This window comes from Pithys albifrons, chromosome 3 (genome assembly GCF_047495875.1).
Source record: "Pithys albifrons albifrons isolate INPA30051 chromosome 3, PitAlb_v1, whole genome shotgun sequence".
Classification (NCBI taxonomy): Eukaryota; Metazoa; Chordata; class Aves; order Passeriformes; family Thamnophilidae; genus Pithys; species Pithys albifrons.
The window spans coordinates 59437246-59581424 of NC_092460.1; the positions used below are offsets into that span (position 1 = coordinate 59437246).

At 36.9% G+C, this 144179-nt stretch overlaps 1 protein-coding gene across 3 annotated transcripts; it reads left to right on the forward strand.

Moving 5' to 3' along the window:
* The first annotated feature begins 1233 nt into the window (after positions 1-1233).
* SLC6A15 (solute carrier family 6 member 15) lies at positions 1234-42420 on the forward strand. 3 transcript variants are annotated; one of them, XM_071552133.1, is made up of 12 exons: positions 1234-1395; positions 11768-12242; positions 20780-20937; positions 21411-21537; positions 23377-23558; positions 24564-24674; positions 28089-28330; positions 28436-28628; positions 29769-29961; positions 36022-36181; positions 39490-39652; positions 41062-42420. In XM_071552133.1, exons 2-12 carry the CDS (start codon positions 11954-11956, stop codon positions 41431-41433), a joined length of 2190 nt encoding a protein of 729 aa, XP_071408234.1. In that variant the 5' UTR covers positions 1234-1395; positions 11768-11953; the 3' UTR covers positions 41434-42420. The 3 variants fall into 3 exon arrangements, with proteins under 3 accessions (XP_071408234.1, XP_071408235.1, XP_071408236.1); XM_071552134.1 differs by lacking the exon at positions 1234-1395 and adding an exon at positions 1435-1784; XM_071552135.1 differs by lacking the exon at positions 1234-1395 and adding an exon at positions 6651-6671.
* Positions 42421-144179: the final 101759 nt, after the last annotated feature.

The following is a 144179-nucleotide window of genomic DNA, read 5'->3' on the forward strand; positions in this document are numbered from 1 at the left end:
TACAAATCAGCTAGGCAGACTATCTTCCTTACCCTTTGAAGGAAAATGTCTCCTTGATTCACAGGGTGTAATTTTTATTCTGTATTTTTATTCAGCATGTTACGATTGAAGCTGTTGTAATAATTGCTCATAGTGAACATTAGAACCAGTTCACCCTCCATTTCATGGTGCCTATCTTCACCAAAGCCAACAAGTCTCTTCCACCTGGGTGCAGGACCTTTGAACACCTCACTTCCTCATTACTACAAGCCTTCCTTTCTAGCCGTGATCCATTTGCCTTTTGTGTTTGTTTTTCCCAAAGAAAAATGCAAGCAAAGAAAAAACTGACATAAGGGCAGTGACAGACTTCATGACACCATGTTTAGGCGGGTGTTGAAGCGAAACATCACCTTCATGTGACTTCAGCAACTCTTGAAAGTCTGGGCTACAAGACCTGTGCACCATCATCACGGAGATAGTCGGTGCATTCCATCCTCCTCAGCCCTCTCTTCACTGTTTCTCTCTACCCCTTCAGTCTCCAGGCTTGCTCCCCCTGTTCGCTGTGATCACAGCACCAAGGCTGCCAGAGTTCAAGAAGCATTTGGACAATGCACTCAGGCACATGGTGTGACTGCTGGGGATGGTCCTGTGCAGGGCCAGGAGTTGAATTCGATGATCCTCGTGGGGCCCTTTCAACTCGACATACTCTGTGTCGCTCTGAGCCGCTTCCTGGTCTCCAGCCCGCAGGTGTGCTCTCTGCGGCCGCCCCCTGCACCTGGCCCACCCTCTGCCTTCCTCGGACCGACACACTTCGTGTCCATTCAAACAGTTCTTTTGGAGAACCTCCGTGTTCCCCAAGGAAGCTCCCACCTGTGTACTTACTTGCCGCCTCCAGGCCCCCCCGGAGGCCACCCCCGCCCGCAGCCCGCTACTCCGCCACCAGAAAGCCCAGGGCGTGCCGCTCGCAGCCCGTATGAGCTGGGGCCGTCACACGTCCGGCCGCGCAGCGAAGGCGGCAGGATATGGAGATGAGGATGGAGATGAGCAGCCGCGGTGCTTAAGCGTGGCCGCGGGGATTTTGGCGCGGCGCCGCAGATAGCACCTCCTCCCCCTTCTCCAGCGTCTACCTCCTCCTCGCTCGCCCCCGGCGGCGGAGATGCTGCTGCAGGCGGGAGGAGTGAGCGCTCCTCCCTGCGTCAGGAGGTGCGGCTCCCCCGGCCCGGCGCTGCCCTCCCCTTTCTCTCCCCCCGCCGCTTTTATGTCTGTCTTTAAACGCCGCCGCAACTAGGGCTGGGCACATGTGCCTGCCGCCGCCTGCCCGCCGCTGAGGCCCGCGCCCGCACGGCCCTTCTCGCCATCCGCACCCGCGGGGGCACCTGGCCCTCCCTTTCCGCAGCTGACGCCCGGCGGGCGGAGGTAAGGCACGGCACGGCGAGGCATGGCATGGCACGGCACGGCACGGCACGGCGCGGCGGCGAGCGCTGTCCGTGGGTGCGCGGGGCGGACGGACGCCGTGGAGGGGCGGCCCGCGGTTTCCCAGCCCTGCCGTGCAGCTGCGGCCGTGGGGGGAGCGTGGTCGCCCCGCTGGCCTCGTGTGTGCCGCCGGGCGGGAAGGAGCAGGATGTGCGGGGGGTTCCTTTCCGCCCGCTGTCCGCCTGCCTGCGGGGCGCAGCGAGGTCCCGCCAGCCCACCCGGGAGGTTGCCTTCGCCCCGGCGCCAGCCTCTCGCTGCTGGGGGGAGAGGCAGCCCCTCGGGAGACAATAGCGAGCGCCCGCTGGAAGCCGCCCATATGTTTTAACTCAGCGGTAGGTTAAAAGGATGTACGGGGTTGTCTTACTTACATTGTTATTATTGTTACTGGGAAGGGCGAAGAATTTACATCCTTTCCCTAACGCGAGTGAAAGAATTTTCATTCATCTCCCGCGTGTTGCGTAAAACACCTCGAATGCATGTGTAGCGCGTGTCTCGGGAGGAGCGGGGACGAGCGCTGCCTCCGTCCCAGGAGCACCGCGGGGATGCGCCTCCCCGCTCGGGCATAGCAGGGCGAGCCCCGCCGTGCCAGGCCGTGGCGGAGCCGGGCACCGCCGGGAGCTGCCCACGGGCGCCCATCGCCGCCCTGTGCCGGAGGCTCGGGCCGGGCTCGGGCGCTGCATTGTTGCCGCGGAGCGTGGGCGTCGCCCGGCGGAGCCGCGCAGAGCCTCCCACCGCAGCGAAGGCGGGGGCAGCCCCGGCGGCCGGGGGGGCTGGTGCGCCCCGGTGTCAGCCATGTTTGGGTGGGTATGGTAATGAGGACCTTCTCCCTACCTTTGTCCCTCTTGGTTGTATTTTCTGTTCAGGATTTTGATGGTTGGCATCCCGCAGTGTACTATGGCATATCCACTGGGTGAATTCAGAACTACAGTTTTCTCTTAGTGATTCTTTTTCTCTTCGATTTGCTTATTGATCTTGTTTTCTTATTTCCTATGCCCATGTTGACTGGTTTTGTTCTGATTTTGCTAGTATTACAGCAAACTGGAATTTCTTGACAAGAAGAATTTTGTTCCTTTTGTTGTGGAAACATATGAGATGATTGAAATACAGCTGCACAGTCACACTGACCTGCCCCATGAGGGATTGTGATGGGATTTGATCTGTTTAAGTAAATTGCACTTTGTTTGGTGTGTAAAAGACTATATCCGCCATTTTATTTTCCATGTGGTATTTCTAGATAACAAGCTCACTGCTGTAGTGTTGATTTCTAAGGCAAGCCCAATCATTTTTCAGTAGTATGTCACCATCAGTGTGTTGCTGTGATGTACCATAGCACAGGGATCCAATTCTGTTTCTCCTTCCAAAGAAAAGCTGAAGTAAAGATTTTGTTATCTGATATCATGTACATGTACAGTGGATGTGTTATGCAGCCAGCTTACTCCATTTGATTAAAAAAAGTGATGACAGCATACTCAGTTTCTTTCTGTTTAGCAGTCTATTTGTCATTATCAGCATCACATTAAAAAGGAAACTGTAAAAAATACCTAGGAAAGATTGCTTAATTTTGTCTTGGGTAGTGCAGATTTTCATTTACACATAGACTGTATTAAGATAAAGATAGAATTACAGCCTGCATTCAGTGCATATCAGACACTCCCTTTGGGCTCTGCTCTGTAAGTCAGACTCAAGAACAAAAAATCCTATTGGTTTTGATCTGTGCATGAAAAACCAAACCATTTCATTACTGTTGAGATGTGTCACCAGTAGTGAAACTGAGTATGCAAAACTACCAAGGCATCTTGAAACTAGTTTTACAGCATAAGCCAATTCCTGTTGACCTTTCATGTCTTGTCCTTCTTACAGGGTTTTGTTCTTTTCACAGTGCAAAAGCCTGTATGTGCAAAACTTTCAAAATGCTGATTTTGACAGAAAATAAAAAAAACCCTCAAAGGTTATTCAGAAGCACAATCTACTAATTACACCATTCCTTTTGATACAAATTGCGTTGTTAAGATCTACTGGAGTGTGGAATTACATCACTTGGGAAGTATTTGTGGTAGGAATCTTTTGGAAAGACTTTTTTTTTTCAGAGATTTTCTCGAATACAACCAGAAGTGTACACAACACTAAGGACATGTTCACTTTTATCCTCAACTACTTTCCCTTGTGCTGACTGTTTCGCTCATATCAAGGAATAATGTTCTTAACTGAAGGACAAAATACCTGTTGATTTGGAAGAACAGTTTTTAGTACTACATTTTATAGATCAGCATAGCAATGGTAGCAGCTTTTTCATGTGACTTTGAAGATCTCTGAATTCTTAGTTGCGGAATAACTTTGACATATCAGTGGGTGGCATCTTAAAACTTTAGCAACTCCCTTCTTCCTTGAAAATTGTTTCAAAGTAACCTTGTTATTACTTGGAAAATGTTCTAAAATAATTTAAGAAAAAAAGTATCTTTGACAAATGACAAGTGAGTGCTATTATGCGGAAGAGCTGGAAGCACAAAACCCGATACTAAGTAGTGTGAAAGCCCAATGGTTACTGCCAAAATGGTTGCTTTAGGCCATGTCAGTAACTGGGCTGAGCTTCCCAGAAGTCTACCCTGAAACAGAGCCCTGTCTTCTTTATCCTTCACTCTTAAGGCTAGGGATTCTTCATTTTTATGGGAGAAAGTGAAGAAAAAGGTAGTGTAATGCCGTGGACAACAGTGCCTTGATTCCTGGTGCCAGTAGTCTGTTTCCCAATTTGGGAAAATAGTTTTTTGCTGCTGGCAAATATTTTTGCATTTGAAGTGTCAGAAATGTGTACTGCAGTGTTAATGATTCAGCATGCTCTCCTTAAGCCAAAATGGAGAAAGGATAGAAGCTCCAAAAGGACATTTGCAGTGTTTGATTTTCTGTAGTGGAATTGGTATGAATAAATTTCTTTTTGAAGATATAGGGATTTATGGTAACATAACTTGAAAGCGTGATTCATAAGATTTCTGCTAACTCATCTATGATCAGTTCAGCTTTTTTGCTATGCATGAAAAGCAGAGGAAGAAGTAATCACATAAATTCTTCCAAGGACTGCTTGATTTACTTATTGAACCATTCTAAAGCACGGAGGACAGACAATTAGAGCCTCAGTTGCAACTATGTATCTGGTAATGTCGAACTTTCAGTACTTGATATTACAACTTAAATAACTTTAGTACTTTAATGAAATATTAAACATACTTTTATATCCTCTCACTAATAAAATTGTATAATAAACCCATGGTTCTCTTGTGTCTTACATGATGAACTTAGAAAATGGAGATTTTGTTTCAAGTTGCCAGTAGTTACACCTTTTGAGTTTGACCAACCAGGGGTAGAATTTTGTTCATAATTGCTGAGATTACTCGGCTTCGACTGAAGGAGTGGTAACTACTGAATTTGTTCCTTCAATAAAGTACATGTAAGAAAAGACTGCAGAATAAGTGATACATTTTCTCCATTTGAATAGGAGTTTACAGTTAGCTCATCCTGTAAGTCAGAAGTATTTCGGTGAGGTTGATTTGTGAGAAGGAAATACTGAGAAGTCTGTGAAAGCAAGTGAGAAACTATAGTAAGGCCAGTAGATTCTTTAGAGATTATGTTCAATGAAAGGAACAAATTGACATTTAAGAGCTCTAGGTTGTAACAGACTCTCTGTAAATATTTCTGTTGGGCCATTGATTTAAAAGTAGTCATACAAGCTGTTAAGATCAAGTCTATTGATTATGAACAATTCTGAGAAAGAAATTTTGCTCTTTTCCTCAAATCATTGTGTTTGTCTTATAATAGTAGAAAGTATTCTTTTGCAACTAAAATTCAGGGCGACTAATCTAGGACAGATATTGTCTAAATTTGAGTCTTTACAGGGTCTTGATGTAAGATAAAGCCAGGAAGAACATTTTGCAGGAACTGAGAACAAATTTCCCAGCAATATGAAACAGATGCAATGTCACTGTAGTCTGTATAACTACCTGTATCTGCTGCAGGTATGAATTTAGTCTTGCATTTTTAAATATTTTTGCTATAGTATAAATGATTTCATTGTATAGAAAACAGAATAAAAAGCATTCACTTTCGCTAATGCTTTCAAGTCTCCTGTAGCCCACAGAGCTGTTTTTTTATGATGTCATTTGTGTGTAACGTAAATTCCTCTCCATTCTTCAGTGATGTTTTCCTAGACATTTTAATGCAAGTTTAATTGTATAAAATGTAATTATCTTTAATTATGATTGAGTTAAGCACCTATCAAATCTTTATTACTGACAGTCTGTATTAAACTAGGTAGGGCAAAATGCTAGATCATGCAGTTCGTGCTGAAGAGCAGCATAATGGCTGCTTCAGTAGATAGATAAAAATGGGCTTGGCTAGGCAGAAAGGCTATGGTGCATATTCCTATTTCCGCCAAAGAACACAATGCTGCATTGCAGCAGTAATTCAGTCTGTCCAATGAGTACTGTAACACAGTGTAACTTTTGCTAAAATAATTATCTGTTCACAGATTCCCCCAGCGATAGCCATTCTTCGCAGTCACAGTAAGCCCATGAAACATGGCTTGCTCCTTCAGTCTTCTTCCTCTCTTTCTCACTCAAATGTACTGGTTATTAACTATTCCTCCTATGCTGTCTCTGCCAGTGACCAGATTCTTTTCTGCAGCCTCGCATCAGTCCCTTGCTCCTGAAACTTTGGTTTTGTTTTTTTATATTGGTTGTCCCCATCAAGCTTTCTTCTGCCTAGCTCATAGACTCATATTTAAAATGCATTTTGTAGGTTTCCTTTTGGTTAAAAGGCCCCTCTTATTCATCTTTGCATATAATTCTGCTCCAGTGATTTCATACAGACTGAAACCTTTAGCGTGAATATCAATAAAGGTCTTCTGTGAATGTGTGCCATGGTGAGAATCCTGCCTTGCAGTTCTGTGTCCTCTGTTGAATCGTACCGGTTTCTTCATTGGGAGTCAAGGTGAAGATTTGGTGAACAGGAACATACGATGTAAGCTTGTGGGACTGGACTGGTACACTGCACTGTCACAATCTCCTTTCGAAGCCAAGATTATAGTAGTGTGAATTGGTCACAGCTTTTTATTGCATTTTGCTACCCTCACAGCAGCATGTTGGTATGTTAACTGCTTCATCAGAGAAGAACACAGAGATCTGAAGAACAGAATGTTGATCTCTTTAATGGCAAATATTGAACTTAAAAAGGTATCCATTCTTTCCTTGCTCTGTTTTTTTGTTTGTGGTTTTTTTTTAGTTTGGTTTAGTTTGGTTTTCTTTATGTTTTATGATGTGACAGTAACCTTCTAGAAAGTTATTTTCTGTCTGGACTTTCTTGCTAGTCTTATGAAGTATGAACAAGTGATTTTAATTTTCCTCCCTTTCGTTCCTTTCCTTGAAGATTTAAACAGTTACTGATCAGTGAAGATTAGAGGATTAGTTGTAATGAATTAAAAATTAAATGTAAAGAATTTTTCTGAATTGTTGTGTTTTCATCAGATGTAAAAATAAGATGATAAAAGTGCACTGTGTTAGAAAATAATGGAGGGATTTGGGGGCTTTCCCTTTAGAGGGAGTGATTGTTTTAAAAAGGAGAACAATGTAAAAATGATTGTGTTGTAATTTGTGTCAGAAAGGCATTGCTATAAGTTCTTTAATATTTACTTAGTTGTTGCAATAGTGTTGTTGGTTGTTTTAAACATGAAATTGCCTTACAAATAGCTTTTTATAGAGGCTTGTGCTGTAATTGCAAGAACATGGGGCAGTACTCATACTTTCAAATCTGTAAATGAGATTCTTTTGTGCCTGCTTCTCTGTACATGTTGGGAAAATCTTCAGCCTCGTATCTTTATTTTTTACTGTTATTACACAGCTGAGAGAACCAGATGTACAGTGTTCTTCAATAGATGTCTGTATATTGATTAGCATGCAGGCCTGTCTGATAGAGATGCATCAAAAGGAGCCCAACATAAGATGAAGAGAAGCAGACAGTGTTGGACAGAACCAGCACAACTCTCTTAGTACACATTCTGTACAAGAAAGATTGTGAGAAAAGGGTAGGCAGCAAAGTTTTTCAATGCGTCTTTTGGTGCTTTGAGTAATGAAGTTCCTTTGGGTCTTACTGCAAACGCTTGCAGTTTGGTCAGTGGACGTTTTACAAGATCCTATCTCCCTGTGCCAGCACTTCTGAATGCGGACCTGAAGCTGAAGCAAAAATTCTATAGCAGATCTCCCAGGAAGCTAATTTGGGTCTGAATTCCTTGTTGCAAGGGATTATTGCTGCTTACTCTGCTATGTGGCAGTCTAATCAGGTTACTTTACTTCTGCATGCTGATGCATTAAGGCTTGATTCTTCTTCCATGGGAGAAAATCATGAAATTCCCACTGTTCTGAGAGAGAAAGTTTGGGTCTGATGTCAGAAAAGACTGGCTCTGTTTTATCTTTCAATATGAGAAAGAAAGAGATTTTAAAATATCAAGGACAATACTAGCAATTCATAACCAAAATCTACCTCATATGTTTGATTTAGTAAGTTTTTTTCCAAAAATTTGTTTATGCTAGCTCAGATTATTAGCTGTTGTTATTTCAGTGACAGAATGATTTTCTAAATGTTCTTCTAACTGAACCATGTACTGTTCATCAAGTTCCATTCTGTTAAATACCCTCAAACAATACAGACACTTGTCAGTTTAAGAGTAATTTTAGATTTTTTTATAAATGGAATTTTACATGAGAAAATTCCATCCTTATTTGCTCATTTCAGTTGTGGAAAAGTCCAGAGAAATGTATTCTCCAGTAAATGTGATAATAAAAATTTCCCTTCAGTGTTTTCGTATGACAGGTGACATCAGTTGAGTCATGAAAAAGGATGAGAAACTGCCTAGAAACCAGAACTACATCATTTGATCAAATTCCATGATCTAAATCCAAGACAGAAAAAAATCCAACATATAAACAAACAGCTTTAATAAGGCTAAATTATATTTTAGACATTTTACTTTTAATCTAAGGTGGTGGTAATAGCACAGTAATGTTTTAAAATACCTGATAAGATTCAGGACTTGAATTCCTAATGAAATAATACTTAGTTTTGTAAATCCTTGGTATAATGGTGATTTGTTATGTAGATTTTTAAAATGATACATAGGAGAAACTATCCATCACATAATGCTGTATTATTGCACAAGGCAGTGTAGAAGGTAACTAGTAATGGAACTAACTGAAGAAGGTGTTTCACAGAATTTGGGGTGATAATTCCTGTTTTGATGCTGATGAAGAACTTCAGTTCAATACTGGACTACATCCAAATGATGTGGGAACCTAAAATAGCATTTTTATTAAAATGCTGAAGTTCAGTACTGTGATATGGGGGGAAAAAAGAAAGAAAGCTTGTTCAGAGGTTTGTGTTTAGCTAAACTGTGCTGGTGAGTAACCTTATTGAGTTTCTCCCTATTCTGTCTTCACTTGGGAGTATTCATATTTTTAGACCTAGCCCAAGCTGAGTAGTTTGATATCGGCCTTCTATGTGGTTTGATTTGGATCAAAGAGAGAGGCTTATGTGCGTGTCACTGACTGTGTTGTGGGAGTGCCAAGTACAGAATGGCAGGCTCCTTGCAAACCACCTGGGGCCACACTGCAAACATTTGTACCTGGTGGTAGCATCTGGTGAGGTAGGACTTCTTGTTTGATGGAGTACCAACTCCTTTAATACAGAGAACAAGTTGTTAAATCTGACAATTGGAGAGTGCCTTTGTATTTGTGATGTGTCCTGAAAGACTGTCCTGCATCCCCAGTGCAGTCTGGCCATTAATAACATGTTCCATTAGAAAACCATTATTAGAATCATGCACCATTCTGCTGAGCCTGCCGCTCACTTTTTCTCAAGCCCTGCAAATATTGCAAGTCTATACAGTGGAGGTCTGTGGATAACATCCTGATTAATGGAATGTTAATTAAGGGGGAATTAATATGGTACTGTCTATGAGTAAAAGTATCAAGCCCAGTTCATATTTAATGCATGACAGGATAGAATGATGCAATTTCTGTTGAAATTGACTCAACTGTGAGAGCTCCAGGTAAATCACATTGCTGCCCTTCAAAGTACCAAATCTAAAATAATTAATGCACATAGGGCCTTTTAAAACATTTCAGTAAATAGTGATGGGTGGCTTGTGCCTTTCTGACTGAAAATCTCTTTTGTTTATTACAACTAGAGAAGGATTTCAGATGACAAATACTGACTTAGTTTCACATGTGCAGCTGTTGTATTAAATACAGAGAGAAAATTGTTTCATTGTAAAGTAATCCCTGAACATATTACTAATTACTAGAATTGAGAAGTTGCTCTAATTTACATGAGTGGAACAACAGAAAAAAGCAGTTCAAAATACGACTAAAAATAGCATTTGAAGTACCAGATTCTGTGGCTTATAGTACAAAGCTCCGTTAGGACTGCTTAAATGCTTCAACTTAATATGTTACTGGTGTTTGCATTTGGTCAGAGCTAAATGCCACTGAATCATACATAAACTAGAAGAGGGTGCAGTCCTTTGAAGACTTTGCAATGCAAGAGACAGAACAGATAAAAAGAGGTCTGAACAGACATTCATTTAGTCCTGATATACAGGATACAGTATTAGGATTTCGCTATTGTCTGAACAACTCTTTCCGCATTCTTCTGTTTTGTGAGTAGCTCATAGGCTTTTTTTTTTGTTTGAAGAACTTGTATCAGTCAAACCAAAGCCTGATACTAGTTCCACTACATGTCAGAAGGAAGGTTTGTAGAACTGTGAACCCTTCAGTGACATTGGTGAACATGAAGCAGATCACAAGCCAAGTAGGCTCTACTGTGCTTAAAAAATTTAGGCTAATTGCCAGAGCTGGAGTTCCTGAGAGGAGGCAGTAACAGAAGGGGAAGGGAGAAGACAGTGTTGGGAGCCTAAGGAATCAGTAAAAAACGGTTACAATGGAGTTCAGTAGGCAACTGGAGTGAAATTCAACTTCCACATCCTTGGAAATTATTGGAAAAGTTAACTGCTCTGTTGGCTAAGAGGCTAGTAATAGTATTTGTGGTGGTAGAGGTTTTATTTCTGTTGCTGTGAAGTCTCATCTTGATAACCTGTGGGCTGGGTTCCAGTGACTTAGCGTCTTTCCTTTGGGTCTGTCATGGAAGCAGTCATGAGGTGCTGGATCTCTCAATTACTGTGCGAACAGTACCTTGCAGATCTCTACTACATGGGAGTTTGTCAGGACATTATACAGCCTTTGTACTATAGACCAGATGTTACAGCAAGTCCATAAGCAAAAGCTGAAAGGTCTGATGTTTCCTGGAGTAATTTCTGATTCTCAGCAGTTAGCAGTTCTTGATTAGACTTCTTGTGTATACTCTCTTTAGAGCTTTCGTGAAGCTTAACACATAATTTAAATCCCTTTTAAGACTCTTAATTGTGCAGATGGCTTTGCACATACTAGTTTTATCCCATGTGATTAGTGAAGAATTTATTGAGAAACATTCCTCCCCAAAATATTATGGTTACCTTCAGGAGGGCAGCTGCAAGCAAGTCTGTCTCTCTTTTGAAATGATTCATTGTGTTTTAAGAAAAACACATACTCAAATGTGGGCCTTTTTGTCTCTGTGCATACAAGTTTGAAACAGTAGGCTTTTTAAATGGGTTTAGTTATGGCTTTACAGGTATTTCAGATAGTTTCTTAGAAATAGGAAATAATTAAAAATATCTAAAGCATCAAAGCTCATAAGAGATGAACATCTCTCCTTTGAAACTATGGTTGTAATTATATATTCCTTCATGAAGGAAAATAAGTCACCCTTGCTTTTGAAGTACTAGGTGCATGCTATATAACAAAATTTTAATTGCTGCATGACTTTCTGAAATGGTCTGGAAAGCAGCCTACTTTGGTTAAAATATACTTTTAATAAATTCAAGTGCAGCTGTTAAGTCAGAAAGTAATGGAATTGGGCTCCTAAATTTTATGTAAAGTATATACCCCATTATGCCTGATAAGAAGAATTGTTATGCTATCAAAATACCAGCAATTAGCATATAGTTCTTGAGGAACTAGACCAAAACCCTCAGCAAGTGAATAAAATGTATTCTATATAAATATTTGAGACCAAACATTAGACTTATTCCCTACAATTTGGAAGTGGTTTAACATCCCTTTCTTCTTTTTTCTCCTCTTGTCAGATCAATAAGCAGAAATGCTTAAAACAAAGCACATGATTTCAAAATTAAGTTTTTTCTGCATAGTAGTATAATATCCTTTTGTATTTTTTTTCCCCACAGGTACTTTCAGTAGAACAAACATTCAGGAACAGAAGTCCTTACTTTTGATTTGCTGGTGTCAAGAACTCATCAGACACCATCTTCAGTCTGTTTCTTCAATATTTTTGGCCAAGCAGAGAGAGAGCTTACTTTTGTCTTTTTGTCTCAGCTGACCTTGATTTTCTTGCTGTTCATCTCATATTACAAATGCCTAAGAACAGCAAGGTAGTGAAAAGAGACCTAGATGATGAGGTCATTGAGTCTGTTAAGGACCTGCTCTCTAATGAGGACTCTTCAGATGATGCCTTTAAGAAGAGTGAACTTATGGTTGATGATCAGGAAGAAAAAGATGTAGATGTTGAAGATGGCTCAGATGTAGAAGATGAAAGACCTGCTTGGAACAGCAAACTCCAGTATATTCTGGCACAAGTTGGATTTTCTGTGGGATTGGGGAATGTGTGGCGATTCCCATATTTGTGTCAGAAAAATGGTGGAGGTAAGTTTTATGATACACCTAGTTGTACTTAAATGACAACACTAACCTTGCAGATTTCAAAGTTAGCAGAGGCTACTGTAAAACCTGCTTCAATATGTGAGAGTGTTCTTCTTATGGTTGCCAGAGCCTAGAAGGAAAAACTCATATTCTCTTTAATTAGAAAGTTGTATCTATTAAAGTGAAGTAGCTGATTTTTCTAAGATGCTGTTTGCTCATTTTAGGGTAGAAAGTTTTTTATAGGACCTTAACTAGTGGTCAGACTAACAGCTAAGGAAAACACGTATTCATGGAGGTCTGCATTATTTAGAACCTGATTGTTGTCCTGCTAGAGTGTTCTTTATAGTACTTGGTCAATAAATCAGGGCATTTGGTCTTTTAGACTTCAGCAGTACTAAGCTTCACACCTTAACTTTCTGATTGCTTTTAGCTCCTGGCCTTTTGATGATGATTTACTTTCATCAAGAAGACCAAAATGCTCTAAAAAGATATTTTTAACTGATAATAATTTAAATCATTACATTAAGGGACTGCATCTGTTCTTGTACTGTTAGACAGTTAACTTTTTCCTAAATAACAAGTTACCTTTCAGTTAAATAACAACAGTGTCATTGTTCTAGGCTGTTTGTTAGTTGACCATCTATGGTCTTGAATGCAGTGCGAACTATGTGGCTGGAGACTTTTCTTTCTCTATGAATGCAGGATTAGTGGTTTATCCTATGTTGTACTGTATCTTACTGTACTAAATTTATACACATCCTATTGTAGCTAATTGCTTAGTTGAATTCAAAACAAACCTGTCCCTTTTCATGTTACAGAAGATGAATGTGTACAGAAAAAAAAGAACAACATTTTACTCATGCTGGATTTTAAAAGTTGAATGACATTACTGATGTAATTAAAGGAGTATAGAAATGAACCTAGAATGTAATAAAAGTATAATTTGTTTTTTTCCCAGTTCAATCAGTAAAAAAGAAGTTTATACTTTCAAATATTCTATCTCTCCTGGATAGAGTCTAAATTCTTTTATACCAGGTTACTTTTATTTTTTTTCCCACTCATTTAAGTTCCTCCTTTTTATTTTGGGAATCAACAAACAACAGAGAAAAAGAAATGATCATTGGAGCTAAAGCTCGCTTGGTTTTCAAGTTAGTCAAAATGCAAGATGGAGTAGGTGACATAAAATTTTGAAACGTATAAAGTACATTGGTACCTTTGTATGTGTGTGCAGATGGACAGATAATTCTGACAAGTACATAAAAGAATAGGGGGAGGGAGGGAAAGCTTCACACATGGTAAGAAAACCTACACACATTTTATGAGGTTCTGTTTTTCTCCTACATACGTTATTTCAATTATATTTTATTCTAGATAAAATTAGGGTGGTTTTATGTAACCCATTCTAAGTATCAGTGTCAGAATTGTAATCTGCTGATAAGGCTTTACTACAAATACTTGTAAAAGTCTTGTAATTTAAGGGAAACAGCCTTTCTATGGATTTTGCTTAGAATTATGTGACAAGAACAGCAAACCCAAGAAAATAAAGATACATAAGACACAGTCAGATAAGCCCAAATAGATATATGTTATTCAAGGATTTTGTGGAGAAAAAATTTTGTGTCTCTTTATCTATTTTCTATGGAGATTAGTTTGTTTATGGCTGTGGCCTGTAGACATGCTGATGCTCCTGACTTCAGAGCTCTGTACTGCTTCACTGAGATACCTGTCATACCATCTTTAAAAATAACTTGCGTAGTACTGCATTGAACTGAGAATTGGGATGTCCATGGGTGTCTTTGCAATCTCTCTTTCTGAGTCTGGTCTGTACCACCAAACCAATTTCTTTCACTTTATTTTTTATGAATATTTAACAGTTTCTCCTCTTGCTTTAATTCTAACAAACTCATAAATATTTAGAGTAGTATCTGGTATTTTTTTTTGTTAACTAAGGTACAGCTGTACTGGCTAGCTCTTTGCTGATTTTCACACTTGTCCCATTCCCAGAAAAACATTTGTTGGGAGAGGCGAGAGGAAAGTCTAGTATGCAGCTGAGATGAGCTTGGATCTTCATTGGAGGTGTAGCTGTAATGCAGAGTGTATTGAGAGGGAAAAAAAGAGGCTGGAAGGAGACTTAAAGCAGTCAAGGGTGCTTGTTTTCTTGACTCAAGACTGAGGCCCTAAAGGAGTTTTAGGCTCTGTGAGTGAAGGCCTGAAGACATTCAGTAGAGTTTTGAGGAACTGACTATAGATCTCTTTGTCCTCACCACAGGCCCTCCTTACTCCTGGTAGGTAATGCTCAGCCTCTATCTGGTACTTAGGGCACCTCTTCCGCTCTTTGCAACCTAACAGATACAAAACCTGTTTTCTTCCTAAATTCTTGACAAAGGTGATTTGCACGGGAGCTGGTTATGCTCTAACTTAACTTTAGATGTTTTTAATATTTATCATTTTTGCACTACACAGTTTGTTTATTACTCCTTTACTGCATGAAGATGAACATGTGTGTTTAGATAGACACAGTTCCTGTGTAACAGTCTCATAAGCTCTGTTAGCATGCCCTGGGTTCAGAGCTGCCTCAGCTTCCTATGATTGATAGACAGCTTTAAACTAAACCTCTTAGGTCTACCCAGTCTTGCCAAGGCTGCTCATTGCTCTGGAGAACAGCTTGCACACCTTTCACTTTTTTCAAACAAAGGAAATATTATCATTTTTCTTTAGGATTATCAGAAATAAAATGTTACTTGCACATAATAAGAAGTAACAAAAGCAAATTAAATTAGCTGCTCTGCTAGAAATGAGTGAGTTGTTATTATAAAGAAAAGTGAGGAATCCACAAAATACTGCACACCTAAAGATGTCATGTTGTATTTTTTTAAGCCTTAACTTAATTTGCCTGGTTTTATTTTTTTAAGGTCAATTTTAGTATCTCTGTGATGTAACAAGTCAAAAGAACTAGTAAACAATGATAAACAGATAAAAACCGTGAGCAGCATTGGGAAAATTGCAGCAGATGATGTTGTCATTATGTTTTGAAAAGATTGACCTGGCTAGAGTCACATCCTGAGTTTTTTACAGTTAAATAGTCTGAATTTTCTATTGAAATGCCAGCAGATTGAACAGTAAAGTTCTGTGGTCTTTAGAAAAAGCATGGCAGTTACAGTGGAGAACTAGGGAGGGAAAAATATATAAGTATATATAAGTAGTTGTTAGGAGCTCCAGTCTGATTGTCTAATACAAGAGAAATGGGAGCAAAGCAAGTGTTCTCTTACATTCCAACACTTGAGTATGAATGCAGTGGCTTATTTAGCTTTTGATCAGTAATTTATATTCCATGCCTTGAGTTCACTGACGACTTCAGTATTATTTTGTGAGTTCTGTATTATCAGACTTGAAATTTAGTTGTACTTTAGTGTACTGAAAATGTCTTGTTTTTATTTTGCAATGCAATTTTTATTGAAGCTTATCGCCTAAGGGGATATTCATCCTTTAAGCACAATTTTGTAAAAAGGCACACCTGAACATACTGTAAATGAAACTAGTGACAGGAAGACTATCAGTAGGATAGACTACAAACCTACAGATAAAACATAAAGCTATTTATCAGAGTTTTCCTGATGAAAGGAGTTTATATTTTGTAGTGATAAATAATTTTACTTACAGAAGCCTAGTAGACTGTTAATCTATGGTGTTTTGTTGCCCACTTGTTATAATTTAAAAATGTTAGCATTTGACATGGAAAATAAGCTGAATATTAGCTTCATGCTTGCATTCTATTAGAAAGTGTCTAGTAAATTATATGAACTGGGATCTCTCTTCAACATAATGAAAAAAAATTCACTTTGAATAAGAATTAAATGAGACACTAGACAATTAAAATCTAGCACAGAAGCAGCTGAAACGAATCTGGAAAGTTAATATATTTTTCAGGTTACAACATGAATGGCTAGGAGAAGAAAAGTTTGCAATATCAAGATGGTAATGGTTATATCACCTCACATTACTGCTTTTGAAATGATTTTCCAACTCTTAAATCACAATGAATCATGTAATTTTATGATTTTTTCCCCAGAGTATTTATAAGAGCTTAAATCAGAACCAACGTTATTATTCCACTTCTGTCAATAATGTTGTGACATGTAGTGCTTATTGTAATATCAAGAGACAATTTGCCAGCTAACCCATTGTGGTGCTTGATTAAATAAAAAAAATTAAGAAATCAAAGCAATACTGTGCACAGTGTTAACAATCCCCAGTTGATGAAATCTTTTGTATCCTTGTCATTCATTCTAGGGAAGAAGGATGAGAAGTTTTTTTCCTTATGAAGTTCAGATGAGTTTTTTAATATGGAAGCCAGTGTTGAAGGCCAAACTCTGCAAAAAAAACCCCAAAAAACCAAAGAAGTGAATTCACACTAAAATAATTTTGTACATTTGGAAAGGAGACGTTAGAATCCTGAACTACACAGAATTGTAATATTCAGAAGGTGGCTTAGCTGGTAGGTGTAGCAGACAACTGAGTGTAAGATGTTGTTCAAGGCCAGTGTGTATAGTTTATTCAAATAAAAATGATCCTTATCCAATGTTGTAACTGCAAGGACCCATGTTTTCATGCACTTCTCAAATAAGAGACATGCTGAACTGTTTCCCTAGTGAATCTGTTTTAGAACGAAGGGAAAATGTCTTACTTTGAAGTATGGCTAGCTTCAAGGGAAGACCTCAGCTCAGAGATGCTGTATTTTCTTGTTGACTGTAGGGCACAGAAGCCCTTTGTACCTGAGTTAGCCAGTTGTATAATCCAGCTACATCCAAACCGTATGATACTGAAACTCATACATGCACAACTTTCTATTAAGTCCTTTTTTGGAAGGGGAGCAAGATCAAAAGGGAGTTCAGCAGAAGACCAGCACTTCAGGTGCTTTGCACAAGCCTAACCAGTATTCAGGTGAACTCTGCTGTCTGGCTACCCACACCGAATTACAGAGTTGTGTCATGTCTAATGTAATGTGGGTATAACACCACGTTTATTTAACTCATTTAGTAGAATCTAACTGATAAATCTTGCAACTTAAGTTGATACTGCACCATAAAATGCCCACATCCGCCCAGTCTTTAAACATGTGCTTAACTTTGCAGCCTTGTGATTAAGGTTGTGGACTGGGACACTGAAGAGCTGGGTTCAGTTCCTGCTCTAGTACAGTCATCCAGTGGGATACAGGGTAAGTCACTTAGGCCCCAATTTTTTTGGGCTGTTTAGGTTTCTCTGCTCAGCTATGCCACACCGGCCTAACTTAGCTCTAACATATCATAGTAGCATTATATGATATAAAACCCCTGTACTGTTAACTTTCAATTAATTGTATGACCAGAGTTTTAATGATAGTGATGCCAAAGCTTCTCACTTACAATGTGAATTAACTTCTGTCTTGCAGAAATTTTGAGAGAATGTTGATGATAAATAAATAGTATTTAATGATATTTGTCATAAATTCTTAAAACACATAGCCCCCCTCATTTTAGAATGTGTTTGTTGCTCTGTTGTTCAGTTTTCCTCACATTTATTTCCTTCTGTCTCTGCTGTCTCTCTTTTCCTAGTAGAAAGTAAGTACTTTGTATTCTTTCCATTGTGTGCACATAGAAGATGAACCACAAGAGACACCAAAATTCTGAATGGGAATGTAGCTGCTACTTCAGTAAGAACAATGCTTCAGTAGACACTGTAGTGTGCTGAAATGGGTAGATAGACCATGATGTTTGGCTCTATGAAGGGAATATCATAACCTCAAAACAAGTATATTTTTCAGAGACTGGCATAGGTTTTGACCAAATGCTACTCAGACAATACCATTGCATAGAATATAATCTTGTCATGAAAATAAAACACGAAACCTACTTCATTGCTAATGTGGCCTGTAGACTGTGAGGTACCTATGACTGATATTCTTTGTCTGGTTCATCAGTAGTTTTTCATAGAATTATAGAATGGTTTGGGTTAGAAGGGACCTTAAAGATTATCTAGGTCAGACTCCCCTGCCATGGGCAAGGAACCTTCCACTAGACCAGGTTACTCAGAACCCCATCCGAATGCTTCCAGGAATGGGGAGTCCACAACTTCTCTGGGTAACCTGTTCCAGTGTCTCACCAACCATATAGTAAACAATTTGTTCTCAATATCTAGTCTACACCCACCCTCCTTCAGCTTGAGGCTATTCCTTCTTGTCCTGTCACTGCATAGTCTTGTTGAAAGTTCCCCTCCAACTCTCTTGTAGGCCCTCTTTAGGTACAGGGAGGCTGCTATAAGATCTCCCTGGAACCTTCTCTTCTCCAGGCTGAATAACCCTAGCTTTCTCAGGTCTGTCTTTCAGCCCTATCATCAGCTTAGTGTCTTGCCCCTGGACTTACTTCAACAGGTCAATGCCTTGTGTTTGGTGTACCAGTTTTTCTCAGATTTTATTTCTTCTGTCTTTTTAGTTCGCTAGCCTTGAAGTCAAGACTGCAGTTACTCCATGTTTAGTATCTTTGTAAGAACTTTGTAATGGAAGGGGATGTCCAGTTAATGTGTATTTCATGCAGAGCAAAAGAGGAAGTGGAGCTAAATAGGAATGGATGGTACCAGAACATCTGAAACCTCCTGCACAGCCTAGGGAAGTTTAGCTTTTCTAAAATGAACTGTATTCCATGAGATAAGCTGGCCACTAAGTATATGAAAATGACAGTGTATTTTGATAGTTTCCTGAAAAAGCTCTAGAAAATTATCACTGGATGAAGAAACTTGAAGTAAAACTTAGCTGGAGTTGAGGATAAATGCCAAGTTGATTTCTGAACCTTGCTCAGTTTCATTCTCATCACAGAGGTGAATGGACTGATAATACAAGTTAGTAGCTCTGAGTACAAGCTTCTGCATTTGCTTTGTAGCTTGTTTTAACATGCTGCAGTCTGCATCTCTCATGCTTTTCTTTAACAATGGTTGCAAACAAAAGTTCTAAGCCCTTTGAGTTAGTTGGCCAGCCAGCGCTGTAGTCTATATTACAGCGTTAGAGCCACACGTGAAAGGTGGATGCCACATTGTTAATTGCACATGTGTCTTGGGTCGAGCTGGCGAAATGCCAACTGTCCGAGACAGAGAAAAAAGTGTTCCTTCCCCCCCCCCCACCAGCTAAAGGAAAAAGAAGGAGAGGGGAAAAAAAAAACCCTCTAAGCCAGGTTTATGCTGAAACTAACTACATGTATTTATACAGAAAAGAGAAAAGAGAAAACTACAATATAACACACACTTACACAAGTTACATATATATAACAAGAAATAACTTCTCACTCCCCAATTAATACAAAGTGTATTACTCTAGATTTATAAGCACTCTAAAAGACACTCTGCAAGAAAGAGAAAGTATAACAACAAAATATTTCTACTTCTCTGAACTCAAACAAAATACGATGTAGCGGCAGCAGGAGCAGGGCCTAACAGAGGAGGAAAACTGCAGCAGTCTTCTCTGTACTCCAGCCACGGTGGAATTGAACTAACATCTCCCCACTGCTGCCCAATATCTTAAGTTTGCATCATCTGGTATGAAATACTTCCTTGGTTACCCAGTCAGGTGATAGCTGTCTCCCAATCCACATAGATTCTCTGAGCCTGACAATTTGAGGCCTAGCTAAAACCACTACAGCATGCCTACATGTTGTGTTAGCTCTAGTACTCCACAATACTAAGGAGGAAGCTAGGCTCTGAATTTTTCAGTACACTTGGTGTATGGACATAGTTGCTTGCGGTTAGACTTGCTGAAATAAATAGAGGTACATCCTTTAGGTAGAATTGTGTATGATCACTTCCTGGGAATATAACCTCAAAGAAGAGGAATTGTTTTTTTGTATGTGTTTGCCTAACAGTGAAGTAACTGTTGCATTTTCAAATACGCCTTGAAGGAGAGAGTTGGTGAGTACTGCAAGATCTGGATCTGCAATACTCCATTTCACTTCCACCTAGTGTTTCTAGTTTCTGTCTGCAGCCTTGTAGCAACAGGCTGACACAGTTTCCTGGCTTAGCTGAATAGTCATTATTCTGTACATTTGGAGGAATCCAGATGTTCCGAAACCACTTATGTTTGGAAGTAGTTCAGAATGTTGTACACACACGGTTTTCTATATTTCCTTCATATTCAATCTTGCTGCTTTGTTACAAGTCAAGGTGTAAGTTTCTTAGGAAGTGTTAATTGGGCTCTTGATGACTCTGTATTTCTTAAAAGTTTGATCAAATGCCCAAAATTTCAGACAACTGAACAACTAGTTTTGATAATACCTCAATTTCGGTAAAGGTTTGCCTCAAAAATTTTATCGTGCTTTAGAAAGTCACTGTCTCTGGGTTTTTGATACCTTACAAGATGTATGACCAAGGTTCCAGTAAAATTAGTTTTTACATGTGACCAAAAGAATCTTTGCAATGAATGACATTAATTCAAACTTGAAGCTATTAGAAATTTTCACATTTGTTCTGTCAAGTTCTGACTTCTTTCATTTATTCTGATGCATACTTTGTTCCCTTCATAGGTGCCTATCTTGTGCCATACTTAATCTTGCTACTGATAATAGGGATTCCACTCTTTTTCTTGGAGCTTGCTGTGGGGCAGAGGATCCGCAGAGGGAGTATTGGTGTGTGGAATTATATCAGCCCCAAACTTGGAGGAATTGGATTTGCAAGCTGTGTAGTAAGTTTTTAAACATTGTGTGGTTTGCTTTCAGGCTGTATGATTTAGACTTTGTTTTGTTGCAGGGAAAGGCCATCAATTTGTAGCTGGGCATCACAGTCAGTTTAGAATGTTTTCCAACATCTTAAAACCTGAATTGGTCCATTAAAATGTTGATATATATGTGTCTCTTAAACCAGTCAACTTGTATTTTGTGGTTCTTTTGAAATTAGGAGCTGTGGAACAGAGTAGTCTTCTGGAGAAAAAATGGCTGTAAAAGTATAGCCATAATGTGATAACGACAGTGAAAAATGAAAATTTAGGAAGTGTCAGATACTTAAATGGGGCAAGCTACTCCCTTTTTATTCTGACTTCATTAAAATTATGTTCAGTGGCTGATGTGCAGAAATATGCAGAAGTTCAGCAGGGATTTTTTAATTTACTTTGCAAAGGTAACTTTTTGTCCTTTTCTTTCTCTTTTTTTTTCCAAATAGGTATGTTTCTTTGTGGCTTTGTACTACAATGTCATTATTGGATGGAGTTTGTTTTACTTTTCCCAGTCTTTTCAGCATCCGTTACCATGGGACCAGTGTCCTTTAGTTAAAAATGCGTCTCATACCTGTAAGTCTGTATTAATATAAGGTTCTTAAAAACTATATAAAATATATAAAATTTGAGAAAAGGGGGAAAAAGGAATAAAAATGCAATTTAAAAAGATATTTGTGGACAAAAGTGTTCTATGCAAAGATGGGTTTCTAGCTTAATAAGATGTCACATTGCAGTACTTGAAAACATACAACAAAAAACTAGTAAAACAAATACACTATTTGTAAAGAAAACGTCACTATCAACAGTATTTTAAAGGGTAATGAAATTAGAATGCTATTAATTGCATTGGAGAAAAAATAATCTGATTTCTTCTGATATTGATACTGCTTTTTATGCTTGCTTGATGAAAAACAAAGGTGGAAGGATATTTTTATATTTTAATTAGTAGAATACTTCCTGACAAAAAGTTGTTGCATTACTAACAAAGGAGAAAATGGGCAACTGTAAACATCAATTAAAATGCAGGTGATAAAAGCACTGTTTGCTGGTAAAGTAATAGAGATAGTTGGTCATTGAGATGCTACTGCAGTGAGATGATCTCTTATGGACATATTATATAACAACATTAAAAGTCTCTTTTTCCTTGAGTTTGGTTATCTTGTAACAGTTACACATTTTGCATATTTATTGCTATTGAAATATCAATTATTTCCTTTTCGTTTCTTTTTATTTCAGCTCCTAAGTTTTCTTTAGTTACCTTTTGTGGTTTATTTGCCACTTGAATTAAGAACATTATCAGGGATATTTGTAAAGTCATAATTTTTTATAGTGTCTTTTCCAGTGTTGCTTGCTTCAATTATTTGAAATACTCACTATTTGTGAATGTTGACACACAGTCAAATTGACTGTATTCGATAAGCTCTTGTCCATTAATTGAGCCACAGTGATTGTTTATGTACTCTTATCCTGCCTAAATATTAAGGTACAGTGTGACAGCTAACTTCAGGAGAGGTTGATTGAACTAATCTTAAAAAAAGAAAGGTATTATATTTCATAACATATTTTTGATAGGTTATTTCATTGAAGATCTGACATCTGTGTTAGGTTTCTTCAAATTATTATATTTTTCCCCTTTTTTCCATTAATTATCTTGACTCAAGTCATCTTAGATATATAGCTGATTCTCTGATATAAATAATTTACAAAGAACTTAGGAAACATTTTCTCTGAAGAAATCTTTCAATTTACATGTTTCATGTCTAGATACATGCAATTTCTTAAACTGTTGGAAACATGAGTATAACAGAATTACAGTATAATCAAAAAAATCACTTCTGGAATACACATAACAACTTTCATTTCGTTTAATATAACTGTGTAGGGGCCATTTATTTCCTTATTTCCTTTTCTCATCACTTTGGTATCATGTTCTTTTATTGTTTATAGCAGTAATTAAGTCGCTGTTTATTTTAGTGTCATGTCAAGGTGGATACAATCCAGGATTTGGTTTCCACATGTCTTCAAATTTGTGTTCATTCAGAGAGATAGTTTTCATAATATGTAAATCATGAATAGATGATGTAATCTTATGTGCGATAAGTGGAATGTATTTCTTCATCTAAGCCTGTCTACTATTTGGTACTGAGGTGAGAAATAAATTCTGCCTTGGACTAGAATTAACCAGAATGCAGAGGAATACATTACCTTAAAGGGGTGTTTTAAAAGATATACCCAGAACCTTTGATCGATAGCAGTCACTTTTTCTTTTAGACAATGTCTTAGGACTCTTTTGTGAGTTTAATTTCTCAGTAAATGATGATGGTGCAGTTACAAATATTGAGAATTGGTAGAACATGGTTATGAAATATCTCTCCCAAACCCATTGTTTACTTGCTAACATCTCTTCGACAGTTGTGGAGCCAGAGTGTGAAAAAAGTTCTGCAACCACTTATTACTGGTACAGAGAAGCACTGAATATTTCCAGCTCTCTGTCTGAGAGCGGGGGTTTAAATTGGAAGATGACTATCTGCTTGCTGGCTGCCTGGGTCATGGTATGCTTAGCCATGATCAAAGGCATTCAGTCTTCAGGCAAAGTGAGTATACTGTTTACCTGCATGACATTGTTTTACACTGAAGCATTTTAGGATATTTCTGTTCACCAAACCCGCTGTTTAATCTCATGAAATCTGTAGGAGCAGGTGAGGACTCACACCAGTATTTGTATAATCTCAAGCAGGAATGTTAGTAGTAAGCATTAAAATTACAGAAATTTTAGTGGGAATTGAAGTAGTAAAGTGGGAATTCAGATCTGAAGAAGAATAATTTTGCATTTTGTCAGCATAAATGTTGCAAGTAACTGTACCTCAGCTTTACTGCTCAGCATGAGTCTGTGTGTTTCAGGTTTCCACGTGTACTCGCAATATGATTGCAGTACACCTAAGTATGCATGCTTCTGTCATTAACACAGCTGCTTTCTAGGATTCTGAATTGTTTCTTTTGACTAGTGATTTACCATCCCTTTGCATCTGAGTACTGTCACCTTATCTTCTTTCCTTTGCCTGCAGCCAGGTGGATTTTACTGAACTTTACAGGATAAATTTTTGCAGTGATGGGGAATGAATGATCAGATTTGTTTACTATTTTTTGTTGTTTTGGTGGTAAGGCTTACTTAGTGATTGAATTCATTGGTTATGTACTTTCTATTTACTCTTTTTTCCTTCTGAAGACACAATGAGTTTCTATTTGGGCTGCATATCTTCACCATGCTCAGTACTTGAGTCAAAGTGTTTTGTAAAGTGAAGCACTTCTGCAAAAGTCTGCTTCTGTCTTTGCTGTCATCTCATTCAATTCATACTGAACTTCCCTGTAAGCCCAGTGGTTCCTTATCAGTTAGTGAACACTGGAACTGTATTGTTTTAGTAAAGTACAGAATTTCTTTTACAGTCATGTGATTTTTCTTTATTCTGCAGAGATATTTCTTGAAACATATGATTATTAAATTCAGTCATATATGCAAAGGATACTTAGCAGTGAATGAAGCCATTGAAAATAATGTCCACGTTAAATGTCATGTTAAATTTTTTCTTAATGTTTTTCAGATCATGTATTTTAGTTCACTTTTTCCTTATGTGGTACTTTTATGCTTTCTGGTCAGAGGACTGCTCCTTAATGGGTCAGTGGATGGAATTCGTCACATGTTCACACCTAAGGTATGTGCTTCATTTCTGTTTGCATAGTATTAATGCTTCCGTGGCAATTTGACCATTTATGAATGCTCTCATTTAAACTTACTGTCTTCATAAAACATTGGCTGTATTTCTGTTGGGTTAAATTACAAAATTATTATTTACCTTGGTGGCACAATATCAAGCCCTAAAGTCCAAAGGCTCTTAAGTATTTCAAGGATCTGTGTAGAGTTACCTTCCTTAGGTGAGGGTTCCTGAAGTTACATGCCTTTACAAAGCAACTAAAAGTGCTATTTGCAGGATTTAGAATATTTAGAGAGGTCCAAATACGGAAAAGAAGAGAATGACATTCTCTGGTATTGAAATGCCTAGTCCTGGGATGTCAGCAATGCCTTACTTTGAACTGTCATGGCATTACATAATTATCTTTTCTCTTTTCAAAAAGAATATTTTTTTTCCTTTTTAGAAATAAATTAATGCTGTTTGCATAGTAACCCAAAGTACAGGAGATGTGTATTTAATAGTAGTCCAAGTACTCACCCCACATCTTTCCTTATCATGTTTCTTATGGTTGACATGCCAAGATAGCAGCAGTTCTAAGCACACATTTTGTACTGCCAATATTTTTACCAGGAGTGTACCTTACAGAGCTTTAGATTTTCTAACTAGGGAGGTGATAAGAATGTTATGAATCATTGTTTAGCTTGAAGATCTATGTTCTACCCACACCTATCTCAAATGCTTCCAACTGTATCTATACTACAGGAACAGCATGTTTGAGTAGTCAGAGCCATACTCGGGAATGCATCATGCTGGGCTTCTTATTGTATTATGAAATGAACTTTCCAACATGTCCATTTCATAGTACAGTTGAGAAGAACAGGACTAAAGTTTCAAAAATGAAAGCTAAATAATAAGATTATCAAAATCAATGCACATAGTGGCTAATGCCAGATGACAAAGTGTTGTCAGTTGTTTGATTCCAGGTGGTCTGAGTCTGGAGAACTGTGATGCTATAAAAATGAACTTTGTTAGCTATCACACTCATGCAGTCATGCTCCACTTCACATGCTGTCACCACTTCAGACAGTCATGGTTCTGCAGGAACTTGCAGGGTGCTCAAGCAAGTCTGGGAGACCTGAGGAACAGAGAAATTTAATGCTTATTAACGAGAGGAAGTCTAGAGCAGAGGTGGAATACAGACATCTTGAAGATACAATTTGGTTTTTCAACCAGTGTTAATCTGTTATTTGACTGAAGAAGTACCACTAAATACGTAAGGAAAATTAATACAAAAACACCGCTTGAATACTGACACTTCTGCACTACTCACTATTTCAGCTGAATTAGATTTAAAATAAGTTGCAGCTGATGCTTACTTTCTAGTTATTTTATACTTACTCATGCAATGTTTCAAGTGTTCAGATAAATGATCGCAAAAGAAAAATTGTTTTTAATTTATTCTGCTAGTTTCCAGTTCTGTATCTCAAAATTTAAGTTGTGTACTAAATTTGCAGTTAGGAGAGATCTATGTCAATGTATTATATGTGAATGTAAACTTTAATTGTAATTTTCTGTACTTGGGCATTAATTTTGAGTGTAGGTCCATATGAGATTACATGAAGAAGTTCAGACTCCCCCACCTGTTATTGTTCCATTCAGTCCATTGTGCTAACAGTTTATTTGCGCAGGCAGACTGTTCAGAATTGTGCTAAAGCAGTCTAGCTTGAAAATTTTGCAGCTAGGTAGACGTGAGAGGGAAACATGTTTTCAGCCTCAGTCGGCTGAGCAAATGACCACATTTTGACCACAGAGGATCATGGCACATTCCCACAAGAGTTATGCCAGCCTGGCAAAGGACTGGCACACACTGGTGCTCATATGTGAGAGCAAAGGGCTAATGTGGAAGGGGAGAAGTTCTCTGGCATGGCTTTCAAGCAACGCAGAAATTCTAAATAATAATCTTAATGGAAGACCATAAGAAAGATATATGAAATGCTCACTTAGATGAATTACTGCAGTTTAACCATAGGACTGAAGCCTAAAACAGAGTCCCCAAAATTTCACAGGCAGTATCTAATAGTAATTGATAGTAATATTGATCTAATAGTAATCAATTACAAGTTTATTTTGAAAGTCTAGGCAATGTGTATCTGAGAACACACTGCTTTTGATGGTACCAAATGATACATTGCGGAAAGTGAGAAGTCTTTTGATATTTCAATCTTTTAGAGATTTAGTAGAATTCAGAATATTCCTTGAGCTCCCTCTGGTGGAAAAGCTCTGGCATGACGGTGATACAGGCAGGTTGAACTACTTCCAGTAGCTACTTGTGCATTGTAATTATAAAAAAATTGTAAGTCAGGAACAAGTTGCTGTAAACACTCGTTCTTTCCCAAAATATGTTGTATTCTAGCTATATATAAATGAATAATGAAGCTGAAATTTTTTTCTCAAAATGTTATAAAAGTAGCAGATTTATTTTTCCCCAGAGGAAGACATTCAGTTTAGTGATGCTGGCATCTATGCTGATGCTTTTTTAGTTTTGCTGTTATCAATAAATCTAGGGTTTAAAAAAAAAGTCACATGCATTAATGAAGGCCCTGAATCAGCTTGACAAAATCTAATGTTTAAATTTGACATGTAGTTCTTTTATTGTGATTTAGTTTTTAGAAGAATTTGAGATAGATGGTGACTTGTAACTTTGTAACAATTTTTCAGTGAGAAATACAGCTCATCTAAATGATGATACAGTCCAGGTTTTTTTGATAAAAAGCTTAGTTGCCCTCAAATACATGACCCATTCAACATTGGGTTAAGTTCAGGGCACCTGACTTAAGGGAGATCTGACTTGTGGACTATACAGCTTGTGGTGGCCAGTGTTCATTTCATATATTTCATTTTGCTTTGCGTATTTGCATGTAATAAAATTCCATATAAGCATGTGTGTCTCATATTCACTTTTTTTTGTTTGATTGAAATGTAACAACAAAGCAACTTTCATCATACTCAATTGAATTTATAAGAGGGTTGATCATCGCAAAATACATCTCAATTCTAACAAATGTCATACTGTAAATCAAAGACAGTAAATACTTCAAAAACAAAAAAAAAGTTCTTTCTTATTTCTCAGTGTAACTTGCTGCTATTTCAGTTACATGGCTCCAGTAGTATGTTATTGTTGGGAAGATAATATATAGCATGTTTCTCTGACATTTAAGTAATATAAAATGAACAGAAATTCTGGCCCATAAGTTTGCTCAAATTTAGGTGTCACGTTCAGCTTTCATCTTAGCATAGTGAAAATGCATCTGTAATGGAGTATGAGCATTTTTTGATGTAGGTTGTCTTCCTGATCATTTTTTCTGTTGTTTTTTTTCTTTCATATTATAGAAATGCATTTTATAGCTGACATTTATCATATCTGATTTCAAACAGCTTGAAAAAATGCTGGAGCCCAAGGTCTGGAGAGAAGCTGCTACTCAGGTGTTCTTTGCCTTAGGGCTTGGATTTGGTGGAGTCATTGCCTTTTCAAGCTACAACAAGAGAGACAACAACTGCCATTTTGATGCTGTACTGGTGTCCTTCATCAATTTTTTCACTTCTGTGCTGGCAACTTTGGTGGTGTTTGCAGTTCTGGGCTTCAAAGCCAATATCATAAATGAAAAATGTGTTATCCAGTATGAATATCCATTTCTTTTTTAAAATTATTTTTATGGTTTATTTAATTTATGAATTAACACAGAACACTGAGTTTGATCTCTGTGGTTTATTGTGTTTTACAGGAATTCAGAGAAGATTTTAAAACTTTTGAAAATGGGAAATCTCAGCCAGGATATGATCCCACACCATATCAATTTCTCAAGCATTACAGCAGAAGATTACAATCTAGTTTATGACATTATACAGAAAGTTAAAGAAGAAGAGTTTAATTCTCTTGGTCTGAAATCTTGTCAAATTGAACATGAGCTTAACAAGGTGAGAGTAAGTCTTGAATACAGAGATTCTGAACAGATGAATATTTTTAAGCCTGAAATGAACTGTGAAGTGTACCTACAGAGGGTATCATATAATGTACCTATAAGCCATGCAATTATGAAGATCCAGATGAAAACATGCTTACATTCCAGCTCACTTGAGGACTTGGGGTCTGATGTCTTAATATAGTCTTCACTTTTTTTGATAATAATATCATTCTCCTCATGAAGTGAGAAGTTTTTAAAGTTTTGTATTTTAGAAGAATTGAGCTTGAGGATTTTTCCAAAGACTAAGCAGAGGTGTTACCTATTCAGTGTCTCAGATGGCAATGTGTTACAATGTTAAGATACAATTATTAGATATAAATACAACTGCATTGAAAGGAAAAAAATATACTTATTAGGTAATTGTTTAATGAGTATCATGCTGTTTTGAAATCTTACAGTGAGTCAGATCTGTAAAAAAAATTACAATTTTCTACCTTTAGAGAGTGACTTTCAAATTTAAACACTTATCTCTGTATAGTTGCGCCAACATCTGAATGCAAAATATAAAATCAGTGACTTAGTTTTTAAAGTTTCTATGCTCTTCCTACCATTTAAATTTGAAACAGAGATAGAGAAATTTAGTCCTTTGTACACTTACTGGAGAAAACAGTGACTTTTCTAGCAGCTCTATATTCTTTCTTGCAAAATGTCAATGAAAGAGAAAAATAAGTTCTGATCGTACACAAGATGAAAATTTTTATAATGAGACCAATCAACCATTGGACTAGTCTCTCGAGGCAAGTGATGGATTCCACAACATTGGACACATACGATTCAGCTGGACAGGGTGCTGGGCCATCCTTTCTAGACTGGTTTTGCCAAGAAAGTTGGACTACATGATCCTTGAGATACCTTCCAACCTGGTATTCTGTGATACTGTGAAAGAATTGTATTAATGTCAATGCTCAGCCAAATCCAGTGTTTCAGTAAATAGTATTAATTAATTGAAAGAATTGTGTATTAAATAGCAACTTTCCACTCTGCTTTCAAGATGTAATTGATGATACTGTAAGATTACAAAGTCAGACTGTCACACTACCAAACAAAAAAAGTTCAAGAATAATAATGTAGATTATTTTTTTCTCACTGACAGGCAGTACAAGGAACTGGTTTAGCTTTTATTGCCTTTACAGAAGCAATGACCCACTTCCCTGCTTCTCCCTTCTGGTCAGTCATGTTCTTCCTCATGTTAGTAAATCTGGGACTTGGAAGTATGTTTGGAACCATTGAAGGGATTATCACACCCATTGTTGATACCTTCAAAGTCAGAAAAGAAATTCTTACTGGTGAGTTACACAAACTTTCTTTTCTCCATAGAAGAATAAATAATTTTTTTTGAGAGTGTGAAGGGTTTGGTTGTTTGGTTTTTTTTGACATGAAATTTACAGAGCATTTTACCGAGCAGTAGATCACTGTATTCAAAACTGAACTTCCATAGACAAACACATTAATATATGCCAGTAACACGTTTTCCAGAATGTTACAGCAGCAGCAGAAACCACCTCGAATTTAATTTTTAATGGAGGACTAATTTGTGTTACAAGTTTCTGTATGGTCAGTTTTTTGGGCTGTTCCAGAATACTTTCTATTCCAGTCTGTATCACACATGAGAGAAACAAAGGAAAAGGAAAGAATGCAAATAGGTTGCACATTACTACAAATTATTCCTAACTAGGCCAAATGAAATCTTAATTTATGATGGAATTTTGATTATGCTAAAATCAGTACAGTTACTCTCTAGAGAAACTTATTTTTCCCTGCTGAATGTTTATAAAGTTTTAAACAAGATGTCTAGTTGTTTTGTTTGGAGATTTTTTATTTTTTAAATCCCCACGGTTATATGAGGTGTAGCATGTTCATGTAGCTCTGATGATTTGTAGTGATTTCTCTGTCTCATAGAGAACATCAGCAAAAGGGTGAAAATGAGGTTTCTGAAAATCTTCAGGATAGCTGCAAGGGACGATGTGTTATGCACAAGTTCATATTTCATATCAATTCCTGTGACAGCAGAGTTAGAAAATAATAATGAAAAAAGCTGCTTTAACATTATCTAACTCTGTGGAGGAAATAATGAACTCCATGACAGAAATAATAATATATTTTATAGGAGTTTATCACTGATGCAGAAGAGCGCTGCTCTTTTTCCAACTTCTTTCCTTACCTACTCTAGGTAATAAGTAATATTGGATAGATATAAAAACCAAATTCTTCAAAAAGATAAATCAACTGATTTATCATAAGTCCTAACACTTTTGGTTTTGGGTTTTTTTAAAATCAGGTCTTAAATTCTTGCTGAATAATCAGTGCAACAATTGGAAATTAGCTGTTTTTACCTAAGTATGTATGCAAATACTATGATATATAGTCATTACACTGGAGTAATGGAGCATTTTGCAATAATTTCTTGTAACTGTGTTAGACAAAAATAACCCTGTTAAGATAAAGGAATATTCAAGAACTGCCTTTCTCTTGTAATTTTTTGAGTGGTACACATGCATGAGTTTTGCTAAACTCAGTTTTACTCAAAAGATTACAACTTGATGAGATGTTTTTACAATTAATTTATAAAATTGAAATATCTGGATTAGTATTGTTGATGGTATTTCACAAGAACTATGCCTGCAGTAGATTTTATGTTTAAAAGACAGAAATCTTCAACTTTTACAGAATTGTAGGCACATCTGCAACGTTTTGCACTATGGTTCTGGTTCAATCCCTCCTGAGTTCAGGGAAACCAACTCATATGCTTGAAGTTATTTTCCATTCAAGTGATTCCAAATCAGAATCTGCATATCTACGTGCTGAGTTATGATGAATTTACCTGCCTGAGCCTTGGCTGGTAACTGGAGGTTTAACCCCAGCTGACAACTAAGTACTATGCAAACTCATGTTCACCTTTTCCTCCTGATTTCAGTGGGATGAGGAAGAGAATTCAAAAACAAAGGTAAACCCCATGGATGGAGATAAGAACAGATAATGATTGAATTAATTGGCTTTTCTCACCTAAAATCACATCCCCTTGAGGTACATACATGAGGTACATACTTGAGGTACAAGTACACTCAAGTCCTTGAGCAAAAATAACCCACAGATGGCTTTGCCTTTGCTTGAAGCAGGAATAATCCAGGCTGTTTTCCCCAGGTATTTTTTTATGAGCACTACATGGAATTTATCTCCTTCTATAGTACTTAGACAGGACCAGCCCAGTTAGCAGATCCTTTAGTGTTGACTAATCAGGTGGCTTTTGCTAATTGTATATCCTAGTGTTTGAAGGTCCCACTACCTGTTGCTCTCAGTGTAGTCTGTAACAGTCCGTTGTACCATTCAGTTTTTCAATGCACCTGTTGCTTTGTTTTGATTTTTCCTTGTACTCCAGAGACCTAACTCTTGGGTATGTGAGCATCTATGTAATGTACTTTCACAGCCAGGTTCTCAACCTGAACAGCACTATCTTGCCATAATGTGGCACCCCAGATGAGTTTACTGCTATGCTGCCAGTTGATCACCTTCTTTGCTGCAAACACCCCCATAGGGCATTTGCCACCATTCATGAGTCAGTGTAAAGTATTGGCCATTTTTCATGTTTAGCAATATTTAAAACCAGCTAGGTGACTCTCACCTCTTCAAACTGACTTGGTTCTTCTTGTCCTTTAGCAGTTCCTGTGACTTGTAGGGAGCTTAATATAGCTGCCTTCCATTTCTGATGCTTTCCTACAGCATGGCAGGATCCATCAGTAACCAGGTTATATTACTTCCTGTTTTCTGGTGATTTACTGTACAATCCAGTCCCTTTCACAAACATCACTGCCTCCTCTGGTGACATTTCATTCTTTGCCTTCTGGCCAGTCTGGTTACTTCCAAGATTACTTGACAAATGGGCTTTCCCATTCAATCTTGTTGTGTGATCAGTGCAACTCACTCCATGTAGCATCAGTTGCCTAATGTGTAGAGGAGACCCTGCATTTGAATATCCATCCCAGTGTGGGCAACTGACATACCAGGGGGGGCGTGTGCTTCAGTACCAGTGACTTCCAAAGTGGCTCAAACCCCTTGAATAAGCTGCCAGTATCTCTTTTTTTCTTCAGTTGGAGCATGGTGGGCTTCAGATCCTCTGTATCCCAGACTCCAGAACTCGGGGGATCAACCTCAAGTCTCCCCTAGTGCTTTCTGACAGAGGCTGCTAGTAGGGCCATTCTCCCAGACTGTGTTGTAGAGCATCTTTTTAACACTGCCCTGTCCAGACTGGCGTGAGGGCTGCATCGTGAAGTATTTCCTGTTTAGTTTGTTCAAAGGCTTGTCATTGTTCAAGGCACCACTGGAAATCATTCTTCCAGGTCACTTGGTAGAGAAGGCTTATAATCATACTGTAATTTGGAATATACATTCTCCAAAACCCCACAACACCTAAGAAAGCATGTGTTTCCTTTGTACTTGTTGGTGGAGATATTGCAACTATTTTGTTGATCACATCCATGAGATGTCTCTCTTTCCATTTTATTCCTAAAAACATGATCTCCTTTGCAGGTCCCTTGACCTTACCTTGTTTTATGTCAAAACGGGCTTTCAGAAGGATTCAGACTATTTCTTTCCTTATTCAAAACTTTCAGCTGTGTTGTCATATATGATTATATCATCAATGTATTGCAGGTGTTCTGTAGTTTCGCCTTGTTCCAATGCAGTTTGGATCAGTCTGTTGCAGATGGTAGGGTTGTGTTTCTGTTGCTGGGGCAGTCAATTCCAGGTGTACTAGATGTCCCTTCAAGTGGAAGCGAACTGTGGCCTGTACTCTGCCTCCAGAGAGATTGAGAAAAATGCATTAGTGCTATCAATTGTGTCATACCATTGTGTTGCCTTTGACTCCAGTTTGTGTCAAGTTCCAGCATGTCCAGCACAGCTGCACTCAGCAGTGATGTGATATTCAGGCCATGATAGCCTACTGTTAGTCTCCATTCTCTGATGGACTTTGGCACAGACCATATAGGGTTGTTGTAAGGTGAGTGAGTCCTGCTTATCACTTTTGGGATCTCACTCAAGTTTGCTTATGAATGGGAATCAGGGAGTCTGAGTTGGGTCACAATAAATTGTCTGTAGCACAGCTAATTCTCTCAGGTACTGAATACATCTGTCCATGGTGGTCCTCTTCACTGGGTGACATGTAACATCTTACATGAAGGAATGCCTTTCCTTCGTGCCTGACAGGATCATATCCAGAGGCTGAGAATTTGTGTCCCTTTTCCAATTGCTTTGTCAATGCCCCCTTCCCTAGAAAGTGATCCCAGCTGGTTGACTTTCCTACCCTCTAATTTCAGGCTACTAGCCTAGTTATCCCCGTAGCGGAGCAGTCAGGTACTCACTTGTACAATGGCTGAAATATCCCACAACTCACTTAGGGATGGAGATCAAATTGTTCCCTCTTGTTCTGCCTCTTTGTCCTGTTCTTGTGGAGGCCTTTACTACATGAACTGACTTTCAAGTCTGTTTCTTCTTGCATGTAGGGGTGACTGAAACAGGCATGGTACCTGTTGAGGGGGTTGAAGTGCTCACAGTGTCTGTCATTTTGTTGTCAGATCCAGAGCCCTTTTTTCCCCTTCAGGGTACTGTGTAGGACTCGGTACGCCTCTGCAAGGCCCCAGCGCTTTGCAGTGACTTTTGTTTCTCTGGAGTTGGCAAGATGACACATACTATTGAAAAAACAATTTTACTGTTTCTTACAGATTCTGCACTTGTTCAGGGGTGAAATTCCAATTTGCTGAAGTTTCCCACTGTCCTAGGCATTTGCCCATGCTATGCCATACACCCTGCCACTCATAACTATCTGGCCCTAAGGCAGGTCTGTAGTACTTGTAAATAGTTTTTTAACCTTAAACAAGACCTGGAACCCATTAAGAGAACATAGCAATAGGAATATGCTGCTTTAAACAGTCCAAGGATATTCAAAATTCTCAAAGAGTTACTGTAACTAGTGTCTCATGGATTTGGTCTCCGAGAAAAAAAAGGTAAAAGCTGTAATTATTAATAGTTTCTGCTGGGTGGTTCTTGAAGTACAGATATGACATCAACACTGACTACCAATAGCAGATTAGTTTCATGACCAGCAGTTCTATCATATTATAGGCCAGTGTTACAACGTACAACACAATAACCTTAGCCCAGTTTTCATGGGTAATAAACAGCACAACAGGAAACATACACATTAAAGAATTGAACTATAAGAACAAGCACACCAACTTTGACAACAAACGACAGCAACTTTTAAACTAGTATAATGAATGCTTGTAAAAAATTTATTCTAATGTGTTTGAGTCAGGTAATTTTTCATTTCTTCACCCATCATGCCGCATGTTGAGTGGCAGAAAGTTCAGAAAGTTGTCATAGTAATAGTTCCTACAAGTTTGCAAAAAGTGATGTCTTCTAATGTATTTTAAAAAGTGTCATTACCTTATTTTCAGTACTATAATCAATAATAATACATTATTTGGAATTAATGCAATGGATATATTCTGTAAAGATATTTTGTTTTTGACCAAGACTGATTTCACCTGATTTTGAACTTCTTAGGTGCATCCTTATGCTAAGTTTCCACTGGGGGAAAAAAAGGGCACTTTAACAGAAAGAATCAGGCTTACTGTTAATCACTCTACAATTGATTTCACAATTTATTGAAATTTGACTTATTTTATGTCTACTTAGGCATTCAGTCCTATTACTGACAAATTTAGTAGGAAAAAAATTATAGTGAAATCCATTATGCAGGATCAAGCAGTAAAGAAATACATTTCAGGCTATTCCTAAAGAAAAGAAGGGACAGAAATGTTGTTGTTTAATGCACAAATACATTTAGACAGATCCTAATAGAACTTGAAGCTGTGAATAAACTTTTAGGGGGAGTCTGTTTAGCCTTCTATATGTTTTAGAATCATAGTCTGAAACTTTTTCACTCTGGTTTTTTTCCATGTTTTCACTTCTAAGTTCTTTTCACTTCTGAATTCCAAAAAGTGAACTAGTGACTCAGTAACATGACCTTTGATGTTTTGCTTACTGGTTCTTTTTACCCTTGCATTCATATTAATGAGAAATAGTCACTTGATTAATCTCTGCTGCTTAATTAGGACTGCTGTAATATGGCAATTCTAGTAATTCTAATTTCATAACATTTTTGTTATGTAGGGAAGAGGTAGGATTGCTAATATTCTTAAAATTGAGACCCCCTAAAATTTAAAATGTCATCGGCTTTAATTATATGAGATAATGTGTTGAAGTATATCTTTGCTCTTTCAAACTGTCTTTAGTTCCCCTTAGTGAAACTATGTTACAATTACAGCTCACATTTCTGTCCTTTATTCCAGTCATTTGTTGCCTGGTAGCATTTTTTATTGGCCTGATATTTGTGCAGCGCTCTGGAAATTATTTTGTGACGATGTTTGATGACTACTCAGCTACTCTGCCCCTGCTTATTGTGGTCATTTTGGAAAATCTTGCAGTCATCCGAATTTATGGAATAGACAAGTAAGTGAAGAAAATATATCTCCCTGTCAGTGTTAACAGTATTTGTTACAGTAAATATTAATATTTTAATTATAAGTTCTAATCTACACAGAAGTACAAGTAAGTAGAAACTGTGTCAATCTGGTCAAGAGTCTAGAACTGGTTTGGAACAAGATATGCAGTACATCAGGACAGTGTACTACTGAAACCTAAGAGCAATTGTAACAGGTCCAAAGAGAGGAGAACACAGTTAAAGAGGCAAAATTAAGGAGTTAGAAAGGAGGCTGGATATGAAAGTATAAGGAATTTGTATCCAAATAACCATCGAGAAATATTTTAAGAACTAATAACCATGGTCTAAGCAGCAGATAAGAATGAGTATTCTGAACAAACCTGCAGTATTCCAGGCAGCCTGAGAAAGGAACAAATCAAACTCTAATGGCAGTAAGTAAGAAGAAAGTTTCAGTTTTTAGGTTTGGGGTGTTGTAGCAATTAATTGTTCTTTGCATTAGTTGTGAGAGAGCAAATAGAGGAAATGACAGCAAAGAACAGGGTCAAAACTTACTTGAAAGCAGAACAGTTGACAGTAAAGTAAAGTGACCTCTTTATGATGGATGAAAAGACCACGAAGTCCCTCTTTTTTATGACCAAAGTCAGGAAAATTTATTTACTGAGTCTGACCATTTTATGCCACACTTAAGGAATAGAAGAATTTGTATCAAAAATAACTTTTGCCTTCTATAGGTGCTCTGGTTTAAAGGTAGACTGACAGGAGAAATGAGCCCAACACAAAAGAGATTATAAGTCAGAGTTACAATTTAATAACAATATTGTAATAAATGGAATCATACAAAGAGAAATAGGTTTTAAGCCACAAAACCCGGAAGTATAACCCAGCACCCTGGGATGCAAAAAGAATGGGGTTTGTTAGCCCCCGTGCTGAATCCCATGTGGTTCCTCTGAGTCCAAAGTAAAAGGAAGGGAAAAACAAACCTCTTGGTGCAAGTGATGGTCAGTCTAAACGAGAGTGATGATCACAGTCCTGTTGAAGTTCTGGTCCTCCTCTGCTCCGATGAGGGTACCTGAGGTGTCCAAACCCCAAGATTATATATGCTCAGGTTCAGATGGGAATGTCCAATACCTCCCCCAGGGCAGAGAGTTCCACAGTGGGTGATCTGACTCTGTGAATCATGGGGGATTTTTGGAAATGTTGATGGCCCATTAGCAGACACGCCCTCTCAGTCTGGTTGTGAAGGTGCTAACGACTTCCTGGAGGGGAGTTATCACAGCTCCTATCTCACAGGCTTCTTTAACATCCAGCTTGCAGCCTGAGTGGTCAGGTGTTCCCTGGGCAGCTGCTGCAAATGGCCCATTGTTAGCAGTTTATGAGAAATTATGTAGAGGGTTTAGAATACACAGCTTTGGTCACACCCACACAGTGATAAACTGGTCCCAGCTGCTGAACTAGCACAATAGGTCAAAGAGTATGCTATATTAACATTTTGAAGTAATTAAAACATCTGTGATTTCTTTGCATAGGCAAAAAGTGTGACATAGAATGGGTGGCTTTTCATTTGACTTCTTACTTTTTTGATCTGAGTAATAAGCCAGTTCCTTGTTAATAGTGGCGTAAAACTGCAATAATAAAAGTTAATTCTATGGTTCACGGGCACTGTTTCTGTCTACACAAGTAATGCCTGGTCTACTTACTCATGACAGGAGAATTACCACTTGGGCCACATGTATAATCCTATATTTGATCACACAGACGTAAAAACACCATGTAGGTGATTTTACGCATGCAAACAAAAGATAAAACAGATGACTCGGTTACCAGGTTGGTAATGTCCAAATCAGGTGGCATTCCACTGTGAATGGAGGTAGGCATGCCATAAGCCAGCAGCTTACCTGTGAGGAATTTGATGTTTAGGCATAGCTAAAGTGTGGTAATCCTTCTGACTCGGAGTGCAGGTGATGTGTGTTTTCAGAAGGAGTTCTGACAGAATACAGTCTGAAGCTAACAGCCAAATTTCTCATTCATAATGGCCACCCAAGTATTCCCTCTGGAGTATTCCTAATATTTCTTCTGATGTGTATTTTTTCCAGAATATCCTTCAGAAGCCTAGCAATCTTGTTTGCAAAAACTTTCAGAATCAACCGCCTCAGGTTGTCCTTGGTTGATAGTACCAGGGGTTCCTTGTAGGTGAAGTTCCATTTATATGTCTTATTAGACACATTGTCTTTGATCAGATAGTAAAGAACCAAAACATAGCATCCAAGGGGATTACAGCCACAGGATAGAAAAGAGACAACATGTGAATCCCTCTAGCCAAGAAGGAAAATTTGCTAGGCTGGAATCAGTGCTAAAGGAGCCTGATAGCTTTTAGAAAAGTGTAAGTAGGGTGGAGATAATGAAGGGCTTTAAAGTAAAGATAATAGAATCATGTTCAACTGAATGAAGAACTGGAGATTTCAGAAAGAAAAGTCTATCTGTAGAGGGAACAATGCATTTGTAAATTCAACTTCCTTTTACTAATGTGTAAACAAACAATGGAAGGGCCCAAGTTGCCCACTTAAAAATGTTCTAAGAGTTTATGTGACAGAACTGTGTAACTGCTTTTAAAACATTTATTGCTATAAGAGGTTTTTCTAGATGCACATTTCAAAAGGGAGTAGGACCACAAGGAAGTTAAAACAATCATTGCTTGTGCACATGCCTAAAGAGTTATTTTTAAAAGTATTCTCTGTTTCTGCTGGCTCTGAAACCATGTACTCTGTCACAAGTACAAAAGTAGGAGTTTTGTTCATATTATAGTTTACAATTTCGAGGAACAAGGAGGCAGTTTTATAACTTGGAAAAGTTTTATTTCAGCAGCTTATACGATGCAAACCACAGCTTATGCATAAAGTTGGGTTTTTTACACTGCAATACTTGTATGGGTTCAAAATTACTTTCGCAGAATTTGTAAGGTGTGCTGGTTGTATGTGTCCTCAAAAGTAAGCCTCAGTAAGCAACCAAGCAGACAATACAGGAAGATGTAAAATAGAAGCTTATTAAAAGAAAAGGTAAGTTTAAATATCTTTCCAGCACAGTCCAGCAAGCAACTTACTACGTCACTGCATTGTGCAGCAATTCCTTTTGTTCATCTGTTCTGAAGAGGTAGTGATACAAACTCTGTTTTTCAGCTCATCAAGTAATTTAAACTGCAGCCATTTCCATATATGCGTTTTTTCAGTGTGTCTGTTCCCTCAAGTTGGGTGATATGCATCAGTTATAGTGCTCAAAATCTTGGTGCGTACGCTAACAGTAAGTTTTAATCCCTTTACAGATTTATAGAGGATCTGAAGGATATGCTTGGGTTTTCTCCAAGTCAGTATTATTACTACATGTGGAAGTATGTTTCACCATTTGTATTGTTATGTTTGCTGGTTGCTAGCATTGTCCAAATGAGTTTAAGTCCTCCTGGCTACAATGCTTGGATTGAAGATAAGGTATGTATATAATATGTATGTGTATATCTAAGGTATGTATACCATAGATGCCATCATCGTCATAATGATCTTATATGAAGTATTTCAGAAATACATGAACAGACAAAAAATTGAAATTAGAAATTTATAAACATTATAAATAATGATGCGGTTGTTTTTCTCTGATGTAAAATCAAATGGGCTTTAATTTTAGAGTAGTTCTGCTTTGAAATATAACTGACTGACACAACTTTCATGCTTTTGGTGACTTTTAGTTTGTTGATGTATCATGAAGAAATTCATAAGTTTGGGGGAGGTTGTTCGTGTTCATGAAGTCTTACTTTACTGCAGAAAATAGTTGTGGATAACACTGAATAAATCATTTCAGATACCACATCAGGGTTTTATGTGGCATTAAATATTGAGATTTAGCCATGTCGTTATTCTTTCCCTTTGGGTACACATGTCACAATGTAGGTAATAGCTGCATTAAAACCTGTTTCTGATAAGAATGTTTGATTTGAAAAAAGTTGTCAGGATGAGCAGCAATCAGTTTTGTGCATTGGCTCCAAGAAGAGATTCACTCAAGGTAACTCCAAAGAGTTCTGCTGGTTTTAGGTTCATCAGTCCCAGATTTTCTACAGGCTTGTCATGAAAAATATATAGAGAGTAAAATGTTAGAGAAATGAATCTTGGGAGAGTTGTCTGAATTAGCCGGGGGAAAAATCACAGCAAAGACAGGTAAAGGATAAATAGAAGAGATTGGCTTTACTGCAGGTAGATGCCTCCATCTATCCAGACTTCTACTAGTTTCTCATAATTCTCAGAAGACTGCTCCTGTTGCATTTGATTCTTATCCTCGAAAATTAGATAAAGAAATACCTTAGAATACCAAACTTAAAATTCAGCAAACAGAGCCTGTTGGCCAGTGATGCATGGATGCAGTAGAGGTGTGGGGTATAGTCAGTGTCCCAGGAAATGCATTATAGTTTACATGGAGTTTATACAAAGTGGTATAATTGAGGTGGTCCCTGTCTAGACCAGTTACTGGCCTACAGAACAAGAACTTATTTTCCAGGCATGGTTAACAGATACCACTGCATGCTTGTCTGTTCTGAACATCCTTTAAAGGATCAGCCAACAGCTATGGAGAAATGTAGCAGTCTCATGTGAAAATCTTGATTTGGGTGGCACCAGAGTGCTCTGAATATCTCAGAAACTGTATGACAGTCCTATTCACTGGCAGACAGATTGTAATCCTACATCTCCATGACTGTTCAAATTTGAGATCTGTAGTGGTGCCCACATTGTGGGTGCAGGGTGACAAAAAGGTGAGTAGTTGTTTGAAAACTGTAGGCCTTGGTGAGGACTGCCTGTTTGTTCTTTTTTCAGTAATGATGTATTAATAGTTCTTCTGTTGTGTTTCTCAGGCTATGGAAGAGTTCCACAGCTATCCAATGTGGGGAATGATTGTCTGTGTATCCTTGATGGTGTTGGCCGTACTGCCAGTCCCAATAGTCTTCATGGTGCGCCGTTGCAACCTTATTGATGACAGTTCTGGTAGTTTGGCATCTGTGTCCTACAAAAGGGGTCGAATAATAAAGGAACCTGTTAATCTGGAAGGAGACAGTACAAGTCTGATTCATGGGAAGAGTCCAAGTGAAGTGCCGTCTCCAAATTTTGGCAAAAACATATATCGAAAACAGAGTGGATCCCCAACTCTGGACACTGCTCCAAATGGACGTTATGGTATTGGGTACCTGATGGCAGATATGCCTGACATGCCAGAGTCTGATTTGTAACTACAAAAAAAAAAGTGGTTTGTTTCTTCTCTCTCTGATCATGGCTCTCCTATGGGAAGTGATCAGCTTCACTTACTAGGGTGCGATCTCAGGTGCTCCATAGCAACAGTCTTTAAAATGTCGTGACTGTACATACAGGTTGAGAAAACTCCCTTTGGATTAATTCTCTGGGCTTTTATTTGCACTGAAGGAAACACATTCAAATCCAATTGCAGCCTACTGTGCCACATAGCCAAAAATTTGGGTTTTTTAATTAACTTCTAAATTTAAAGCTTTCAATCTCTGAAGCCCAGGTCTCACTCAAATGATGAAATACTTCCGAGGCTGTATCATTGAAAATCCCCTTTTTCAACTAAATTTCAGGTTAACTCCCCAGTATTAAAGGTGAACTCAGTAGCAGTTCATCGAACTCTTGTTTGTGTAAACACTTGTATATACCTTATGTAGATATGCTGTACTTATTTTGTTAGCACTGACAATTACTTAGGCTTTTAGCTGAGTAAAAAGCAAACCTGCAAACTATTTTCTTATGTAATAGTTGTATAGAGCAATAGTATTAGAAAATCAAGGAGTAGACTTACAGGAAGGCGATCAAAAATTCCCTGTTCGCTGGGGACAGCATAAAATGTGGCTGTATATTTTGTGTAAAATATTTGCTTTTTCAGTGTGAAAACAATGTTAGAGTGAGTCACTCCAAGAATCTTAAAGATTGTGCAGATTCTGCATTTTTTTCTATGCTGTGTGCCTAAAAAAGACCTTGATATTTATTGTGGTTACAAGATTACATATATATTATATTTATATAATATACTTGTAATGTAAATATGTATATTACTCTGTATGTAATCATTTCAAAAGTCAAAGTAAGATGGCTTTTTTTAATTAGTCTTCTTCAGTTTTGCTTCTGTTTTATGCAGATAATTTTTTCAGTAAGTAATTGTTAAGAACTGTATGGCATTACATTTTAATCTATGAATAAAGAGATTGATAAGGTATTTCTCTGTGATTTTCTAATACACTTATAACACAGACTGCTTTTCCCTCATTTGGACCATCTGAAAGAATGACATTTACCAGCCAAGCAGAGATGTTAAAATAAATTGAAAACAAAAAAATGCTAAATCAGTCCTCTTAATAAACTATTGGACAGCGACATTTACTCTGAATACAGTAGTTGATGTAGCACTGTAAACTGGTAGTATACTCTGGAAGTGCATGCATGATCTTTACCTTAGAGAGCTTAAATTTAAGCATAACTTTTGACTTTGTTACCTCTCGTTACATTCTCCCAGCATCAAAGAACTAGAATAAATCATCTGAGGTAAATGCAAGTCTCTGAAGCTCTGTGCCTCAAGAGTACAGTCCTGAGTCAGTGTGAAAAAGCTGTCAAACAAATGAAATGGAGCAAAATCCTAAACCGAAGTTCTTCAGGAACTTGCTGAGATTCCTTAGGATATCTCTTTTGTTGCAGGAGAATAATCCCGTACAATTTTCCACTTCTGACGTGAGAGCTTTTGAAATAATGTCCAATTATCTGAAAGTTGAGCTAGTAGCATTAGTACACAAAAAGCTTACTTTTACATTTGATAGAAGTTGACAGTAGTAGTATTTAAAGTAGTCCTCTAAAATGCACTGTACATAAGGGAGAGAGTTGGCGTAATTTAAACGTAATTGATCAATTGGCAATATTAGTGTGTGTGTAATGGATCATCATTAGACACACAGAGCAAGCATGTACAAAATACTCCTGCTGTGGCAGAGCAGCAGCAAATTTCTAACATAGTAGCACATCAGGCTTCTGAAGTGGCTGTTCAGAGTACTTGTCATGCATCCCTCTGTGCCCAGTCCACAGAGTGCAGAAGTCTGTTCTTACAGACTGGTTGCCTGTAGTGACACATGCTTTTACTCATATAGACCCCAGTTTTAAGTGATCTGTTAAAATGAACGTGAGCAAGATGTTCATATTAAAGTGCAATAGCCACTTCTGTTTAAAGCATCACAAAGGGGATTAATGCTACTTTTTCAGACTGCTGAAGATTATTCTGCTGGGAGATACATGTCTTGGTTTTACCCTTTTGCTGTTTCCTTGAACAATTTTAATATCTATTAAGGTTTTCCACTCATTTAAACCACTGCTTCTCAACTGGTTGCTTCCTATTAACTCCAGTTAGGCATATCCCACCTCATCTTTGTGAAATGTTTCAGGCTTGAGAAAACCCAGAATGTGTATCCTGTCTACTGCCAGAAGTTCAATTCATAATTTGATCATAACCATGATTGTACACCCTCAAGTGCATCAATTCTTTACCCTGGTTTACTATCATGTGCTAAAAAAGGCACTCTCTGTCCAGCCTAAAGAAGCAGGACTGGTCAAAAAAAAAAAAAGCCAGATGCGAAGGTTTAAAAAAATTAAAAATAATTACTATAAAGAGTGACATCCAAGTCCTTCCATATTAATGAAGGAACTGCTGAAGCAAAGTATGAAATTGTATGTACAGTTTCTGTTGAAGCCAAGGAAATACACAACACTTTGATATTTCAACTTTGGGAGCAAAGGGGAAAGAATAGGGCAGGAGAGAGAGGTTTCAGATACTTATCTACTTAAAAACCAGAATGTCTGTGTTGTGTCAGTCATAACTAGAATTAATTTGTGGTTTTGTTTTTTTTTTTAAGGAAAAGATCATTGGGAAAGTCAGTCATGCTTAAAATTAAAGAAAATCCTATTTGTGTCTTACACAATCAGAAATGGCCTAAGAACAAAATCATCCATGTGGAAAGTGAAAATAGATTTCCAGTGTAATTTATTGCAGCAGGCCTAAGGTTCCTCTAACCAATATGCTTTTCGAGCTCTGATTTCACTACAGAATTTTAACAGAATCAGTCACGAGTATGGCAGAAACAAAGGCCATGTCATTTACCTCCATAGTCTTCAGTGAAGGTTCTCAAATTCAGTGAAGTACAGGACAGACCTACAGAGAAGAAGAAAAAGTAAGAATGAAAAAGGGGAAAAAAATCCCAGGAACAAAACAAATGTTGAACAATTGTAACCCCATTCTCAGGGAGCAGCAGATAGATGTTAAGTGGTGAGACCTTATGCTAGCTGGCATAAGGACAACAGTGATCTTGTCACACTAAGGAGGAATCAGTTATGACTGTGATAGTAGTAGCAGAGAAAAAATGTGTTTGAAAAAGGATTTTACATACTCAGAAAATACTTGACTCTACTAACCACTATGCAAGATTAAAATGTTCTACTGAGATGCAGTGTACTCAAAAAAAGCTTTCTACTTCTACAACATCTTTGAGAAAATAGCAGAAATGTACTTACACTGGTTTAAAAAAAATGCAGGAAATTTAATATAAGCATCTAAATGCCTAGTTGGATTCAGTGGTTTGAGGAAAAAGGAGGAAATCGACAGAGAAGCTGTAATTTACTTGTTTTGCCACTGGATGGTGCTCATATTTCATATGTCTTGGTAAAATGGCACATTCAGTGGTTTTGGAAAGGGCAGAATAATGTATTTTTATTCTCTGCCAAGACAAAACTTCAGAATGATCGTGGTCTTTCTAAAGCTCACAGCTTTATTAATCTGTACCTTCACCTGCTTTTATACACTTTGGGTTTTTATTTCCAAAAAAGAAAGACTAAACAAATCTGTAATGCCAACAAAAGCAAAAACACACTGTCAGTATCCTGTTGTCAAATAGTACACTTTTGGCTCTTGAGAGCAAGCAGTAGCTTCTTGATTCAATATTTTGAAATAAATACTTTTTTTTATCCTATTAGCTGCTATTCTCATTTCTTAAATTAGCAAATTAATTAGTTGGCAAATTAATTTTTTTACAAATTAATTAGTGGAATAAGAGAATCCCAGACTATAATATTACTACTAATAACACCAGTAATTTTATTGAAAACTTAAGTGCTTTTCACTGCCAACATCAGTAAATGCTGAAGGTTTAGAAAGACAAATTTCTTTCAAAGCAACTCCAATTGATTTCCTGATTTCTGATTCAAGCAAAAAGGAAACACATGAAAAAGAAGAGTCAAGTTTGCAATTCTGCAAATAAGGAATTAAGAAACGTCAAAAAACTGGAACTGAAATGGAGCATATTAAAAGAAGGGAGAAGGAAAAAGATACTTCAGAAATAAGGCTCATTCATTAAATGACAAAGTGTAAATTGAATAGGTAGTAGGTGATTCGAAAGATAAAGAGGTGGGGCAGGGAGGGAGAAAAGGACTTCAGAAAGAAAACAGATTTTGGTGCCTGTGTGAAGTATGGTATAATCAAGCCTTCAGAAGAAATAGTCTGCAGTTAGATATAGCTGTTGTTAAACAGAGGTATGAATCAAAGGTAGCTGAAGTTTTGTTATAGCATAAGAGGAAAAGGAGGAAAAGGAATGAATCAGGGCAGGAGAATGTTGGACTGGGAAGAATGACTTGGGCTGTGTCAGAATCCATTTCCCTTCAGGTACTCAAGTGCATTTGACATACTGAAAAGCTTAGTTATTTTGATAAAGCATTTTGGGGTGTTCTGGGGAAAGATGTTAAATGCAGCCTTACAAAATTATTTCATTCTAGCTGTCTTATTTGAGGACAAAACTGTCAGTGTAAAATAGCAGCTAAATTGTCCCATGAATTTAAGATTTAAGGAGAAAAATAATTACTTAAAAGCACAGAAAACTCAATGTATGAGCATATGAGGTGAAGCAAAATGCATTTGTGACTAAAAGGTCTGAGTTGGACACCACTGTGTTTCTGTGATTTAACATTGTAGTAAATCTGCTGAGCATTTGCCCAGTATCAAGGATATGAATAGTACCAGCTATTAATCACAGACTTGAAATTAGCCAAAAACTCAAAGCACCTAAATGATCTAAATGATATGCATTTTACTGCCTGGTCCCTGGAATGGAAACCAGATACCCAACCTCCCATATACAATGCATCTGGGCAGTGAGGTGTTCCAAAATTATATGCCTATAAATGGGCAACATTTGGTGAGAGTCTTAAGTATGACAGAACCCCTTGTTATCACAAAAGGAGAAACTGAGGCATTCTGGAGAAACTGGCAAATAGAGAGGTGAGACATTTTTGTCTGTGTGTCACTATAGAAACAATGTTCAGCTCTGTTCAATTATTTTTTAATATAAGTGTGTTTAATTACATGGATGTTGTATTTAATAAAACTCTCATGAATGTTCTGCTTTCCCGCAGGCAGCAAAAACGTAAAAGACAAACAGCTTACCTGCATAAAAAAATAGAGTGACTTGCAAAAATGTTGTAAACATTATATGTATACATTTCCTGTACCTTTACATGTACAAAAACATATATCTAGCTACAATTCATCTTATTTTCAAATAAGTTTAATACTATTCCATAAAGAATCTTCAAAGCAGTGAAAGGCTAAAAGTAAGGTCACTAGATAAAGAAAGAGGTTTTGAATTAAAAAAAACAAGGCTCCTTAGACTGATATTGAAATTTCATAAGAGACTAAAATTTTCCCCAGACCTCTGATCCTCTAGGGTCATCTTAACAAGGCCTCCATAGACCTTGTAGATGTTGCAATGCAAGGTCAGCCTCTCATACATCTCAATTCACACATTGTTATAAGTTTCCTTTTGATTTTGATTCCTCTCTGCTGCCCCAGGATTTCTCAGATGGTTCCCATTTTCACCATAGGCTGCACAAACAGCTGTGTTAACACAATGGATGTGGTGGTGTGGAGACAGGAAGGAAGGGCTGAGAGCAGAAATTGTTTAAACCTGCACTGCCACCAAAGAAAGAAACATAGAATTTTGTTTTCAGCTTTAGAAATGTTCTGTACTCTCTGAAAACTATGTTATACACAAAAAACAATAGCAAAAGTATCCAGTCTCTTAAGGGTTTTAGAAAATTTACAGTTGTCAGGTAGCTGAAAATTAGACAACATATGGTGTACAGATATGGCCATACAGCCATATAAAAAGCACTGGTGGCACTAAATCATGACTTTATAAACATCACTAAATAGCAACAGAATGGATCGAAATAGATTTTTTTAAACTTCTTTACACAGCCTTTTTCTTCAGTTTTCAGGGATAACTTATTCTAGCCTTCCATATATGCTTTTACCCATTGCAGAATCAGCAACCGTCAGGACTGAACAGATTGTTGAAATACCTGAAGCTTGCAGAAGCAACCTAACAGCTTATGTCACACACAAATGACTTTCAAATTATCTGCATTTGTTTTCTTAATTGCCTTTGCAGATTGAATACACAGAAGCTGAGTCAGCATTGCTATGCTGGACAGAAAACACTTGTGCCAGTACTGCACAGGTCAGGAGGAGTCTGGTCTAGATCACACTCTGACTGTGCACAGATGCTCTATCTCTTTGTATTGTCTGTGTAAAGAACAAAGGGATCTAATTCTCATTCTTTGAAACACTTCAAACCATCCTTAGATGAAGCACCTGTTGTGGGATGTGCTGAACAAGCAACTGACCAAATATAGCAATTTGGTGGTGAGGAGGAGGAGGTTGTTTTAATCTTCCTACGGTTACTCATCCCCACTTTGGCATTCATCAGTCCTTCACAGACAGATCCATTTCATTAGCCCAGCAAACTGCTTCACTTTTTATTCCAATTTATCTTTTGTTAAGCTGTGAATCAAACTGATTGGTCACAGGATGAAATGAGTGCTAGCAGAGATACAGAAGGGAGGAAGTGCTGTACTCTCAGAAAAGGAATAGACAGTTGGAGTGGGATAGGGGATGGACCTGTCTTTTAGCAGTAATGAAATTATATCTTCTAAAGCATGTAACACTAGACCAAGGCAGAGATGTATGACTGGAAAATCTAAATTTTGGCCTAGTAGGAGCAATTCTCAAATCCTGTATATAATTAAAACACCTATCCTTTGTGTACATGAACTTTTACACTATGCATTGAATTTGTAAAGCACATTCTTATTAAAGCATGTTAATAATCTCTGAAATAAATTGTGAGGGAAATGTTAGTGCATTATCATGTCTTCAAAGGGAATATAATAATTTGCCACTCCTTTAGTTTTTAACTCTGCTTGGTTGCTGCTGCTGAATTGACTCCATAACTTTCCTTGTCTTGAAGTGTGATTGAATGTGCTGTTGACCTTCCATCATCAAAGCCATAATACTGAATAGCTAATTTTATTTAACAGTGTAGTGTTACTTACCTATGGGAAACCAATTCTTTAAAGACTGCAAATGTGTCTAAAATCAGATCTGATATTTGACTCCTATCACTTTTACAGACATATATGAAGTTTTGAGTGCTGCCTAGGCAAAATACTTCAGAAACTCAGCATGTGGTATAATCTTTTAAGACTGTGTCTAGAAATGAAGAAAAAATGGGGGTTTCTTCAGGCAAGGTACTGACAGCCTGTGGTATAGATAAGCATATTCAGTGGGACATACCTACTGTTCCCTTAAGACAGTGTTTTACTGAGTGAGTAGAAATGAGTACTCAGCTTTATGAGACCTGGATGTAATTCTTTAATGCAAGTAGAACAAAAGCCAAGGAAACCTCACCTGGTCTCAGAGATTTTGAACAGTCTTACAGTTTCCCTTTCTGACAGAAGCAAATTGTGGGGTAGCATCATTCTGTCATCCCAGTCTTCATCTCCTTAACCCCAGAAAGTTTATGGCAATTGTTAAAGCAGGGAAAGAAATGCAAGTGCAACAAAATGAGACACTAAATGCGGATGCTCAGTTATCTTTCTCTTCCCTTTTTTTTAACAGACATAATACAGGAGTAAACCCCTTCAAAACTGAGAAAATAATCCCTCTCTTCAGGTTTTTTTTTGTTTATACTAAGGAGATGATTCAGGTGGGACATAATAAACCAAAGAGATTAACTCCTCACTGTGTTGATTGCAGTCTTATGGGGAAAATGTGAGATTTCATGCTCTGTATATACTAAAAAGAAGAAAGTCTTGAAAGTGGGACAGAACATCTAAGCTTTAAACTTCTGTTTAATGGGTGTCATGCAGCTTAACCCTGTGAAAACATGTCCCAGTGCAACCATTACAGATGAAGATTTTGATTTTTGAATCTTTCATGTACTTCATATCCTGGCTTGCATGTCACATAGTTCTGCCAAACCGTGCAGTGTGTGCCAGTATCTTTTTCATTTTCAGTGCTCTGGCCCCTAATTTCTGTTGACAGTCTAGTCTTGAACTAATATAACAGCATCACCACCAGCATTAGAAAGAGTTCATCTGTGTTGGCAAATGCTTCCTTTCCACTTGGAGGAGACAGTTCTACTCCTTGATAGGTGCTATTAAGACTAAATTAACTATAGGAAAGTCTTTTGCCAAGACAATAGCTTACATGAGAGAGAAGAATGTCCTTGTAGATGGATGTGTATGTGACTTTTCCCCACATTTAACTTTTGATCTCTATCTTTTTATTAAAAAAAAAAAAGGTTAGGGAATTGATTCCAGTGATGCCAGATTTGTTACCAAAGCTGTGAAATTTTCATCTTTATAATGAGTAATGCTTGGTATTGTTGTAAAAACCTCTAAATCAGTGTGACTGAGGATTCTTCTGGGCCAGATAGAGGTGTGCAATTTCCATGAGGGAGACCTCCTTCCCAGCAAGTATGTTACCCCTGGAAAGGGTCAGGTGCTTTGCTTCGGGGTTTTTTTCCCCATATTTTTTAGTTTAAATCTGTACTTGGCCAAAGCTGCTATGAAATAGGATGTTTGATCTCCATTTTGCAGGGAAGAAAAAGACTAGAAAGAAAACAAATGAAGTTTATGACAGTTATAGAAACAAAGATCAGGTCACATGCATTGTAAAGGAGAGACAGAAGCTGACACTTTCCTTATTAAGCCAAAGAAAGAATTTTGTCCTTAGTTCCAAATGTATTTTGTGAGATTAGGAGAAAATGGGTAGTTATACAATTTCACATATCTAGTGCAGAGCTGTCTAGTACTATAGCCTTTGGAAAATGTGTTTACTATAGATATTATTTTTATAGCATTTTTGAACTAATAGAAGGAGCAGGTAGTTACCTAGTTTAATTAAGGGGTCTAGCCATCTTTTTTTTTTTTCTTTTCTGTTACTTGCTCTTTTAATGTGGAAAAAAGCAGTTAGGGATTTTTGCTTTAAAAACAGAAAATTCAAATGCATGTTGACATTTCCTGATGGTGTGCAGTTATATATAGCACCCAGCGGTCTTCTGGGAGAATAAGATTTTATGGCAGCAGGTGCTAAATGGACAAGGCACATGTGGAACTGTGACATTATGTGCACAAATGTCCACACAGCTGAGCACCAAGAATGTCAGGACAAGTTATAGAATGCAAGCAAACTTGAAGTGTGTTCCAGTTATGCAACAAATATCTACAAACAATTCCTATGAATATCTGACAAAAGAGAATTTCTTAACGCCTGTGTGCAACATTATGTACCAGGGAATACCAGTTCTAAATTTAACTTTGACAGAGATTTCTTGTGTGACTTTGTTTAATTCATCTATCTTCAATCTGTCATTTTCTGCATAAAGTATGAATATGTTGCAAGGTATGTGCAGCGACCAGGTTTCAGCCTTTGGCTTAAACAGACCCTTGACTAACGATCCTTTGACTAACTACCCTGCAGGGTTCTGAGTCCACCTGCTTCTCCATTACAATGAAGATTCAAGACACTCAGGTCTTGATGTTGTAGCATCTCTGAAAATGATCAGTCTCTCTCTTGCAGGAAGTCCTGCTTATCAAACCTGATTTCCTCTTATGACAAGGTAAACAACATAGTTGACCAGGGGAAGCCAATTGTTGTAATCTTTTTGGATTTCAGAAAAGCTTTCAATACTGTCTTTCACAGGATCTTTCTGGAAAAATGTCCATCACAGTTGGATAAACACATCATGTGGTGGGTGATGAATTGGCTCAAGGGTCATGCACAGAGGGTAATAGTGAATGGGGTAACATCAGACGGGTGACCTGCCACTAGTGGGGTTTCACAGGGCTCCAGTCTGGGCCCTGTGCTTTTCAACATCTTTATAATTGACTTGGATGCAGGACTGGAAGGGATACTAAGCAAGTTTGCAGATGACACAAAACTCAGAGAAGCTTTTGACTGCCTTGAAAGCAGGGAGGCCCTGTAGAGAGACCTCAACAAATTAGAGGACTTGGCAATCACCAGTGGTATACTAAAGCCAAGTGCTGTATTTGGCACCTGGGATGGGGCAACCCTGGATGTTCATACAGACCGGGGAAAGAGATGCTGGAAAGCAGTGCCACAGAAAGGGACCTGAGGGGTCTTGATCAATGGCATGAGTCAGCAGTGCCCTGCCAGCCAGGAGGGCCAACCGTGTCTGGGGGGGCATCAGGCATCAGGACCTGCCAGTCAACGGAGGGGATTGTCTTGCTCTGCTTTGCACTGGGGTGGCCTCACCTTCAATATTGTGTGCAGTTTTGGGCACCAAAATATAAGAAAGATATTAAGCTATTAGGGAGTATCCAAAGAAGGCTAAGGTGGTAGAGGGCCTTGAGAGGAAGACATATGAGGAGCAGCTGAGGGTACTTGATCTGTTCAGCCTGGAGGAGACTTAGGGGAGACTTCATTGCAGTCTGCAACTTCCTTGTGAGGGGAAGAGGAGCAGCAGACACTGATCTCTTCTCTGTGGTGACCAGTGACAGGACCCATGGGAATGGGCAGAAGTTGTATCAGCGAAGGCTTAGGTTGGATGTTAGGAAAACTTTCTGCACCCAAAAGGTGGGTTGAGCACTAGAACAGGTTCAGGAAGCGTTTGGACAATGCTCTCAGAACCCATGGTGTGACTCCTGAAGGATGGTCCCATACAAGGTTAAGAGGTGGATTTGATGATCCTTGTGTTCCCTTCCAACTCAGCATTTATTCTGTGATTCTGTGACTTTTGTTCTCCATTTAAAACATTCACCACCATCTAAGTTAGACAAAACACTGCATTTTCATAGCCTAGGGTCTCAGGTAATGCTCAGGTTGCTTATATCTTAAGCCACCTATACTGGGGCCACTTGGAGACATTAATATAGGCTTGCTCTTTCTCTGGAGGAAACTGGCTTTGCACTTACATAATTGTGTGTGTGGCTCAGCTTCGCAAATGAAGATTTGGGAAGGGCTGTCCCCACGTGGGTGTGCCCTTCCAGCCTGCGCAGTGGATTTTAGGTGAGGCTCAGCGTGCGCAGAACTGGCCCCACCGTTTAAGTCCTGAGGTTCATCTGCCACGGCCGAGCGAGCTTGGACAGTTACATAATTAGGTGCATAAGTAATTTCACTTTTCTTTTTAATTAGTCTGTGGCTAATCAGGACAGAAGTCACCTCTGTAAGAGCAGGAGTCATCAATCTAGTGTTCCAGTTTTCTACCAGTATCACTACACTGGGAATGAAATAGTACAACCATGAATCTAATAATTGAAATAACAATTAGAATGACCTGATCTGGAGAAGAATAAATTTATGCCCCTCCCTAGACAGAATGAGATTCAGGTTAATTTTTTATCCGTTCAAAAGTTAGTTCACAAATTCAAAACAAAATAGTAAAATACAAGCTGAGATTAACAGATTTGAAAACAAATATAGACTTTCATTTCTTTTGAGTCCTTCATTGTACACTGTTAAAGTGCTTTGAGTCCAAAGATCTGATGATAAGAGCACAGATTCCAATCTGTGGAACACATCTGGAGAAACACTGCATATCTCTCAGGAAATAGATTAAAGAAGACAGAAATATGGAATAGTACAGAGACAGATAGATCAGTCAATCCCCTAAGAACCATTCTTCTCAGTGACAGGAATGCCTGAGAGTTGTCTGTGGCACTGATGTGTTTCCTCTGTTATGGTAGTATAGAGCACTATATTCTGGGCAGAGTGTCTACCCATTTCATTTTCAAGTGTAGTCATAAGTATGCATCCAGCCCATTCAATATACTGTGGTGCATAATATTTCAGTTTTATGGAAACAGGCTTGAGGTAATCAAGTATGAAGTGGGTTAGACAGAATGATGCATAATGCTGTCCCCATACAGAATGGAACTTGAAAAAGCATCCAGCAGGGGCATTAGCTGGAGCTCTTCTCAAGAAGTTTAACACCGTAATTTGGCACTGTTAGTCTAGGTTTGATTCAGTCACACTACATAGAGGGGAATGAAAGCAAAGCTGCTTTCATTCAGAGAACTGCAGGACAAAAAGAAAGATTCATGTGCAGGTTTCAAGCAGGGTTTGAAATTTTGTGATCATTTTACAAAGCTGACAAATTTAGTACTGAAATCTTCTGGAAAAAAAGCCTAGTTTCCCCAATTATTTCTCGGAAGAAAAACAAAATTAAAAAAAACAGAGTGAGAACATCACATTTTGAAAACTTTTATTAAGGACTAATTTTATTTGTAATGGGAGGATATATTTGTCTTTTTTAGAAAAAACTTCTCATAGAGCAGCTGTACCATGTCCAAGCAGTTTTGGTGGCTTGTGCATTAAGTGAAATACCTCTATAGCTAATGTACATGCAGATGTTGAGACTTCGTCTGGAGTAGCTCCTCCTAGACATTCAGGCCATATCAGGCCTGGATTTCTTATTAGGACTATCATGTCATGTGGAACTGTGTGTACTCAGCTCCTCACAAAATCAAAGCAGTTGTTTTCTCCAGTGTTGTGGCTAATAGTCATATTTATACTCTGGCAGATTATATAGTCATAAAAATGAAGCTATTTTTGGCAGCAAGGTCATTCTGATGCTCATGGGAATGAGGTGTTCTGTTGATAGTTTTCCTCAATCCACTGCAGAAACTGCTGGTGATAAATAGGTCAGCCAATTGGAGACACTTGCCAGAGCTATGGATTTCATAAGGTTAAATTGCATTTCAGAGTTTTTCCTGCCCTCAAAAAATGTTTTTGTTCTTCAGAATTATTTCATTCTAACAGATAGGCTTGGACTTCAAATAAAAATATCAGTGTAATAGTAATATCCCTGCAGATAATGTGTGTAACTTGTCAAGTGACCACCCACATAAATGCTAAGAGTACCAAGTCATGGCTCACATTATCGCAAACTGTAGAAGACATTGCAGGTTGCCGTTTCTGCTGCATGTGCATTTTACTTCCTTTAAATCAGACTTCTGAGCTTTGGAAACTACAACTCATGGACACAAAAAGACATAGTACAGCATAGCCATGTAGCTGCTGAATATGTACAGTACTGCCTGCCAAATAAGTTAAGCAGAAAATAAACTACAGGTAGTGCTGTTAGGTTTCATTCTGTCTAGGAACAAGGGACTAGAGAAATCCCTCAAAATGTAGAAAAAGTCAGTTATCAATAGCTCTTCAATATGTTTTCTCCATATACAGAAAATAAATTTAATTTTAAAACGTAAAACGAGACATATTTCTAAAGGTGAACAACACCCCCACATTAAGAACTTTGCACCTATTTGTTTCAATCCACAAGTATAAGTCAGGAAGAGATTTCATTCTCTCTGCTGCTGGAAAGGAATACATGCTTACCAGCTAGTCACATTTTGCTATGAGCAAAGTCCAATTTTCTTAAATCAACCATGCAATCTCTTTTACAACTTTTCTAAGGAAATAGCTATTTTTTCTTTTTTTTTTTCTTTTTTTTTTGAGGGTGATGAATGATTTGACATAAAAATGGTCTTTTCTGGTTTTGTACTTGGAAAGTACTGTTTATCCTCATGTAAAACAGAAACCAAGTAATGCTGCTTCATATTGTCATAAAACTGCACAATGAGAACACTGGTATTTCTTCTCAAATTTCACAAGTAGTGATATATTTTCCTCCAGTTACACACAGTCAACACCCAACAATCAGGGTAAATACATGTACAAGAATATTCCTACCTTTTTTTTTTTTTTTTGGTAAAAGATAGTGGAAGTCAGCTGATGTATCATATGAATGCTAAAAGATTTCACAATGAAGTAGAATTCAGTTTGGTGAATGTGCTTTACAGGATAAACATTATCTAGAAGCAGGATATCATATTGGAATGTGTCATTGGCTGCCAGTCCCGTCTATTCCAAAAGGAAAACATCAGCTCCACTTGTTAAAAGTAATCCCTATCTTCTTCTAAGGCATGCAGGGATGGGGGTTTGGTGCTAGGTTAGTGAAGAGGCAGAACTGGTGGGGCCCTCGAGAAAAGGGAGAATCAAGGGATACTTACCATAAAATTATTTCAAACACTGACTGTATTTAAACCTACATTCCTGTGGTCTAACACAATACTTTTTCCCTGCAGTGAAGGAGAAAATGAAAGAAAAGTTAAGGTTGCTATGCCCATGCATCTTAGTTCAGTAAAGGAAGACATCCTGATCAGTATCCAGCTCTGCCTCTTCTTAAGAGACCATCCAAAAATCCAGTTAGCAAAGACTCTAAGAACATTAGAGCTGTCATCCTCAATTCTGAGAAAGGAGAACTCTTCCAGCAAAACTCTGTTACAATGTAGAGGTGAAAAATGAGCTGCCTGTGAATGCCATCCAGAAAAGGAGAGAACACAGTTTGGCTAGACCAGGTAGGCTCCTAATGCCTGTGGGGAAAATCGAATCAGAACTGAAAACAGACTTGACAACAACTAACTTGCACTATATGTGACTCCCAAATCTGAGCAGTCTTCATACAAACTGGGAAAAACTGAATTTCTATTTGTCAGACCAGGAAGTGCATAGCAGGAGGTGGAAAGAAAGATTCAGTAAAACTTCAGACATTGCTTTTCCAAGATACACTGTCCTTAAAAGAAAGGGGAACCATACTGATCAACTTTGTCTGTCCTCTGACAGACTAGTGATGTGCAGTTCTTTTATACACAGGTGCTATGTGAAAAGTTTGGCCTCTCTGGCAGTTTTCCTTGCTATTCCTACTGTGTAAAAGCAATCTTAGAGGGATGTAGAACAAAGCTGTTGGCAATAAAGCCTGCATTTAAATTGAAGCATAGCAAGAACCACATGGTAAGGTATGGTATGACGGCAAATCATCATCACTCCTATTTGCTGGAATAAAGCATTATTGTTAATGTAGTAACAGCATATGCTTACTCTGATGAAATACGCAAACTCAAAAGCAAGAAACCATTTGCATGGTGTCAGCCATAGCAGTCTATTAGGGTTATTCACTTAATTGTAAATTTGCTTCAGGTTTAATGGTAGACACCTTATTTTTTTTTGCTGGTTTCTTCTTCTGCTGTCAGTAAGTGCATAAAAGTCAGCTTCTTGTTGTCTAAAACTTCAGGGAGAAATACTTAGGGTTAGTTTTTCTGAGCTGGATATGCTTATAACCAATTTCTTCTGTAGCTACTTCAAGCATTCTGTAAACACTTCCAAAAATTGGTGAAAGTTTCAGCCTGAATGGAAGTAGATGTCTGTCTATAGTCATAACAAAGGATCTGCGACTATATAGGCAAGATGGTTTGTGATAACCAACTTGCTTCACTCTGGTTTAGAGCTGTTTCTTCAGTAAATATCGCTTGAAACAAGAAAATTGAAAGCATCCATAATCTCAAAGTGCTGAAATACTAGTGATCTTACTTTTAAACCAGGTTTGTGTAGGTGTAAATATACAGAAATATGAACATCCTGCACAATTTTATCTTTACTTTCCTTGCCATTTGTACCTATTGACTAAAATGTTATCATTCAGACATGAAATGTACATAATTAAATTCAAATACCACAATAGAAAAGAAACTCTGACCTATGGGATTGTTGATTTTCTCCAAAATCTTTCCAGTTTGTTTTACCAGATAGCACCCATAGTAAGATGCATTGAAAGGAAATCACTAGTCATGCATTGAATCCATACATTTTGTTTGGATGCAGACCTTTTTGTCTGTAAGACAAGTCTGTGTTTGCCTTTTTTTGCCTCTGCAAGCACCTCACTGTAAATTTATGCCTAACTTTCCTTGGTAATTTGCCTTTTCTTGGCAATTGCTTTTCCAATCTATCACTCACAGTTAATCTCTCTCTTAAGAATTAGTACAGATTTCAAGTCTACAAGGATTCATTATAGCTTGACCTGCTTGTAGAAGCTGTAGACTTTAAACTGGTAAGTGACATGTCTAATCTGCAACTTCCGAGCTATAGACTTTTTGTTTCAAGACTGCAGATGATATAAAATTCAATTCCTCACTAGAAAAGCTAATCCATGTTAAAAATTGTATTCCACAATATTTGTCTGAATTTTCCTTACATTAGCCTCCAGCCATTGCATACTGTGAAGTTTCTGCATGTTAAAGATGCTCATACTTTAAGAAATTTGGTCCCCACAACTACAGAAAGTAATGTAATCACCTTATTTTTCCCTTGAATAAACACCAGATGTGGACATCATCATCCAATAATGATTTAAAAAATGCCATGCAGAGAAAGGCAGTAGGAAATCACAGTATCTACACTTACACCTTTCAATCCTTATGTTCAGTTTACACATAGGAGATTCACCATGACATTCCCAAGACCTGCATTTACTGAAAGGCAATTTCAACTGATTATCCTTCAGATGGTTGTCTCAGTACCTTTTTCTTAGTGACAACTTTTAAAAAAACACCCTCCATTTTGTGTAGCTTATTGACTTTATTTTTATCTGCACAAACTTTCTTTAATTATTCAATACTGCAGTGGGTTGACCTTGACTGACTGCCAGGTACCCACCCAGCCACTTTCTCTCTTCTGCTTCTCAGCAGGACAAGGGAACAATATAAGATGAAGAAGCTCGTGGGTTGAGTGAGGGAGATTTTTCACCAATTCCTGTTACAAGCAAAATATACTCAACTTGAGAAATATTAATTAAGTTCATTGCCAATTAAAAATAGGATAGTGAAAAACAAAGCCCAAATTAACCACACCTTCTGACCACTCCCACTGCTTTCTAGACTCAAATTCATCTGACTCTTCCACCTCTGCAATCCCACTCCCAAGTGGGTCATTGGGGTGGGTAATGGGATTGTGATCAGTTCATAATGCTTCAGGTCTGCTGCCCCTTCCTAGTCATGCTCTTCCCCTGCTCTTTGTGGGGTCCCTCCCATGGCATAAAGCCCTTTAAGAACTTCTTCAACACGGGTCATTCCCATGGGCTGCAGCTCTTCTGAAACTGTTCCAGTGGTGGTCCCCCATAGGCTAGAGCTTCCTTCAAGTTACATCTAATCTGCTGCAGCATCAGGTCCTTCATGGGATGCAGAATGGATATCTGCTGCAATGTGGTCTTTATTGGGCTGTGGGGGGACAGCCTGCCCCACCATGATCTCCTCCACAGATTGCAGGGAAATCTCAGCTCTAGCACCTGAAACACCTCCTCCTGCTCCTTCTTTCCTAACCTGGGTTCCTGTGCATCTGTTTCACTCACATTTTTTCACTCCTCTCTCCCAGCTGCCACGTAGCATCTTTTACTATTTCATAAATCTGTGTTGCCAGAGGTGCCACCACTTCAGCCAGGGTGTCAGCCATGCCCTGCAGGGCAGTCTGCCACCTGGAACTGGCTGTGACCAGCCTAGGGCAGCCCTGACCTCTCCTCCAGGGGCCTCTGCAGCCCTCGCTGCCTGTGCTGGGTCATGTGCACCCCAGACATCGACCCTTCACATCTGTAAAACACATATTTAAGAATTATCATAAAAGTACACATTCTTCATCCAGTTTGCACAAACTTCACTTACATCCATAAACAGAACTTCCCGTGTCAAAGTTGAACAGATATCATGACTGCACCAACACCTGTGGACAACACACGCACACTACACCCCTCATCCCTACACCTCATTACAACAAAACATTCCCCATAAATATTCTGCTTCCTGACAATGTCTAAATAAAGATTTGCCCATTACCTGCTGTTCTTTTCTTGAATTCCTCCAGAGCCCATGTGTGGCACCAGAAAAGTCTATGGTGGGTTAACATACTCTGATCTCACAGCAGCCACCCCAGCAGCTCTCCTGCTGCCAAACTCTGCCACAAGAAATCAAATACAAATACCCTTTCTCTTTTTGTGTCATCTACAAATTTAATGAAGAACAATTTCATGTTTTCTCTCAATAAACATACTAAAAATCATTGGCCAATACACATTAGCTAGAATCCTTTGTATTCTTCATTCTCATTCTTTATTTTTAATTGTCCTATCAGCTTAATGGCAAATGCATGTAGTATTTGTATCTGCTCATTTTCCCTAGATAACTGATAAATGTATTTAAAACTTCCAAATCATACAATAATTTTGTGGCAAGCAGAAGTTAATCATCCTTCTAGTATTTCAATACTTTTTTTCATAAAACTTTCATGGCGTTCCTTCAAACAGTTTTCATGCAATGTAATAACATTTGATACATATGATTTAACTTACTATAGATTAGAAAACAGTACTGAAAGTTACACTAAAGCATAAGGCCATATTATAACTGGGAGACTTAATAATTTGAAACAATGTGGAAACCCTCTCTGGCTCTTTAAGTATAGGCAAAAGAGCAAAGAATGTTTTTTTACTTTTTTTTTTTCCTCCCCTCCTCTACTTAGGAAAAGTTCATTTTCACAAATGTTTTTCTGAAACTGTGCTTGAAGCAGTGGAGGTTGCATAATGTCCAACAGCAAACTCTCCCTCCCTTGTTCAATGAAGGGTCTACCTCAGGGACACAGAATCCAGCACAAAACCCATCATCACTGTTGAAATAGTAGGAGTATAGCAAAAGGAAACTGAGAAAAAATTTAATGATCCTGACACGTAGTCTCATATCTTGTGGAATAATCTGTAGGATTTAGTTCAGTAATATGCAGCAGTGTAGCCTTTGGTTGCACTAACAGATGTCCATCCTTCCTTTCCCTAACTGTAAGAATCATCTTCTCTTAGCCCATTACTGTGGCAATGCTTTTATTACTGTGGCAATGCTTTTATTGCTGTGACAACCCTGTGACCCATCTGTCAGCCTATGAATCATGAAGGACTTGCAAACCCATTGTAGGATCTCCTTGAGGTTTATCTTTTTCAACCAAATAAGAAAGTACAATTTTTCTCTATCATGAGCCCTTGTGCCAGCTAACTTGCAAAGAACAGGAAAGAAGTTGTCTCTTAGTATGAAAAGGTTAGCCAAGTCATCAGGCAAAATTCCTTTCTCCAATTCTGTTCTCAATGCCATCCTAGAATATGGTACTGTATGTTGAAGGATACAGTCATAAAGAACAGTGTTCTTTTCTTGTTTATATGAAGTTAGAAAATATTTCGATAGCATGGAGAGTAACTATCATCTGTTCCATGTCAGATTATATAATCTTTCCTATCTAAGGATATCTATTCAAATAGCTGCTTGTTCCATACTTTTCAGAGTTTTCAATCCAAGGAAACACATGTTCTCTGTTATTGCCATCAATATGAGTTTTAAAAGGATCTTTAAAACCTTTGGGGTTGCTTCTATGATCATAACTAAAGGTAATACTTTGAAATAAAATATTGTATTTAAAAAGAGAATGGTATATTATTATTCCAACAGTAGGAAATACAATACTTATTAAGAAGATTTTATGTCTTGAAAGTCTCTTTCTCACATGCATACTTACTGTAAATGTGGATCAAAATAACTTTATACTGTATTCTTAAAGGTTTTTTAAGAAAATGAAAGTGGCATGGCATTTTAATTTCAGAAGTATTGTTTTTCTTTAGTTCTGATCCACATATTACAACCTGAAAATGACTGTGAAACAAGAAATAGAGCTATTTATTGTAGTGATACTTCATATAGGCAGTAGATTCAAGGCACTACTATGAATAAAATCTTATTAACAAGTTTAAAACTTTAAAAACAGAATAAGACAAAATGCCTGAAACACATCTTGATAACCTCATTTCACCAGACTCACACTGCAGTTTCTTATTTTTCACTGATTTTAAATTGAAGTTAAGGAACAACTGAAATGGAAAGAAAGGACGTTTAAGTCCAGGTGCATACATTTAAGTCTCTGAGGAGTTAAAAGTCTAACCTTCCCCTACAGGAACCTTCAGAAAGATATGCAATCTTCGGAGCTCACTGTGAGTTACTGAGTACAGAAAAAGAACAGGTTCCTACCTCTGGTAGCCTTTAACAGTACTTAAAATAAAGATGAACTTAATCCTGATTAATTGGTCAGTTAATGAACTTTAATAGTAACTTTCATGGGACTTCAGAAAAGTTGCTAGAAATTTGATTTTTCTTCCTTATCCTGCTGCTTGTTGAATAAAATATTAATTTTGCCCTTTGGTATAAACATATATGCAAAGAAATCAGCTTTTGTGTGAACAACTTCTGTGACCAATTGGAGCCACATGTCAGCCAAGAAGGAATCAATCAGAGAATAAAGAGTATTGTATTGTCTTGTTTCAATGTATGTATTTGCCAATGTGATGTCAATAACCATAAAAAAGAGATCTGTGTTTTTAGTGTAAGTTTTCATCTTCTGTGTTGAGAAATTGTAAGGAAAAAACCAAACTTAACTGTACTGCAAATGAAAAATGTCATTGGGAGTTTTTTTGCCTATGGAAAATAATGATTTCCCTTTTTGATTTGTCTATTTGTAATGAGACTCAGATCTCTTTCATTGGGATAAGTTTTAGAAATGAACAAACTCAAGTCTTATAGCTCTTCATGCCCATAATGTTTTTGCATGCAGAAACAAATTGTATTTTTTTTATTTGTAGTTTTACATTTCAGTTCCCAGTATTAATTTTCAGTATCTAGTTCTTTTCAATTTTTAAGTCTTCAAGTTTTTTCATAATAATATACCCAACCACTTTACTTTTAATTATGTTTTCAGTTTTAACTTCACATCATTTCACTTAGGTCAACTTTCTTATACATTTTTGGTTCCTTTGAAGGGCCCTTGTTCTGAAATAAATCTGCCTCTTTTTATTTCTTTCTTCCCTTGTAAATTCTGCTCAATTTATTCTAGCCAGTCTGGTTCTGATTTATGTTTCATTTATTTACATTTCATTATTTTCACCTTTTAAACTTTTTGCCCTGTGATTTCTTATTTTCTGATTCTTTTCAACTGCTTGCAAGTACCTTGCCCACACCTATTAAAAGAACTTGGGTTTTATTGTATTAGCTTTTTTGCTCCATGCTGAAAGAAGTCTTCCTTCAAATATTTTTCTTTTTTTTGAACACACTTTGTTTTATTTTCACCTTCCTTGCCTAGTTGTTGTAAAACCCGTTGAAAACTGGTGCTTTTTAAAATGTGGCTTGTGATTTTCCTATTATGTTTAGCACCTAAGATAGCTAAGTTTTCTCTAATACTTTGAAATTATTTAAGGTTTTATTGACATCTCATTTTACAAAAGAAAAAAGAGAGGGTGGGAGCATATCAGTCTCAGACTGGTATGTTTCTTCTCACCATTTGATTGTGTTACAAATAAAAAAGGAAATGAAGATCTGTTTTGCTTCGTAGTAAGATTGGCCCCAACATGGAAGAAGAAAAAAGGCCTTGTTATAAAGGGAGACGACGGATAAAAATCATGATGGAATATTGAAAATAACATTAAAGGCAACACTTTGGCTCTAGTACTCTTTTTTTCCCCAAGCTGTTAAAAATGATACAAAGATATAAGCTTGTTCTCTGTTACATTTCACACTTTTTGGAGAAATCCTCTTGATTGAGACAAAAGTCTTGTATCATATTTGTTTTGCAAATCTATTTTCTATTTCAAGACTGCATTTTATTAACTATTTTTAAAGTCTAATAAACTTTTCTTTTACTTACACTACACTACTACATTTCCTTTAAGATTTTAATTTCCACCATTTGAAATGGGTGTGGCTTTTAAAACTGAACCAACCAATGCAGCAGTGAAAACACATTGTGCAGCATGGAGAGGGTACAATGTTCAAAGGAAAGATTCCTATTTATTTTACTAAACTGATCAGGTTGGGTTTTGTTGTTGGTGGTTTTTCTTTATTTGTTTGTTGTTTTTTTTTTTTTTTCATATTTCTAAAATGACACCTGGAGTATTCAATCACTTTCACAGGAAATTCTCTATATTCTTTTTATTTAACTTGTTTCGTGGTGTCAGATCCTGTTTCCCCCTGGTGTAAAACAGCAAAATGATTTAAGCATTTTGATCATTAATCTTTGGGGCGGTCCCATGGTGTAATGGTGAGCACTCCGGACTCTGGATCACAAGGTCGTGAGTTCGAGTCTCAGTGGAGACCGTACCGGGCAGTTCAATGCCTCTCTAGCATCTGATCCCGTCAGATCTCGGATGCTCAGCAGGGTCAGCCCCGGCTAGTACCGGGTGCTGTGACAGTCCTGAGGACTTCACTGTCACTGTCCAAGCTTGCTCGGCCATGGCAGATGGACCTTAGGACTTAAATGGTGGGGCCAGTTCTGCGCACGCTGTGCCTCACCATAAAAATGCACTGTGCAGGCTCGAAGGGCTCACCCATGTCGGGAGAGCCCTTCCCAAATCTTCATTTGTGAAGTTTGGCCATACCTACCTACCTACCTACCTACCTACCATTAATCTTTACTGGCATGACAACATTGGTGCACAGGTGTTCCCAAAGCTACAGTATACATTATAGTTATATTGGTTGGATATGGAAATATGGTTTAGCCAGCCTTCATTCCATGAGAAGAATGTGTGTCAATAGTAATTTATCACATGCAATTGTATCTATTGCAGTATCCTGTAATAAAGTATGTTGCTTTATACAGGACGACCCCCAGTTTGATTCCACATTAATTGACTTCCCTATTCACAGCACAAAGCAGAGATGAAATCTGCCTCATTATTAGAATTTACCCAGAACTACATGTCCAGACCACACAGTGAAATGTTTCTCAAAGTCAAAACAGGAAAGAGGGGATTTTTTATTTTATTTTATTGTGGGATTTAGTATTTGTACTTTCATAAACTGAGTTAGTGTTGAATTTTAAATGTTTATTTAAGAAAAAACTAAATTAAATCATTACAACTTTTATAGCCACAAAATACAGGTTTCAGGCAAGACAGGCTTCTTCTGTGGACTTTAGATAACTACATAATCTAAAAACTCAGAAATATCTTTGCTTTCTAAGATCATAGTATTCCCTCTAAAACAAAACAAAACACCAAATTGATGTCTGTGTGCAATCAAAAATTTCTTTACAATAACTTGCTTCCCTCCCCTTCATCCCCCCATCCCTTTCTGAGCCCGTATTTTCAGCTGCAGAGAAATAAGGTAACTGATTCAAAGGCTCTTTAAAAATTCAGAATAGAATTGCAGAACATGAAAACATATCATCCTGGCCACCATAGTCATTAAGTACTTTCAAAACTGTGTTTGATGGCAGAAAAAGGAGCAAGTGTTACTCCTTTGGGTGGACAGCATAAATCACACAGTATTTGGCTTATGAGTGGTGCTCAGAAATATTTTCTATCAATATTTTTTCAATAGCTAAATTAGCTTTCAATTAAATGAAAAGCTTGTGTAGTTTCCACAGACACTCTTTTAACCAACACAGAATTTTGGCTAGAACGCTGACTCTTTAGCCAACATATACACAAATTTCTGAATTTTATGAACAAAAATGTCTAGGTTTCTGTTTCCTACAGCAGAAAAATCAGTGTTTGGGTTTTTAAGTTTGAAAAAAAATATAGATTTCCCATTAGAACTTGTAAAGGAAAGTCAAAATATGCTTATGAGGAGCCTTCTCCCTCTTTACTTTCCAATTAACTCTATTTTTTTGCAAGAGATTTAGTCTGCAAGTAATGAAATTATACCCTATAGACTGACATTTGAACTTGCTCAATTTTTCAGTTGTTTTAACTGACATCCTGAGACTTGTACATTTTTATTACTGATTCACATTATTAGGGTTAATGAACATTTTCATTTTATTGACCTACCTAAATTTGGTTCCTATACCATTATTAACAATTATGTAAAACTGACATTATTTTGCTGATATACATGAGTTCTATATTATGAAACTAAATCATCATATGTGCAATTCTTTTTCTTTAGTATTATCAGACTTATAGCAAATTCATAAAGGCAAGTCTACTTCAAGAATGAGGATTTGCACAGGTCTGAGCTCACGTGCTAACAGAGGCTAAATAAGTAAATCAATGTATGTTTTAACACTAGGAAATATAGTTCAGAAAGTTCTTTAATAGTCAATCTTTGTAAACCATGCAATACAATAAAAAAGCCCAGTTCAACAGTGTGGCCCCATATTTCATCTGATGGAATGTGTGCAATTGCATGGATAAGAGAGAGGAATTATATTTTTACTCCCGAGGGTATACATGTGAGGTTATGGTGCAAAATAGCCCTAAGTTCACTTTTCTGTGGCTTTGCTTAGTTCTTATTCATGTACTTTCCAGAAGTGTCTGTGTACCAAACAAAAAAAAAAAAAAGTCGTAACAGGTATATAAGCAGCTGTCCTTACTGTCAAACATCAAAGAATCCTAAATTTCTCCAAGATGATGAAGGGACAAAAATAATAGCTAAGGGAAAAAAAAAACAAACCAAAACCTAAGAGTTAAAAAACTGAATGTCTATAGTTGATCAGACTAAAAATTGTCTCTGTAACCCCTTGTTTCCTTCATGTTAGTTTAAGGTAAGAAAAACCACATAACAAAATGTGTGAATTCAATATATTACATAAAACCTCAATATGAAAACTTCTTGGTTTATGTTTCTATATATTGCATAGCCACAAATATATAGCTAGATGGACAGACAGATAAACAGGAGTATAAGCCAGAGACTCTCAGTGGAAAGCTAATCAACCATCTCAGCAAGAGAGAGTTCAATGGAGAAGGTAGTAAAAATATTAAAGAAAAAAATCTGAATAACCTGAAGTCTGGAGTTTGAAGTTTAGTGCGAAGTTCCGAAAGAGATGGGAAACTTAACTATATTATATTCCGGAAGGACAGTATTGCCTGTTTCTTTTGCTGGTTGCTCTGGACTTCATTTACACTAAAAGTTTGGAAAAAAGAAGTTTTTCCTCAAGGGCAGATTTCTGAGCAACAAAGTGATACAGCAAGTACCATTAATTTTCTTCTTTGAACCACATGCCATTGCACCAGAAATGCAATATTACAGTTTCAAATAAAAAGGAAAAATTACTGTATTGTTTTTCAGAGGGACTTTTCATTTTTGCTGCTCACTGTTGATGTAACATTTATTGAAAGTGGCTTAAATATCCGGTCTGTTCTGAGAAAAGCATAGCTGCTTTGTTTGTATTATTTGTTAATGAATTTGCTAATTCAGAGTCTGATTCTTAAACACTTCTAGATGCAAATCACCATGAAGAAATTCAGCAGTATTCTAAGTTCATTGATTTCAAGGGAGTAAAGCACCAGTACTATGAGAATATTGTCTTTGCACAGCTGTTTAAAAGTGGACTCCAAAGCACTGTACCTGACCTTTCTTCACACAATGTGACATATACTAACAGGGTGGACATGGCAGCCTAGTCTTTCCACTGGCTGAAACTTTGTGTCAGGACTACCCAGCAGCATCCCCTTACCAGCCTAATTTCTGTCTAGACTAGTCATTCCTCAATATGTCACCATCTATGCTTGATGTACTACAACAAGATAAACAGAAATTAGGAACTCTCAAAATTGCTACTTTGTAGAAGTTGGTTTAGTATGAATGTGAGTTGAAAGGGTGTTTAGCTATATGTTTAGGAGAGCAAGGTACTAATGTGTTTGAGGATAGAGGATAGAAGATAGATGTCATCACAGCTGTAGCATCAGATGTCTTGGCAAGTTTATGAAAGGAGATTGTGTAACATCTGGATTTGATAAGAAACATTTACACATCGGAACAATACCATGGGTGGATTACAAAAGTGAGACATGTGAATGCTGTTGCTGAGAGTGCAAGAGCGCACTATAATAAATACTTTGTGGACTGGCTTTTTACAATTAACTCCTTGAGTCCAAGCAGATGAAACATCTTAGACAGCATTCATCCATGTTTTGTAGATTCTCCAGAAAGAAATAAGAAGGTGTTTGTTCTGCTGAGTCAACCAGTTCCAGGAGATTCTTATGCCCATTTCCCTCTGAGGCCTGGACACAACAAACCCAGGAAAACATCTGTAGGAAGTGTCTGTGGGACTACCTTACGATCCCTCCAAAATCAACATAGAAGACTATTATTTATGAGTAATGATTTATTGGAAACTTAGTGGAGGGTGTACACAGGAGTGTCACAGCTGGACTTCAGCCCTAGTAAGTGTTCAGCTGACAGAGTCAGAAAATAGCGTCAGTACCAGTCACAGCAAACAAGTCTATAATAGTCTCTGTGTCTGCCTTTGACCCGTACTCTTGCTTCTCCTCAGTCAGTTCCCAGCATTTGAAACCAGATGATTTAAGTAAGCATTAATTTTTTTACAACCACATCCAAATAGTTTTGTGTAAAAGAGAAAAACATGATATTCAGACCTTACACAAAGTAGCCTCACCTCAACTGCTGTGTTCAAGTTAACACCATTAATGGCTCACATTTTTTCTGTCAGGATCAATAGAGTGTGCACAGCCTTGATTTTAAGCTGCTTGGGCTTTTGTCTGGGAGAGCTTTACATCAAAACATATACATGCTCTTTTCTGCTTTAGAAGAAGACTGGATGTTTGTACTGTTCTCCATAACTCATTGAAGGTTAAAGGTAGACTCAGAGCATTCATATACCTAAAAGGTAACTGGTTCTTGCAAGAAGGGCACTCACTCTGGGCTTATAAGAAGATGTATATTCAAACTTGACATTTTGCACCCCAACACTTCTTACTCTCAGCTTCATCTACCTGTTTTTTCTACTTGCCTAGTCATAAACATACCACTTCATATAGAGGTCAAAGCCATTCATACAGACTGCTGAAGTTTGTGTTATGATTCATCCTGGGCTGTACTCCCTTGCAAGTCAATAAGAAAGAAAACTCCAAAAACCAACCAACAACCCACCTGAGCAAGGAGTAAAAGAGCTAAAACCCCTTAACAGAAGAGGTAAAACCAAAAAACTGTGCACATTTAATTGATCTTTATTACCTAGTTAATAGTCATCTGCCATTTGTATCATTATATGTGCATTAGAGCATTCCCACAAGGACCTATCAAGCTGGCTTCTTTGATTACAATTTCCAGCAGCTGTACAAAGCATAACCTCTGAATCACCTGATGCTGACTCACAGTGATTCATCACATCAGGCAAACTTAATAGTAAAATGAAAAAAGTTTTATTTAGGAAGAAAGGCAGAAGATTACAAGCAAAACAAATATGAAATGCAGGTCTTGCTTAATTGCAAGAACCAGATGCCTCTGCATTATTTTTGAGCTAGCCTCCCTGAGATACTTTAGGAAATGACACCTGCCTAAAGATTTCCATCAGTTCTGAAGACAAAACTTGCTGGAAGCTGCAAGGTTTTGGGACTGATGACTGGGCATCCTCTTTGAGTTCTCCATAATCTTTTTCCATCCTTAACCTGGTTTCATGTGTAACACATGTATGCTTGAAGATTTGCATGTTTATTTTTTTATTTACTTTCTAGATTTTAGATTGTGGATTTAAATTCAGATTCCTTTGATGGCTTAACTCAGTTGAAAAAATAGTTATATTTTAACCAGCTGTAGAGTCTACATAACTGCTGTTATTTTTTTCCTTTTCTTGAAAGAGGGTTACTTTTTTCTCTTTTTTTTTTTTTTAACTGCTGGCTCACTCTTCCTGCCAAGCTCAGTAGTTTAATTACACCTTTAAGCCTTTTACAGCTGCTATTAACATATATTTAATATTTTATGGAAATCATTTGCAAACACAAGCATTTAGCCAAAGTTCTGATTACCTGTTTTTGACTTTTTCTCTGTAAAACCTTTACTAGAGAAGCTTTTAATGTTATTAACAGATGTGATAACCAAACACTTTGTTCAGGTTACATCACTGAACTTGTATCTCTAAGATTCACTTTCTCTTTGACCTCACAACATTCAACACGACCAAGTGCAACGTCCTGACCCTAGATTAAGGCAACCACCAATACTACTAGATTCTGGGGAATGAACCAGTTGAGAGAAGCCCTACAGAGCAGGATTTGGGGATACTGGTGAACATGAGGTGGTAATGTGAGTTTGCAGTTCAGAAAGCCAATAGTATGTTGGGCTGCATTTAAAGAAGTGTGTCCAACAGACTGATGGAGGGGATTCTGCCCCCCACTCTACTTTTGTGTGACCCTACCTGGAGTACTGCATCCAACTTTGGGGGCCCCAGCATAAGAAGGACACAGTTCTGTTAGAGCAGATCAGAGTACTGGAGCACCTCTCCTACCAAGAAAAGCTGAGAGGGTGGAGAAGAGAAGGGTCTGAAGAGACCTTATTGCGGCCTTTAACTATATAAAAGGGGCTTATAAGAAAGATGGAGAACGACTTTTTACCATGGCATGTAGTGACAGGACAAGAAGCAATTGTTTAAACCAAAGGAATCACTGAATATTCTGAATTGGAAGGGACCCACAAGGATCATCAAGTGCTGCCCTTAGGTGAATGGCCCATATAGGGATCAAACCCGAAACCTTGGTGTTATTAGCACCATGCTCCAACCAACTGAGCTAATCTCAGGGAGTAAGGAGGTGTCCTAGTTCAGCAGGAGGGACCAGCTAACCCTGTGTGGGGGTGATCAAAGCTGTGTATTCTACCCCCTCTATTCATTCCCCAAGGTCAATGGGCTATTAGCAGCAGCCGCCCAGGGAGTCATTATCACTTAACACCCAGCCTGAGGGGGCGGAGCTGCTAATGGGCCATCAACAGCTCAACACCCTCTGGCTCCCAGAGTTAATCACCCATTGTGTGAGTCCCCGCCCAGGGGGAGGGACTGAGAGCTCCCTGAGGGTACATAAGGGGTGGGTAAGAAGACCTTGGGAACTTCTCGTCAGATCCAGAGCAGCAGCAGGACCTTGACAGGAGGAGATCACCGCTCTCGCCCAGACCACAGCCCTCGGCTGCACCAACAGGTTTTTCTTTTCCTTTTGCTCTGGACTTGGGGGAGCCACAGGGGTCTCAGCACAAGGGCAAACAAACCCCCTTGGGTTTGTGCCCCAGGACACTGGGTTATACTGCTGGGTTTTTGTGAGTTGAAAGCAATCTCCCTTGTGTGTCAGTGTTGTTATTGTAATATTATTATTAAATTTTAGGTTTGACTTATAATCTCTCTCTCGTGGTGAGTTCATTTCCCCTGCTGCTTCACCTTTAAACCAGCACAGGAGGGTAGATTGATTTACATTAGATACAAAGAAGAAATTCTTTACGAGGAAGGTGGTGAGGCAGTGGAACATGTGAAATTGTGGCAAACCATCCCTGGAAATGTTCAATGAGAATTCACTAATAGAATAAATTAATTATTTCTGTCATGGTTATAACTAGCATACAAAAAAGGCCCATTCTAGTTTCTACCCCTTTACTCTGGTGCTTTTCTTACCTGTCCAATGCTCCTCTTGATCCTAAGACAGAATTCCCTCCTCTTGTTGCAGAAATGGGAGTGAAAATGCAATGAATGATTGTCTACAACCTAAGCTCTTTGCATAGGAGGAATAGTTTGTGGGGTTTTTTTGTGGTTTTATTTAATTGTTGCTTTCTTGAGTTCTAGTGGGGTTTTTTTAAACACATTTTGATGCTTCCTCATTGGTTTACAGATAAAGTTTAAAAAGTGCACAATTGCCTTCCCCAGCCCCATTTGTCAAAAAGGGCTAATGCGTGTTATACAGGGACTGTCAAATGTTTGCTTAAAATAAGCTAGGCAATGGTGACCTGGCAGCTGGACAATGGTTAAAATGAGATAAAATCAGGTCAGAAAAAAGGCAAATGCAGACAGGTAAGTCCTGAGACACTGAGCTGTCAGGCTGGATAACAACCTTTTATTGGTAAGAATAAAATCATATTTACCAGACTGCATCTACACCATCATTCACTTTCAGTCTTGGTTATTCAGCTCCTACAAACGCCATGCCTAATTTTTTCCCTTAATGTTCAATACTGTTATCACTAAGAGAAGCCCTCTTCTACATGTCAGTAATTTGTGTAGCAGCAACATTAAATGCCTGTTGCAACAAAAAAAATCAATGATTCCTTCATTTTTTCACAATGACTCACATTATAAAATAACTTGTTTCTTGTTGGAGTTAAATGCATTTTTGGTAGTTTGCATCTCTTCCTTTCTAAAGACCTATTGTTTCTCACAGGGCAAACAGGTTTCTGGGAAATGTGTGTGACTGACTTGGATAGCCCTTTTCTGGGAGATGTAAATAGCAGTGGTAATCAGTGATGCATCTAGCCTATGTTGTGTTAGCTGTTGAGCATCATGTGCCCCAGAGGGTGACAACAGGGAATCTGCAGCTTCATAAGCTTCTCTTCCCTTAGTTTTCTTGTCCACAAAGATGGACAATGTGCTCTTCACAAAGATAGATTTAATGAAATCTTATTTTGCTACTCTTGAACAGTTATTCTCTGGATGGAGTACAACCCCTGTTTTGCTCAGTTTCAATTCTTTAAAAACAAAAATAAAACAAACACATCCCTTTCAGTGAGCTGGTGTACTGAAATAATGAAAGAAGAAATAAAATAGTAAAATCAGGCAAAGACAGGATGTTATCACAGTTAAAACATGTAGTTCTAAAAGCAATTGTACTTTATTTAGCCAGACCTTTACCTGAAGTTACCCGGTCTCCTTATTATTGAAAAATAAGTAATTCTTTGCAATATTAGGGTAAAATACATTAAAAAAAGAAAAGGAGTGGTTCACAAGAGGCTGGGAGGAAACACAGCTGCAACAGCTGACTCTACTGGTCAAAGTGATATTCCAAACCATCAAACGACATAGTGTATAAACTAAGGGAAAAGTTCACCGGGGACTGCTGCTGCCGGGGAACTGGCTGGGCATCTATCACCAGGTGGGGAGCAATTGCATTGGCATTGTGCACCACTCATGTGTATCCTAATTCTTTTACGACGATGATGACAATAATTATTATTCATCCCTTTTCTGTCCTATTAAGCTCTTTATCTCAATCCATGAATTTTAACATTTTATCCCCCCAAATTCACTCTCTACCCCACCACAGGTTGGAACTAATCAAAAGGCTCTTGTGATTATCTGCCTGCTGGGTTAAACCATGAAAATTTGCTGAGGGAGAAATCATATGTCCTTGGATATAACCTTTTTGAAAACAGACTATAAAAATGAGAAGACCAAAATCTGTGTGCTTACCAGAAGGGGAAGAAAGGTTTAACAAAACATGCAATTTCTTTTCTTATATCCTGAAATTTAAGGTGGTACTTCTGACAAACTAAACTATTTAGAAAAGGATACGAGCCATAATGTAACACTGAAGTAGAAATCCAATTTAGGAGCTACTGCCAGTCATCTATCCATCTATCCATCTATCCATCTATCCATCTATCCATCTATCCATCTATCCATCTATCCATCTATCCATCCATCCATCTATGTCTGTCCAATTCCATTGACTACTGCTGTGCAGTAGCTGTCTGAGTGTAAAAGTCTGACTGGATATTATTTAAACTCAAATTTCACTTCATTGATCTCATAGAAATTTAGTCAGTTGAAGCAGTAAATTACTTATTAATTCTGCTCTTGAAATAAAAAGCAATGCAAGACTGAATGAAGACAAAGCACACAGTTGTCTATCACATATTTTATGGGAAGACTACAACTATTAATATTCCTGGTTCTGAGTTTCCACATTTTTGGAAGATGATGCTTTTAGCAAGATAGGGGTCTGCTGTTTCTTTTTTACTTTTGCTGCTGATCTAAGATTTCCTTACAATGGTTTCTGGCAGTGACTTAATGCATCTAGTTTTTTTTCTAGAAACAACTGATGATAATGCCTTCAAGAGTAGTAAAAAGCATTTTCCAGAAAAAAGTAGGTGGTTGTGCAATAACATGGGATTTATTATCATTCTGTATATAGTAAGCAACTATTCTATATGAATGAATAGTCTAAGGAAAAAAGTAATGTGTTCGTCAGCAGTGATTTGGCATAGGAAAAAGTAGTCTTTATTAGGAGATTTTCTGTGGTTATTGTAAGCGGTATAGAGAATGACACTAATATGACTGAGGAAACCTTAAAAGGTACTCTGTGCAGTCATAGAGTACTATTGGTCTGTTCTCTGTATGCATAGGAAAGGGACCATACAGAGGAAGCAATAAAGAAATGTGAGATCAGGCAGGTTTATAAATGATTCAGGATTTTAACAGGAAGGCTTATAATTAAAGCAACCTGTAGCAGTGGGATGAGAACATCCTAGATAAACATAAGTACATATTTATACATAGATTAACAATTATGAATACAAAAACTGAGATATCCTTAATAGTTGTCATCCAGTATGCAATTCTACAATTGAAGATTTGATTTGGGTCCAAAAATTATTGAGCCAAAACTTACAAAGAGTAAACCAATCAAGAAATATCGAACCCAAACTACTACATCTTGCTGAGAGAAATCATGAGCTACAAATCACCGGAGGCTTAGGATGTCATCAGAAAAGTGTCAGTATATCCTTTTCTTGTCCTTTCTTATGCCTGACCTTTGCAGAAGAGGTCATTGAAAGATGTTGAATGAAACACAGATGTTGTTTCTCCCATTCTGCTTATCTCCGTCTTGTACATTTCAAGGCAAATACAGTGCTTGAGCCAGATCAGCATAGAATTCTTGGTTCCCAAGAGTAACGTAAGTCACATAGCCTTATTTCACTCTTTTCAAATTCTTTTAAAAATAAACTCTGTGAAGAAACTTATAATTGTGATGAAGCAGATTTGAAAGGAATATGGTTGCAGTCTGTATGTGTTGGAACTGTTGTATTTGGTGTTCCAATAAGTAGTATGTCTTTCTAAGCATATATTACAATATACAGAGACATAGGTTAGTGCTTTATTTAAGCTGGAGGGTCTGCATTTTTAAAATCAGTTTTTGTAAAGAAAGCATTTACATAATGATACACTGGCCTTTAATACTTGCTCATTTGAAATACTGTGTTCGATCAGGAGTTTCATAGCAACTACAAAGTAAATACACAGAAAAAGGCTCAAAAGTACCACTTGAAACTTGCCATGTAGCTATTTTTTCCTCTTCTGGCCTTGTTTCTTTGTTTTACTGCTTGAGCTACGTGAAAGGAAGAAACTTTTTTTTTCCTGCTAAGAAGTTTCTTGTCCTTTTGAAGGTGTAACTCTCATATTTCCATGAAATTTCACATAAAGTATACATTACTCATGAGTGATTAGTATGCATTGGGATAGCTTCCACACTGAATTTCTAACAGTGGATTACTTTGATAACTGTAATTTGGAAGCAGACCAGTAAAATCACATTTCTTTCTTGCTTTCTAGTTTTTAGGGAGACAAGAAGAAAAACATATGGATATTGTCACTGATTATCCAAACTTTTGCTTATGTCTTATATCCTGTCTCTTGGAGTGACTTTTCATCATGCATTAGGAAATGACAAAATTTTGTTGGCAAAGAGTGCTGGAAAGATTTATTTTGCACAGCTCAGGTGTAGATATTTAGAGAGATTTTAGTGTAATTACACAGAGCATTTCAGTGCTTAACTCTGAGAGACTCAGATTCTGTCTAGTGTGGAAGAGGGTTAAACCTGAGAATTCAGTGCAAAAGTCTGCAAACTTCTGTAGGTAGCCCCAAGCCAAGGCCTGGTAATTCTTTTAGGAGTGTTTTAATTCTTGCCTCTCAGTTGTCTGAAAGGGCTATGTACTACTGAAGAATGTTCAGATTTACAATTCTCATCCCTCTTCTATAGTCATGTAATGAAGTTTTAAGACTACATTCACAAATTAAAAACAAAAAAAACCAGAAACAAAAAATAAGTAAAAAGAAGAGAATTGCTGTAGTCTCATGGTTAAGATAGTTTAAGACAGTGAAAGCTAGACCTTCAAATCCTTTTGGCTCTTGTATTTTCCTTTTATAGACCAATAGTCTGATCAATAGTTTGAACAATCAATAGTCAAACATGGCATGTCATTCACTTCCCTCTCCTTAGTCATGTTTTGAAGAAAAGCCCTAGTTACCTCTGCATTTTTTTCTTTTCTTCACAATACTTTAAATTTGAAAACAAGGTATATTAGGTATTTAATATTAAGAAATACCTGACAGAATTTTGAGTGAGTTAAGCAACCAACCACTTGGCTTCATCAAGACAGCGGCACCTAAGCATTCACAGAAGCTGGATTTTTTAATGCCTTCAAAGACTGAAGGTCTTAAAAAAATACAGCTATTGGAAAAATCATATGCATTAGTTTCTAAGATTGCAGTCCTACTAGGAATTTGACTTAAATGGGCTTTATCTACAAACTTCGTGGACCAGGAATGGTATCTGTCACTTTCCCTTGTTCCCCTCTGGTTTAGGAAAGCTGTTGTTCAATTGCATGCAGTTCACTGTACAAAGACTGGTATATGTCCTAGAGACAGAAGAGTTAAATCCATATAAAAAACCCAACAGAATATGCTTCATGTTTTTGAAAAAATGTGGGAGAGGCTTTAAAATTAATCATAATTAGGATGAAGTATTTTTCAAACATTCAAAATAAAGGGATACAGATTCCCAACTACTGCTATGATTCTAAGGAAAAGTCAAAATCTTTTAAAATGTTAAATTATTGCAGCAGAAATTTTGTAATATTTTAGAAAGTTAAAAAGAATAGACAAGGAGGAAAGAACCACTAAGTATTGACTGGAAATTCAAGTTATTTCATGTTTTCCTCTGTGGAGATCATTGAGGAATAGCTGTTAATCTGCACATTTATTTTAGTCTTCCCTGAAATGTGCTATATCAAGTCACCAACAAAAGATGGAAAATTGAAGAAGCTTCTCCCCTGAGCCTCTTCTTCTTCAGGCTGCCCAGACCTTGCCTTGGTGAACCTCATGCAGTTATCTTCAGCCCATTGATCCAGGCTGTCCAGAGCTTTCTGCAGATCATTCCTACCTTCCAGCAAGTTGTCACTCCCTCCTAAGAAGGTGTTGACTTTTGAACTTACTGAAACCCCTTGTTCAGACCATTGATGTAGATGGTAAACAGGACTAACCCCAAATACTGTACCATGGGGAACACTGCTAGTGACCAGCCACCAACTAGATTTAGTTCCATTTATCACCACACTTCGGGCCCAGCCATTCAGCCAGTTTTTCACTCAGTGAAGAGTGATTTCATCCAAACCATGATCTTCAGTAGAATTCTATGGGACAGAGTAAAAGGCTTTACTGAAATCTAGATAGACAACACTCAGAGCTTTTCCTTAATTCGTAGTGAACAATATTTCTCTGGACACATTTAGATAAATCAATTTACTTCAGGGCTATGTATATGTCAGCCAGTAGGCAGAAGCAGACAGATTCTGAGAAACAATACAGAAGGATCAGTAAATGCAAGCACCTCAAGAAGGAGTGGTGTTCCTGTATTTGCAGTGATGCACTTCACATCTAGAAATGTCTTTAAACTGAGCAATTTTCCATAAAAATAAGATATGTCATTTACAATTAAATTTCAGAAGCGTAGTGAAACAGATTTTGACCATTTTGGAAATACTCAGGAAAGACACTTTTAGTTTAAGCCATTCCAGGTTGATCATTTTTATGGCAGAGATTTCATATATCCTTGTATTTTGTGGGTAAACAACATCCATCATACTTCAGCAAGGGAGTTACTCCACTGACCAGATACTTCATAATCTCTTTATTTAATTGTCTTGGGAGATTTTATATATCATCTGTGACAAATGCACCTTCATGACTAGCAGAATTAGAACATTTAATGTAAGCTAAATTGTTGTGCCTTAGTGTGCTTATGATCAAATTTTTAAAAAATTAATAAAATTGTAACATTGCTTGTGCCATTTTAGAATTTTTTAGAAAAATAGGATTTAGAATTACAGTGGGAAATATAATCCTATATTTCAAATGAGAGAGAATGATTTAAAATTTTTGATCCAGTGGACATTAAAAAATTTTAATGTGTTCTTATCCTATATTGGGATAAAAGGCATTTCTGTACAAAACAAAATAAAAAAAAATCTGAAACCTAAAAAGGCTTGAAATTATCTAAAAAAACCCATAGACATGTCAAAGAATGGATGAATCTTATGGACTCGTAGAATTTAAATTCTGGAGTTTTATCCCCTCTTTTCTGTGAACTAGGATGTCTTCTTGCACTTATTTTCCATACTACACTATACAAACTGTTCTCATTCACAGAGCTAACCCTCAGAGACACTGAGGTAAACAGAAAATTTAAACTACTAGAGTTAGATATTTTTTGTTTATTGAGCAAAAAGTCAGACCAATACAGCAAGAAAATTACTAAATGAACACCAGCAAAAAAAAAAAGTTTTCTGATATAAGTTTGTCTTTTACAAAACCCAAGTGTTCATACATTAAAGATTTTTAATTTAGATTAAACACATTTCAGTCAGAATAATGATTCTATGAGTTCCCAAGCAGTTCCAAGCACTGCAACAGCTTCCCTTGCACCTGAGAAGTCTTAACTTCTGGATTCTGTTTGTGTCTGGGAGCAGAACAGCTACAGCTCCACACAGTCTAATACTTCTACCTGGGTGAAAAGTACATATCCAATACTTGAGGTGGCTCACTTAAGGGCTGTTTACTATCTATGTGTAGGTGTTCCACTGTGCTGTGCATGCATGCCATTGCCTGGTAAGTCTTTGTAATTAATTTGATCTCCTTTTTTTGAGACCAGCATGATAGCATGCTGTGTTCTGAAATCCTTTTGATTAGTTTTCCTTATGGGAGCTTATGGAAAAATCACACTAGCAGAATTCAAGCCTTCAAAATATTTCTCTTTTTGGAATATATTCTAATAAAAGAACATTCTACTTTCACTTGACTGCTATGCAAAGTTCTTTCTTATCAAAGCATGTTATAGCTTTTTGAATTGTTAGCCACCTCCTAGTAGAAGATAACTGAGTACAAAATGTACTTTGCAAATCCAGCCTCTGATGTCATATGCCCAGGTGCTGAACCACAACTAGAAAATCAATACATAGACTAATATTGAATGTGACAAGCTTGGAAGTACAAATGCTTGTGAGGATTTCATTGTTTTCATTTTATAAAATAGAGACGTTGATATGGATTTGATTGACAGAAGTTTAAACATCTAGCTTTAATCTAAGTAAAAGATAGATTATAAATACCACTCTAATATTTGAAATAAATGTGTTTGACTCATTCCATTGTCAGTTGACTAAGTTTGTATCAGTTTCTAAATATTTAGTGACAAACACAGTATTACAGAGATACTACTGATGCTCTCTTCAAATTTTCAGAACATTTTATAATAAGGTTGGCAAAACTTATCAATCTTGGATCAAACTACAATAACTAAAACAAAAAAGTATTTAATAGAAAGCATCAGTGATATTTCTCTGTATCACTAAATTAAAAAACAAAGCAAAACAAAATTCTTTCACTGTTACCCTTCCTACCATCAGTATAGGTTATATCTGCAGGATTATTATATTTTATATAACTTGACACGACTATGCATTTTTTAATATTCCAATTTATAAACAGATTTATGACTATGAAATAATTCCCACTGCGTGTCCTAATTTTGGCACAGGAAAACCTTTCAAGTTTTAATGTGTTTCATCTGGATGAAAGAAGACATTCAACTGATGCTGTGGTTTATAATTTAGGGTAAATGCAAAAATCCATCACATTCATGAGAAAGTTCAATTTTGTTGGGAAGGAAAAGTCAAGAATGGTGTTCACTTGAGGTAAATTTTAGCAGCCTTAACTATCTTAAAATAAATATGCCCTCTCCCCTTGTATCTTTTCTGTCTAGATAATTATATTTCAATAATATTTGTACTGAAGCATCAGATTCATATTACAAGGCATAAGGCCATGTACTATAAAGGAACAGGATAAATATGTTGCAAAAATTGAGCACTGCTCTGGGAAGTCCTATTGGCACAAAAGAAATGAACATAGTCACTTTTGTGACTAAATTGAAACATCCTTCCTCAAATTACCATGGCACAATTTATCCTGTTATAATTAGTTAAGTATTTTGCACTCTTTGCTTCCTTATCCTGTTATCATAAAACATGTATACAGGTTATCATGCTGTGCTTTAGATATTCAGGGTTTGATCCTTTCTAAATTTTTCAGTATTCCAGGAAGAAAAATCCTTAGATATAAATATAGTTTTATATGTAGCTGTATATGTGTACTTACAGCACATACAGAATCTTATTTTGTTTCCCTGTTAGTTGGTACAACATGTCCAAAGCCATGCAGGTCAAATAGGATTCTGGAGTAGAACCCACATATAACATATCCATTTTTTTTTTTGCAGAAGCAAAAGCAAGCTTGACTACACTAAGAAAAACATGCAGAACTTCTCTCCTAAAAGCAGCATCAGCACAAGAACTGTTATGAGATGTTATGTCTCTGCCTTGAGTCAGTGTATAGTTTGAGCCAAGAAGCTCTGCAGAGAATGTCACAATTCCTTCAGAAAATTGTTTTCAGAAATTCTGTATGGCCAACTCGTATTGGCACACATCTATCTAGCAACCAAAACTTGCTTCCAGGCTTAAAGAAGAAAAGCCTTTCAAGGCAGTGATTGCTGGAAGTGCACTGTAGCAATGTCACTCTTCAGAATGAGATAATGAAATTAGTGCTATTATTTTCTAATTTAATAAAGAATTGTATTTTTATTTGGACCTTTAAGGGATGGTCTAGTGTTGCCTCTCATGTGTCTTACAATTGGATCTAAGAGAAAAGTGCAAGGACTGAGATTCTTTTGACTTGACTTTTGCAATTCCTGTGGCAGGTGACTAGGTTAAGGGTTCTGAAAACAGAGCAAATATTGATTTCAACTGCAGTGCATGTTTGTTTGTGTATGTGTGTATGAAAAGTCTTGGAAGGGGACAAGACACATTAAATATGTACAAGAAGACAAGCAGGGAGACAGTAAGGATGTGTTGGTTGGACTGGCCAGTGTCCAAATGTGGGGAACATGAACTTAGACCAAGCTAATCATTTTCAGATATCTTCTATTCCTAAAAGAGAGGGGTTTTAAAAAGAAATTTTAAGGGGAAATTGGTATAGTTTTAGGAATGTTTACAGGAAATTACTCCCAAGAGTAACAAGAAGAAAATATATGCTTAAAAAATCCATCTACAGTGATGGAAGCAAGGTTTAGTGACCAGCTGAAGGAAGATATTTACCTTCTAAAACTAAAAAAAAAACAAAAAAAAAACAAAAAACCAGTAAAAAGCTGTCTCATTTAAACAAAAGAGGCCAGCAGAATATACTACAGGCCTTAAAGAAGGTGAGGACAGGGATTGGATCCAGTAAGAAGAGGAATTTGAGTAGGCAGATCTTTTACGAAAGAAATCTGCCCCAATATTAGGAAGGCAGCAGATACTGAAATGATGCTACTGAAACACTGAAACATGTTCTTATGATGTATGTAGTTCTTTTCAGAATAATGTTTTATAGGGCAAGAGCAAGGAGGTTCACTTGACAGTTTTGCGTGTAGTATATTGGCCCTGCCTTCTCCTCACCTTCTGTACTGTGCTGTATCTTCCAAAGCTCAATTTTCAATGAAGTGTAAGTGTCAGTGCTGGAATGCACATAAGTACCAGAATATAACACAATTTCATATCATCAGTTATGAGTAAAACCTTTTCCAAAAGCCCTGTCTTCGTTTCAGTAAATATCTGATACATTTAAACACAGACTTTTAGGAAGCGACTGGAACCAGGCCTTTCTTCTTCCTCTCTTTTTGTTGTTTTTTTTTTCTTGCCACAAGTCTCATTTCAGACTACCTCCCCACATGTATGAACACTGCTTAAAACCCCTGAGAGGATCTGAATCTAGGCCAGAAACTTGAGTCAATGTTTGCGAAGTTGGAAGGAAATTCTCAGTACTGCAGGAGCTGTAAGCCACTTCAAACCTTCTCAGATACTGAAAGTGGCTACAGAAAGGTAACAGATGTCCTTTTGCAAGGACAGCTTGATTGGAAGGTGATAAGCTAGAAAACAGCAACTGGGCATTAGGAAGATGCTAGGGGGAAAATAAGATGATTGTGGACTTCCAGGGAATATAAACAATGTGTGAAACTTTAAGATAGTTGGCTGGGGCATGATCAGTAACTAAGAAAAGAAATTATCTGGTAAAGTGGAGATGAGAGAGGACCAGCCTGGGAACCGCTTGTGCAATTCATCATCATACTGTCCTAAATCATGGCACAATCCAGAAGTGATGAAAGAAAGCCTGAAAAATGCTGCCAGGCCACCAAAGCTAGTTGCCTTTTGTCTGTGCTGTGGTTTCCTCAGTCTCATGGATGAGTCAGGAAGAGTAAGGACTCCCAAGGTACTTCCCCTACTGAAGTTACAGGGCTGTAGCAGGAAATGAAAACTATTAAATATTTCAAAAGGGTCACATGGTGAGATCTGCTAGAAAAAGAAGAACCAACCAGTACCAAATGTAAGAGGATAAAATGTAAAAACCTTAAGTAATTTAAAACAGAAAAATATAAATATAGTAACTTTTATGTTGTTGCCTTCTCTGCACACGATGTTACTTTTACACATTTTAACTAATCAATTTTAATCCTAGATGGGGTAAACAGGCAGAATCCTTTGTTTCTAGAGGTATTTTCTCATGTTTACATTTTATAAGAAAATGTTATTGTGGGTTTTTAAAGTTCATAAAATATATATTCTGATACTCTTAATAAAACATGTAATATCTTATTTAATTTAATAATACAGTTTAAGATACTATTGTTTATATAGGTATGGAGTAAATCCAGTCATCAATTTGGTAGTAAGTTCAGTATTTTTTTTTCTTTCTGGGAGAGCATCATTACTACGGTAACTTTGTGAGGTATTTTCAAAACCCAAGTGGATAAAACCCTAAGCAGATTATTTTGACTTCAGAGTTGATCCTGCTTTGAATAGGAGGCTGGACTAGAGACCTTCTGAGGTCCTTTTCAGCCTGAATTACTCTATGATTCTATGACCAAACAGAAATTCAAATGGTAGTACTGTGGACATTTTAATCCACTATCTCTTAGGGGTCTTAAAAAAGAGTAAGAAGTGTAGTTATAGTTCATAAAAGGCATTATAAGAATGTGGTACAAATAAAAATCCACAAAGCTCTTCACATCAGCAAGACCAAGGAAAAATTACAAAGAAAAAAAATCTTTATATTTGCTTACTGTAATTTTTTTACCTGTCATATACAGTTCTCTGCTAACTCAGAAATCACTGAGTACTATTAAAAGTGTTAATTTTATCTCCAGGATGTATTTTACCTCTATTCTCTTATCCTAAGAAATGTACAGCAACAGAAGAAAAGCACAAGAAGAAAACTCTTTGAAAATATTACTTTTTAAAGCAGTGATAACCTTAAATTCACTTTGGGAATTTAAACCCCATTTTATCATTCTCAAGATTAATACGTACTAGAGAACCATCACAGAAAATGAATGTCTCATCCTGTTGGTTTGCTGCTAGATCACTGGAACCTGCTGGTTTTGCTTTTTTGACCTGTCTCCTCTTTCTCCACTTAAATAAACAGAAATTATTTTTCCTGATTTTTAATACTGAGCACAGCACAGCACCCGGCCAAGGAGCAGCTTTGTATCAGTACAGCTAGTCTTCCCAAGTTTTGCCCAAATCTTCTATGTCTAATCCCAATGTCCATGAGATATATGCAGCAAAAATTTGAGTTTCATGATTCTTTGTCTCTTTTCTTAAAAATGAGGCCAGAACTGATACCTATTAACATTTGATGATGATTAGTTATGTGACCTTACATGATTTGTATGTGGTAGTGATCATAATATTCATTTATTATTTTCACCCTTATGTTTTCATCTGTATCTCATTTTCAATTGCTTCTCTCAAATGTCTCAGATGAAATGGATGTATTTTTCTGATAAGAGAGACAACCTTGTCTGAAAGCTATACACTGATCAAAGGAGAGACCCTGAAGAATGGCCAAGGCACCAAAAGTCACAGGCAAAGATTGAATACAGTATCTTAGAAGCAGAATAGACTCCATAAGATCCTGCTGCTATCCTAATCTGAAATACCAAAAAACAAATGGAAAAATAAGATGCAAGTGAGCAGAAATGTACTAATTTTTGCAGAAGTTTCCTGACTAATTTTCCTTTAGGAACAATTGTTCAGTGGTCACCTTTGGGTAACTTCTGGTGTCTTGTTACTCCTAGGGCTGGCTCCTGGAGTATTTTGCTTGTTGTAAGACTGCAATGGATGGTCCCCCACAGCATCCACAGTCAAAGTGGTTAGATATGGAATAGATAAGGAGAGAATAAAACAGGTAAAAAAATATCTGAATTCCCAGACACAGAAGGTTGTTTACAAAGTCCAGCTGAGGTCTGCTTAGAATTGACATCTCTCAGGGGCTGATAATGCAGCAATATTGCTAAGTACACATATTAAAAACCTAGATGATAAGCAAGTTCTTGGATGGTAAAAAACTAGGAGAAGCAGTCAAGACCCTGGAGAGCACTGCTGTTATGAGAAGTATCTCTGCAAGTTAGTGAAATGGGCTGACAGACATTTCATGACATTCAATCAGATATGTATCCACTTGTGATAAAGAAACTCCATGCAGTAGTTCAGGGTGGACCTATCTGGGAGACAGCAGATGTTCAGAAAGCACCTGGAGGCCCTGCTAGACAAGTCGAACATAAGCCAGTAGTGTGCCTTTGCAGAAGAAGCCAACAGCCTCCAGACATCTACTGTCAGGCATGCAGGAAGCAGGAACATGAGGACTTGGATACTTCCCTCTAATCAGCACTTGTGAGGCTATATCTGGAGGACTGTGCCCAGTTCAGACCTCTTCAGTACAACAAAGATGTCGACAGACAGGAATAATTTCAGCAGAGGATCACCAGGATGGCTGGAGGCCTGGAGAACACAAGCATATAGAGGGGCTGAGTGGGGCTTGCTCAGCCTGTGGAGAAGGGGTCTCAGGGAGAATCTGTTGCTGTCTTTGGCTGTGCATTGCAAGGTGTGGGGAGAATGGAACCAGGCTTTTTTTCAAAGTGCATTGGCTAGATAGAAAGAAAACATTATCTGTAAGGATGGGGTCTTTATTCTTGGAAATACTCAAAACACACCTGGAAAAGGGCTGAGCAACCGCATATAAGTGGATCTGCTTTGAGCTGTTGATCTTCCTTTTTCAGCGTACATTATTTTAACTCTCTAAAAAAGTAAGAACACTGTTCCTTTGCCCTTCCCTTCATTTTCCTTTTTTAGTGTAGGCAGCATCTAATGTTGTGGGATCCTCATCCAAGATCTGAGTTTTCTAGCCCTCTAATTCAGTAACATAAATAATAATGACTTCTTTTAACTAGTTCTGTCCAAAGTAAACAATGTGTAAGACACACTAGCTGCAATTTCTGTCAGCTTCTTGATTTGTCACAGCAGCTAACTGGCCAAACCAAAATGTACTAATAACAAACAAATGGTAATGCACTATCAAGGTTCTCCTGTTTATGGCAGAAAGAAGATTTTAAAATAGATTTGTGTATTTGGTGCCTTACCACATCGCTTAGCTCGCAGAACTTGTGGTCAGATTTCAAATTTCCTTACACATATACTGAACCCTGTAATCAACATTGAAGTAATGGTGTTTCAAACAGAACACAACGTATATTTTGATCTTGTGGACAGTTCTCTAGTTGGATTCTCTACAATTATTGCAATGAACTAGGATCTTGTTTTCAAAAGACAGAAAGGTGTTTTGTTAGGAGCAACAACAAAGCTATCTGATAAACAACTAAAAACTGAAGTGGTTTTTTAAACTTGGCTAAAAAGTTAAAAATATGTATGCATTCCAAAAACCTAAATGTTTAGGGAGGAATTGATTACTTTTCCCAGAAAGCTTAGAAGTGACCTGATAAGCTTGAAACCGTTTGATAGAGCCAAGGTATCTGATGCTAAGTGAATAACCTATCTCTCCATATAGTCAGAGAAGTTATAATTCATTACATCATGAGGATATTTATAGCAGAACAAATGCTTTTGGTTGCATCAAATTTTGTCTCATCAGCATTTAATGCTATAGAAAACAGTGTATGCTGCTTTTTGTGGTTTCTTAGAGAAGACTTGCAGAATGTAACCCAAAAAACAGCTGATGCACATCACTTCATTCATCATACCCTTCCTTAGATAAAGTAGATGGAATGAAGATGTCAAAAATGCGAATTCCTATTTTCCTTCAAAGGAGATAAGTAATCCTTCACAATGATTTCCAACACATTGTCTCACTTGCATTCTGAACAGCTTTCCAAAAGTACAAAGAATGCTGAAGTGTTTTGCTGTCCGAACAAAATATGTGCTTTTGACTGGAACTGAGGCAGAAATTCTTCAGCTTTTAATTTCTATCAGAGTTTTCACACAGCAATTGTTTTGCTTTTTTCACCCTCCCTCATACTGTTGCATAAGTTTCCAATTAATTACACACCCCTTATGGTTTTAAGAAACTTCATATAAAGCTGTCTTAGGTTCCAAATCACAGCATCCCTAATGGACAGAGTTAATCATCTACTTTGGGAGTCTTATGAAACAGTGCTCATTCTTTCTCTATTAAGGTTGATGGTTAGGGGAAATAGTATCCTGAGAATAAGCAAGAAGGATAATTTTATAATAGAAAGCATATCTTTTCAAGGATAGGATGAATTAATTTCTAACTTTGAGTTAGAAAGATGGCAAGATTTCCTGACTTCCTATATAATTCCTTCACTGATTCTCATACTTCATTCTTGACTGCATTTGTGAGTGGAGCCATTACATCTGTTTTCATATAAAAGCCTGAACCCTGAAGGTTAAAATATGTTTTCTGTGTTATGCAGATCATATAATTCCTTTAGCTTTAACAACTGTAACAATGAGGTTAGGAGAATAAAACAAGATGAATTTCATGGTCCTTCACCACAGTTATATTCTTTAAAATATCTTTTGCCTCCTGGGAAAGCATACCTGAAAACCTGATTCTATGAAACTGTTAACTCAGCAGCAAAATAGACATAAAATGACATTTCAAATCCATCATAATTTCCTTCCTTACAAAGGAAGCAGTTGTTTTGTGCAATGGGATTTAAATGGCTGCATCAGACTGATGACACATTTCTGTTGGGAAATGTTGACCGTAATTACATGTTTACCTTGTAGCACATTACCATTAAGCCTCTCTGTACCAAGGAAGTGAGAGAATAAAATTTAATCAGTAGGTTAAATAGTGCTCCAAATTAAATTGAAAATGGAAAAATTCAACCATTAAGTCCTGGGTGACCCTATCAGACCAAAATGGGAATCATTCAACTATACCCTGGATTTCACAGACAGGTTGACTGCTAATAATGATTCAGACTAGCAGAAACTTAAACACATTCTTATGGGAAGCAAATCCTGGCTGTGACATATATTAATGGGTACTGATGTGTGTTCCCTTTCTTTGGTGTGAAGAAGCTAGGTCAGATGAAAACAGGATTTAAAATGCTGACTGCCTCTGCAAGATGTTTTGCTTTTTGTGTTGCTGTAGTCTCAGTGAAGAAGTGACTGAATGTCTTTGTGTTCAGTTTGAGTAGGACTAAAGACAAAATTAAATTCCTGTAAGTATCCCCTTGTGACTTTTAGATATGGTTCTTTTCTTACACGCACAGACATATTTGTGTGAAAGTCTCTCCCTAAAAGTCAGAGAACCAGATTGTGCAATCAGTCACATTTTGGGACAGATTCTGACATGCCTTCTCTTCTAGAACTTTTCAACAGAAAACCACTGAACTCAAGACAGTATAGAAAGGAAAGAATTCAGTTATTTTATAATGAGACATTGTTGTACAACTAATTTTTTTTGTATTTAGAAAAAAAAGTTTGTTACAAAAATATTGCCACAAGTAAATAAGTATGAGACTCTTAAGAATATTTTGTGTGAAGACCACATCATGCATTTTCAAAGGAATTTAAATAATTGTGATTAAAAAATTTATATGATAAATGCAGCAAGAAGGTCAATTATTATATGGCTGTCATGATTAAAGCAGTGCAGCAAAAACATAATCTTTACCACAACTAATTTGTAGGAAAAGCAGAACACTGAAGGAATACAAAATGCTGCAATGGTTGCTCTTCTTTATCAAGTCGTAGCCCCCTCTCTGGCCATGCCATACACACACATTTGTGTACAGTTACAGCTCTGTAAATTAAACACTGCAAGATCTGAGATGATATGGGGACATGGGTACAGGCCCTGTGTGAAAAAATGGCAGAAAGAGTGTGTCTCAAAGAACAAATGCCAAAAAATATTGGGTGGTAGGTAAGAATAGAGGACTCTTCAATAAAAATGGTTCACTCAGATTTTAGTAAGAAGTTAAATTACCTCATAGAAACTATCAGAAAAAGAACAGCTTATTAAAAGAAGTATCAATTTCTCATGTAGATGAAACCACTATTCCCACAGAGGTCAGTAGGTGCTTGCCAAATTGCAACACTGATGTTTAGATTCATATGCTTTGTGTTTTCATTACTAGGAGACCATAGTAGGTAGAAGTACAGAGCTGGATAGACACCAGTAAGATGAGCGTATTCCTTTTCCAACTGTAGTATGATGCTAAACAGGGAGATGGGGATAAGGGTCAAAAACTAAGTTATGAGCAGTGAAATTAGCAGGAAAATCACATAGCTATTAAGAAAAAGAAAAAAATAGAGAAAATAGAGTGCACTCATCAGTCTGTAAACAGAAGCAATTCAGTTTTCCAGAAGAAAAATGCTCTTCATGAATAAGCAGCAAAAATGATCTTTTCACAGATTTTCTAATTAGTAGCTAGGACAACATCTTCCCAAGGAAAGTATCTATTTAAGCCCTCAAGAAGAAAACTCAATTCCTGGCATTGGAAAATGATGAAAATAAATGCACAAACAAGCAAGTAATGCTACTAGGCAGGTGCTGCTTTAAAGCCCTGCATTTTGGGTTCCTGTGAGGAAGGGAAATTCTGCACCTGATTGTAATTTACCTCATTGCATATGGAATCATTAGATATAATTTTCACATGATTTGAAATCTTGTCCTGCCAAGACACATTCTCTGCTGCTGGTGACCCTTTGGAATTTTCCAGCAGTTTTAGCCAAGCTCAACAGGCAGTAAAAAGTTTCAAAAATTAAGATTTTTCTTCACTATTTAACCCTGCATCAGCTACACACCAGGAATAACTTACAGAACTAGTGTTGTCATAAGAGTTTGCAGTTAAAACCATATATCCCTGAAAATTCAGAAGAAAACATAAAGATAATATTTCAAAAAGAAATGGATCTGGGCCCCAGTTTAAATTGTGTGTATGAAAACAATTGAAAATATAAATGGTCTAACGAAATGTGCACAGCCAAGTGTGTGACAGCAAAAACTTATTGCTAGCTTTGCTGCATGTCTCTACCTCTCTTTGGAAACAAAAAAAACAAAACCAAAAAAGTCCTGGATGCCTCTGCATAAAAGACAATCTTTAAACCCTGTTGACTTTTGCAACACCTTCTTGGTGACATATTTACAAAATATTTACCTTGAACTAGATGCAATCTGACAGAGTATACACATTTTATATACCCTATTGTCATATTCTGCCTTTCTTCTATGTTGCTAACCTTCAGCAGAATCTGATGAATTTGACTGTGAGAAGGGATAGGATTTACCCTTGACTGGGCTAGGAAAATGTGTCTCAAAACTCACAAATCCATTTTTGTTCATTTCTCCAAACCCTGTGGTTAAAAAAATGGTTTCTCATAAAGTTATTTTTAAAGTACATCTCTTCATAGTTAGCCATGAAACTAGCTGCAGTTTAAACCATCTGCTGGGTGACTGGAATAAAGTTTCTCTCCCTTATGTCTTTCATTTCTGGCTGCTGCTACACCCCTTGCTGTGGTGACTTCTCAGACAAATATACTCCAAGAAGGAATTGTATTTTTATGTAAAATTATTCCCCATCAGTGGCTTAACTATTTCTCTTCTTTATTTGATCTATGGGACATTATCTATAGACATAACATGAATGTATCTAACATTACATATAGACATCAATTCATATAGGTTGGTAGGAATCAGTGCAAGTTTTCTGGTCGTAACTCTTGCTCAAAGCATGGTTAACTTGTTTTAGGTTGCTCAAGGTTTGGACCAGCCAGAAATGAATTATATGTGTTTTCTTATATTCTTGGGAAAGACTTTCACATTAGGTCTTGAAAAAGAGCAGCTCTTGAGTTACAGGTGCCTTTGTCAATTCTCCAGGAGAACGTGGTAGATTCAGGGAAAAATAATTAATCAGAAGTGGTTTTATGAAAAGTGTTTGAATAGTTGTGATAAGTTCAGACTCCATTAACACTGTCTCCAGCAATCACCTGGACAGGCAAAAGGTGACACTTTCTGTTTTGTATAAAACTTAAAATTCAAATGTTAAAAGACAATTACAGTCTGAAAAAGGTGGGGTATGAAATCGATTTATGAAGCATTAAAGGATGAATGTCCAAAATGCTACATGGAAAAGCACTTAAAAAATTACACTCTCATCTCACTGCTAAGTGCAATTGACTGTTGGCCACAATGATCTGACACCCAAGGATTCACATACAGCCCTTGTGACCTGCTCCATTAATATCTTTCCTGAGTTAAAAGAAAATATCATAAAAGGAGCCTTTTCCTCAAGAATGCTGTCTGAAAACTGCCATCTACTTGAAATACTGACTGGTTGTAGGTCAGGAGAGGATGAAGGATGAGCAGTGAGAAAGGGGACATTGAGCAATGACTCAGATAAATGAAGGAACAGAGGAGCACTACAGTGATTGCCATCAGGAATACGTTATTTTAGGCAGAGACGGAGGTGTGAAGAGATAGGGCATGCATAGTATCATACATACTGTTCTTGCTATTTAGACTTTAAAGGCATTTTCTAAGTTACTTTTCAGTCACTGAACAGTTTTCTCCTGAAATATCTTAGAAGGAATCTTCCAGTTATGGGCCAGCTGTATAGTCTAAATTTGTTTCCTAGCTGCTGAAAGGTTTTTAAGTGTTAAATATTATTAAAAGTACTATCTCAGGATCTGTCAAGAGCCTCAACATAAAATATGAAAAGCAGAAGTTTCTCTTTCTAGTCATTGACTATTTTTGCTAAATATTTTATTAAAATAATTTTTTTCACTCTTAATGAACATTGCATTCTTACAAACAGATTCTTAGTAAAAGGATAAAAATTAACTGTATTTCTTTAAATGGCTTTTACTGCTTAGCACATTACAGACTTACTGAAACATTTGGGTTTTATTCATTGTGAAGTGCAATATTTCCCAAACTATATGGAGGGATAAAAGGTTTCTCATTAGAAGGTGATTTTTCATATCCTGTGTAATATTCTACATCAAATATTAAAGCAAATTGCTATTTTTCTGGTATCTTTTGGTACTGAACAGTTTTCTGATAGAGTATGATTACAAAAGTCACTAACCTTGCTTACTTTTGAACTAATTACTATGTGATGGACAATTACAGGCAGACCTGTAAATTTTTATGAGTAGCCAAAATACAAATACAACAAGCACAGCAAAAGAAACCTATTAAAGTATTTTTTTTATTTTTATGTATTACCTGAAATAGTTGTGAGTCTACCACTTCTAATTGGATTTAGTCTTGCAATATTTTGAAACTTCCAAATAAAACTGCTTTTTTATTAATGATTGGTTAGCCATATGATGTTTTACCCAATATGAGAACTTCTGAGAAAAGTTTCCTTTTTTTTTTCTTTTTTTCATCCTTTTGTTCTTTAATTGTTTATCAGGTTTTTTTTGTATTTCAGCAAAAATGTGTCTTTGTTCTGCTGAACACTCTGTAAACTACATGATGTAATACTGGATTATAGTATTCCCCAAACTTCCTATAGTGTCAATAGAGATGACACATGAGCAGTGAAGGAAAAGTAAGAATCACAGAGGAAGAGGCAAGTTTGCAAACTTTGTGAGAGACCAGCTGTATGTGAGGCAGTCATGGAAAGGCTATTCATTAACTGAATTGAGGTAGCAACAACTAAAGAAAGAAAGAGGAATTGAAAAAAATTAAAAAGTAGTTAAGCAAGTCAGGAATTGGGCATAACATAAAGGTGAGTAAAGACAGGTGTCAAACTGAGATGGAAACATTAAGACAATGAATCATACATTAAAAAGAATATAAAAACAAAAAAGCTAATATTTTACTGTAATTTTCATAATTTCCTTTTGAAAATGTATTCATGGTGTCATAAAGTATCATTGTTTATAGATCTAGCATGTAAATACACAGATTGAACTGTCAGAGACTGATTAGAAAACAGAGGTTATGGTGCAAATCAGCCAGCTTAATAAATAATAAAAAAGCCATATCTTTAAGTTTAAATGGATTAAAGAACTGTGACACCTATTTAACAGAAAATTCAAAATTACCCTTTAGAAACATCCCAAAACAATTACATGTTCATTCACCCCAAGCAATCCAACTTCCTTAGCAATACTAATAAAAATATTGAATATTTTTGATTGTTTCTTTTTTTTCTTCTGAATCTATCAAGTATTCTAAATCTTTACAGCCATCATGAACACTGCAGAGCACAGGATACTGAGACCTTTACACACTGCCAGGAAGCTCATTGCATTTTTCCAGACTCCTGAAGAATTAGATTTTGATTCTTGTGCCTTTTTTATTTTGTAAATCCCTTCTCACTCCTCTCTGCAGGTTCCTGTTCCTGGAATAGCTGGGTTCCTGTTCCTAGAATATATCCTTCTCAGTGATATGTCTGTCTCTCTCTTTCCTGTGATATAACATTTCCTTCAGTCAGCTCTAAGATTTCAGTTCCCTGTAGAGGGTCTAGAATTTATGCTGTGGTCTACTAGATCTGTTGACCAAAATGAAAACTGATGAGGGTGCCAGAGAGTGTTACATTTGTACTATCATGAAGTATCTGATATCTAACCAAAAAGATCTTGAAAATTTGCCCTATCAACTGAACATACTCTGCATTATGCAATTAAAGCAGTAGAGAATGCATGAAAAATTATCTTTGATTTTCATGCATTGAACTGTTCTTTTGTTGCTTTTCTTCTCCTAAGCATAAAAATACATGTCTAAATATATAATTCACTAAAAATAATATGGAGATTTGGAAAAGAAAGGCAAAGCCTAAAGAAGACTACAAAGCCACAATAACCTTTGGCTGGAATTGTATTGGTAGTAATCCTTAAATAAAAGGAGGCTTTCTTTAATATACTGCAAATGCAATAGTGGACTAAATATAAAAAAATCCCATATTTTGAGCAAACCCTCAGAATGGCTGCATGCCCTCACAGATACTACATTCCTCAGAAATGTAAGGGGCAGTTCTAAGGAATGTAGCTAAATATAAGTAAATAAAAGTAAATGTAGCTCATATTGCCTGTCAGTTCAGGTGTTTACAAGGACAAACTCTGCTTTGTATGTGAAAGGCATCATGCCATAATGCATTTTGCTGTTCAAAATTCTATTAGATTTGTCTGAATGTCTTACTTATACCTTCTGAAATGGCTACTCTCAAAATTTATGTTTGGACTGTCCTGTAAGCACCTCTGTAATTTGATTTAGATTTTCATGTAAAGATGACTGTTACCAGGATCTCTACATTCAAAGGACTTTTTTTGTAACTTAATAATCTTTTTTTTTTTCAGGAAAAAGAATAAATTCATTAACATAGGAAGACATTCAAGTTTATAAAGCTAAGGATAAAAAACTCTATTTATTCTTAGACAACCGTAAAACAGGAAAAAAACCCCAGCTAAATAAATTGCTTTCTATGACTTACATACCACTTCTGTATATGCACATTCATGAAAGCCTTCTTGCAACTTCAACTTCACTCTGTAAAGGATAACACTACAGTATGTGGTAAACCTCAGGATACAAACTGTAGACATGAACATTACGAAATCATGGCTTGGCTAATAATAGCTGGTTAGGAATGGCGCCACTGAATTGATGGGCACACAGTAGAAAATTCAAAAGGTCCAATTTTTGCTCTTCCTTGTCATAGTAACTACTGAAAATTAATTCCTCCATTTCTCAATCAACAGACAGAAAAATCTACCTGATATAAACAAGGCAAGCAAACCCACATTTTTAACAACATGCTGCAGCACTAGCTTTGGGGCTTTCTATTATCCTACAAAACTGTCTAATCTGTGTAGAGAAAAACACTCAAAGTAACCAGCAATAAATCCACACTCCATTTCCTACATATTTGTTAGTAAATTACTAATGTCAGTACATTTCAGTCTGTTATAAAAAGAGTAAATGATAGTGAATATTGGAGATTCTTTCAAAGCTGGACAGACTATACACTAAAAAATAATATGAGAGAACAGAACTCTTTCAACTACAGGGATTTTGAAATTATATTAAAATGTGCTCTCTTTTGCATAAGATTTTTTTCAGAAACATAGTATCTGTTGACTCTTTCACCCCCCTTCAGTTAATGAATGATCTGTTGGTATTTCCACTCTTCTAGAAATCTCTGTGGTCAAGGGTGTTCAGTTTATTCATAAACAACAACTGTAGGATTAAACATGACATGGCATTTTTACTGAGTAAAGAACAACAAATTACGAGTAGATTTTCCAGTCAGAGTTTAAAGATCCTGGTCTCCTTTTCTTCATATTAATAAGACTTTTTCATAAGTAACTCATATAATATTTTCCAGTCTTCCTGGATACAATCATATATATGTGTGTATAATCGTCCTGGGTTTTGGCCAGGACAGGGTTCATTTTTTCGCAGTGCCCATGAGAGGGCAGAGCCTGGAGCCATGTTGGTGTGTCTAGGTTGTTATTTTATACCACTTTATACTACTGCCAGGGGGCAGGAGAGAGTCTCACTTCCAAGAAGGGTGTGGCATGTGGCTTATGGTTGGGAAGAAAAAGGTATCGTATGGAGGGTCCAGTGTCATTTTGTCCTTTGCCTCGGCAGTCACATGGTCCTGTGTCAGTCGGTCAATGAGAATTTTTTGCATGTAAATCACCCTCTTTTTCATACTTTTGTTATTAATATTGTTCCCGATGTTGTTCATTTTCTTACCTCATTGCTATTTCCAATAAATTCTTATCTCAACTCAGGATCTTTGCATTTTATCTTTGTCATTGGAGGAGGTGAGGGGTGAGGAGTGGCTTGTGGTTTCAATTTTTGAGGGAGCACTAAATTAGGGAATCCCATTTTTAAACTATGGCAACTATAGATAATATTAGGACCTTAAAACATGAATTTTTCAGTAGTAGCTACATTAGGATGAGCCTTTACTCTCCTGCAGTTTCTTCCATTCTCTTTCCTTTCCTCACCTTCACCTTCTTCTAACACATCATTGCAAGTCTGTGACAAGTACGGAAATAAAGTAAGATAATTATTTTCTCCTTTGACTCATCACTGAGAGATAAAATGGTTTCAGTAGCTGAGACTGTACAAAAAGTGGGTGGAAGTAGATTTCTTCTTTTTCTTTTGCTTAGCACTGTAACCCCATCTGGCAAACAGAGACAACACCACTTGTATGACTTTGGAAGAGGTTGAAACTCTCAATAAAATCCAAAGCTAGGCCTGGTTGACTGTGGCACAGATCAAGAAAGTCTGAAGAAAAAATATGAAGTCATTGAAGACACTTATGGGACAAAGAAAATCAATTAATTTGCACTTTGAAAAACAACAAGATTTAGATGAGCAGGAATTGGAGCAGACTGGGCAAGAACTAGATTTTCCATTTCACAAAATTGTCCACGGTTTTTATATCTTCTTTTGTTTCAAATCAAACCAGAAACATTTAAAAGTCCTTCAAAGTAAATTATAACCCAAAAAGGTTCAGGCTTATCAAATCAACACATTTTAGTCCTTCTGAACCTTTAAATTCCATTTTTTATTTTTTTTAAACCCAATTTTAGATTTACAGATAAAGAATTTAATTTTTGAAATCTGTATAAGTGAAAAAATCCCAAACATGTCCTATTTATACAATAGGAAATGATGAAATCTACATTATTTTTACAAGAAAAAATTGAAATATTTCTGATCGTTTCTACCCTGATATATTATAAACAGCTACTTGTGTCAGTAAAACTGAAGAGATCTTTAGCTGATTATTTTATAATTCAGCATACAAAGACAGTATTTTTCCCAGTTGGATTGAACAACACATGAAAATATTTTGGTTATAGTAATGTTGGTACATGGTTTTAATAATGAATTGCTGCACCTTTCCTTGAGTAGATGCAAGTAGAAGTGAATGACATATGATAGACTAGGAGCTACCAGGGTAAATAGAAGGCTTCCTTTAAACACCTCCCCATTACACATTTTTCTTTTCCTTGCCACATTTCACTTGCAAGAGTATCTGATTTCATTAATATAGGAATAACTGTATGTGTCAAACCATATGTTCCATTTTCCAAATGGCCAAGATTAACAGCAAAAAATAAGTTAGTGGTTTAACTACATAAATTTAGAAATTAAAGGACAGGAAAAGAAATAACATTTACGTTTCTGCCATTTCTTAGGATTTTTTAATTGCTTGTAACTGTGTTGCCAACTATGACATCAAAATGCCAGCATCCTTAAAGGATATGTTTATGAAAAAAGCTGAAATAAAGACATAAAAATGTCTATGAAGAAATTAATCTGATCAATTTGTCAACCAAATTTTCTAGTCTTTATTAGTCTTATGCACTGTGAGACTGCAGGTGTGCTTCCCAGTTCTTGAAATGGGCATATGGCTATCTGTGACCTGATTGCCTTTGAAGCTAAGATTGAGGTGTACAGTCCTTCCCTTCTTTATTGCATCTGAGTTTCTATGGGAGTAAAATCAAGCTGTGCAGGATAGAAATCACATATGTCCTGATCAAGTATACCTCTGATTTGAATAATCTGGGACACAGAATGGGAAAGCATGACTGACCAAGCCTGCCACACTGCACATACTCATTGATTGTTTTGACTTAAACGTGATTAGCTATGACCAGAAAAACTGACTGTAATACTATACACAAGTTTGAAAAGAAAGGGAACATTGTTGCTTGTTTGCATCTTAAATATCTGCATTATGCCAATTAGGCATAGTTTGTAGTAAGGGTATCTTGAAATGTGAGGAATATTACTGAAAGACTTTCAGTTTTTATTTTCAGAGTAAAATGACATTTGCAGAGCACAAGAGAGCTGCTTAGCTCAAAAGGTTACAAATATATTGCTCTATCTGCCCATGTGCCCTGTTCCAAAGCATCTAATGCACTTTGTCCTAATTTTGTGTAGACTTCAGAAACACTTTGGCAGAGGCAAGGATTAGAAGTCTTTATGCCCTTCTACAGTAGTGTGAATGAAAGACATGTCTAATCAAGAGAGTATTGCAGAGGGGAATTCAGACATTCTGTAAGTAAAAAACTACCTTCGTTAGGACAAAACAAGTAACAAGTTTTGAAGTATTCTTTACGCCCTCACCAATTTTCCCTGGCAAGAAAAACAAACTAGAACCTAAATCTTCAGATACAGGCTGTAATTTTGAAAGAAAAAAAAAAGCACCTTGAAAATTTTTTTATTTCCTTCATGATTTTTTCTTTTTGGAAATTTCAGACATGTACTTTGCTACACATTTTGTTGCTTCTATTGAGTTTTGCTCAAGTATCATCCATAAAACTGATATTTTAATCTGGTTTACTCTTGACTATCCTAATGATTCTGTCAGTACTCACACTTCTAAAATGAGTTCATAAATTGAGATACTGAATGCCAGCTTTCAGCCCACAGGAAACTCTCAGCTGAATCTTAACAGCAGATTTCAGTGATGCTGTTAAACTTGGAACAGTACCATGAATGTTGACACCATACTCTACTTGGAGTTTGTTTGAGTCTAAAGTCTTTCATGCATGATGGTACAAGTTTCTACATGCAGAAGTCCAAGAGAAGCTTATGGGAAGAGATTACAGAACTGAGATTATGGCACGCGATGGGAAGATTCCTCAGGGACAAAGAAAATGTGGTTCTTATATTTCACTGAAATACAAAGATCATATTGTATTATATTGCTCCCATGTAGAAGAATACCTTTAGTGTTGAATTATTTGTTATTTTCAGGGTAGAGGAAGGGGGAGGGAGGCAGTTGGGTAGGGGACTAGGCAAGCAGAATACACAGTTGCCAAGACATATGGAATCACATTGCTGGCAACACGAAACATCATGCAAACTGCAGTATGAGTTTCATTTAGCATTTTTATATAGTACCCTACAAATCGAAAACCAGAAAAGCACCAAAATGAAGACCTTACCTTATTTTTCAGAAGTAATTTATACCTTTACTTTTTATTTTCACAGTTGTTTTTTTTTCTTAAAACTAAGTCACAATAATGTCCTTAATTATGTTCATTCATATTCTTGTAACATTTTCTGGGTGTTCTTCAGTGTTTATTAAACCAATAACTCTTCAGCTGTTCTGAAACCATGATGCCTTCAGTGCCATCTGTTCCAGTCATACTTTTCAGCCTTTGATTTTCATACATGATGATGTATTTTGGGATTAACCCCAGGGTATTTTTTAGTAAATCAACTGGTGTAATTAAAGTGGAGTTAAACTACTAAGTGATGGCTGAAATAGTCAACCACCTGCTTCATTTTCTGCTTTCTAAGCAGAGTAGAAGATCATTCGCAGATTTGCCGTGACAGTTACTTAAATAAAACAGGAAACAAAAAACATTTTTGCAAATGTTCATGCATCTTCCAAAGCATTCTCTTAAGCTCTTACTGGTGTAATATTGACTAAACAAAACATAAACCATCTGAGTAATTATTAGGGCAGCTAGTGTGCCATGACCCTATCCTGTCACACTGAGTTTTTCTGGAAGTCTCTGTTACACTTCTGGATTGCCCTTCTGCAGCTGGGTTGAAGATTGTTCAGAAGGGCTGTGCATCTCTGGAGACTGGATTACTTTTTTGAAAACTTCTCTTTCCGTAGTGAGACATCTCTGATAACCCAAAGATGTCTCATAGCCCAAAGAAGTCTGGGTTACACTGAAAGGAGATATAACCGAGGGATATAATTTTAAATTAATAAAAGCTTATATTATTGACTTCATATTTTTGACAATGCAAATAGGTTTCTCAGTCGCAGGTTTCTCTGGCCCACACTTCTTGTATGGTGCAAAAAAAAAGGTAATTTTTATTTTTCTGAAACTTGCCAAGTTACCTGTTTTGAACTTTTACATCAAGGTGGTCTAAACTCTTTGTGAATATGAAGGAAACACTGCAACCCTTTCCACTCTATACAGCTGTTTAGTGGGCAGGTAAGTGATCCCTCCTGTGTTGGGTTCCAGAGTAAATTGCTAACCTACTCCAAAGGGAATGGGAATAAAAGCACTTCTTATAAATTTAGACTAACAAAACAGTCCAGTTTTGATGAAGGTAAGGTTTAACTGCCAAAGCTGTATAGTGGAAGGCTTTGGATCTTCACATCCTAGTTCAGGTCGTTGGCAGTCATAGTCAGGGCTGAGGTTAGCAATGGAATCTCAGTTAACATTTTCCTATGACACTCCTGGTACCTCACACATTTCCTGAAATAGGCTTCAAACTCTTACATATAATGGATGTCTAGGTTAATAATGTCCAGAGTATTTTCAGAAAACATCTTGAAATGATACTTGATATCTCCATTGCCAATTTGCTGGCTTTTTTTGCCTCTGCCAGACATGACATCAAGACAAAAGCTGGTTAACCAATCTGGAGAAGAAAAGAGAGCTGTTTACCCTTGTTCTGAGCTGACCCCACTTTCAAATTAGTTCAAATTCTCACTGTGTTCCAACTTGAAGAATGACAAGAGGTGGAAAGAGTCTGCTGCAGAAAAGGAGAGAAGGCCTGAGCACCAAGGTGACACTACCTCCTGCTTTCATATGGTCCCCATATTTGAGAAGTGAAGTTCTTGTTTGGTTATCTGCCTCTGTGGTTCACTGGATTACAGATGAATATAGCTGGCAAGGCCTCAGGCCAGCTGTTGTGTTACTTAAAATACTGAGTTAGATGCACTGCAACACAGAGGAGAGGCCTCAATTCTCATTTATCAGATGACTCAATAAGGACCAAACTATTATAAAGGTACTCAAATTCACCACTGGTAATGGAGAACTTCCAGAAGTTCTAGGATCTTTCTGAAGGTACTATCCTGAAAACCTAGATTTATGGTTCACCACTCTCTCCATGTTCTCCATATTATTTAACTCTATTCGTCTTGTAGCAGAACTCTTTTTGTGTTTCATGGGTATTTGAGATTCATGCTGAAATAACTTCTTCTTGCACATGACAGAGGAAATTTATATGGACTTCTATGAATTGACTCTTTCAAGTGAACTGATTGATTTGCAGATTATATAGGAGATGTGCTGTTTATCTGTCATACCTTACCTTTTGCATTTTCATCCTCAATTTGTGATATCCTACATTGCTGCCTTCTACATCTGAACAGGGAAATGGTCCACAGCTTTTTTCACATTTGCTGACCCCTCCTCAATTGTGCATATTCAGTCTGTCCTGAGTTTAAGTCTATGTCATCCTTAGTGCTATACATAAAAATAGCATTTCTCATTCCCTTATAATTTAACCACAGTGAGTCCTTCATCAAGCCCACATACTTTTTTATGTTAGCTTACCTTTTAGATAATTTACAAAAGTTATAAGATGAATAACACCACTAAGTGTAACTTTCTGATTATAAATCCCGGTAATTGCTACTTTTCTTGTTTGCAGAAAATAAGGCCTTATTTAATTTTTTACCCATATCATCCAGAGTATGGAATTATTCATCTAGGTCAGTGTTTACAAGGATCAGCACCTAACTCAACATTAATACTTGATAAGTATATTCTAAAATTATAGACTCCAGTAGAGTTAGTGAAATGATTTCAGATTGCTTTACATAATTCCCAGCTGTTTTCTCTCCCTGAATAAATAAACTTGCCTTTTTTTTCCTATTACATAGAGAGGAAAAAATCTAATTGCTTTTAAAATTAATTAGGGATATAATTACAGATTGCTTAATACAAAAAACAGTGATGAATTCAAAATAATTTTGCTACTATGAACAAAAGCTATGTCTCTAATGACAAAGATTTCTTCTGCAAGATGAAATTACACTGGCTTTTTTTGGTTTGGAAAAAATATTTATGATACATTATATATTTGAAGTTTAAATTAAACAGGTGTTTTATAAGGTAACAGTGATAAATATGCAAGCACAACACATGCAGATATTCATAACAATAAGAAAGATAAATAGCCTGATTTGCAATAAAGCTCTATATCCAACTTTTTAAATTCAATCCACTTTACCTTGAATCCAACTAAATATATTGGACAAACTATGTGAACGGTTATAGAAGGTCTTTAAGACCTTCCAGACAAAGCCATTTGTAAGTATAAAGAGAAAAAAAGTAAGATGAGATCTGAGTTTTCCTATAACAGTGCTTGGTTTCTTTTGTTTTTGTTTTTCTTTGGTTTTTTTTGTTTTGCTTTGTTGTTTTTTTTTAACTCTGGAATGTGATGTAGGAAGTCAGAATCTGAAAGCTTGACATTTGGTTATTTTGTTTCCAGTCTTTCCATTCCTCCATCTTCCACAGGGAGAGTTAAGAACATTCCTTCTGTCTTCTTGTGGCCTGTCTGTAATCACAGAAATCTTTTTTAGATTTTTTTCAGGCTCCCTGTTGTAATCTCGAAAGTTATATTTCAAGTCAAATGACTTATAAACCCTGTCAGCTTACTGACATAAAAGGCAAAATTGCTATTTATGTGTGGGTGTATATTTTTCAGCTCCCTGACCAATTAAAAAAAAAAAAGAAGAAAGAAAATTCTCAAGTTTTTCTTCATAACACTACTATGCTTCTCAGCTAGCTGTCTATCAGTGTGAAACATTCTTTCAAGTACAAATAAATTAGAGTACATTTACTTAAGATGGCAGAAAACCTGACATTGTAAATGAGTATTTGGGGAATAGTGTAGCACAAGTTCACCTTCCAACAGAGGTCAGCTGTGCCGTTGCATGAGACAAGTTTCCTTCTCCATTAAGTTAAAGGTAGAATAATAAATTAATAAAAAGAAGAAACAGTCAGTGTGGAGTACAAGTTTACAGTAAATTTGAATTATTAAAAGATTTTACTTGTTATATTAAGAAAAAAAACCCAGGTTATGATTTTTATAAAAAAAAGAGTCTGATTCATTGCCAAAAATTCTGGGGTTCTGATATTTTTAAATTTTTTTTAAAGTATTTTCTTTTGAAAGAAATAAATCAAGACTTGAAATTAAAGTTAAAACACAGGAGATCAAAGATCAGGTTGAATTTTCCACAACTGAGTTATGAAATTTGAATCCAATCCAGACTTTTTATTTTAAACATAGACATATTCATTATAATTTGTAATAAAATCCACATTTCCACATTAGGTTATTAATTTTTCTGTTTGTCCAATTGCACACTGGCTAAAATATTGATTCTATGAAAAATATGTGTAAGTATTTGCAGTAGTCACAATTATACATTGTGGTACATGTTTATTGGAGTCAACCTTTGTCTTGGACTTCTCAGTAAAGTTTCAGAATTTTTTCTTGAATGTTTACTATGAGCTGTTTTCACATTGAAAAATAGAGGAAGAGTTACTGATTTTATTCATCTGTGGATATTTTTAGGTAGCAATGAGACACAATAACTGAATTAAGGAGGAAAGTATCAGGAACTAATTTCTGTGGTAAAGAACTTGAGAAGGACCTGTTTCACTTGACAATCTAAACATGTCAGTTTGATAAGTTCCCTGTTGTAGTGTCTGAGATACTTTTGGCCATTTTGTGGCCACTGGAGTGCTTTAGATTAACTGAATAAAATCACGGAATCACTGAATTACAGAATCATTGGGGTTGAAAGGGACATCTGGAGATTAACTAGTCAAGTCTCCCCCCACGCCTCGCCGCCTCCCCCCCCTCACTGAGGTACATTCACCTGAAATAGGTTGCACAGCATTGTTTCCAGGTGAGGTTGTAATATCTCCAGAGAAGGAGGCTCTCCATAAACTCTGTGGGCAATGTGTTCCAGGGCTCTCTCACCCTCAGAGTAAAGAATCTTTTCTTCATATTCTTCATATTCACATCCTGCGTTTCTGTTTGTCTCCACTGCCTCTTGTCCTGTTGCTGGGCACCACTGGAAAGAGTGTGACCCCATCCTATTGTCACCTGTCTATAAAATGTTTATGTGCATCAATAAGATCTCTCCTCAGTAATCTCTTCTCGACTGAATAGGCCCAGCTATCTCAGCCTTTTCTCATATGAAATAAAAAATTCTTACCAGACTTCAAGTTTTCACTTTCACATTTTTTTGATTAAGGAACAGATAAGCAGAAATCTCTGATTTATTTGTTTTTGTGTGTTCACTATTTTTATTAACTGTTATCTTATTCATCATCACATCTTATTCATTTCTTCTTTGAGTTAATCTATTTGTTCTTTCAATTATCAGTAATTACTGTTGTCTCTTGCCTCAGACCTTCTGTTTCTGGTGGTTCCAAAGGCACAAAGTTAATAAAGGACTACAAATTTGTCATGGTTTAACTTAGCCATCAAAAGTACCACATCGTCACTCGCTCATTCTCCCCTCCCTGGTAAAACCCATGGGCTGCAATAAGAACAGTTAGTAATTGAAAAAAAATCATATACATATATATACATATATATATATATATATATTTAATTATAATTGTATAATATAAAATATAGGAAAGAAAAAAACCAATGATGCACAATGTAACTGTTCACTACCTGCTGACCAGTGCATTCCCAAGCAGCGATCAGCCCCTCGTGGACAACTCTCCCCAGTTTAATACTGAAGATGATATTCTATGATACAGAATATCCTACTGGCTAGTTCAAGCCAGCTGTTCTGTTCATGCTCCCTCCTGGCTTCTTGTGCTCCTCTTCAGTGGTAGGACATGAAAAATTGAAAAATTCTTGACTTAGGGAAAGCACTACTGAGCAACAATTAAAAAATGCAACAATGGTCAGACTCAATGACCTAAAAGGTCTTTTCTATCCTAAACAATTCTATGACCAGTGCGTGTAACACTCCAGCCCTGGAGCTGCAGACTCATGGCTCAGTCAGGAGTTTTACTTAAATACATATCTATATATATATCTATATCTATATATCTATATCTATATATATATATAGATATCATTCTTTATTGTATATATATCGTATATATATCGTTCTTTAATACCTCAAGATAATGTCAAGAGAATAAGCCATAGACTTGTTCCCAAGGGGTTTCTTTATTAATTTAAGGGAGAAAATAAGGGAATTTGGCAAAGGTTCACTACACAAGCTAGACCAAATGTTCCACCACAATACTAATTCTGCATATATTAATCCACAACATCCAAGTCAATATGCAATCAATCCACAACACGTAAATCCAATCCCTCGAGCTTCAAGACTTGCAAAGCATCAAGAAACAAGCAAAGGAAAAGAAGCAGGGGGAGCAAGGAAAGAGAGAATCATCAAATCATAGAATGAACTGTGTTGGAAGAGATCTCTGAGGTCATCAAGTCCAACCCTTGATCCAACACCACTGTGACTACTAGATCATGGCATTAAGTGCTACATCCAGTCTCATCTTAAAAACCTCCAGGGATGGAGGCCATTCAATGCCTGACCACTCTCTCTGTAAAGAATTTCTTTCTAATAACCAACCTATACCTCCCCTGGCAGAGCTTAAACCCATGCCTCTTGTTCTACTGCTGGTTGCCTGGGAGAAAAGACCAACACCCACCTCACTACAATTTCCTTTCAGGTAGTTGGAGAGAGTGATGAGGTCATCCCTGAGCCTCCTCTTCTCCAGGCTGAACAATCCCAGCTCCCACAGCCTCTCTTCATAGGACTTGTGCTCAAGTCCCTTCACCAGCCTCATTGCACTTCTCTGGACCCACGTCAGCACCTCAATATTTTTCGTGATCTGAGGGGCCCAGAACTGAACACAAGACTCAAGGTGTGTCCTCACCAGTGCCGAGTACAGGGGAAGGATCACTTCCCTTGTCCTGCTGGCCACACTGTTCCTGATACAGGTCAGGATGCCATTGGCCTTCTTGGCCACCTGGGCACACTTCTAGCTCATGTTCAGCTTCTTGTCAATGCAAACCCTAGGTCCCTTTCTGCCTGGCTGCTCTCCAGCCTCTTTGTTCCCAGCCTGTAGCGCTGCATAGGGTTATTGTGGCCAAAGTGCAGGACCTGGCACTTGGCCTTGTCAAACTTCATCCCATTGGAATCAGCCTATCTCTCCAGCCTATCCAGGTCCCTCTGCAGAACAAACAGAGAGAGATATTTACCACTGAAACTTTGTGGCAGTCCAGTTCTCACACATCCAGATGGGAGGGTCATGACTTGGGGCATCCCTATGCCCTGGTTTTGTCTGCTCTAGTCTCTATGGCCAAACCTCACTAGGTGAGGCCTCTGACCCCCTGGCCACTCTGGGGTTCCAGGGCAGGATGAGAGGCAGTGTTCTCACTGTCCTTGCCAATCTGAGCCTGGGTCAGGGACTTCAGGAGGTGTGGGGTGCCATAGTTTTCCCAGGCTGTTTGTGACCGACAGCGCTCCAGGGCTTCCTGTGGGCTCCAGGGTTTGCCATGAGGGATAAGACACCATGCCATCTCTGTGAGGTTGGACCCATCCCTTCCCCTTCCACACACACGCACCACCCTCAAGGTGGTTCTGACCCAATAATCACTGACCTGGTGTGTTATCAACATTGCCCCCATATGAAATCTGAAACACAGAATTGTGCCAGCTTCTAGTAAAAAAATTAACTCTATCCCAGCCAAGATGAGGAAAAAATATAATTAATTTAATTTAGCATGGGATAAAATAAATTCAATGGCAACAGTTACACACAAATGCAGCATTATTCAAGGATGCATTTATGGACTGGTCAAAGACTGAGTGAGAAAAAGATACTGAAACAAACAATATGTAATGTAAATTGGGTAGTCATGCTGTGGTTTAACCTCAGCCAACAACCAAGTACCATGCAGACACTTCCCTGCTCACCCACTCCCCCACCAGCAGGACTGGGGAGACAATTTGAAGTGTGAAAGTTAGAAAACTCGTGGGTTGAGATAAAGACAGTTTAATAGGGAAAGCAAAAGCTTTGCACAGAAATGAAGCAAAACTAGGAATTAATTCTTTGCTTTCCATGGGCAGGCAGTTGTTCAGCCATTTCCAGGAGAGCAGGGCCTCATCACACATAACTGTGATTTGGGGAGACAAGTGTCATCACTCCAAACATCCTTCCCTTCCTTCTTCTTCTCACATTTTATATACTGGGCATGATGTTATATGGTGAGGGATATCCCTTTGGTCAGCTGGAGTCATCTGTTCCAGCTGTGTCTTCTCCCAGTTTCCCATACACTCCCAACTTCCTCACTACTGTGGCAGTATGAAAAGCAGAAAAGGCCTTTGATCTGTGTTAGCACTGCTTAGCAATAACAAAACAAATCTCTACATTAAGAACACTATTCAGCAGTAATCCAAAACACAGTCCCTTACTAGGCCGCTGTGAGGAAAATTAACTTTATCCCAGCCCAAACCAGCACAACAAGAGGAAGAAAGAAATGTCTAAGTCTAGTAAAAAAGAACAAAATTGGCCAGAGTAGGTCTGCATTAGAGTGTCTAAGTTAGTAAAGCAATGGAAGCAGTCCAGCTGTGGCAGTACTGAGACACACAGATATTTTGATGCTTCTGTTTCCTATTCATTTAGTAGATCAAGCTTGGAATTTAAAAACACAAATTAAGTTTGGAAAATCTTCCCCAAAAGCACTGGGTGTGTGTATGCTTTTCTGAAAGCAAATTCAAAAGAGGCCACAAATGCCATTGTGACTGGACAAACAGATGGAAAAAAATCTGAAAGAACTAATTATATGAGGATTCTTGAGAATCTCCACCCTTGTGTCGTTCTTAAATAACAATGGCCTTCAAACTTTAATTCTTCACAGTTCTTCCTTTATTCTAAACATTCGATAGTCAGAACTGGCTCTCTATGCAGAGTTGGTAAAAGAAGGAACATCTTAAAATTCTTTTTGTTTCTTCTTACAGACCTCACTCAGGAACTTTCCTAGCCTTTATTCTGCCCCTTCTGAAAATTTTGCCCCTTCAACTGTTCTGAGGACTAACAATGCCAAAGGGCAGACTGTGAACTTTTCTCTGACCATCATGACAGTGTCATTTCAAAAGAAACTGGTTGGTGTTGAGCTGCAGTAGATGTATGTAGAGATTGCAATGGAAAGGATTATAGCCATTTTGGTTATTATTATCTATAGTAATATGGCAATATGAAAGCATTAAAATATCACTTAAGAAAATGTACAAGGGAAAAGAAAGAAAGAAAGAAAGAAAGAAAGAAAGAAAGAAAGAAAGAAAGAAAGAAAGAAAGAAAGAAAGAAAGAAAGAAAGAAAGAAAGAAAGAAAGAAAGAAAGAAAGAAAGAAAAAGAAAGGATAAAAGTAGAAAGATCTCACCACACGTGGATCTCATGACAAGACTTGGTGGTTGTGATTTCAAGGTCTGTTGGTCAAAGAGATGACTGCAGTCTTGTTGAAGTCATGGTCACTGTCTGGATCTGTCGAGTGGAGGGGGAAGCATGCAGAACACAGATTGCAATGGATTAATATACATTCAGGCTAGGTGGGAGTATCCTCTCCTACAGGGGGACAACTTTTACACTGTCTTTGGATCTGTTGCAACACTTTTGGATGGTGTGCAGTCCTCTGGTGGAAGGCCTCAGGAATAGGCCTGGGGGGCTCTTCAAGGGTCCTTGATGGTTTATAATTCCTTCTAAGACACAACAGCTGCCTCTCATGTCAGTGTGGTTAAGCCAGTTATTCCCCTTTAGACCTTCCCCTGGAGAGGGGATGGGGAGTTCTACAACTGAGCAGAATTCTGTTTACCGTGATAAAGGGCACCATTTGGTCTTGCAGGGTCTGAGCAAACCTGGCCTCAGCATATGAGTCAGTGGGCTATGGTCTTCCCCTGGCAAACCCAACCAGAGCTGATTTTCAACTTAGCTGCTGAATATGGCTTTCTCTGTGGATACATTCTTCTCCCCCTAGGCTTGTTTACTTCTGCTTAGACCTGAGATAACTGAACAATAATTCCACCTTTATCTTATCTCAAGTTCCCATAAGGTGGCTTAGCTCACAGTCCAGTTCCCCTCAGGAGGCACTTTTGGGCTTGAGGGTAGGTGGTGGTGGTGGTGGAAGAAGAGCAAATATTTCTTTGCACAGTTTGCTACAGTGGACAAAAGTCCTTCAGTGATTTTAACCATGTTTAAGCCATTAACCATATTATTTCAATCTCTCACAGAGGACAGCTTGATCTGTCTTGTCAGTATCTTCTGGCTGGCAACATCTATGTTATGAACAAAGACTGGGATCTTTTCTAATAAAGACTAATGTACTAACATATTACTCTAATTTAATTTGAATTAATGCTAATTTAATTATTCAATCTAATTAATTGTAATAATTTTATTAACTTCATTTACTTATTTTTATATAAATTCAAATAATTCTATTATTGCAGGATGAATATATGGGACATTGCCCTAGAGTAACAGAACTACCAAGCATTAAAATTTCTCTTTTTTTGTGGCAGTAGCTAAACATGCTATCAGTGGTTGCAGCCTTTTTCACTGAGGGTAAAAACTACCAGAAACTGTTGCAGATCCTGAACGTACAATGTCATTGCATGCACACAGATGCCTGATTATATAATAAACAATCAAGATGGGATAGGATTGAGTGATGTAAATTTTTTCTTGTGCATATTTATCCTTTAAAACCTCCAATATATTAAGGAATCTGAATCTGGGGTTGAATTCATTACATCATAAGGCTGCTGAGATCTTCTGAACCATAGAAATGTATAAATGCAATTTTCATGGGAATCACAGTGTAGAGGAACATGTGCAGTAAAACAGATCCAGCAAGTCTCATTTACAAAGGCAGAATTTTAGGGACAAAAGCATGTGAGAAATTCTTCTCATCTTGATTTCACAGAAAAAATAATAGTTTGGCTAAAGTAACACATTGACAACCATGGTAGCACTGGCCATAGCCAGTCTGTCTTGACTATGGTAGCTTTCTAACAGAAAAAACATGAAAGAGTTTATCTTATTCCTGTTGCTAATGATGGACAGAAACTGAACAAACTAGAGATGAAAACTGTTGTATTTCCTATCAAAGTTATTTTGTTTGGTGCTCAATGGGCAAAGCTGATCTTCTTGCCTTTAATTTGAGGAGGATTACTGTGCTTCTCTCAGTAAAACAGCTCTGAATATCAAACCTTCATATGTGTAGAAACAATTTCTTTCTATGCTTTGGACAGAAAAAGACAATAATATTATAATATATTTTAAGAAGCCTGTGGCAAGGTGTTGTTTCATTCCATTGAAGAGAATGGAAGTCCTCTAAGAATTTCAGCAAATTTGAGGACAACTCTCTGTACTTACTGCTCCATTTGAAAGGAAGGGCAAAATAAGGCAGCAAGGCAATATTTCAGAACTGCCAGTGCTTGTCTGGTTGTCTGCAGAGGAGTCAAACATGCCCAAAGCTGTAGAAGAAGACTGACCATGAGTTGCAGTTGGAGACAAAAGGAATATCTCCAGAACATTCACTAGAACTTGGATCAATCTAATGATACAGTCACTTGATGTACGAGGAGATCATTCATATTCTGGTCAGAATGTGGTGAAGAATTTCCCATTCCACACAATTCCATCTTGAATGAAGGGAGAGAATAGTAGCTCAGAGCTGCAGCAAGGCTTACATCCAAGGCTTGCAAGAACAAGGATGTCAAGATTCTTTTCAGGATGTATTTTGCATCTGAATCTTTTACAAAAATTGTATTTGAAAATTTTGTACATGGGACTAAATGAAGGGTTCATTCTCATGAAACACGGTATGAAAAAAGGATGACAACTACCACAAAGTAGATGCAATGTTGTATTTTTAATAGATCTTACATTCCTTTTAAAAACACATATATCCAGAGCTGTTAACTGTGACTTACTAGAAATATTTTAATTATGGCAGTTGATAGCTCAAAAAACAATGTTTTTTATTTTTTGCACAATATTTTCAGTACAAAGCAGTTTGTCTTGTGAACATAAATGGCTAGCACTTCTGTGGTTTTGTGCAAACAAAATATAATGTTTGAATGACTCAATCTGAGCCATGAAATTGTGGTATATATCGGCAAAAAAATAGAATCCTAATTTTTGTCTGAGTTCCTACCCAACCCAATGCAACTCAAAGCAATATTTCAAAGTTTAACCAAAAATATTTTAGCTTACCACAAGCAAAATACTTACAATTAAACAGATTGCATTAACAATACAGAGAAAGAGTCCATGTTTGGAAAACAACTGGAATGATGACGTACAGCCAGGGAAAAAATACTCAAGTTAGCCAGAGCTAATTAAAAGTTACATTCTTCTTGCATATGCTTGGCTAATTATTTAAAAATGTGTGTTTTTATTATTCTAACCATCATGCAAGTAATAACTTGGCACAAATTTATCTCTGTTGGGTGGGATATTTGCAGTGCAGTAGAAAAATATGTCTTGGAGGGAAGGATGACAGGTATGATTCGGGGGAAAAATGGGCAGAGTTGAGTTGGGAAATGTCAGAACTGGTTTATGCAAAGTTTTGTTTTCTGTGTTTGTAACACTATCTCTGTAATGTATAATTTTTGTAGTTAATTTAACACATCTTTCTAAATGTATTCTGGAAGAATCAGAAATTCCTCATTATTAATATTCATAAAAGTAGATAAATACCCTGAATATGCCTTGTCACCTTAAGGAGGATTGTAGCTGCAATTTTATGATTTCCTTTGTCATGTCTTCAGTGTGTCTTTTTTTTCTTTCTTTGTCTGGGTGTAAAGCCCTTTACTGTAATCACACTCTGGGAATATTTAAGATATTTCTTAAGCCACCTTGAAAATGTCCATGTTTGCTCTGTCTGTTTTGTATGACCCTAGTTCCCACAATGCAGTTTCCTCCTTTCATGACTGTCATCCAGCGCTCATCTTAACCTACAGACAGGCTGCAGCTGGGACCATAGGCACTGCAGAGGTCAGCTGTCCTGAAGTCTAGACCAGAGCCAGTCATAAGAGAAGACCCAAAGGACAGCAAGGTGATCTTCAAAAAAAAAAAAAATTTACTTCAAAAACCAAAAAAATTGAATTCAGTGGTATGAAAAAACCTTAATTTCTCAGGTCGTAAATTATATTTTAATTATCTAAGTGTCTGCTTGAAAGTAAGAAGCAATTAAGCCTTGATAGCTAAACCATCCATCTCACTGGCAAACCTTCCTTTAACAGTCTTTTACAAACCATTACTGACTGTGATTTGTCTTAACAGAGCCCTTGATGAAGGCATAGAATGCCATAGGAGCCAATTATCTGCTTTTACTATGGCTTCAATATGAACACACACCTTTGTTAGGGTTTCCATTTAAAAACATAAAATGCATTAACAGCTGGTGGAAATTGTAATAGGTGTACTGCAGCAAATATTTTGTAATAAAACCCCCTGAGCATGAAGACAAAAAGGTTTTATGAGAATATTACTATTTCTTTACTAATAAGTTGTGCTAAAATAAAAAAAAGACCACACCTGTGAAAATGAAATAGCAAGAATGCCACAGCCACTGAACATATGAGTCTGATACTGGCACAATAACAAAGACTATCAGAATTTTTCTGCAGAAAAAATAGCAAAGAAATAATAGACTAAACCTAGGAAAAGAGTATAAACAATTAATGAAATAAACATAGCAAAAATACATTGAAAGGCATACAAGCAAACATTCTTCAAATAAACTTCATGAATGAATTTGAAATTAGTTTATTCTTACATTTACTTATTTGTGATGTTTGAACAAAAACTTGTAGATGGTTATATGTTAGTGTTTCAACTGGGGAAAGCATAAAGTATTGGAGTTGTTACGAAAGATCACAGAATCACAGAAAGGGTAAGGCTGGAAAGAACCACAGTGAATAATCCGGTCCTGCTCAAGCAGGATCATCCTGGAGCATATTGCATGGGATTGTGTCCAGACAGTGCTACAATATCTCCAGTGAGAGAGACTCCACAACCTTTCTGGGCAATCTGTTCCAGTGCACCATCACCCACACAATAAAGTTCTTCGTCATGTTCAAGTGGAATGCTCCTGTGCATAAGTTTCTGCCCATTGCTTCTTGTCCTCAAGCTTGGCACCACCGAGCAGATCCTGGCTCCAACCTCTGGACAAGCTCCTTTCAGATTCTTATAGACATTGATGAGGTTCCCTCTCAGTTGCCTCTTCTGATAGCTGAACGTACCCAGCTCTCTCAGCCTTTCCTTGTAAGAGAGATGCTCCAGTCCTTTAATCATCTTTGTCACCTTCGGCTGGACCTGCTGCAGGAGGTCCATGTCTCTCTTGTACTGATGAGCTCAGAACTGGACACAGCACTCCAGATTTGGCCTCACTAGGACTGAGTAGAGGAGCAGGATCACCTCCCTTGACCTGCTGGCAATGTTTCTTATAATGCACCCCAGGATACCACTGGCCTTCTTGGCCACAAGGGCACACTAGTGGCTCAGGAACAGCTTGTTGTCCACCAGGATGCCCTAGGTCCTTCTTTGCAGAGAAGATTCTCAGCAGGTGGGCTCCCAGCCCATGCTGGTGTGTGGATTTATTTAACATGGTTAAAGGATTTCAGTGAGAAATATCTGACATAAGGGAACAGAGTCAAAATAGTTAAAGTGTAGGAAACATAAGATTTCCCATCCTATATTGGTATATGCATGTCTGTATAATTAAGAATAAAACTTCATAGGTGCGTCTTCAAACTAGTTTGATTAATATTTTTTGAGGAAAATGAGAGACTTTCAAAATTCCACTGCAGGCAGATAGAGAATAAGACTACTCTCTCACATAATCATTCCAAAAATATAACATTTGTGCCTTATTGGTATATTAAAAACACTACCATTTTCAATAATAGAGTAACAGTCAGTTCTCTTAGAAAATGAGCATTTACTGTGAAATACCGGGTCTGTAACATAAATTAGGCATGCAGGTCTTTGGGAAGAATTTCCTATATTTTGCAAGCTTGATCTCAAAACTTTTCACAAACTACAAACATATTATTTCATTCCCATTCATGTTAATATTATTAAATTTGAAGAGGCTGGTATGTCATCCTTAGTGACACTAATGTTCAATGTTTTGGGGTTAGAAAAGTTGAAAAATCAATATCTTTGGCAGTCTTGGGAAATGCTGACTTAATCTGCACTAGAAAAACATGAAAATGGACTTTACAGACTTTGCAGTCTTTAATTTCTATCCTAAGCAGGATGTAACTTTTTAAAATTATTGACCTTCTTTTTAATGTGAAGTAATGAAGACAGCTGTCGAAAAATTAAAGAAAAGTGATCTCACATTTTATAGTCAGGAAAAGAAATTGGAAAGTTGTGGTCATGCAAACGTGTTATGCAAATTTGAAAAAAAGAAGTATGATCATGGAACAAATTGAAGTTTCACAGACCTGGAATGATGTTTCTGTGATAGAATTAGGTCCAGCTAAAAGATGTATCACCTCAGAATATCATAGGCCATGTTATTCTAATAATTTTCCCAACTTTATTAGACTTATCCTGTTGATTGAGTTAAAGTTTCATTGCACTAATTTCTTTAAATAGTAATTAAAGTGTGTTTAGATCTGATTTTTATGATTATTAGATATATGCTGCTCAAATTAAGGTGCAAATGGGATCATATGCTGAAGTGAATAGTATTGATTTTATTTAACAGTGTGAGGTAGAGTGAGAGAGAATGAAATAGAAAAAGAGAGAAAAAGAGCATCAGAAACACAGATTAAGGGGAGAAATATCACCACCCATGGCTCCACAGTGTCCTGTTGGTCCAGTACTTCTGGTCTTCTCAGTAGTGTGGATCCCATGAAAAAGAGAGTTCAATGGGTTACTATACATTCAGGTATACGTGGGAATGCCCAGGCATCTCCTTGTGGTGGGGGATTTTGCACTGTCTTTTGCAGTACTCTGGGTCTGTTACAACAGTGCAGATCACAGGCAGTCCTCTACTGGAAGGCCTCAGAAATGAGTCTGGGGGCACTGGTATATCCCCCTGCCAGATCCACCCACAGATGCTGAGTTGGCTTTCCTTATGTATGTATTGTTCTCCTCCAGCCTTGTTTACTTTTCCTTAGACCTGAGTTAACTGGACCATGATACCATCTTTATCTTACCTCAGGTTTCCATCAGATGGCTTAACTCACAGTCCAAATTCCCATTGTCCAGAAGAGATGTTTGGGGAGGGTAGGAGGGTTGAGAGTGGTCTTTGGTGGTTGCAGTGGGCCAGTTGCTTCTCTATACAGTTTGCCATAGCAGGCAAACTTTCTCCTGCAGTTTTCAATTATACTGATGAGCTGATCTTTAGTGAATGCATAGTCATAAATCTTTCTTTTTATTTTTATATTTTTTGGTTTTTTGTTTTTTGGTGTTTTTTTTTTGTTTTGTTTGTTTGTTTGTTTGTTTGTTTTTCTTTTTTCAATCCTCTTCTAGAATAAACAATTTTAGGGATTTTTGTTAAAATTACTCAGAATGCACCAGTAATCATGCCAACTAAAACTGCTGGTATCATCCATGTTTAACCTTTATTTAACAAGAAGTGACTTTATTCAATAGTTTTCTATTACAATGATTTTCAACACTTATTGCAAGATATCTGTTAAGGAAAACAGAAACATGAACTTTCTAGCAACAAGAACAGTCTTTCCTACAAGTCCTCATTCGCAGAGTCCTGTTGAAGCTGATCCTACTTGTAACCTTGAATAGCTATATGTAAAAGAGGGAAGAGATAATTTCAATGTTGATAGGATCTTAAGTTTTGTAAAAGAGATATTTAATGAAAACGTTTTGTGGAGCCCCATGGTGAAGTTCTCTCCATCAATGATTACCCAGGTTATTTTAGGATACAGTTTATTTTCTATTTCCTCTTAAACACAAGAAATATAGTAAGCCAAAGCTACAAATCATGTTCTCCAAATATATTGTGTTTTTCTTCAATGATAGAAAGTTTTTTGTTGGAATAGGCTAAAGGCAAAAGCCAGCTTATGATACCACACTTCATTCCACTGAAAAAGGCAAAAAGGTATATACTTTTGCAAATTTTTCATCTGGACAGAATTTCTCCCCCACAAAGAGATCATTTTCTTCATGTCTTTCAATTTGTGAATAGCTATAGTAGTGACCAAGTGTATCAATTATATTTTCAAATAAAATCAGTAAAAGAAAATTAAAGACAATACTTGAAGTAGCACTGTGTGATGAAAATATTTTCTTACTCTGAAAGGATAAGCAAATTTGTCACATTGATTTGGCAAATTCTATAAAAATATTGAAGAACAGCCACCATGACAAATATAAACAAATAAATAAACCTGTATATTTAATGGCAACATTTTTTATGGTATTTGTTAAATTACCTGAATGGCAAATCTTCAGACTAGCACAATTTAATGACAAGACCAATATACAAACACAAAATATTTCATCAGCAGGGGAAATTTCAACTGGGCCTTTGAGTGTACTTTCACTGAATCCAAAGGTAAATTGTCTTGAAATTCAACTACCAGAAGTAGGACTGTGTTTCAATGTTCATTATTACTATTATCATTATAATGATGACGATGTTTTCAACATAAGCAACATCACAATCTTTTTTTTTTTTAAAATACAAACTTTCATTTATTTGATTTGCTGAAAGTTTATTTTAAATGATCTGTTCCTTGTTCAATGTGCTTGTACTACTTTGCTGTGTTGCAAACTTGTCAAGAATTCCTCTAGATTATGAATTGCAAGTGGCTTCCTGTACATTTTAAAATCCAGCCACACATTCTGGGTTTGGTATTTTGCACAAATAATAAGTCCTTTGAGGTTTGCATTCCATTTAGGATAACACTATTCATTTAAGGATAATTCAGATGGGAATGAAAGTATGTTATCTTTTCCTCTGCTTGTTAGAAAAATAAATACTTAAGAAGGAAAGAAACTTTAAACATAATCCTGATAAGTGCCACTGATTAGATGATTGTCAGCTTGGCAAAGCAGAGTACTAAATTGTCACTCTGTGGGATACATTACTAGTAATTTCATTGTCTGAAAGTATAAACCTAATTCCTTTTGTGATTCATCTGTTATTAGTAAAGAGACACAGACAGTTAAAGAAAGGGAAGTGATTAATCTTAAAAGCTTCTTTCTCCACTGAAGGCTAAAACAAGTATTCACCCCAACGGTACAAATTTCAGATGTCTGGAATGGGAAAGATGAATGCAGCTTCCTGCTTCTTTAAGAATCTGGTGCTGATCAAGGAAGATAATATGTTATATAAAGTTCTCTGTACATCCCCTTCCTTCATAAAACGGTGATCCATAGGCCCAAATATTTTCAGATCTATTTTATGGTTCAACATATAATTTCTTCTTTCAAGTATCATTTTTAATATATATTTCACATATATTTATAATATATAAAAAATTCTCTGTTATATAACATCTTTCAGAAGTAAATTTCATTATGGAATCTGGAAAGGCTGTGGGTTGCACCCTTCCTGTACTCCCACATGTTTATACTTCCCTTTTGATTTCTGCAATGTATCACAGAGTGATAGTTTTCTCATGGAAGAAAACAATTTTATGGCATCTATGTATGTTGCAATTTGAAAAACCTTGTGTCAGACTGCTATTTGGTAGTGCTGCTGTATATATGTAAAAATACAGTGCTATAAAATACATAGTGTGAATGGAAACTCTGCAATATGCAAGTGATTTTCAACCAAGAATGTTTCTTCCTGAGTCAAAAGATAACATGTAACCTGCACAGAACCAGAGTACCAGGGAAACTAAACTGTCCAGCTGCTGCCCATGGTAAAACTAAAAGGGAATTGACTTAAGCAATAGCTCATTTTATTGTTGTTTCTTTCTCCTAATATGCAAAACAATTAAAGACACTCATTTTGGTTAGAGTAGGAGTCTATATAAGGTGAAAGTCCAACAGAGTTCTTCCTTCTCAGTTTGCTTTAACTGATTGCATAGGACCTTATATAAATTCTCAAAAACAACTCCTAAAGAATGTTTCTCATGGCACCTAATACATGGGACATACAGGACTACCAGTTTGTGACTACTCGCTTGTTTTTCACCAAGTTAAATCAAGTAAATTCTGAAGATCTCAATGGAAACTGCAGTAAGTTATCAACAACAAGGACTGTCATTGCACTATTTTATAGTATCATTGCTCATATAAAACTTTGCAGCTAAGGATTTATTTACTTTACAGTTTCAGAGGAAATGTGAAAAAACAGCAGAGTACTTGCATATGATATTTTTAACTATGATGTACTTGTACCTCTCCCCTATTTCTGCCACATCAACCGTGTCCAGTTTTCAAGTCTGATTCCATATATTAAAGAAACTTATATTTATGTTAGTTTATATAACAGAAAATCTTTATATTTGTTAAAGTCACCAGGAAAGGGAAGCTGGATTTATTTACATTCTTGCGTGTTCTGCAGAAGTCTGCTGAGATTGCCATCTGAACCAGTTATCCTGAGAATACTTTGTAATTATTTGCTTCTCATTTCTTGTTTGGTGTTAAAAAGTTCTCAAGCATGCAGTTAGAAAATAAAACAACAAAACACACACCACTACCACACCCCTTCCCTTCCCCAGCTTCTGCCCCAAACTAGGGGTCTTTCTGACATCATAAGTAATACAATCTAGCTTGGCCCTTTCAAAATGTGAAAAACTGACTCATGGACATGGACTTGAAAGGAAGGTGAATGGATATTTTTCTGCTTACACCATGGTAGTGTTCCCATGCATTATACCCCCAGGTTCCTATACAAGACGATGCACAGCAATAATGCTTGGTAATAATTTTTTGTTTCCTTTCCTATGATTCCAATAACTTAGAAGTCTTGTCTCTCTGTATTATCTTTCTTTTTTTAAACACTGGATAATTTACATATGATTCTGTGGTTAATAAAATTCATCTTTATGTCTGCTTCTCCATGAGTGCTAGGAAAAGAGTTTGAAAGTAAGTGTAAGTCTACTGAAGCTTTTCAGAATTTTCTCCTTTTGTTGAAATAAGTGGTATTCTCTGCTTTTTTTCTCTGTGTAGTTTTAAGTGCTCTGTGACATGACTAAACATGTTCCTGTTGACTTGCCCTAAGTTCACTAGTCCAAATGGGTAGATATCTCTGATTATTGCAAATTATTGCAGAATCTGTGATTTGGTCCAATTATTGTTTGCTTAATTTAATTCTGTTTTTACATTATTCTTTGAGTTGCAAAGAAAGTGACTGTCTGTAAAAGGCTGTGGAATTTGCCTCTTGCATTCATCAAGCTAACATAATTTTAAAAGATTAAAAATAACCCCTAAACAAAACAAAAATCCTAACAAATTAATGAAATTCACTAGGATGCCAGTGAAAGTAGTGTTGCCCTTGCAGTGTGCTTCTCTTTCTTCTTCTCCTCCCCTCTCTTTCTCTGCTTGCTGCCAAAGCATATTGTCTAGAATTCTCCCTTCTGCAGAATAAGCATCTGGCTGCACACCTGGAAAGCACAATGAGTTCACTAATCTTGTTAATGAATTCTGTGGGGCAGTTAATTAACAGATGCTCTCTGTATGTTGCTCTTTTCTAGAAGAGATTTTATCTTATGCTTATGAGTTTGAGACTGATTAACAGCAGTGTGCTTATTGCAACTAAGGTGGTTGTCTCTCTTTTTTTGTGACAGCCAGGTCAGTATTTGTGTAGGTTATTTCCAGGAGCTGTCCCAGCCCACATACATCATAGGTTCTTCTGTTCTGACATCCATATCCACATTGAATGGTGGTTGGGTCTGTAAGGCATAACATGTCCCACAAGCCCTTGAAACTTGCTTGAAAAGTCTCCTTTAATGATAGACATGTGGATTCCCCTAGAGTTTTTGTGGGAATGCTAGACATGATTGAATTTCCCATGTGTTTTCTAAGTAAAGCTGCACACAATGTAGCATCAGGACCTGAACAGAACAGTTGGCAGAAAGTAGAAACAGTTATGATAGAAATAAATTATTAGTGATTAGTGCAGAAGTGGGAAAACTATTTTCATATAACCAACAGGTTAACAAACTTGGAAAGGAGGTGGGAATCCTATACGGAGAACAGAACAGGTGTTTGTCTGCAGAACCTGGCCTGATGATTGCTATCCACAGCAACTGCAATATTATTGAAAGTCTGGGGGTTTATACTGGAGGAAATATGCACTATATGCATCTGTAGCTCTGATTCATTTATGCTTTAGAGTGTGGTAATACTGTTTGTATGCTGTAAAGGACATTCATTGCTGTTAGGTGGCTATATGGCTGGAAAACTTCTCCAAAGGTGATGAACATGGTGACTTCACTGACACTGATTCATTGTGTTGTGACAATTTGCTTGTGTAGAACATTTTAACACTTTTACTTCCTTTCCTCATCTCTCCCTGTGTCACAATCTCTGCCTGTCACAGCAAGCTCACATAGTGAGCTCAATATGCAGGCTGAAATGCTGTGTGAGCTGAAACTCTGGAAAACTGCGCATCACATATGGCTCAGGGAAACTGAAGGAAGCATAAGGAAGACATTGTCATCACTTTATCAAGAGTGATTTTGGTCTATCTATAACTCCTGGGAAGAGGCACAGTGCAGCAGCTGATATGGTGTTTGGAGACAAAGCATAGTTTGATGTTGATGAGGCACAATAGGACACCGTGCCTGAACACTCCTCATGAAAGATCTATTAGAGCTGCCTACATAGGGCAATAATGCAGTGTAGGGTAACAAGCAGGTCCTCTTATTTAAGCTTTAATTCACTTATCAGGTATCTGTAACAAGGAAGATATTGAAAGAAAGCCTTCAGCAAAGCATTGCTTAAAAAATTTTACTAAAGATTACAATTATCGTCACTTGAACTTATGATAGATTTGGTAATGATAAATTATAACTTCCAGTAGCCATTGCTAACCTATTGATACAGTTACCAGTGCAATAGCTTTTGAAACATTAGCTCATAAAGTCTAGTCTGTATAATCTTACCATTTATAGGATAAATTTTGATTCTTTGCTGCTCTAGAAGTTGCACTATAGAAACTAATGAAAGCTGTTAGTATGATACTTATCATTTCAATTTGCATAATAAAGATTGGCTTTTTGACTAAGACAACATAATAAATGGCTTTGACACAATGGAAAATAAATTAGTAATGTACTGGTTTTGGGGAGCTAAACTGTGTGAATGTCTTTCTTGTGTTACTGTCATCTTTTCTTTAATGGTTAATTTGAGTTATTAAATAATTGCATGATTTTCATTTAAGGGATGTGTGAAAATATTTTCATTGCTTGCTGTGGTCACAGTTTCTTATTTCTGTTGATGCTGTTTCTCAAAATAACAACCTGCTTTCAAAGGCTGCTGAGGTAAAATTTTTATTATTCATTGTTTACTCTATTTCATGTTATTTCTGGGTTTTAAAACTTCTCTGTCAATTTTTCAGTTTAAACTATTACAACTCTGATGTCAGACATGGTAAATTATGAACAGTACTTTTATTAGGACAAATTTTACTTCATGAAGAGATGAGCCATCAGGGGGAATGGAATTGTACTTCTTTACTTGGAATACTCAGATATCTTTTTATTACAAAACATGTTGAACTAATTGACAGTACAGTTTTCTATCACTGTCAGATGTAGGGTGACACTTTGCAAATCTTTCTTTACAAGCTGTGCAGAGTTCAGTGAATAGTTTTGTTAGACGCGTGAATAGTTTTGTTAGACGCCACAGAGACAGTGAAATACTAAGTGCTCAGTCGTGCTTTCCTGATTCAGATATAACCTCCCAGAGATCCCAAAGCAATGATCTACTTCAGTAAATATTTAGAACATTAGTCATTTTTCATCTCTTTGCACATGGATTTCCTAGCACCTTTGCCAGATTTTTTATTGTTTCTTATAACATCTGCTTTATCACAAGCAAGTGGTATGAAAGCAGTCATGTGACTTCTCCACTGTCTAGTACTAAAGCCAGGTAAGATCCACAGGTATATCTGAGATTCATGGGTAGATCAAATTATATCTAAGTGTCACATCTGAGCCTCAGTTGCCAGTTGTTGACTGTATGACACCATGACAGAAGAAAATTATTGAAGACGAACTATTTGTCCTATACACACTGTAAATAGCTGTGCCTTTGAATATGTGTGCCTGCATTAAGGAATAGCAGAGGCATAATTATCCTTCCTTCTGTCTCCCAAAGCCTGGCAAAATTCTCAAATGAGTAAGAGCTTCTATTTTACAAATGTGCAAAGAGGGTAAATTTTGGAGTTTAGTGCAGATCTGAATCTATCACATAAGTATGACACTGAGGTGTCCTGAAAAAATGCCTGCATTTGACAGAATGCTGTGTGGCAAAGGTATTTATTTTCATAATATGGCTAAATTACTCTCATCTATTAGATACTTGGCAAGTGGAGACTTAAATGAATATGTACATCACAAACACTATCACTATATCTTCACTTACACTTGGATTTATTTTGAATTATTACTCAGCAGGTTTGTGATTCGTAAGCTACACTTCTTATTTATCACAAACTACAGTTTGTTCAAGAGAATTCTTTGTTGTGCTGCCTTTTTTTTTTCAGTTTTATCAAACTTTCCATGTTACATTGAGAAGACCTAAGAAATTCAGTCTACAATTTAAAATATTTTATTTGTACATTAATACTTACACATGAAAAAGGCAATATGCTGCCTCCGGAAAGTGGGAACAGGATAATACTGAATTGCTCTTAGTTGACCTTCTTCTCAGTCTGAACTCATATAAATACATACAGGCCTAAAGATAAGAGTGAGCCTAAACCTGTCATCTTTGATTTGGCCTCTGTTATCAAGTACTTAACCAGTCTTAACTATGCTTAAGTATCTAAATTGCTGCCTAAGTGCCAAGTTACCCATTATAATAATTTATATCAAAGTGCATGACCATAACACACTGAGATGTTATATTACCCCTGGAAAGCTCTCCCCATATTTCTTTAAAAGTCTTCTTGGGGACCAGTAAGTGCAATTAAGAAATATTTCAGAGAAGGAGAATCAAAGAATTTAGAAGTCTATACAAATGCAAAATATACATGTACATGTGTGCATGCACGTATTTGTGCTTTAACCCTTGTCTTCAAGGCAAAGGGTGTCATCTCTGCAAAGAAAAGCAAGCCAGGAGCCAAAGACAACAGCAAGGCAGGTAGAACAATGTTCACATTGACAGAGAACACAGTTCCACAGTATCTATCTACAAAAAGCAGAGCAGGTCTGGTGAAGATGACCATGGTCAGCCGCCACAGTCCATCTGGCCAGGTAGGTCTACAGTGACAAGAAAAGTCCCAGGTTAAGTCATGAACTCAAGTCAGTAGGTCAACATCAGCAAAGTAAATAGGCAGGCAAAAATGCTCCTAGAATACTCCGACTCCTCTCTGACTGCTGTATAACTTTAAATGAATAAAACAAAAATTAATAAATGAATAAACCAAGATATTTTTTGTTCTGGAATTATTTTTGCAATCATCATGATTTGGCTTAACTGAAATGAAGCCAGAGTATATAACAGCTGCTTTTTACTAAGGAAAAGTATAAACAATGATAAAACTCTTTAAAGAACGATGAGCTTAAATATCAAGAGCTGGTACCCCAAACATCTGGAGAAGTAAAATTGTACAAAGGCATTTCAAAATTTCCCATAGCAAGCAAAATGTAGTAACAGTGATTGCTTTGGATTCTTTTTTCAGATCTGTGTGAAAAAAAACCTGCACAAAAAGATTCAGAAGTTTAGGAATTCCAAGAGAAAAAATCTTCAGTATGCTCCTAAAAAAGAATCCATAAAAAAAGAGGTTGCGATCAAGTACTGGTCAATGAGAGGCCCTAGAAGAAAAGAATTTTGAAGTGTTAAGCTATGTCAGAAACAAGATAATTATTGGTTTTGATTATCATATGACTACAGGCAAACACAGAATAGCAGAATTTGTCTTTGAGACGTGTGCATCAAAGAGCACATTCAGAATCATGGAATAGTTGGGATTGGAAGGCACCTTTAAAGGATGTCTAGTCATCAAAGTCATCATCTAGGTCATCAGGGACATCACCAGATACCTGTCTCAGGAGGGGGCATTCAAGAACTTTTTTTTTTAGAAAAAAGCCTCTGACACAATTTAGCCAATATTCTTGGTCATATCTGGAAGTATCAACACTTTGCTGCTAATCATGACAGCTTATAGGATCAAAATAGAGAAATACATATACATGTATCAAGATGGAAGTGAAAAAACATTAAGGACAGAAGCCCAGTGGGAAGTTAAAGAATATTAAGAAAATAAATACAACAATGTGAAAGAACTGACTATGAACCACCTTAGACATGGTTAAATTAAGACTCAAAATACATGTTCATCTCTTTTAAAAGTCAGTTTTGTGTAAAAAAACAAAACAAGACAAAACAAAACATGGAACTTTTTAATAACTATCATACATTCATACATACCCTTATTTTATTCTACCATAAAATTTACTTCCGTATTTATATAAATATGGAGCAAATGGAACAGTAGTTTGCTAACCAGAATTTTTTTTGTTTCTTTCAGGAAAATATAATGGAAGACAGTTTCAATGTTAGTTAAGATGATGCAACAGTTCATTGAGTCAATACCAACATATGGAGTCCACAGCTTTCATACTGCTGAAAGCTATCCCCAGAGTAATTTTTTGGATAGTAATGCTATGCATTGTTGATTTTACTCTCAGCAGTAGAAAATCCAACTGATTCAATTATAAGTTGTACAATCTGATTGCAGTAGTTCAGAATAAATTTTATAAAATATCTTTTCCACAGAATATTTTGGAGCCCTTGTATTTCTCTCTCTCTCTCTCTCTCTCTCTTTATTTTCTTTTTCTTTTTTCCTCACTCTGCATTTTAAAGAAGAAAAAGTAAGTTGTTGAAATTCTCAATTTTCCTGATCCTGAAGACTGGAGGATTCTTAAATATCTCTGTTACATCATTGAAAATTTATTCTGAATTGTCAGCATGCAAAATAATTGGATTTTTCCCTCAGAAATTCGAAGAGTTCCCATCTATGTTTTCATTTTCATCAAGGAAAGCAGTGTAAAAGTTCAATGAAGTTGCTTTTCTGAGTTCCAATCAATCATGGGAACTGCAGGAAATAAATTCACTTACCCTGAAAGTGATATTGTCAGTCAGGAAAGCAAAAGGCAGTGTTCTAATAATATACACCTGAAGCACTATACACACTACATATGCGTGATATTTACTGAATTCTTAATGATTATTATATCTTCCTCCTTAGAAAATGAGGTAAGGTTCAAGTGAATAATAGGTGGTTAAGGTGAATCTTCAACAGACAACTTATTACTAATGCCAAAGACAAGGAGCAATGAAGCTTTCATAAAGTCAAGATTTGATGGATAGAATAAACAACATTTATGACCAAGCATTTCAAACCTGACTGATAAAAATGCTGATTGAGAAAAGTATGCCAAAAATATCAAGGGGAAGCCCCTTTGAAACTATGGGAAAGAAATAAAAAAATACACAACTGAGTTCAGGTCCAAGGAGCTCTAGGTTTAGTTGCAAAACCCCACTAGATCTAATGAATTCAGTTGTTAGCATATGGATTTAAGAACTGAATCCACCTGTAAAACTTCAGGGACTGCACATATTAATGAACCTTTTTCTTCCTCCTCTTTGGAAAGTTTTCCTGTGCCATTTGATGTTTCAGTTCTGTATGAGGATCTGCTTTGCTATAAATATTACATGTGTACAGACTAAGAATTCATTCTCCTTTTTTTTTTTTTTAAATCAGCTAATTATCCAATGTCTCTTGCCACAGTTTAACACCGTCAACTGGCAGAAATAGCAATTGTTAATTGAGAGTCCATTTAAGGAGCTCAGAGACTCATGTTATGAGGACAGAAAGTTGATAAGTTTTTGAGGGTAATTGTTAACCAAATCAGCTATGTTCATGTTGCAATTTCTTGCTAATGGCATATAAACAAGCCATGCTGACAGTACAGTTTAAAATCAATTTCTCTCCACCACTTTTTCTACCTCCCCCCACTTTTTTTTATTCTGATTCAATAACATTTAGTAAATGTAGCATATTCACAGTATCACAGAATACTCTGAATTGGAGGTGACCCACAAGGATCATCAAGTCCAGCTCTTAATCCCCATACCAGGGATTGAACCTGTGATATTGACATTATTAGCACAAATTTTAACACACTGAGGTAATCTCCAATACCTAAATTTTCCTTCTTGCTGAGGGTGGGAATTCATAGCTCCTATTTCAGATGCTTTAGAAGCTTTGAATTTGCTGAAATTTGTAAGGTTGTTTGCTCTTGGAAAATCTTGAAATCAATGAAGAGTTAATACATAAAGTTACACTTCAGGATTCAAGAGCAGGGAACTTTGACATTACATGAGTATTGGATTAGAACATCCATTAACCCTTATATCTAGTTTCCTTCTTGTGGCAGAGGAGACATCCTGTACAGCTTTAATGGCAGATTTAGACCTGCAGTCCATCTGCAATCTCTTTTTCTATGTCTATTTCTTATAAACAATAACTCTAATATGAACATGGCCTGTTTCAGGACCAACACAAACAGAAGCCATCTTCCACCATCTGCATCAGCAACAGATAGACTCTTTGTGCTTCTCAGAGTCACAGGATTGTCTACAGGAATGGGGCTGACAATCATTTCTTTGGGAGAAAATGTGTTGATGAGCTGTGTTGACAAGTGAACAGTATCTGTGATAAAGAGATAGATAGGTTTTTCTCAGAGATGCTAAAGTCTCAGGAGTCTCAAACCTCCACTGAAGTGGGGATGCAGCTGGTCTTGGAACTCTGTCAAGTAGTTAGTCAAAAGCCTGTTGAAACTGAAATCTTAGAGGCTGGTCATTTCCCATACAAGGAGTAAATCTCCTCCTCCTCCTGAAAATTTGATGGCAACAAATAGGACTGGGACCTTTTACAACAGTTATTAGCCCTGGAACTAGAAAGACAGTCAACATATGAAGTGGGCAAAGGTTCCCTCTAGGATAAAGGGGGCACAAAGAGCTATGCAGCCTACCCCCTGCAACACAACTTTCTCTGTCATTATATGTAATGGAGGATCTGGAATATAAGGACCTTACAGCTGGAAAAAGCATGCAGATGTCATTGTGGGAGTCTATTATAGATCACTTAGGCAGGATGATGATGATGATGAATTATTTTTTGAGGAACTAATGGATACTCACAAACCAACTGCTCTTGTTTTCATGGGGGACTTCAGCTTGTCAGATGTTAACTGGGAACACTCCATAGCCAGCTAAACAGATCCAAAAGATTCCTAGAACACCTGGATGATAATTTAATGGTACAGGTAGTAAGGCAGTTGACTAGGAAAGATGCCCTCCTTGATTTGATGCTGGTTAGCAGAGTGGATCTTGTGAGTGAAGTAGTGATTGGCAGCTGTCTTGGCCACAGTGACTTTGAAGAGATCAAGTTTAAAATCTCTGTTGACAGAAGGAAAAGTGCCAGCAAAACTTCAGTCCTGAATATGAAGAGAGCAGACCTCAGGCTGATTGGAGAACCAGTGAGTAATGTCCCCTGCAAAAAAAAACCCCAAAACCTTTAATCACAACAAGCAAAGAAACTGTTGGGCACCAACGGTCAAAACAGACTTTTCATTTTGTTGTGTTTATTTCAAAGACTTGTACGTGAGCTTCATAAAGGTAGTGTGACTTTCTAGGGCAAATGAAACTGATTAATTTTCTTACATTAGTTTCATATCAAGCATGAGCATACCGAGATTAATTCATTCCACAGACGTTCCATACCCAATAGGGTCCTGTGTTCAGATTGTATGTTGAAAATACGGAGAAAATTATTAGGAAAAATATCTCTGAATCAACTTATTGAAAGCATTGCATGCATATTTTTAAAATATATGTTTGTAAGATGCTCAAAGCTCTAGTTCAAGTCCTTACATCATACTTTTATTTATAGAAAGGTATGAACTCACAGTTTTCAGAGTGCAAAATGGGTGAAAACTGCTTATTAAATTCTTACTTTAGTTCTTCTCCACTTGTTGCTTGTGTGCTCTGTGGTTGGTCAGACTTTTGAAGTCAGCTGCTAGTCATTTTGCTGCTTGAATTACATCACCAATGACTTTAACGCACAAATGGAAAGATGATAGCATACATTTATGGCAGCATAAGTCTTGGTGAACATCTGAAAGTTCATGAACACTTTCACAAATATCTGACTACTGCCTGCACTGTTATTAATTTTGGAAAACACCATGAAGAACTGAATTAGAATTATAGTCTTTATTTTCTCAATTTAATTTTTCATTTGTTTATAAATTGTGCATTATATTAAGTGATCAATGTATGTGCACAGCTCTTTAATGGCTCTACCTTTCCTATGGAAATCAAGAGGTGATGCAGCAATCTCTAAAACTAATAGTTCAAGTTATGATCGCTATGAAATGCTAATAACCAGCAAGTATCAGAAATGCCTGCATTACAACTTAAAGGTTTGCAAAATATTACAAGGTAAGTGTAGAATTGCAATTTAATTTACTTTCTAAGCAAAAATATGGAAATATTCCAATCTGTTCACCAATGATAGTTCACAGGGTTCTGTAATCCGGTTGATAATTTATTAACATGCCATGAGTTGCAAAGCAATTAAATCATAGGTATAGTATAGAGAAGTGGTATAAGCTGACAAAGAAATAGGACAATGCTTGGCATACATTTAAAAATTCATTTGGCCTTTAATATTTGAAGCATGTCCCCTCCTCAGTGTACAATACAGAAATCAGCTACAAGTTCAAGTCTAAAAGACAGAACTTCAGAAGCAGAATACTGTTTATTTTATTGTATTTTATGAAGAAATGCCTTATATAAATATTAGGTGAGCTTAGGCGGATATATATGATGAATGTGAATTTCTTTATTTCATTGCTCTGGGCAGCAATAATATTTGAAAAACAATTGTGTTGCTGAAGAAGCTTCCTACAAATGAAATATATTGGGAGCTGAATTTTCTTATGAAAATCATCATTAAGTCAAATTAGGGGCTGTCAGTGTCAAGTTCAAGGCTGAGAAGATAAATCGATCCAGCTACACTTTGACTGAGGCAAAGTGAGCTAGTGGAAAGCCAGACCGTGACTAGAGGAATGACTTTTCTCAAGTATGCTAGGTTTTAATCTGTTTGCATCCAAACAGTTGTAACACCTTCTGGTGTTGTAACACCAAAGAATACACAGAATAATCAAGCATGGATTATTTCATCCAGTTTCTTATAATTCACTATGAAGTCATTTATGGTCATCTTTGAAAACTAGCCCTTTTAAATAGGGTATTTCTGTTTCAGTTAGAAAAGAGTCTGCTAACATTTTCAATTACATTAAGGCACTGCATAGACAGCAATTCTAGTGACAAATGGATATAAACTGCAACATGATAATATAATTTTGGAATATTTTCACAGAGGTACATTCTAATAATATTGAGTATAAGAATTCAAGTAAGAGAAGAGCCCATCCCCATATGCTTGTTCAAATTACACTTTATATCTTTCTACCTACTGTCACAAACACAAATAGCAAAAATCAGAAAAAGGTATTAAGTCAAAGGCAGAATCAATGGGAATTTAAATACTGTGAAACTATTTAGTTGAAAGCCAAAAGAGGGCTTTTCCCAGTAACTTGAAACTCATTGACCTCTTGGATCTAGGTAATATGCATTGAAGTAACTTTGAATTTTATTATTTTGGAAACACAGAGCTTGACTTTTGCCAATAACAACTGGAAAAGTCTTTACTTGCTTTTGGAAACAATCTTGGTTGTCTTTTTATTCATTACAAAAATGGGCCTCTGATCCTTGACTGGACCTCTGGGCTCTACTACAGTGCAAATAATAAAATAATGGTCTATGTGGTACTGAATTTTCTTCATCTAAAAGGATCAATGACAGTATACAGTGTAACCCACTCACCATCTCTCTTCCTTCTCCTAAGAAAAAGCTATTCAAGCTAAACAAAACAGTTTTTAAATGCAAGGAAAAAATTCAATACCTTTATAAAAATATATATCACATCAGAGAATTCCCTCAGTTCCTCTGCTCACCTCATTTGCATTGGATACACTGGGAAGTGCAGACATTCAAGCTCACACAATTTTGCTTTGCTGAAGCATATCAGAATTTTACACAATGTGGTTAAAGAAAAAAAAAGGTTAAAAAATTATCCACTACTTACTGGGATGTATTTAACTATCCTCATTTCAGACGTCAGTCAAGTCTGTCTTTTTAATGCTATAAGGCTTCCAGATAAATTTGTCGAATGTTGAGATGATTAAAAACATACTCCTGCTCTGCTTTTAGTACATGAGTGAAAGGCAAAAAAAGAAAAACAAAGAAAGAGAGAGAGAGAATTTTATGCTTCACACCAAGTATTTTAAATCTTAAAAACAAAATAATAGAAAAACCCTCCTCACGTCTCAAACTATCACCAGGTAAAGCAGTATAGTTGTGTTCCACTATAGGTTAGTAATGTTTGTGAAGAGAATTGGACTTAGTGATCTTAGTTAGCTGGACTTAGTGATCTTGGAGCTCTTTTCCTACCTTAATTACTCTATGTTTCTATGATTCTATGTTACCTCACCTAAGAACCAGGAAGGAGATTCTCAAAGTTACATGTTCTTTTCTGTAAATTTGTGAAAACTCAATAAATATTTACCAACTCAATCTCTTATACATACAATTGGTCAATTAGCTAAATGTAAATATTCTCCTTTCTTAGATACCAAACTATTATTGAATGAATAGGCTTCCATAATCATTCAACTCTTTCACTGAAGAACTGTATTGTGTCATTGAAAGAAGGATATGTGTTGAAAAATGAGGGGAAAAACAATAATGAATTAGCTGCTAGAAATTACTTTGTTTTAAAATAACTAAATTAAAACTAAAACTTTTTGAAACATCCAGATCATACAAAATTAATACCTCCTTTCCAATCCCTCATGTAAGAATAAAAAATCTCTGGGACCTATCTCACTGTGATCTCTTCTGTCCCTTCTGTATTTTACATATATATGTATCTATATCTTTCTCATGGTTCTGATTTAAGAATCCCAAAGCACGCAAGATTTAATTATAGCAGGGTTATTGCAGACCTGAGTCTCCGTAATATAGCTGCCACTAAAAACATTCTGGAATTTCAGTAATCTGAATAAAATATAAATTGGTATATGTTATTTACAATTTTAAATTTTATGCCCTTGGTTGAATAATCCTGTCTTTCAGATAAGGAAGACAGAAGGAAAACTAGTTATTTTCAATTCTTTACTCTGCTGTAAACATTTCTCCTTGGAATCAGGAGATCAGAAGTATAATCATCTTTAGGGCTTTTCAATGACTGCACAGATTCTCCTTCTATTATTAATTTTGCTGCCCTGTTTATTGGGTGACAAGTATGACTCCTAGAAACGTCTTTTCAAATGCTCTCTTTTGATAGAAGTCCAAATGAGAGCATAAGATTCTTCTCATTACAGAGAACCTCATGTGGCAAGACTACATAAAATAGTCTCAAAAATTCTGGGAAGTTTTATACATGCATGTTATGTTAAGTTACACCTAAAAAAATTATATGTTATTAGTGAATTTAAATTCTGTTCTATCACATCAGAGTTGATCTTCCTTTTCCTGTTTGCCACACCGTGACACAGAAGCAGTTGGGTGGATTAGGATTTGCAGGCGGCCTGGAAGAAATACGTCTTCTGAGTATATTCTGATTTTTCTTTTTTAGTGCCTAGTATGTATGTTAATCTGTTTTAAAAATTATAATGTCATATGTTCTTAATAATTTTTAAAAAGTCAAGACTTCCTCTGCTGGAATTAGAAGGATTATTTGAGTTGATGTTTAATGCTCTGCTGGCAACATGGCTAGAGCACCTAAGTAAAAAGTTCAAGAGACTAAGAGATTTTTAAAATTATTTCTTATTCATGAAATCCAAAAAAAAAAAAAATAAAACAAAGAAGCCTGAACAAGAAAAAACCCCTGTAAACCTATCGAGTCAGTAGATAATATCTTGATTTTGTTTCAGATATTGAATGAATATGCATTCTTGAGGGTTTTTTTTCAGTACAAGGGTTTTGCTTTGTACAGAAAAAATATCATATCTGACATTAGCATATCTTAACCAATTCAATAAATATGTCTCAAAGACTGCAAAGAAACATTTTGATTAAAGATGATCAGCATTTTTCAATAGTATACTATTTATTTGGTCATCTAGATTTGGAAAACTCCAAACACTGTAGCCATCATCTCCCCCAAAAAATTACACTTAGCATATCTTTGGTACAAATGTCTTAACAGAAAGTATGTGAGGAACCTGGGGAAAGAAACACTAATGTTTCTAAGGAACCTTTTCTGTTTAGGAACAGGCAAAGTGTTTGTGGGTTGAGTTAAGATTTGAAACTAGAACATTAAGATCTAGTTCTTTCTGACACAGGTTTCCTAACAGGTGTCATGTACTCTCTCCCTCCTGAAATTCTTATTTGTAGGATTTTTTTAAATAAATCCTTATATTACAAAATTGTTCAGAATACTGGTTGAAAGTAAATGAATGTTGAAGAGGAAAATTATCTATATTTCAACTCTTGGGATTCTTTTATTTTAATATTTCCATTTTCCCAATGAATTTTGTTAAATATTTCAAAGTCCTTTAGTTTTTCATTTATCAGGGAGGAACATTTTTCTCTCTTTAGTGAAAGAAGTCTGCATGTCTTCCTGCAGAGCTGGATTTGCTCCCATACAACTGAGAAACTGATGTCAAGTGCTCTGTCTAGCCAAAAGTTTTGTGAAGCCTCCCTGTGTTTGTGATTTTAACAATTTATTAGAATTAAGCCATGGGGTTTGTAGGAAATACTGTTGCCACCATGTATCAGATATGTAGGAAATATTCCTGCCAGACATTATAGGAGAGTAAGGTGATTTTAGTTAAAAGAAAATCTGAAGCAAACCAGCTTTCCCTCAGTTACCCTCTCTCTCTCACAATCTCATGCACAAAAGCACCAGGATGTGCACAGCTAGAGGAGCCCATCCAGCAGTCAGGTACTTTGAGGCTTGTCGATGTGGGAACTCCAGGATCCATTGTGATGGCATGGTGGAAAAGCGATCTGAACTGTCAAGTCCTCTTCATACGTACTAGGTTTCCCTTAGGTCAGGAACTGCATGCAGGCTGTGGTTCTGATGATGGATAGTGGATGACTGATCTTGTAGCCATTAACAGAGGCCATTCAGAGAACGCTGTTCCTGCTAATGAGCCCTGAACACTATCCCATTCCTTCTGAAGCCTCTGCATGCAGACATCCCATTCACTCTTCATTCACTTGGCCTTCCTATTACAACTCTCTACAGGTTCAGAAAATCACTGAAATACTGAAGTACCAAAACCCAATACGACTTAACTGATTTCTCAGAAAATGTGTTCCAGTCTTCATTATTATACTATAACATTTTTTCAAAAGTATGATTCTGTGGTTATGTTTTAAATTACTTAAGGAAAGGTTTTGGTGAATATACATAAATCATATACAAGAATATGGAAGAGCTACAGATGTAGAATAGAGTATCTGAATGAGGAACAGTAAATTTGAGCGACTTATTTTCCCCTAGAGACAAACCTGTTCTTTCTACATAGAATCACTCACACACAGCTGTGTGCAGGCCAATTTTAATTATTTTTCCAAGGAGATTTTATTTCATCTGTCTCCTAACAATTTCAGTCCCTGTGTAGCTGTTTTCTTGAATGTTCTGCTGCTTCTTAAGAAATAGAATACAATTTATCAGACCACAACATCATGGAATTGAGTGTCATGAAAATAGCAGAAATACTTCTGAATAATATTAATTGCCACCTCTGGCTACCAACATTTTTATTCTGCAGAATTGTGTTTGTGCAAAAAACACAAACTTCTCTGAGTGAATCAACTCAAACATCTGAAGGAATGATTTTCATTAGAAATAAATGCCTCTGGGAAGTAATCTTTTGAGGATTTAGCTCTTTCAAATATGTAGTTCCTCATATGAGATTTGTGTAATTGTAAGAAATATTCAAAAAGCTTTCAGGCTTCAGTAGCAGCTGGGTCAACATCTACTTGATTTCCTCTGTCCTACTGATGAAACAGTCTCCCACTGAATAAAACATTTCCTTAACTCATGTTTTCCTGCAGCCTAAGTAATGATTCTTTCCTTTTTTCCTGAGATTTTTCCTATAAAGCAAAGGAGTAATTAAATCCAATTCCTCACTTGGTTCCTCTCTCTTTTTACTATAGTTTTTGTTTGTTTGTTTATTTTGTGGGGAGAAGTGTAGTGGGTTGATCTTGGCTGGATGTCAGGTTCCCACCATGCTACTCAGCTGGGAGGGAGGGGAGGAAATAAGATGCAGAAAACCCTTGTGGGTAAAGATAAAGGCAGTTTAATAAAACAAAAGCAAAGGTCAGAAATGGAAGGAAAAGAAAACAAAGATTTATTCTCTATTTCCCATCAGCAGGTGATGTTCAGCCACTTCCTGGAAAGTAGTGCTTCAGTATCCAGTGTGGCAGCTCTGGAAGACAAATGTCACAAATAATGAATGCGTCCTCCTCCTTCATTTTCTTAGATTTACTGCTGAGGAAATGCCATATAGTATGGAATACCCCTTTGGTCAGTTTGAGTCAGCTGTTCTGGCTCTGTCCCCTCCCAAATTTTTGTCCAGTTCCAGCCTACTGGATTATGGAAGGGAAAATGTAGGAGAGACAGCCTTCGTGCTGTGCCAGCACTGCTCAGCAGTGGCTGAAGCACTGGTGTGTTATCAACACCTCTGTAGCTACCAACACACAGCACAACACTAGGTGGGAATGCCACAGCACTCCATCTCAGGCAAAGCCCATAAGAAGTGTGTGTGTGCAGCTACTATATGATGATAATCTATTCACCTTCTTCCATTCCATAACCACAGTTCAAGTTCTGATAATTGTAGCTTGAACCAAAGCCACTTTTAAAAAATTAATCCCCTTCCTTGAGCATAGTTACAAAAGTAAGTTTAGTTGTTTTCTTTACTGTAGCTTTTTTTTTTTTTTGATACTGCATTAATTACTTTCTCACCATCTGACACATTTGAGCTCAACACCTTTTCTGCCAGAGAGAACTCAAACTTCCACTCTCTAGGAGTGCCATGTGGCCATTAGACTGGCTAAAAGGACACCACTTCTCCTTTTGTTGACTATCTTTCAATATGTGTCAAAAATACATACCTCACTAGACCAAAGAGAAGGGACAAAAAAGAAGCAAGAGTTCATATATTAGTGATGGGGGATTGACCTTCCAGCTGTTGTGAGCTTTCCAGGAATGATTCAAGGACTGCCTATTTTCCACTAAATAGTAGTTGGAAAAAGTCACATAAACATTCCCCTGAACAGGAACCAGGGCTTGCAGTGAAGTAGATGAATGCTCCAAGGAAAGACCTACCAGACCTTCAGTTATTCTAAGCAGAAGGGAGTAGTTCCAGTGCATGATTCAAACCTTGCTCTGCTTTCTGCCCTGCACAGCCTCTATGACAGTGCTGAGGGAAACCTCCCGGGAAACAGAAGCTCACATTATTTCTGTAGTCTGGAGTAGGCATTTGCTATGCACTGTACTGCTGGGTGAAAATAAAGCACCAGAGTGGGACCAGCAGCTTCTCCTTCAGAGGTCTTATGAAAACCAGTAATTCCTTTGAGAATACCAGTCATTCTGGGCAGGCTGGCTTTCAAAATAGAAGGTAAAACCCTGAAGTATCTGGGGCTTCTCCTGAATTAGGTGGCAACTGAGTGAGAAGTTTGGATCTTACCATTTGTACCATAAGTGTAAGATGAGTGAAGTGGGAATTCCCCAGTTCCTTCTGCACATGTATTCTGGTTGTTTTAAATGTTAACTCTGATTCTCATGACTACACCTTTTAACATTTTACAAGGCACTCAAGGAACTTTTTCCCCCTCTCCAGTGCTTGTAGTTAATGGGTTTTCAGGATCAGAAATTGGTAATGAGCAAAGAGTTCATTTTGCAGAAACATTTCACAGACATGCTGTCTTCTCATCTTTAGCCTTTAAGCTGAAATTGTGAATTAATTTCAACTGAAAATGTAGACTTCTTCCTGGTTGTGGGCATGATAGTTTACATGATACAGATTTGTCACCAAGATCACTAATCTTACTTCCCAAATACAGTGCCTAGTTGCCAGCTAGTAGACAAGCCAGGCTATTTGAAAGATTTGTTTTATTCGTCATAATGCTATGTGAGTGAAGGTGTTAACTAAATTTCTACAAAAAAAGAAAAATATGGTCATCATATTACACAGATTTTGGACTGCATTGTTGCCTGCAGTTTGTTCTGTTTGGCCAATTTATCGATGTCACCTGTCAAGCAATACTAAACTGAATTGGGTTACCAACCATCTCACGTATTTCATTTGTTGTCTGATCAATACTCGGATGGATTCTGAACTTGGTGCATTGAAAGAAAACTGACAAAAACAAACCCTAACTCTGCTCTTTTTAAAAGAGCAGTTAAAAAATACTTTTAGATGGAACAAGCTTGGAAATAATAGGACATGCTTCTCCATTACATACTGACTTCTAGCAAAAAAGGTGAGATAAAGGAGGGGAAAATTATAGTGCTGAGGCACACAAAGACTCATAGCAATCTTTACAGAAAAGATTTATATTAGTAATTTTCAATGTCTTTAAAGTGTCTTTCTGTCTGGAATTAGGAGTGGACAGGGTTGAAAATAAAAGTGTGTTTCTTATTGATATGTCAATCATAGTTAACAAGCACTCTTGGGAGGTAATTCCTTTCAATCAGATTCTTGCAGGCTGGGAGACAACATTTATTACAGTGCAAATGAACTGGCAACTGCTTTATGCAGGAGGTATCAGGAGGACACATGAGTCGGAAAGCCAGTTAAATGGGGTCACTGAAGGAGTGTAAACATCTTTAGAGGTTAAGATGAATAGTAGGACACTAAAAATATCCTCTGTGGAATCTTGTCTTGAAAAAACAAAAGGAGGAGGGAACCTTTTTTTTTTGCAAAATGTTTAGAGTACCTTAGGTTCTCTAAAATATATGAAAAAGTGTGTCTTACTGCAAATAAAAATATTGTACTTGTGATAAAACCTCTCTTCCTCCAGTCCTCCCTCCCTCTCTCCCTTTATTATTTTCTTCCATGACTGAATAATAGTACTTTCTCAACAGTACATGAGAGTCTTTCTACATAAATATCCTAAATATCCTATGTGTTCTCTACAGCTGCCTCATGGAGATGCATACTGTGTCCCACTATTGACTATAAAATCTAACTCACTGAATTGACTAGTGTTTACCTGGAAATATTGCCTTTTTCCTTTGAAAGAAAGTTTTTTTTTCCTCACTGTGTCTTATATGAAGCTAACCTAGAAGTCTTTTTGTGATATAACAGCATAAGAAAGGGCATGCATCTTTATCAGCCTCTTTTCCTGGGAAAACATGAAACAGATATATTATTATATAATTTTATTTTTTGGCCAGTACTGTTTCTTGTGCTTGCCCAACCGTTGCACTCAATATGGTTGAGTATAATGACAGCATAATTATACTGGCAAAATATTTGAGTGTTTTGTGGTCAAAGATAACTTCTATTTCTTCATTTCATGGCTATTATGGTTTGGGAAGTGAGGAGAAGACATAATGAGTTTCCCTGTACTTTACACAGGTTGCATAAAGACAAGGCACATTTCTGCTCTTAAATTCATGAGAGGACACACATTACATCTTAACTATTTCCACAGACCAACAAGCAATGTGTAAGGATATAAAAGCACAGTGATGGTAATATGACAAATTAAAAAAGAAGAAAAGCTTATCTGATTGCTACCTATGGAGAAAGGTTGCATTTCTTAAACTGACTGTGGTCACTGGCATTAACACTAGACTCCTGCCTCCTTCAGGCTGGTTATCAAAAACCAGTAAGTGTATATTATTTTCTTACTTTCCTCCCGGAAAATTGTGTCTCAGAAAAATGTGATTTTGCACTTCCATCCTCAAGACTGGGCAGAGCCATTGTTTCATGCAAACAGGGTGATGTTGCATTTCCAAGTCTGAAAATAAAGAAAGTTTCAGTCAACATATTTGTTGTTATTGCTAGTGTTTTCTTTGTTCTATTTCTATGAGAACAGACCTGTTCTCTCTATAGAGTAGCTGCTGCTGAACTTTTCCATTGAAATATGTAAATAGGGTGAGGTGTAAATGGACATATTCCAGAGTTACTTTGGGTAATTGGGATTTTCTTTTTCTGTAAGACACTTATGTTTCTGTTAAAAAAGTGCAAACTCATGCAATTTTCTATGAGTTAATTTCAATGCAAAAATCATCTTTGCTGCAAGTTTTTGGATTCCTACAGGAAATTTCTGACCTTTCTCATGGGAACATCCTCATTGTATTTGCAAATGAGGCTCAGAAACTGAAATAAAAAACAGTTACATTGTAAGAGTACTTCATTTTCTAGACATTTTCACAAGTAAGAGGAATATAGTCAAGGCATCTTACAAGCTGGAGTTACCTCTCCTGTTTTGTGTAGGACTCATTCCAAATCAAAATGTTAAAGCTTTGACCAGAGTCAGTTGTCAAGTGGTTTTCCTTCCTTAAAAAACTTGCTGCAATTGAAAAAAAGAAAAAGATATACACAAGAACAAGCAATCTAGTCACTGACATTGTAAGGGATTCAGAAAACTTTTTTAGCTTGAAGATGAGTAATTCAAAAGTATAAGTTTCAGTTCTGTAACTTGGTCCATCCTAGTTGTCTATAGTTAATTTCCAGTGGATCTAGAAATGTCTACTGTGAATGCCTTGACCATCTGGTAATAAGATCACTTTCACTTTTCTAATCAATAATGAAGAATGAATTTTCAATAGGAAGTATAAAATAACAGCACAAGCAAGCAGATAAATGATTTGACCATTCATGAATGTGATAGGCTAGCCAGAGTTATATGCTATATATTTCTTTTGTTAAAAGACAAAAGTGAAGTTGTCATTCAAAATACAATTTACACTAGGTATTTAATAATGAATCCCTTATTTTGCATGAAAATTCACTGGTCCAACAGGAAAAAATCAGACTTTGAATAAATAATATTCTCTGATTAAAAATTATCAGCAGGAAAAATTTTTAAGATAGTTCACATGTGGTTTTTGAGATCAGCCTAGCCATGAGTGTGAGGTGAAAAAAGAGGCTGTCTCATAAATGATCACCCATTGTTTTCAACCTGGTAATAACCCTCATGGGAATAAAGTGCATTTAAAAAGTCTTAGTTGATGATAGACTCTAACTTCCTTTAAATGAAATTTGTTTCTATTGTTAAAAGTTGCAAACTAGTTTATAAAACTTTCATCAATGTAATTTAGTAGAAAAGTATTTATCAAATTATCTAACCTTCTTTACATTACAGTCCTGAGAAAATATTTTTGTTTTAACTAGGAAAAAAAATAATCTATTATCCAGTCTTCCACTCCTTTGCAGCACATGAAAGCTTACCTCAGCAAAGAATTTTAGTGAATTCAAACTATTAAATGTTTATTAGTTAAAGACCAAATAAAATTCTCATGTCATTTTGAAAAGTTTTGACAGGATTTTTGTGTTAACTGGACATCTGTTCCATTTCAGAGGAAAACTGATAATCATTGAAATGAGGAAATATTTCTTACACATCTTTCAGCTAAAAGGAGAATGACTACCCCATGTCCTGATGTCATGTTCTATATGAGTAGAAAACGATGTGAGTCCCTGATGGATTTTATTTCACCTAGTTTTAGATGTCTATATTTTAGTTTAAGACTAAATTTGATTAAATGTAGGCATCTATTTTAGAAAGATTGCACTGCAGATTCAGTTGAGTACAATGAAAACATCTCCACAGACTAAAATTTCAGATCTTTCAATATTCATGTCAGAATAAATAAATCCTAGTGCTTGTGTGTAAACGATCTACTTCAAGGTCAAATAATCAAGATCTGTTCTATAGTAAGTGAAGTGATTAAAAGCAATTTGCCTTGTCTGGATCGCTCTGGAACTTGACATCTAAGGCTCAAAAGACAAATTGTGCCTTAAAAGTTTTACACTGTAAATCCCTACATGTGATCTAATTGTTCTTATAACTGATGTAACCGTAATAAGAATATAATATATGTAATACATATATAGTAAATTCAGTAACATTTAAATCTAATGATGGAATTTAGTAATGAATTTATATAAATAATGGATTGAGTGACAGATAAATAGTTCTGTAGAGTGGCATTTTGGTGAAACCCCCAAACAGCCCTTGACTACATCCTAATGCCCTTGCTTCAGTGGGTACTTCCAGGTAGTACAGATAACTGAAATGGTGTCTGTCTGTGCTTCTTTCTTTGGTCAACTTCTGTCCCGATATATTTTTCTGGTAGGTAAAGTTACCATTTAATTATATTCATTTGAAAGAACTCTCTGACTGTCTTACTAGTAGTCTGAATCTCATACATTTCAGATGCATTGTCACAGAACTGTGGATCAAGACACATAATACTTAACATATAAGCTTGAAACCAATAGTAAAATTAATAAAGTTACTGTGTCTATGCATGAAGCTATAAAAAGCTCCTCTAGGGATTATTTGTGCTGCATGGACTGCTGTTATATTGAAGTCTACCACTAATATAGTCAAAGTAATAGAGGACAAAAAGGGCTTTTTGATCTTCCTATTGTCATCAGCAATAACATAAATTAATGCAATCAAACTTATTTTCTGTTGATATATATGAGTCCATATCATAAATATCATTGTCACAGTGATGGTTGATAGAAGTTTTTTAGCAAGATATATGGCCACATAATTTTGTCCATGGTGATTTTTAACATATCTTACATGTGTGTAAATATAATACAAAAAGTGGTATAGCCATTACATAGTCTTATGAGAGTGAAGTTACTTCTCATGCATGAGGAGAACCATTTTGATCTTATGAGGGGCAACGAAAGATGAATGTGAAAGAATAGATTCTTCTGTGCTTCCTAATATACCTAATGTTCAGACTGCCATATTTCCTGGCTCATGGTCCTCATATTTTTTCACATTACTGGACAATGGAAATAAAAATACACTAAAAAAGTGCTATATAATTACTCCTTTAACTTCTCATTATTATAAATCTTCCTGATGAAAGTTCAAAAGAAGACCATTTTATCAGCAGCCACATACTTAAAGTCAAAACTCTGAAATGCTTTGGGCAGGACATATGGAAAATTAGACCACACAAAATGTTTTCCAGTGAATATCTCCATATTCAGACATATGTTCATAATCCTGAATAGAAAGAGGCCTTGCTGTGACAAAAATCATATGTCTTATGAATTGTGCCTTCTGTGCAGATATTCAAGATTTATATTCCGAAGAGAAAGAAAATACTAGAAAATATAAAGGACATTAAAGAGCATTAATCACTATTTTTTTCTGGCAAATGAACTGTGTAACATTGCAATTACTAATGGAATTTCAAATCTCCCTCAGGTGTTGATTCCATTGTGGCTCTTTCAGAAAAGGAAACAGCAAGAAAAGACTTTAAAGAAGAATTATTTTATCTAGTAAAAAAAGAACAGAGTGAGATTAAAACAACAAAATGATTAATTGGTTATAGAGCAGTAAGTGAAAAAGAATAGGAAAAAATTAGCATGTAGCAAGTAGCAAAATGCCAAGGTCTTTAAAAATTTCACAGAATTATAGAATTATAGAAATATTTAGTTTGGAAAAGACCTTTAACAATATTGACTCCAACTCATAACCCAGCACTGCCAAGTCCACTATCTGACTGTGTCCCTAAGTACCACATTTACATGTCTTCTACATACCACCAAGGATGGGGACTGCACCACTTCCCTGGGCAGTCTGTTCCAGGGCTTGACAACCCTTTCCATTAAGAATATTTCCCTAATATCCACTAAACCTCCCCTTGTGCAACTTGATGCCATTTTCTCTCATCCCATCACTTGTTACTTGGAAGAGGAGGCCAACATCCACCTGACTAAAGCCTCCTTTCAGGTAGTTGTAGAAGGCAGCAAGGTCTTCCCTCTGTTTCTCCAGACTAAACAACCCCAGTTCCCACAGCAGTTCCTCATAAGACTTGTGCTTCAGGCCCTTCATCAGCTTTGTTACCCTTCTCTGGACATGCTCCAGCACTTCAGTTTCTTGTGAAGGGACACAGGATTCAAGGTGTGGCCTTACCGGTGCAGAGTACACAGGGATGTTCATTGCCCTGGTCCTGCTGGCCACACTACTTCTGATACAAGCCAGGGTGCTATTGGCCTTCTTGGCCACCTGGGCCCACTGCTGGTTCATGCTCAGCTGGCTGTCAAGCAGCACCCCCAGGTCCTTTTCCACTAGGAAGGAAGAGTGACAGCCACTCTTCCCCCAACTTGTAGTGGTTTCTGAGATTGCTGTGAAACAAATGCAGGACCCAGCACTTTGCCTTATTGAGCCTCGTACCATTGGCTTCTGCCCATCAATCCAGCCTGTCCAGATCCCTACACAGAGTCCTTGTGCCCAGCTTGGTGTCATCTGTAAAATGATTGAAGATGCCCTTGATCTTCTTGTCCAGATCATTGATAAAGATAATGAACAAACCTGGTCCCAGCACTGAGCCCTGGGAAATACCACCAGTGACCAGGCACCAACTGGATGTAGCTCCATTCGCCACCACTCCCTGGGCCCAGACATCCAGCCAGTTTTTCCCTCAGCAAAACGTGCTCCTGTCCAAGGCATGAATACCCATTTTATCCAAGAGGATGCTGTGGGATACAGTGACGAACGCTTTACTGAAGAGTAAGGTAGACCATACCCACAGCCTTTCCGCCATCCACTAAGCAGGTCATCTTGTCATAGATTGAGATCAGGTTGGTCAGCAGAATGTGCCTTTCATAAACCTATGCTGGCTGCATCATACAGAGAAAAAAATTAAACTAATTTTTTTTTATATAATTACCTCTGTCTGAAAGCTTCACTAGAGTGAAAAGAAAGAAAAGTAGAGGACTAAAATAGTAAATGGGTAGAAAAGGCAAGCACTTTTAAATATAAATACAAATTCAGTGAAATAGTAAAATACCAAAGGGAATCAGCTGCTTTTTCGGGTAACCCTAATTTTCAGGCTATTGGAATGTCTCTTTTTAACTAAGAGACTAAAATTCAGTCAATTCCTATCTTCTCTTGCTGTATGATTAGTTGGAAGACCAATGGAACTGTAGTAAAAATTTGTGACTGATATTCTAGTGCAAAAAAATGAAAACTGCTTTTCATTTCCAAGAGAAACACTGAAAAGACTACAGAATCAAATTAAGTTTTCTTTCTGTCTTCGTATTAGTTTCTTTACATCTCAAAAGACAGCTGCTGTTGCCTTCCTCATTTTTCCATAAAGATACAAAGTATTCTTGTTCAGTATTTTGCAACCAATAATAACAAAGTTAAAATATATGTGTGTCAACATGCTGTTGAAATTTTACTGTATTACAATTAGCATAGTCAAATAAACAAAGACATTAAAAAAATCATCCTTTAATAATCATAGATCCTTAAGACAATTGACTCCATAGTTACTCTTACCCGTGGAACCTTAACTCGAAACTCTTAGTTTAAGTCATATTTTCTTGCATTATAGTGCAACTCTTACATTCAAAACTCACATTTTGTGTTTCTGGAGCTGTGATAGCTTTGATTCAGGCCTTCCCCAGTAAACAGTTGTAAATAAGGAAATACCCATTTCCCAGGTATTCCACACTGATTTTTTATGTAACAAGAGAGTATACATAAGAGAGATAGGAAGTTGGTTTTTTTTCTTCTAATGAGGTTTGGGAGAGATGAATCTTTGTGTTGGTCTCACTTATCAGAACCTAAGGCCTGTTGCAGTGACTACTGTTATCTGCCACGTGGGAGATCAGAGAGTGCTGGCCTTCTCTTGAGGGAAGTTGGTGAGATTGTATTTTGCTAGTTCTGTTTTTTGTCCCTATTTTGTCCCTGTTTCTCCCTCCTTTTTCCCTTTTCCCTTCATGTACAGCGTGTATATATAATTGTAAATAGCTGAAAATATATATATATTCTGATATAATTCAGTTTTGTTCAAGCTTCTCTTAGGTTTTCGGTGGTTCGGTTCATTTTTTTTCCTCTCACTTAAAAAGAGAGCGAGAGGGGAGGGGGACAGCTAGGGCTTGACAAGGAAGCCAGTCAAACCAATACAGGAGCCATAATAGCCATTTGAAAATAAAAGGAAGAATTTTTCATATATTTATTTATTTAGTTCGTTCGTTAGTTAGTTAGTTATATTTATATATTTATATTTATATATATACACACATGTGCATATATATATCTATATATCTCTCTCTATATATATATCTGCTTGATATGTAATGAAAAGAAGTGTAAAAAATATGTAAAATCTGTGTCTGAGAATTCAACAGTCAAAGTCTGCTCATTTATATTAAAAATCAGAGAAAATCCTCAGTTTTCAGAGAAACACAATTGACTCAAATTTAGTTTCTTTTCTTTAGAAGAGTGCTGGGGTTCCAGTTCATGCTCTGAAACAGAGAGATATTATAATATCTTCACAAACAATTGCATTGATGCTTTCAATAAAGGCAAAGCAATAATTTTTCTTCTCTGATCTTGTTTTCAGAAAACTGAATTGTTTTAAGTGGCATTTTCAAAGACATTTCAGCCTGAGGCACAGTCATTATGCATGGAATTATCAAATTGAGTAGTTAAGGATCAGCAAAGTAAATTAAAACATTTTAGGGGAAGGGTTGGTTAGTACTAGACATAGATGATAGTCTTGGCTCTGATCCTATGTGAAAAAAAAGTCACATAATTCTATTATTTGAATTTCTTCAGTGTTTATCTCCTTCTCAAAACATTAGAGTTCTCTTGAAGCTTACCTAATAGTGTATGTTGGCTACCAAATGTTCTCTTTCTCTTGTATTTAACCCCAAATTTTGAGAATAGCTAAATGATTACTATTAATGTTAGAGTTATAGAAATCAGAAATTAAGCTGTATGTTGCCTACATTACGCAATAATTGTCTTGATGAGTCTTGTCAGTCTTTCTGAACAAAATGACAGCTTGCTTTATTCCTCTCTTGTCTAGATTCTGAAAATGATCAAGACAAAATTCAATCAACTAAAAAGAGAAGATGGAAAGTGTCACAGGGAATTTTAAATGCTAGGAAATTAACCCCCATATGAGATATTAAATCATAGTTAAATCTAGGACAAGCACAGAATATAACCCTGTAAAGAGATGGAAATAGTTAACAATTCAGAGCCTTGGTTTCAACCAGCGTATTATCAGGGTCTGGTTG

What these genes read in the sequence shown, in the direction of transcription:
- SLC6A15 (XM_071552133.1), top strand. Translation starts at nt 11,954, where the DNA reads ATGCCTAAGAACAGCAAGGTAGTGAAAAGAGACCTAGATGATGAGGTC. An exon ending in CAGAAAAGAAATTCTTACTG is followed by an intron (nt 29,962 to 36,021) that starts GTGAGTTACACA and finishes CCTTTATTCCAG; the next exon opens with TCATTTGTTGCCTGGTAGCA. An exon ending in ATGCTTGGATTGAAGATAAG is followed by an intron (nt 39,653 to 41,061) that starts GTATGTATATAA and finishes TGTGTTTCTCAG; the next exon opens with GCTATGGAAGAGTTCCACAG.